At 37.1% G+C, this 144,179-nt stretch overlaps 8 protein-coding genes, 1 non-coding gene and 1 pseudogene across 16 annotated transcripts in view; 6 read left to right on the top strand and 4 right to left on the bottom strand.

Annotated features, from left to right (window-relative positions):
- The window catches only part of LOC136844740 (FAD-dependent oxidoreductase domain-containing protein 1-like), a 15,148-nt gene extending 7,863 nt beyond the window's left edge, over positions 1-7,285 (top strand). The window contains exons 3-9 of the mRNA XM_067113978.1: positions 49-278; positions 1,154-1,267; positions 2,513-2,675; positions 3,484-3,629; positions 4,301-4,541; positions 6,306-6,420; positions 6,816-7,285. Coding sequence (XP_066970079.1) covers positions 49-278; positions 1,154-1,267; positions 2,513-2,675; positions 3,484-3,629; positions 4,301-4,541; positions 6,306-6,420; positions 6,816-6,955 — 1,149 coding nt within the window. The 3' untranslated portion in view covers positions 6,956-7,285. The remainder of the gene's footprint in view (positions 1-48; positions 279-1,153; positions 1,268-2,512; positions 2,676-3,483; positions 3,630-4,300; positions 4,542-6,305; positions 6,421-6,815) is intronic.
- A 302-nt stretch (positions 7,286-7,587) lies between these two features.
- LOC136844751 (aminoacylase-1-like) lies at positions 7,588-25,467 on the bottom strand. Of its 3 annotated transcripts, none has more exons than XM_067113989.1 (11): positions 25,220-25,467; positions 24,710-24,922; positions 23,301-23,470; positions 22,024-22,195; positions 21,376-21,522; positions 20,105-20,292; positions 18,022-18,174; positions 17,390-17,469; positions 13,506-13,566; positions 9,072-9,262; positions 7,588-8,024 (listed from the first exon to the last, which is right to left on the bottom strand). In XM_067113989.1, the coding sequence occupies exons 2-10, from the start codon at positions 24,786-24,788 to the stop codon at positions 9,113-9,115; spliced, it is 1,200 nt and encodes a 399-aa protein (XP_066970090.1). In that variant the 5' UTR covers positions 24,789-24,922; positions 25,220-25,467; the 3' UTR covers positions 7,588-8,024; positions 9,072-9,112. The 3 variants fall into 3 exon arrangements, with proteins under 3 accessions (XP_066970090.1, XP_066970106.1, XP_066970098.1); XM_067114005.1 differs by lacking the exon at positions 13,506-13,566 and adding an exon at positions 16,136-16,196 and having other exon boundaries at positions 25,220-25,245; XM_067113997.1 differs by having other exon boundaries at positions 7,588-8,042; positions 25,220-25,245.
- Positions 25,468-30,065: 4,598 nt separating this feature from the next.
- On the top strand, positions 30,066-36,776 carry LOC136844729 (FAD-dependent oxidoreductase domain-containing protein 1-like). The gene is given in 9 exon segments (XM_067113969.1): positions 30,066-30,511; positions 31,159-31,238; positions 31,240-31,386; positions 32,329-32,442; positions 32,740-32,872; positions 33,236-33,381; positions 34,005-34,245; positions 35,771-35,885; positions 36,499-36,776. Coding segments are annotated over 9 exon segments (1,503 nt in total). The 5' UTR covers positions 30,066-30,124; the 3' UTR covers positions 36,639-36,776.
- A 5,341-nt stretch (positions 36,777-42,117) lies between these two features.
- On the bottom strand, positions 42,118-48,853 carry LOC136844719 (clotting factor G beta subunit-like). Its single transcript, XM_067113958.1, has 8 exons — positions 48,445-48,853; positions 46,337-46,453; positions 45,728-45,901; positions 44,292-44,458; positions 43,331-44,182; positions 42,904-43,163; positions 42,595-42,764; positions 42,118-42,427 (listed from the first exon to the last, which is right to left on the bottom strand). The coding sequence occupies exons 5-8, from the start codon at positions 44,152-44,154 to the stop codon at positions 42,263-42,265; spliced, it is 1,419 nt and encodes a 472-aa protein (XP_066970059.1). The 5' UTR covers positions 44,155-44,182; positions 44,292-44,458; positions 45,728-45,901; positions 46,337-46,453; positions 48,445-48,853; the 3' UTR covers positions 42,118-42,262.
- Positions 48,854-50,890: 2,037 nt separating this feature from the next.
- On the bottom strand, positions 50,891-64,280 carry LOC136844699 (vesicle transport protein SFT2A). 2 transcript variants are annotated; one of them, XM_067113948.1, is made up of 6 exons: positions 64,153-64,280; positions 59,289-59,390; positions 58,493-58,516; positions 56,082-56,251; positions 54,704-54,821; positions 50,891-54,109 (listed from the first exon to the last, which is right to left on the bottom strand). In XM_067113948.1, exons 2-6 carry the CDS (start codon positions 59,358-59,360, stop codon positions 53,978-53,980), a joined length of 516 nt encoding a protein of 171 aa, XP_066970049.1. In that variant the 5' UTR covers positions 59,361-59,390; positions 64,153-64,280; the 3' UTR covers positions 50,891-53,977. The 2 variants fall into 2 exon arrangements, with proteins under 2 accessions (XP_066970049.1, XP_066970054.1); XM_067113953.1 differs by lacking the exon at positions 58,493-58,516.
- Positions 64,281-64,761: 481 nt separating this feature from the next.
- On the top strand, positions 64,762-112,288 carry LOC136844619 (uncharacterized). 2 transcript variants are annotated; one of them, XM_067113905.1, is made up of 13 exons: positions 64,762-64,982; positions 67,561-67,755; positions 72,555-72,680; positions 81,928-82,056; positions 85,788-85,858; positions 88,468-88,536; positions 89,275-89,302; positions 90,451-90,508; positions 90,815-91,095; positions 92,765-92,816; positions 96,019-96,247; positions 104,176-104,292; positions 111,518-112,288. In XM_067113905.1, the coding sequence occupies exons 1-13, from the start codon at positions 64,901-64,903 to the stop codon at positions 111,671-111,673; spliced, it is 1,593 nt and encodes a 530-aa protein (XP_066970006.1). In that variant the 5' UTR covers positions 64,762-64,900; the 3' UTR covers positions 111,674-112,288. The 2 variants fall into 2 exon arrangements, with proteins under 2 accessions (XP_066970006.1, XP_066970009.1); XM_067113908.1 differs by having other exon boundaries at positions 64,765-64,982; positions 90,845-91,095.
- On the top strand, positions 106,452-106,556 carry LOC136850160 (U6 spliceosomal RNA). The gene has a single exon (XR_010856560.1). It is a non-coding gene; the product is annotated as a U6 spliceosomal RNA (small nuclear RNA).
- LOC136850137 (5S ribosomal RNA) lies at positions 108,033-108,149 on the top strand (annotated as a pseudogene).
- Positions 112,289-120,680: 8,392 nt separating the features above from the next.
- On the top strand, positions 120,681-130,609 carry ND-B14.5B (NADH dehydrogenase (ubiquinone) B14.5 B subunit). The gene is made up of 3 exons (XM_067113937.1): positions 120,681-120,890; positions 125,070-125,213; positions 130,438-130,609. Exons 1-3 carry the CDS (start codon positions 120,686-120,688, stop codon positions 130,485-130,487), a joined length of 399 nt encoding a protein of 132 aa, XP_066970038.1. The 5' UTR covers positions 120,681-120,685; the 3' UTR covers positions 130,488-130,609.
- A 1,796-nt stretch (positions 130,610-132,405) lies between these two features.
- Positions 132,406-143,077, bottom strand: LOC136844652 (uncharacterized). Of its 4 annotated transcripts, none has more exons than XM_067113925.1 (3): positions 142,996-143,077; positions 139,897-140,428; positions 132,406-133,548 (listed from the first exon to the last, which is right to left on the bottom strand). In XM_067113925.1, the coding sequence occupies exons 2-3, from the start codon at positions 140,288-140,290 to the stop codon at positions 132,872-132,874; spliced, it is 1,071 nt and encodes a 356-aa protein (XP_066970026.1). In that variant the 5' UTR covers positions 140,291-140,428; positions 142,996-143,077; the 3' UTR covers positions 132,406-132,871. The 4 variants fall into 4 exon arrangements, with proteins under 4 accessions (XP_066970026.1, XP_066970016.1, XP_066970030.1 ...); XM_067113915.1 differs by having other exon boundaries at positions 142,945-143,067; XM_067113929.1 differs by having other exon boundaries at positions 142,100-143,025.
- Between the last annotated feature and the right edge of the window lie 1,102 nt (positions 143,078-144,179).

Genomic DNA, 144,179 nt, shown 5'->3' with positions numbered 1-144,179 from the left:
ACAGATGAAAGATTGACTAATTGACAAAATTTCCTTTCTTGATTTCAGTATAAAAGAGCCTCAACTGTGCTTTCAGTAGGAGGAATTCGTCAACAGTTCAGCATTCCAGAGAATATTCATTTATCCTTGTATGGAATGGATTTTTTGAGAAATGCACCCAAGTTTTTGGCTGTCGAAGGAGCAGATCCTCCTGATATGCAGTTCAATCCTGGTGGATACTTGACCTTAGCTTCAGAAGAAGGTGTAGAAAACATGAAAGCCAACTTTGATATTCAAAGGTAAATGATGACTTTGTCCTTTTTGGGGTTTGTGTGAATGTACAGTCTTGAGTTTTTCTTATATATGTTTATGCTTGTATTGGGTTTTGAATTTGCTGATTTTGTAGAATTTAACAAAAAGCATATGTTGATCCTAGGTATTAGAATTATTGCATTGATTCTGATTTTTGTGGTGTGATACATACCTTGTCAAAACAGGGCTTCACAATAGCATACAAAGGTCAGTGAACTTTATGTAAGAAATTATTTACACCCCGAGTTGTCAGGAATGATTCCACTGATAAATATTCCTTAATCTAAAAAGCCTTGGAACTCTTCTATAAGGTCTTTAATAATGCTAGAGGGGCCTGGGAATCTGTGAGTCAAGCACTTATGTAGCGGGGGAACTTAGACTCAAGTTTGGACAATATCGGTGCCTTATCCAGGAATTTTTTAATTAGCGTAGAAATGTTGGCATTTTTGTTTAAGACTGAATATTTGTTTTAATGAACATCAGCCCCATAGTAAGACTTATCATGTTGCTTTTTTTTTTTTTCACTTCGCCCACCATTTATTTTCATACTTTGAGTTTAACTTGACAAGAAGGGTGGTCTGGAGGGTCTTTCTAGAACAATGTCAGATTTGTTGGCAGTACTGCAGTACTACAAAAAGTGAAAATGAGAGTATTATTTGATACATACCCGAGGACCAAAGGGTGCAATTATGATAGAGCACCTTCCTCTTCTGACTGACAAACAGAAGACTGGTGGTCTTGGGAACATAGGGACTGCAGTATTAGTCATATACTGTATATGTTTCATGAGGTTATGATGAAACAAACTGTGCAAATGACTGAAATTTGATTTTTGTAATGGGTATTTTTTCTTCTATTGCAGAGAGGTTGGTGCTAAAGTAGAATTTTTGAGTGCAGGAAGATTAAAAAAGAGATTTCCGTGGATTAATACGGAAGGAATTGCAGCTGGTGTGATTGGCCTTGAAAACGAAGGATGGTAAGAAAGCATTCTGTGATGTCTGTCGAGTGATAACTCTTGAAGATTTTTTCCAGTACCTGATTACCTTGGAGGCTACTGATACTCAAATTTCATTGTGAGACAGAACAACATTTCTCCACATCCCGTTCTGCTCCTGGGCAAGCATTGTAATCATTCTGAATATGTTTGGGAGTAGACGTGTGATTATATTTCTTTGTATTTTTCATATTCAATATTGTGCAGAATATAGACATACGTAAAGACAATCAGTTTTAAGAAGGACACTCATGGCTCAATTGCAGATATAAAAATTAAAAGGTAATCAGACATTGTAGTGAAAGAGGGGAGTCCACTTCCAAATGATTTTCAAAACTGTCTAGTTTAAGATTAATTTGAACGTATCAGAAATTCTGTACAGACATGGTGTTTTTTACCATCTGTAAACAGTATACACTTGAACTGTCAAGAATGTGTGTAGAGAAAGTAATATAAAATAATAAATATCTAAAACTGAATTGGATTAAATAGATATAGGTTGTAGGTAAATGTAAAGGTATTAAATAAATTATTTTTACAATTACTGCACTTCCAAGGGTAATACAGGTAATGGAACCAAGCTTTCATTAAATTGTTTGTTGATTTCCCTCAAAATCTCTTTAAAGTTATCACAGATAAACTGTGACATTCACATTCTGGTCCTTTCATGGATTCAGCTTGTCCTATTCATCTTTGTTTCCTCCAGGGAGTGAAATCACGACTAGTGACTAGAGCCTACATAGAAAATTTAAAAAATAGAAAAAAATAAACTTCAGACATTGCAAAGTGTATAGATAAATCATTAATCTGCCTCTGTTGGCGTAAGGCCAGCTTAATCAACTGTCTTATAAACATTTTAAAGGATATCTTTTATTTTTTATGTTGAATTATTTTTTAACTTGTGTTAGAGTGGGTTTGAGGTGTTAGCTATTTTTTATCTCTGGCCCAATAAGGCATGTTTTATGGTTTGTTTTGTATTCTTCTCTGCATTAGGAGGATGACTATAAAAATTAGGCGTAGATTCTTGCAAAAATTTGACCAAAAGATATTTTGCAATAAATAGGAATGTAACTTACTTAGCCATGGTGAGGTTGGTGATCTCCAAAAAGTCATTTCTTAAGTGATTTTGAAGGAGCTGTCCGTAAGTAAGATCCCATAGATCAGTGCTGTATTATGTATTTGAAGCACTTCCCTTTTCTATGTTGATATTGTGTGTATCCTTGACAGGTTTGACCCTTGGAGCTTTTTGTGCTGCTTAAGAAGAAAAGCTGTGTCTCTTGGCACAGAATTTGTGACTGGAAAGGTTACTGGACTTGACTGTGAAGTTCTTGATGATATTGTGACAGAAGGCATTGGAAACTTGTCTTTAAAAAACATCAGAAGAGCTGAGGTAAATATTACCATAGCATTGGGAAATCATGACATTTATTTCTTTACAGGTACACCTCACTATCTTGTTCCTGTAGATATTAGATGTCTGCACGGAAGGCAATGTTTTATTTTGAGAATATTTAGAGGATTTGTTAAGCATAACTTTTCATATTTTGATTTAAAGTCAAAATGTATAATAATATACAGTAATTACAATGCTGTGTTGTTAGATTTTCTTGGATTGCTTCCTCACTTATGCATTCTTTTTCACTTGGAAACCTTGCTCTACATAAATCACTTTTGGTTAGGTAGGAAATCAGGCGATTGTAGTTCACTACTGAAGTAATTTGTAAACAGTGAAGTTATATTTTTCTCTAGCTCTGTAAGTGTAGAACAGTAAAAATTTACTTGTCATATCAAAGTGTAAACTTCAGTATAAACCACATGCTGCATAGTTGTTTCTAACTCTCAACTTCTAGACAATTGCAACTGGAAATTCTGAAATATTGTCAGATTCATCCCTCCATCCCTGTTAGGCAAGTAAGAGGAGGGATCTTCATAACATTTTTGCTTTTATAAATGATTAGTCATTGTCATTCCTTGCAACAATCGCAGAAACAGCATGAAAGGTTTACCTTAAGGTGGGAAGAGAATTTGTTAGATCCTGTGGTGAAATTTAATGTATGTAAATATTTCATATTGACAGGGAAGTTCAAAAGTAAAATACTTTATTTTTAGAAACATTTAGGTGATTAATTGTTTGATATTTAGAAAGAAAAAGAATTTGCCAACAATAGAGTGCTGACACCTTATCGTATCCTTCGCAGGTCACTCTACCAGATGGCGAGAAGCGAGATATCAGCTGCGCAATAGTAATACTGGCTGCAGGTGCCTGGTCTGGAGAAATTGGTAATTTGGTTGGCATCGGGCAAGGCAGCGGAGTCATGGGAATACCCATACCTATTGAACCCCGGTAGGTGGTTGTTCACATGCATAAGTCTCTCCGTAATGGGTTATTGCCATCAGTGCGCCTTACATGGTGCGTTGTATGCATTAATAAAGGTCCCTTCAACCCCAAGCTGCAACCTCTTACACTCCTTTTTATTATATGTCCATTCATATTCTCTCTTCCATCTTATTTTGCACCCTCTCCTTACAATTGTTTCATAGTGCAACTGTGAGGTTTTCCTCCCTTTCAGCGTTGAATGACCTCATATGTCCCAGTTTGGCCCTTGGCCTAAATTTCATATTCCATTCCACATGCACAGGTCATTGTTAAAGTGAAATCCATGTCGTTATGTTATAATTTTATTTTTATCATTGATTTCTTACTTATTTCATCTTATTTACCCTTCCAGTGTGAAAATTGAGCTTCTAGTGTAACATTGTTAGAAAACAAAGCAATAGAAGAGAGGTTAGAGCGAGTATCAAATGAAACGAGTACAAAAATTAGAAATAATGACATTGGAAATGAATTTCACAAAACATTACTAAATTGAGATCTTGTCTTAACACTTTTATTGTATGCAGTATGACATCGTGGTTGTTTGGTTGCATTTTGAAAACTTATTGACAGTGCAGCAATGTGCACGTGCTTGTCACCTTACATTAATCAACTTCCCAAGCTCTTAATGTCCATTCCAGAAAGCGTTACGTTTATTGCATTCATGCTCCTGATGGTCCTGGGTTGGATTGTCCCTTGGTAATCAATCCTGACCACTCATACTTCCGGCGAGAAGGGTTAGGTGGCTTGTACCTTTGTGGGCAGTCACCTACAGAGGCTGAAGAACCACCCATAGATGATTTGGAAGTGGATGAGAATTATTTTCAGAATCGTGTCTGGCCAGCGATTGCTCAGCGAGTTCCAGCATTTGAAAATGCAAAGGTAGGTATTCATGTAGAATAACATATTTTCTTATCAGTGTATATACATTTCTAAATTAATACTGTATGGTATTCATACTGCAAAATTTTATGTGGGCATAACCAACAAAAATGTCAAAAATTTCTATTAACTCAGCCATACTGAATTTTATATTTTAGTCAGAATTACCTGTTGTGCAGTACAGCACTGAATAAGGCTAGGTAATAGGTTTTCTATAAATGATGTAAATATGCAACTTATTAGATGCTTCAGGGGTCTGACTTTCAGAATAACAGACCATAGTATAGCCTTTACTTATTAAAAATATACCACAGCCAACAGAAATCCCAGGAAATTTGTATTGTAACTGAATTGCTCTACACTTAGGGTAAAACCCTTATCAGCAAAAGGCATATGTTTAAAAGTGTAGCGTAGCAAAAAACTATCCTAATAGTGCAGTTGGTAAGCTAAGAAATGGAATATTTTAAGGGGTTGCTGTACCAGTAGGAGAGGTTGTTAAATTATTAAGTTACACAGTGTTGCTTGTTGAGCTTCAGAAGGTAGAATGCAGTGGAAACATGATTTTAAGTGACTATGATTAGTAATTGATTTGTTATCTAAAGGCTGGGAAGTCCATGTTAGACAATATCAGAGTATCGGAAAGTTTTCAGTAAATGAGCAATTTCTACACACAGCAGTGTTGAATTCCAGGTCTCTGATGGTCTTCATTACCACAAAGAGATTAGGGTGGACAAGAAAGTAGCGTTCAAGTTGGGTAACGTAACAACAACTTTTCACTTTCAACAGAATCAAGTACAGTACAAGGTTAGGCTCTCATGGCAATATAGCCCCAGGGTACCCTTTTTGGGAAGAGAAGAGCAATATCATATGATCCTCAGACTTTTTGTAAGAGGGATGTAGCCAGTTCCTTTAGGAGGAGGCATCAGATTTTTGTCAGAATGGTCTGTTGTATCTTGAAGTGATCAAACAACTCAGCCAGTTAGGACGTGTTTGTAATGTATCTTGACATTCCTAAGTCCTCAAGCATAGAAATTTAGTTACCCAAATGCCCAGTTTTGACAACTGGTAGGTGTTTTTTTCCCCACCCTGATTCATGAGACCCCATCTCACCAGAGTTCTTACTTTTTCAATATTTGTAACATGTTGGCCTCAATAAATTGGCTCTTGGATATATAATGCATCTGATAATGAATGCCCCCTCCCCCCCAAAAAATACGAACTTTGCCTCTTGGGAGATTATCCAGAGATACCTCAGAAAATAAGTTGTTCATTGTATGGATTTATAAAATAAGTTGTTCATTGTATGGATATATATCACATAAAATCATTATAAAAGAATTTAGAAGCCAAAGATGACTGGAAACCATAACATTTATATAAAATATTAAAGTTATTACAGTAGTAAGACTTGGTACAGTAATCCTAATGGTTCTAGAAGTCTGTGAATCTCTGGAAAGTATTTGACTAGTTGGCAGACTGACAGTTATGCAGTTAACTACTGGGAACAGAGCACCAACTTACTTGACTCCCCTGACCTTTTTTCTAAAAGTGGAATGACATCTGGGATTCACGTGCAGCACAAAAAGCATACAAAACAGTTGTAGGTTTTTAGAGAAATGTTTTCTTATTGATGCAGTGGGGTAGCAAATTCTCCACACTTATGAGGAGCTTGTTGTCATGCACTGCATATTTCAAGTATTTAGTCGATACGTTTTTATAAAGGTTAAAATCATTTTAACATGATGCAATTCTCTCTCAAACCAGCTGAGGAGTTCATGGGCAGGATACTATGACTACAACACCTTCGACCAGAATGGTATAATTGGACTTCATCCAATGTTTTCCAACCTGTTTCTTGCTGCCGGCTTTAGTGGACATGGTAAGTCTTGTATGGGTCTTATCCACAATTCATGAAAATTTAGCAAAAGGCCAAGTGTTTGGAGCCCTTTGGTTTGCTTCGAAAGACTTGGCAAGCCTCCATGGTCATGATCATTTTCGTCTAACGGAAGTAACCAATTTTTTCCAATGATAATTGTAAGCAAGGGGTTAAACAGATATTCTTCACTTATTCAAAATGTGGTTCCAAGTTCACAGAAAACTGTAGGTCGTGCAAGTGAGTGACTACTGTACCATTTGGATATAAAGTACTATTGTTATTTAAAGTAAAGTAGCAAAGTAGCTCAACAAAACCACTGAGTCACACAGTTTTTAGAGGGCTGTAATTTTAGTTAAAAATAAATATTTTTGTTGAAAACACAGTGCATATACTTCCAGGTATACAGCAAGCTGCAGGCATCGGGCGAGCAGTAATGGAGAGCATTCTTCATGGAGAGTACATGACGATAAATTTGGAACGTTTTGCATTTGAAAGAATTCTCATGAATGAACCTCTTCTTGAACGCTATATTGTGTGAAATTTGAGAAAATGTTTAAAATGAGATTTACACAGGTGGTTACAGATAGCATATTGTTACTGTTAATATTTATATTTAATTTTTTAAAAGAAACTAAATTGCTTTAGTTAAGCTAGTCTTGAATACATTCAGTATTTATAAAGAAATATTGTTGACTTTCCTTCCTTCTTCTTTGTTGACATAGCTATTTTATTCATTGTTTTGATTCCCAGAATTGCTTGAATTACTGGTACCTCCTTTTTTTATAAAGTATTTGTAATGTATGTACAGCTCCCCATAGTTGTTTGAAATTTAATGTACAGACCTTGCTGTAAATAAAATTTTCAGACAGCTTTTGTTTCACAGAATTGTTAGGTTTTACTTTTTGCAAGTCCCTTGGCTGCAGTTACAAATGTAAATTGGTGCTCAGAGGAAATGTATTTCTTACTATCACAGAGCAGCAAAAATAAGTTTTCTATAACTGAAAAACTTATATAACTCATACTAAAGATCTGGGATTCATGTGGCTTTCTATATTATTTCTTGCACAAAATTTTTGATTGATTTGATGAGATAAAGGGAATCGAGGACTACTCAGAGAAACGAGACAAAAGAAAAATGTTAGGGAATTATCAAGAGAGGAAGACAATCCCTTCTGATTGTAAACATTTATTTGCAATTTTTTATTGGACTCTTTTTAGATAAAAATGCTTTACAATGGACATGAGCATTTATTACATGAAAATGAAAAATAACATGTACTATATTACTTTAGTAATACCCCTCTAACAATATTTTTATTAAAAGTCAATCATTCAAAAAAATTTGTTTTTTAATTTAAGATTTAATTCTAACTGCAACCCCAGAATTGTTTACTGCAAATACTATACAGTACTGGTAAAATGATGAAGCAGAAAGATGCAAAAATTAACTGAACATAACCTTTCTAACCAAAGACATTACATCAATGTCGGTTTCAAATTTTTTTCTGAAAAAATTTGTAGCACTCACAAAACCAGTTGAAGCCTTTTCTGGCACAAGATGAAGATACAGAATTACACCAAATGTAGAATGCAATTGATGTCTGCTTCTGTGAAGGAAAATCTGACTAGAACATATACAACGATGAGTTAAGATTATGCGTTGCAATTTGCTTTTATGAAATTTCATGCTACTATTTTGGAATTTCAATACTGTACTCAAATTGTTTAAATAATGTAAAGAAGGTATAAACAAGTTTTTCAAGGTATGTTGCAGTATTTAATCCCTGAAACTCCTAATAAATATCAAAAGTTCATGATACCTTCTGAAAACTAAAATGCTGGTTGTCACACAACGTTATTTAACCCTATTCGTGGTGTTTTAGAAACTAAATGAGCAGAACATTTTAGAATTAACACTAAAGATTTTGCTACCAAACCGATCCACTCAAAATACTTGCAAAAATATACTGACGCTCATTCTTGGTAGCTAAACTTAAAAAAAATATCTTGTGACCATTATTTGCGACTCAATTTTAACTTCAATGAAAATTTGGATACAGACACCACCCTACTTGCAAACGAGTTATGTTCCAGACGGCTGTTTGTGTGCTGAATTGTTTGTAACTTGCTTACTGTACTCTTCATGCCTATTTAAGTACAGTATGATATAAAATCAATACAGTACTGTATTATTTTTCTCCCTAAACCACAATACACTTTACATACAGTACTGTATGTGTAGAATAAACACGCAAAACAAAATCTGAACTTATGGGTGACAAAGGGGAGTACTCTGAGCACAATTTTAGTTTGCAATCATGTCTACTTGTATCAATGTTTGTAAGTTGAATGTTCTTAAGTAGGGTGGTGTCTGTACTGTAACCCTAAATGACAGAAAATTTCTCTCAATTTGTCCCTAAACTTCAGTCTGACTCAGCCTGCAACACATTCCAATAAATTAAATCCCTAATTTTAAGGTTTTCTTCTGAATATTAAAAAAAATAAAAAATCATGACAATATTTTTCTTACAGCACAGAAGTGAAGATTACATACTTTCCCTTACATAAAATAGCTAGCAGAGTGTATAGCAACCAATTCTACAAGTTTGATGAATACCTAATGGAATACAGTATGTTGTAAAAATTATACATACCTGTAGTGCTGTCACTTCAAGAATTTACGATTTCCCCAACCTCAGATTTTCAGATTTGCAACGGCAGGAAGAATGGTCATGTAAATCTCTATTCCTCGCAGGAAAATGTTCTCATTCAGATATTCATTGTGATCATGGAGAAGAATTGGTGTTTTGTTCATGGGGGAAAATCCGAGGGCCGGGATGTTAAGCTAATAAGAAAAGAGAAATCATCAGTTACCAAGTCATAAAATATTTTACTCGGCAATAAACTGATAAAAGAAGGACAGTATTAAAAAAATATATACATACTGTACCTCAAAGTTTATTTTATTAAGGAGCAAGGTAATATTTATAATTATAAAATTCAACCAAACACAAGAACAAATATATGTTACGCAGCTGGGAGGTGGGGAGGACACTGAAGAAACTTTGCCATTACATCTTGACGTTTGGTAACTGAACTCTTTATACTTTGCATTCTCTGCCCTTTTCCTACTTTAATTTCTTTTATTTTATCATTTTCTTAAGAACATTTCATTGTTTAAATAGTATTGTATTCTAATTTAATTTTCAATTATACATATGCCATCATTAACATTTTTGTCAGAAATATTTACAATTCAGATGCCAAATTAGCCCTCTTCACTTTTTTTCTAGAAAATGTTGTACTGAATTCCCATTTGGTCTATTTAAATGGTACTGTATTCTAATTTAATTTTCACTTATACAACTGCCATTACCAATCTTGTCAGAAATTATTTACAATTCAGATGCAAAACAAGCCCTCTTTCTACCTTTTCCTAAGAAATTTTGTACCTGAATTCCCATCTGGTCTAGGTCTTCACCTAAACCACCTTTTAATTTTCTGTTATCTCTGTTGATCTTTATCTGATACTTCCTGAAAGGCTGCTTCTTCTTACTATTATTCAGAAAATTAACCATATTCTCGAGTGAGGTGCAAGAGCTAAAGCAATAGTATGCGCTCAATCCAACATTTGAGTAACAAGAAATACTCACAACTGCAGAATGTAAAAGGAACAAGGTATTTTCATTGCTCACAATTTATGAGTATACAGTGAAGAAAGGGCCATGCTATGGTAGAAAGCCAGACCTTGGAGGAAGTGTAACATTTTAGTCTACTTAGCAGTAAACCCTCCGCAATATGGGTGCTAACTGAACTGGTATACAGTATACCATTTATAAACAAACGCAAAAAAAATAAAATGAGCATTCATAAAAAATATTGAAGAGGTATAGCTTCAAAATTATGAGATTTCCTTCTAAGCTATCTTTTGCATGAGTCATCACATTAGGAAACCTATAATTCCAGCATTTTTTAGTTGCAAGTTAAAAGTTTTCACAGCCACAGTACTAAAAATCTTTTTTTCCTTTATAATAAAATACTTTTTTCAAGCAGTGCCATGGATGCTCATCAAGTTTAACTGCCACTGAGACTAGGAAGGCTAATTCTGTGATTTTGTAAAAAGAAACAGATTTCACATCTCAAGCCTAATAAACAAAAGTCACTGTACAAGAGTACAGTTAATATGCATTTTCAAAACTTGTTGTTCTTAAATGTTGTGTACGTGCAACCAATCACAGTCTGGCATTGCCTTAATTATGGTAAAGTATTTCCCTGCTAATGTCACCAATTCATTACATCAAACTTTCAACTATACTGTATTATTTTACAACCTTGCAAGGTTGGAATGGAACTTAAGGGCATACCATACCCTCTGACACAAAAATATTAATAAAAAATAAGTACACTGTATTTAATATTTCAACTTGATACTTTCAGGGTACAATTATAATATCATTGCCAACTTCATGTAAGCATAAGAATGCGATATGAACATCTGTCCGTCTGTCGTATGACGTCACACACTTATTGCAATCTTATTATTTACCCTAGACTTACTTAATTTTCTATGTAATTTCATTTTCTTAAAATCTCAAATAGATACAGATATACAAGTCGTAAAACGTACGTTGCGCGTGATGTCACGAAAACAGCATTTTCCTTAATGAAATTCCTTCTAGCACTATAATTTTTCACGTTATCAAAAAAAAAATTACACGAGAAAGACACATCCAATATGCGCACACATGACCAGTTTCAAGAAGCTTCTATTATTTTTAGAATTCTGGCAAATATCTGAATCCAAAAGAGTAGTGTTTTGAGTTATATGGCTTTCAAGTTTTCAGTACCATGTCGGAGCAAGGTTTGAGATTTTCAGTGCAGTATACCTAGAATTACAAGAAATTTTGTTGTTCACAGAATTAATATACATTAAAGAATGCTGTGTTATTATCACACACAGCTTTCTTTAACATATATTGATTCTACAGACTACAGATATTCTTGTAATTCTAATACTTACTACAGATTACTGCTGCCAACTCATCTTGATAATGTGTTCAGGTCCACCACTGTCAGCATCCCTCTTCTCTCTCTCTGTCTCTCTCCCCAATTTTTTTCTTTTTGTTCTGCGCTTTTAAATATCTTCATTATTTTTGTTTGTAATTGTGGAAATATAATATCTTACACTGTGTGAGTGTGTGTGTGTGTGTGTGTGTATAAAATGATACTGCACGTCACTATATGTGTGTATGTTATTGTGTAGGCCCATTACTCGTGATATTGGGTCTCACCAATACTCTACAGTAGGCTATATGGCACCTCAAAACACAGGCACACAATGTTTTTATGTCAATATTTGTTAGTAAGTTATTTAAACTATTACTGTACATATTTGAATACTGAATAGTGCACCTAATAGATGTAGCTTGCTGCCTAGGATATTCAGGTATTGAATATTGAGTGCATTTTTTATCACTCATGACACCAACAGTGCAGCAGCTTGAATTCGGGAAAAATTGGGAAACACAAGGTTGTTGACTAGGGCTCAAACTCCACTGAGTGAGGGGAGGGCAGGCCCAGCAGAGGGCAGATTTGCAGAGCACCCCAGACATGTCAACTTCCGTGAACATGATCGAGACAGGAACACAGTTTCAGTTATGCCCTGCTACAGTTATGGAATATTCAAAGTACTTTCCCAGGACATATTGACAGATACTGATAAATTTAAATAAGTGTATTTCGTTTGTCCTGCAAATACCCCAAATACCCACAAATATGAAGTAAAATGGCTCGCCCACAAACAGCTTGCCTACCCACAGATTTGTGGGTAAAAACCCACAAAGTGGCAACACTTGTGCACTGCTGTCACTGCTAAAGACTCGGTGGTTGGTGAATGTTGGAGTAGAGAGAGATGCCAGAAAACACTAGATAATCACACAAAATATTATCGAGAAAGGCAAAAATAGTGGTTGCTACTTCGATGGAAGGTATATACTGCATCACGTCCCTTTAAATGGGTTATGATGTTGCACTCTTTTAAAACCAGGGCGGGGGCTACATGCCGCGGACGGTTCAAATATACCTTCCAGACTAAAGTTAGATGGTTATAGAATGTAAATTAGCATAAACCTTAATTCTGATATTTTGAAGGTATATCAGCTATTCAAAGGGTAAGTTAGGGTGGTTTTCCACATCTAAAACATAATATTTACCACTCAAACAATTTTTAATTGTAATATTGATTACTTTTCAGGGCTGTTTTACACTTAAAAGTGATGAAAGAACCATTCTTATTGGGTAAAACAAAAAGCAAGTAGTACAGTACCTACCCCTCTGGAAATATTTGATAATTATTTTTTTTTAAGTCCATTAAAAAAGACTTGGAGTTGACAGTAACTCTTATTCTGGATGACTAAATTTGAAGTTATATATCTCTGACATTTAACAGTGGAATTTAGCCTTACTGTGTCCTTTTGTAAAAAGAATCAGAATCAGTGAGTAGGTTAGTTAGTTATAAATGATTTGTTTAACCAGACCTCTGAACTCTTTTAGGGTTCTTCTCAGTGAGTAGGAACAGTGTAAAATATACCTTTTGAAAAGCCTTTTAGTTTGGCTGGAGCTCAGTTTCCTATCTCACTGACACCATCTACTGATTCCAACAGATCTCTGTTGAAAGTACTTAAGAAAGTGGTGAATTGTATCAGAAACATTCTATTTTTCCAAGTTTGTTTATCCAAGTTAGTTTTATCCACGAAAATATGGCTTTATCTTGATTCAGCAAAATAAAATACCTTGCGAAGAATTATTTTTGTGCACCTACACCAGGCAAGCAGGAATAAGAAAAACCCCACTGCGCAACGGGGGTAAGGCTGAGTGCAATTCCATCAAATGTGATGATTCCCTGACTTTAAAATACAAAAAATAGAATTACCATGTATAAACTTACTTCTCTTAAAAAGAATGCATCAGTACCAGCAGGAAATATTTCTTTTATAAGCTGAATATTTCTGAAAGGGAATGCATATAAAAATGTCAGATTGATTGGCTAAATTTCTATATGAAAAGAGTTCATGAAATGTTAAACTTACTTCTCTTAAAAATCGACTATCAGTCCCGGCAGGAAATATCTCCTTGTCAAGTTGTACGCCCCTGAATAAGAAGGAAAGAATTCTGGATTAACCTACTGTGTAGTTTTTAGAATTTCAGGAAAATTAAAAACTATTTACTACAGCAAAATTCCAAATTTTTGCTTAAAAGGCCATTGATTCCTATACACTCCTATTCCGAATGAAAAAGCCACATCAACTGACACAAATCACCAACTCGACCTGTAACATAATTGTTAACCAATATCAATAAACATTCACTTCCCAGAATCTTGAAGATATCCTTCAGTCATTTAAACCACTTAGAAGCTGAATCCTATGAGAGCAACACAGCAGCATCTTTATTCTATGGAGCAACACAAAAAAAATTTGAGGCCTCATATAGTGAAGGCATCTAGATTCTGTTCTGTAAAGTTGGTGCGACTGGATGCCATTGTACAAAGCAAAGGCATCAAAGATCAATGGGGCTGAAATGGACATATTCAACCTGTTTATTGCAAAGTATGAAGATTTTACAAAGCAAAATGCACGGCTTACTGTGAAAGAGAATAGTATCATGCTGTATGGACTCCGCAAATGATGAAAAACATGAGCACTAAGTGCTAGCAAAACCTAAATATAATCATGCACACATAACACCTAAATTATGAAACAAAATCAAAACATTTACTGCTGTATCTTATCCCAAGTTCCGTAGATGTACTGTAACTGAAGTACAGAGATTAGAAATGGTACATGTTAAGGGAGATTCATAATTATTGCTTTGTAAAATCCCATTTAGGCTGATGCAATATGCATCTTCATGTAACAATCTTTAAAGTAAGGTTCAGAATAGTTCCCTCACACATCAAAAATAACATGTAAAATTTTTTCACCTTTTTGGGAGCTCAACTGAAACCTACTCTCCAAGGAGCAATGTAGTACCTTCATCACTTAATGCCCCAACTACAGTAATACCATAAGGATGCAGCTCTAATCCTGTCACAAAATCACATACTGTAGCTCAGCCGCCTAGCAGATATGGATGATTTTCTGTGATAACTTTTTCAGAGTTGGTGATCATTAGTCAATGCCTTTACTGCTCATTAAAAAATTTTCATTTTTGTTACAACCTGCAAAAAGAAACTACGACTGGCACTGATGATTCTCTAAGTAAAAAAATATCTTGGCTTCAAAGTGGAATGTCAGTCAGACAACCTAGTATAAGAATGAACAGCGCTGAGCAATTCTTAAGATCAGGAATTACAAACAATCTGATGGAAATGCAAAATGTTAATGAGAAAATCATAATGTTAACTGTAATAAACACTTTTAAGATCATTGTTATTACATAGTTAGAGTTATTATATAGTTTGTTATACTGTTTGCTGGTATGTTTAGCTCTTTGTGATTACTTGGTCTATTGCACTGTGGATGGAATTCAAGAGCTTCTAGTTAACAATCAAACATAAGTTCTCTAAAACTAACAAAACTGTACACCCTCAAATGCTTTGCAAACAAGCACCAAATGCAGCACAATACCAAATGTTCAACAAATCAAACCTCTTCAAACATTTGACTTTTAAATTAACCCAATGAAAACTCAATTTACAATTATCACTCCACAGAGAGAATCACCTTCAGGTCCTTCACACTTTTCCTTCAGCCTAACTTCACTGCTTTCCATTTTTTACTTTCCATCCACTTCCTTCAAAAACTTTCCAACTGTTACTCCTCATTCCAAAATAAATTTGGGACAGGTCAAACAACTTTGTAATAATAATAAATGTTATCACAAAAAATGTGAAATTTCTTTTCAAGAGTTTGTTTCGAAGCTGTAATCTCATGTCTTTAATGTTCTTGAGCCCTGTCATGTCTTCTAGAAGTGAGAGGTACCCCCTCTAGAAAGTTATGTTCCTTAATCTCTCAACCTTATTTTTCAGTACAAAGCTTGGATCTTCAACAGATGTGTAAGCATGAAATTGGAGGAAAGGGAACAGAATGGGTGGATGTACATCACAATATATAATTAGGTTGAAGCCCAACAAAATTCCTGTGCCAATAAGAATGTTCATTTCAGCTGGGGATCCTACATGCAAGGATAATGGATGGTATGTACAATTTTTTCCATGTACATGTCCAAATAGCAAACCATTACCATGTTACATACATAACTAGATATGTGATACAACTGATGAATATTAATTTACTTATATGTAATGCAGTACAAATCTAAATGTTAACTTGAAGCTCATAATTTTGTCATATAATAATGATTTTCATACTCTGTCGTCAACGTACAGTATCAATTCTAAAATAATTGGTCAATAATCTTTAAGGACTTCAAAAGAACAAGGTAATAGTGTACACATATAGGAATTTAACACACAAGCACCTCCCAGTTACTCCAAATGATCTGGCATATCATCCACAAGCTGCAATTAGAACAAATCAGCAGCAAAATGCTCGGACCAGAATGAGCATCTTTTGAGGGGAAAAAAAAAAGTCATGCAAATAAGAAAATTGATTAGTAGGCATTATGGACAGCCTCAGAAACTACACAATGAAATAAGAAAAAACTACGAAGCATCCAAACTGAAATCTGACTCCTAGCACATTCTAAATAGTCTCACCTCTCTCAAGTATTTTGAATCAGTAGAGGCTGGAAATATTTCCTTCACTAGTTCAACATCCCTGAAAATAATGAGTGAAACTTCTGGAGGATTCTAACATTTGAATATCATACTTTGTGAGGAATAAAAAAAATTCATATGCATGTCACCTTCACCATCATCTAGCCCAGAACTCATACAAGATATGACATTAAGGCAATTCATTATCTTTCTACCTGACCTTATTTCTTTGTAAGCTGAATACATTCTAGCTTTCAAAGCCCTATCAATAAAAAGCAGATAAACCCCAGAGAATCTATAACTTGAACTCTGTGAATACTATTTACGTGATACAAACATCAAGATGAGAGTGCTTACCCCAGATTTTAATGAGGTGGAATCTATAGGCAATCATAGAACTTGTAATTTGTTGGTCACTTTCCCAAATTTTCCAGCTTATGAATCAAACTAGGCTACATTAGTTTGCATTACTGAATACTGAGCAACACCACATAATTATCTATATCAACATCGTTTTAACAAACAATTTAGTGGGCAACTCTAAAAAACTTTAGAGCCATATTACACATGCTCAAAGCAATAATTAGGACAAGGTTGACTGAGGGCTTCTGCAAAAGACCACAACACCTGGTGAAAATTGTAACTACACAAATTGTTGGTAAGAAGTTAGGACAAACAATTCCAATTTCATGTCCACAAAGACACAATCACATCAGTAACAGAAAAATAGTAAAAGCAATTGTTCACATCTTCTCACCACAATGCCACAACTGTACTCCAAAAGTGCAAGAAATGTTATCAAAGAAGAGTTCCCAATTGTTCTTAGAACAAATATGTGTCCAATATACCTTTTCATAGAGTGTATGTTAATGGTACTTGTTCCCACAGCACATTAATATTAACTGTCTCTGGTATTACCAAAGCACTTATTCTTCATGCTTTTCTGACAGATACATTTTACCTTTCTCACGTCATTTTTACATTTTATATATCTTCCGATCTTTGCTGGTACAGGTATTTCAAAATTTCTAACTGTTGTGTTTTCATGTATTTGACCAAAGAAGCTATGATGATTTCCCTTTTTATTGTAATAATTGCTACCAGGAATGTGCTCAACAAGCAAATATGAAATCAACTTACAACATGAGTTCTGCACAATGTGAAGACTAATTTCGTTGTAAGTTCTGCACAATGTGAAGACTAATTTCAACTAATATTACTAACCGTAATTCATAAAAACATAGAAATACTTACTCCTGCTTACATGCGGCACTGAAGGCATCCCACCAAGGACTCTTCCCATCCTCTACACATGTTGTATTTTGACACATAGCCTGTAAATACACACTTACTCAGTAAGCAAAATCACCCGATTCTTCAATGATCAGCCCTTAAAGATCTTGAAAGATCACAGCAAAATCAAGAAATGAACAAAAATTCTATAAAATATATTTCAAACCACTACCAGAATATCTTATTTGTCCATTTAAAACAAAAACAACAACAAATACTGCAGAGTAATGTTTTATCCCAGTATTTTATGTTCAGGTCAGGAATATCCAACAAAACAATGTTACATTCTTCAACATTATTTTTGTAGTCACCAATAATCCATTATGGTCCAGCTGTTCTGTATAAGCCTTTTGTTTTTTGTAGCTACTATTGCTCCATTTACTATCTTACTTTGAACTGTTTACAATTTTATTATTGTCTCAAATATCAGGCGACTTTATTTGCCCCACATATCATTGCTTATCATTACTTACTGAAAAAATATCCAACTGTGTATTTTCATCTTTTCCCATAAACTATTCTTTCTTCTCAATGACTGCCACACCAAAATTTTTATAGAGTCATCAATGATTGAAAACAAAGGCAAAACTGACCTTCTGCCTGAATTCATATGTAACACCATCTCCGGCCTCCCTGCACCACTTCTTGACCATCTCTTCAAATTCTTTTAGATTAGCTGTAGGAGCAATGCGAACATCAAATCCCACAGAGAGTTCTGAAGGGACCACGTTGAACTGAACACCACCCTACAACAGAAGTTTTTACCTGAATGTACAGTGACATAAATTCAAATTGTAATCTTGAGGGCATCAACAATGTTATTACCACATCAAAGCACAATTATTTCAAGGTATTCAATAAATATTTGTAATGTAACTCGGGTTAAATAAATAAGATCATCTCTCATCAGAAAATGCCAAAACTGCGAGGACAAATGAAAGATATTTGAAAATCCACCAAATAGTTTTATCTAAAGTGAAAATGCATAAACAAACATAAAAAAACCCTAGTGTTCTTGAAACAATCACATTATAAATTTTTCTGTATCCATGATGTACAAAGTGTTGTCACTCGCATAAATCTTAAGTGCTATCCAACATGTGGCAGCAATCTTATTGAACAAGCAACAGAGGCCATTAACTTATTAAACAGTCCTCCACAATATAGAATGTCCATACTGTATATGGAACAAGAAATTTAAAAATGCATGTAAAAAATAAATAACTGTAAAAAGATCCTTTAAAATAAAATTAAAATCTTTCCTAGACTGTACAAGTAATAAGCATAACACCGCTGTAATGTAAAGAAAATTAGACAGCTGGTTGCTTGGAAGTGTAACAATATGGCACCTCAAGAAATGAGACATGCTAATTCTAGAGCAATAGTCACTAAAGACAATATTAAAAATTCTCTTTTGAAACTGACGTGATATCTTCTGAGGAAGGTCTAGACTAAAACTGCCACTTTGTAATCAATAACAAAATCCTAAGAAGTTCCATTTCATCTACACAGGCAAAACCATCTGAAACCTGTAGCATCAATATCAAATATCACTTGATACTTCACCTTACAAACAATACCTTGTTTTTTGGTGTGCTGTTTTGTGCTGTGAACAGGAATGCAAAAAATCCATAGCCAGAGTGCAATGAAAAGATCATGTTATGAATGAGAAGTGGTGAAGAAATGTAATGTCCAGAAACTGGAAAATAGGCCAAGATCTCAAAGGCTGAGATGGTTTGGACACGTAATGAGAAAATGAGGAAAAATGAGGGACAGTTAGATAAAAGGCAACTGATACAAAATTAGCACAACAAAGACCTGTACAAAGGCTATGAAAATAGCTGTAAAATCAGTGATAAAGACCTAGAGACTATGGGAATTTTGACAAAACACACAAAAGACAATGGGGAGAACTCATTTTATATCTAACCCCTACTACTGACAACTAAAAACAACACTATTCTGTTCAAAGGCAGATACCATGAGTCTAGGCTTGCTAAAAATGCAGTCAACAACTCTCTACTGTTAGTCACTTAATGATCAGTATTAATGTTGATTAAAAAAAGATAATCTCTGCTCACTCTTGTCTGCCAACAACCAATTACTCCACGAAGTAAAGTTAAAATGGTCTTGTGCAAGACTTACAATTATCCATTTAATATACTGTGCTGGAATTCCATACTCACAAACTAAAATGATTACCACAAATCATTACAATAAAAAAGCATGTCAGTATAATTGCCCTGATCACTATAAGTGAGCGAAAATCCAAAACTGACATTCACATACCAAACTAGAGAAAATGTGCAATGGAATTCAGTTACGAAGTCTCATGATATTATTATTATTATTATTATTATTATTATTATTATTATTATTATTATTATTCAGATGAACAAGCAGGCTGTTCTTAGCAATTCTACTCATCTTTTAGATGGATGGTGCAACTGCTAGAATAAGTTATCATCAATCTTAAATGTGCTTGTTATAGCTGGCAATTAAAAATACTGTGCAGGTAATTGCAAAACATCTTTTTATATAAATAGTTTTCCTACGTCAAAACCTGTTTTCTTGACAAGAAAGCTTTCAGATTAAAGGTTGTAAGAAATGCACAGTTAGAAAAAATATTTCTTGCACTCAAACAGATAACTAAAAATTCAGTCTTCACACTCTTACTTGTAGCATAGTAAGGTTCACAGTAGTGACGTCTCCAAGCCTAAGGCTCTTATTTGCACTGAGAAGCTTCTTTTGCTCTTCCCGATATGCCATAAATGAATTAATCACTTTCCGCAACTTCTCTCCCGAGTTGTTGGGCAAGAACTGTGAGCCGTGGCCAGGTTGACCCGGACATCGTACAAATATCCCTTGAAAGAAATTTGTAAACAAGTTTATCACCATGCAGTCTCTCAACATGTATCTGCCGGTTTAGAAATTTTAATTACCATGCTAACAAATAAACCTTATAACATAATGCATTAGAATATACCCCATATTAAAATTATGATTTCTCTTATTAAAATGAACAAAGGAAGCGAACTGTATCGCAAGCAAAGTTCTTTGCAACATCCCTTTCACCTGCCGTTGCACTCATTTCTGCCTTTTTCATTCCATTCATTTCCTTTAGTCTCTTCTTAATTAGCTGCCCAACTTCCTTTAACTCTATCTTACTTATCCTTTAAGAAAACACTTTTTGCACCAGCCCTATAAGAGGAGACTCAGTCGTCCGGATAAATCATTTCCATATAAAATAAAAAAACTTACAATTCTGCTTCTGTGAGAAAAAGCAGTTTTATTTACCTTTAGTTTGTAATCATCTTTCAAAGTAAATCTAAGAACTAAACTGCCAGGTAGGAATATGGACAAAATTATATACTGTATTAATGCTGGAAAGCTTTTAGCAACGTTGTTACCTGCACCATTTACATTAACGGAGTAGATCATGTTGAAATCCTTCAACAGCATTAACATAGTAAAAGCTACTTAAAATTAAGCTTTTTCAGGATATGAAGCACTATCAGTGTAAACTATTTTCAACACAGTACAAAAATTGTAAAACAATGTTGTACTTTTAAATCAAAATGTCTCACTGTCATTTCTATCATCCACATACATGAAATTAATTAATCAACTAGTGTTCAGTAATTTAAACTGATAATTACTAGTATTAAAAAGGAAATGTACATAAACATTTAATACTCTGTATAATGAACTATCTTTTTGGATCTGCCTTCTGTCAATAACATTTAAAAATACAAAAAATGCAAAATCTTAGAAACAATGCAGGGAAAAAATTTCAAACCATGGCTACAGCCACTACATAAAAGCAGTCAAGCAGATAACAAGCATGTCATTATGTACAATCTCTCTAGAGATAATGGCTTTAACTTTACATTAAAAATATTTCTAGTACACGTGAGGCATTCAAAGAGCAAAAACTAAATACCTACACCATGGTGTTCTTTCTCCATAGAAGATGGTAAATTTCTCCGTGGGATTTGCGTAGCCTTCGTCGAGGCCAAAGCCAACATTCAGTTTCTTGAAAACTGGAGTCTTGACAAATTCTCCCATGCCGTCAGCACCGCCTACTTCCTCCTCTTTAAAACAATGTATCATTTGAATCATTCATTACTAAATGTTGAAAGTTCCACAAGTATTTCAGTAAAATTCATGACTATATTAAAGTTAAGAATAAAAACATTTCAATGCCCGAATAAAGTCATCATATCAAGAAAATGATGTGAGCTGTCTGACTACTACACAAATTTAAAGCCACATACAAATGCTTGACATGCTGTAGAACACATAAATGACTGAAATAAAATCCTTAGATGTTTCTGTGACAGCCAAGACATATGCAAAATGTTTGCTATAACAAGCCATAACATACTGTGAAGCAATTATTTTTTTATTATATCATCTGCTTCAACCCTAAGCATTGCTCTGGGCATCACACATGCCACACAAAGAGCTTGCATATTCATGAAAAAGTTGTGGTTCCATAAAATCTTCAGATAATATAGTAAAGAAAATGCACATGAATTAGAACATACTTCGAATAAATCTTCTCACACTTAAAACCACAAAATCAAACATACCTGGAACAAAAGATAAGTGAATTGTTCGGAGGAATTTGGCTCCAGTTTTACGAAGGCGCTTCAGAGCTTCCAGGTACTGGATGCCCACACACTTCATGTCTTGTGTGCCACGTCCATATATGTCCCCATTCTCATCCTTATGGGCACTAAAAGGTTCATATTTCCAATGTTCCTGTAACAACAAAGATTTTTCAGCATTAAAAACAAAGGAATTAGCATCTCCAGAGTGAATAATGTATACCATACAAGGGAAATAAGAGAAATTACTTTACTGTTAAGTGTATATATATACTGTACACATATATATATATATACTGTATATAAACTCTTTCCAGAGGTGGCAAACCTGATGTTTCCACTGCATATGGCCGTTTATTTAAGTAATCTATAAGCCAAAGAGAATCAATTTAGACCAAAAATAATATGAATGCTCATGTTAGAGGCCCAAGATGAACAACATTCACATGAATAAACTTTTCAAAGACCATAATATGGAATCAATCCCAAAACTCTTAGTCTTGTACTCATGAGTTTCAAGTTCATAAGACAATTTACGATTCAAACTTTTACCTCTCTTCATCATGTTAAAGGATTTGCTGAAGTATTCCCATGCATAGCCCTCATGAACTTACAAAATCATGTTAGTAGTGTGTAGCTTTTAAATCTTCTGCCATCCATATAAATAATTATGGTTATTAACCTTTGTTTATAAGACAACATATATTGAGAAAGCTCTTTTCTTTTGCCAAATGGAAGATAGAGGAGTAAGTATTATACTTGCTACTGTCATTTTGGTAAAATTTGTTTTTAATTTCAGTAAAGACTATTGTTGTAATACTGGACTGTTTTTTGAAACCCCATTACTTTGCATACATTGGTTTTATGCAAATGCTGATATTTCCAGAGCTTCAAAATTGTTCTACATATTTAACTTTCATAGTGGACCGGAATGATATACAGTACATTATTATTTAATTTTACTTTACTCGCAAATATGAATAATAAGAGTAAAAATCATAAAGAGTTATTTTGGGTAAGAATCAGAGAGCATTATTTTGAGCATTTTCAAATCACAATTACCAAATACAAGACTGAATATGTGTACACTTAATTTTTATTTTTTGTCCTTTAAAAACACAATTCTGAGTGACAACTGACCCTCCATGAAATTGCAAAGAAGTAAATTCCCTATCAAGTAAGGACCTCTCTTCACAGAAACAGATATATCTATATACTGCATATATCTGAAAGATATATACAGTAAAGACCCCACTTACTGGAAAAACTGGCACAACATCAGTGTGAGAATTAAGAAGGATGGACGGGAGAGATGGATCTTTTCCTGGAATGGTCATCAACACAATGGGCTTGCCTGGAATGCATTCAATTACTTGGAATTCAGCTCCAAGTTCTTCAGCCTGACCTTGCAAGTACTTGGTACAAGATGCTGTTTTAAATCAAAAACAGAAAATATGGTTACCAGATGCTGCTCTTTAAGGCAAGTTATTATATTTATGATGACTAAAATGTCAATGGCTCTTATAAAATAGCTGTACAATAATTTTTATCTATAAATAAACCTTTTAATTTACTAATGGCATACTGCTTCATAAATGCAGTTAAATGACCACTGAGGACACCTGAGAGTAAAACATAACTCAAAACCATTAGTATGCATGAAAAACTTTAACAATCTTAAGCAAAGAAAGCACAACATATGCAATCCAAAGTGGATACAACACACATCCTTGGAGAAAAATTAATTTGGGTGACTGCAGAGTTTTCCTTAATGAATACTCTGAGAAATTTGAAAAACGAGATATTCAATAGTTTACGTGCAAATCTGACATAACAAATCTGCTGCAATACTTCGCAGGGATAAGGAATCCTGCCTGTCTTGTCGTAAATCGGTTCTGTTGGTATTTTTAACGTACTTTGACCAAAAAAACGAACACTCAGCAAGCTGAAGTTGCCCTACGGCCAGTGTAGCAGTTGCCTGATTCCAGTTTTGTTGTATTCACAAGACTGAAATATATTATTAACCTCTTCAATACTACAGTAATAATATAGATTCCAATCTATTTTTGTTGTATTCACAAGACATGATGATTTGAAAATATTATTAACTCCTTCATATACTACAGTAATAATATAGATAAATATGTAAAACACTCTAGTATTTTATGTTGAAAGCAATTAATCATATGAAATATTTTTCAATTACTGTGAACCCCTGAGTCAGCTACAACGTTTGCATCAAGGTCCATTGTAAATCTGGCAATAGAAAAAACTCTGAGAGGCCCCTCTTCCCTTGAGGTCCAGGGCGCATGCTTATTTTGCTTAATAGTTTATCCATATCTGCACGCATTACAGGCCTAGGCCTAAGCTACTTGCCTAAGCACAGCCTATGCCAGGTAAACCAAGGGATTCTCGCACCTTAAAAGAATGTTTTTCATACCTATCCTATGGCCATAATAGGGTTCAACTGCCCTATTACAGGTCCACCCTACGCTACAGTTACTGCAAATACCCTAAACTGAATGGACGGTTATGACGGCGTATAGTAATGACAACCAATAACCCTAACGTGTTTAAAATGCTACAAAAAATGATGTCGACCAAGCCTGCACTAAAAATAAAATACAGGCAATCCTGCGATTAAAATAAGCACTAAGTTTATTCTCACCATAATCAGGATTTGGCTGCACGGTCTTAATTCTGATGTAATTTCTAAAATTCGTTACGGACGGGTGCTCTTGAGCCATGATCGCAGCCTGTTATCAGGAAAGTCCTCAGCGACAGTGTGGCGGTACTTCGAGAGCTGTCAGTGCCGGCAAGGAACAACAAATAATCAGTCAACAAAGGACTATCAGATGTCGAGGCAAGCGTCACACTGCAACTACCAAAAATAATAGCACGGAATTACGTTCAATTGCTGTATTGGGGGAAGGGGGAGCGGTACTTTGGACTGTTCGGTAGGCTGTAAAAACTTCCAAAACTCAATTCATCATAATTTTTGCATGATTATATTGTTTTCAATCATAAATTTTTTATATTACTATATTATTAAAATATAATTAGATAAACTAACTAATATATGTTATTCAGCTTCGTATGAAAATAAAAGAAAGCAACACAAAATTCGTATCGACAAAAACCTGTAAATATTCCAAACAAACTTGGGAATGACATTTACCGGAGAGTGGAATTCCGCAGTTCCGATGCACGATTAAACTGACCTTCAGAAGTCAGTTGCACTGGTCTCCAGAATTCAGATAATTAACCAGTATTGGCATTGCTTCTTTTGCATTGCATACATTCCACGGAGCACGACAGGATCTTTAATTTACATCGCTTAAATGAGAGCCACGCGCCTTATTAAGCAACCTCTTCCCTGATAAGCTTGAAATTACCGCAGCTCTTCTCTCTCTCTCTCTCTCTCTCTCTCTCTCTCTCTCTTCTCTCTCTCTCTCTCCCCGACCGTGGCAAAGATTCAGAATGCAACAGGGAAAAAAAGTAAGACTAAAATTAAGGCTGCTTCGTGACTCAGTGTTGACTTTATTTTGTTTCCGTAGCGAATGATTAACATTCAGGCCACGTAGCAGCTGAACTACTTGAATTCTGGTCGATGCTGTAAAGACTAAAGACTAGCTAATTATAATGAAAGATACACTGAAAGATAAACAAGTGCGTAAAGAAGATAATGATGATGATGAAAGTTAGAATCAGGAGTCAGAAGAAGAAGAAGAAGAAGAAGAGAGAGAGAGAGAGAGAGAGAGGAGAGAGAGAGAGAGAGAGAGAGAGAGAGAGAGAGAGAGAGAGAGAGATGGCGCACAAGACCCATTTTTTAGAAATGAGGAATATGCAAGTAGAGAAGCCAAACCCAGTGTCATGGGCAGAAGTACTAAGAACCCCATAATAGACAACATGAGAGGTTAAATACCTAGGGAGAGGACAGTAGAGAGAAAAGAGGATAAGACAAAAACAAATGTAAGAAGACAAGAAGAAGTATAAAGAAAAAGACTATACACGAACTGTAGAATATACTATTAAATATTAGGGCATAAAGTCAAAAATTAGAATCCTTAAAAGAAATAATCGAAAAGGTGGACCCAGTAATAGTGTGCTTAATAGAAACTCACCTACATGAAAATGAGTATGTGGAAATAACTGGCTACAAAGTATTTTCATAACAATAGAAAGGAAGATGGAGGAGGAGTCATAACAGGCATTTAAAATGAGCTGGCAAGTGTCACAGTCCAAAACCAAAGGAGAAACATATCTCACGAATCCATCTGGGTCAGCATTAACAATGGCACAAACAAGATAAGACTAGGCGTAATATATGCCCCTCAGGAAAGTAAGTACAAAATTGACCATTGAAAAGTATGTACCTCAATAGAAGAAGAAATAAATAAAGCAGAAGAAAAACAGTGAAAAGTCATGATCCTTGGGACTTTAACTGCAAAACAGGGAAAATCATCTCTAACAATAAGGAGGAAGTAACAAAAGGAGGAAAAGAATTGCTGAAACTTATTAGACAAAAATAAACTTATGGTGATAAATAATCAGAAATTGCAAAGGAACATGGACAAGAATACAAAAACACAAAAAGTCTATTATAGATTATGTAATGATAAAAGAAGAAGATGAAGAAGGAACAGTGATAATGAAATAGACGAAACCAAAGAAATGACTCTCACAGAATATCATCTGAACTGAGTACACCTGACCACTGTGCTGTGAGAGTGGTCATGAACTGAGAATAGTGTGTGAGAGAAGCAGAAATGAAAAAAAATACAGAGTAGAGATATAAGAAAGCTGAAAGGTTACAGAGACAGACAAGCCTTGTAGACATAGCAAGAGAAAAAGGTGACGTAAAAGAAGTACACCAACTGGCAAACAGAACTAGACAAAATATAAGGCAATTAAAAGATGCAAAGAGAAAAGGAAAGAAAAAACAAAAGTATTAAGAGACCTAATGAGGGGCCAGAAGGAGATCAAAAGAGAGGACAAAAAGTCTAGAAGTACAGAAGAGAAGAGGCTATGGCAAGTACAGGAGAGATTAATAAGTGAATATATTATTAGAGAAAAAAGGAAGGAAGATGGAATATTACAAAGATTTGTTCATATTAGACAGACCTGAAGATAAAGTAGGGAAACTGGCAGAAGAAATTAATATTCAGTACCAGAAATGGATGTCCCTATCGGGACGAGAAAAACGGAAAAAATCCAAAGGTCAAGTATTCAAGAAGTAGAAAGAGCAGTAAGCAAGCTGAAGAATAAATATACCTCCCGGACAGTCAAGTTGAATAAATAACATAATGATAAAAGTATGGGGGACAGAAATGACCGAAAGCCTGGCACTCTTTAATTGGGCAAAATAGAAGAGGGGTTAAACACTCCTGACGAATGGGAGAAAATGGAAATACTATCACTTCACAAAAAAGGAAGCAAATTAGAATTAGAAAAACAAGAGAGGAATATTTATCACGAGTAACATAAGTAAGGTATTTGAAAAAGTGAGGATGGAATTAACAAACGAAATAATAAATCAAAAGATAAGTTGATTCCAATGTGGGTGGGCATAGAAGGAAGATCCACAGTTGATCACCTCCAACCCTGAACGCAGTGATTGACACAACACAGTGCTTGGGGCCCTGACGTACATATGGTTTGAGATGCGTATAAATGTTTTTGACAAACTAGATCTGAAGGACTGCATTAAAGAGATTGGGAAATGATAGGATGGAAAGATGCCATTGTTGATATGAAGATGAATGAGAACGGCAAAGAAGTCATAAGATGCTTCTGCGGAGAAACAGGCGCTATCGAAATACAGAAAATGTAAGACAGGGTACAATTTACGGCCCAGAGCTATGCAGCATAGCAACAGACAAAGTGAATGAAATAAGCGGTAAAGAACATAACAATCATAAGGAATATAGAAATAGAGTCCCTAATATTTGTTGATGATATAATGTCCCTCACCAGCAGGAAAGAAGGTATAGAAATGGCACTGGCAACTGCTGTAGCCTGGAGCAACTGAAAAAGTTCACATTTAACACTAAGCAAGCAAGTCAGCAGTGCTGATAATAGATAGAAGGACAAAGGCCAGACAGTCCATATAAGAACAGAATTAAAAACGCCCAATTAGTAGTGTAAGCGAATATAAATACCTAGGAGAGGGTACACTAAATGGTTCACAAGAAACAAGTATTAAATCGAGAAAAACAAAAAGTAGAGTACCTACTAAGAGAAATAAGAAAATATGGAGATGTAAAGAAAGTAGGAAATATGGCATTAGAAGTAAGGAAAAGATCTCTGAAACAGTGGTGGTCCCAACATTATTTGCCAACATAGAGAGACCTGGAGCAACTTAACAGAAAACGAGTCAAACGCTCTAGAGCAAATGCAATACAGGATCCTCCTGAGGAATGTGGCGAACAGCCAAAGGGCACGCCCTACTGGGGAAATTTAGCGGAGTCCGGCATATGGCCAGCTGCCCATAGAATTGAATACAAGAAAATAATGCTATTCCACAATATTATAAATTCAGACAAGAAAAGGCTAACAAAGAAATAGTAGAAGACCAGTTAAGAGCTCTCATGGGCTGTGCTGACAAAAGGCATAGAAAGATAGGTAAAAGTACAATATAGATATAAATGGAATGGAAAATATGCCAAAAAGAACTGAAACAGGAAATCAAGAGAAGAATAACGCAAGATAAGAAAAGAAGAAGAGAAAAGAAAGAAAATGGAGATGAGATTCAGATCACTTTGAAGAAAATAGATCTAGTGGGAACTAGAAACAAAGGATGCATGCTTAATAATGAAAACCAGGCTGAATATGTTGGACCTGAAAGCTAACTACGGGGAAGATATAAGGATGAGCTCTGTGATAACTGCAGAATAGAGGAGGACAGCACAGAACATTTGTTCAGGTGTAAAACCTACAAAAATAGAAAACTTAACATTAGAGACTCTGAAAGCCCTGGAACAGAAAAAACTAGTGGAATATATAGGAATAGCCATAAAATAAAGGACGTCACCAACCCAGAAAACAACGGCACCAGTTAAAAAGTAATAGTAACGTAAAAAGGAGGAGTAATAAAAGTAAATAAATTGAAATATTGAACATCTGGGAGGTTAAGGGGTAGTGTAAATTAAATGAAAAACTGTTAAATAATATATATAATGTAAAGTAAAAATAAAACTGATAAATTTATTGATATATATATATATATATATATATATATATATATATATATATATATATATATATATATATATATATATATGTAAAGTAAAATAAAAGTGTGTAAAATTGTATTCAAGGGAATAAGGCTTGCACCTCATGAGAATCGTGTAGTGTGCCCAACTGTGTTTGTGGAGTGAGCGCTAGGAACAGGAACCAGGAACTTGGCAGTATTTTTCCAGGTCTCCTTCCTATCATTAGGATATACACAGTTGACCATTTAAATAACTAAAAAAGTTAAGTTAGTATATTACTGAATAAAGAGAACTTAACTGAAAAATCCTGAAATTACTTTACAAAAAATTAAATGACAATTTTAAAATAACCACCTATGCTGTCATTTCTCTCTGATGTCGTCTTGTGAGGAAATAATAGATATATTTGCATTTCCGTTTCCTTTCAAAATTAGTAGCCCTTTCTTTCTTCCTAATTTTAATCAGATGTTGATTTATAATATTGCTCTTGGAGAGTAGGATTACATTCAATAAAAGATTTTATTAAAGTTTCACACTACCCAAAAAAAACTGTCTGCAGATAATAAAACCAAATAAAACCGAAAGTTCTCTTCTCAACCTAAGGAATGGTTCATTCCAGTCTCTCTCTCTCTCTCTCTCTCTCTCTCTCTCGTGTACTTCTGTAAGCCTGTCCATGAGAGCAAATTCAAATCTCTATAGATCTAATGATGTGAAAACTGACAGGTATAAAAGATTTCACCTGACGAAAGTATGCGACTGGAGACAAGGATGTACGATAACGTGGGATTTTCTGCACCTGTTTCCAATGAATCTGGGCAATGGGGTTATGGACGTATGGCCTGTCCAGTTGCAGTGAGTGAAACAAGAGGATGATGCGAACGGCGCCTTCAATGGCAGCATTCTATTCGCGTCTTACTTCAAGCAGACAGAAGCTCTTCAACGGCTCTCTCGCTTTCGCAAATGCGAAAATCTCGGGGGAAAACGTACGAAACATTACCGCCGGGTGTTTCCACTGTTTTGGAAAGCAACAACTTGAAAATGGTCTCCGAATGGACAGAAAATATCGTTTCTCTCAGAGAATATCCAAGAGTTTGCTCCATAGATCGTCAGTTCAGCTTAAGAAATGCGACAACATCCCTAGGAAATGCGACGTCCTCATTGTAGGCGGAGGTGCTATGGGGTCTTCCATCGCTTACCACCTGAAGAAGGAGGCGGGAGACAAAGTCAATGTTGTGGTCGTTGAGGCTGATAATACGGTGGGTTGGTTTGGTGTACATAACTTGTGCTCATATCGTGAACAGTAATGTAGTATGGTTATATTGTATATATACACATATATAATTTATAACGGAAAAAAAGATTTTTCATAAGTCTAGAGGTCAGATGATTGACCCCCCTGTGAGCTCTGTGAAATGTCAATCTAATGAATTTTAACATTCGATTGTGGAATAACGAATTATTTCTTAATGAAAAATATGCGAACAATTATTTGTTGTGAATAATATATATATATATATATATATATATATATATATATATATATATATATATATATATATATATATATATATATATATATATATATATATATAATTGTGTGTGGTCTTGGACAAGGGTGCTGTCACTGACTGTCATGACTGTTTTTTTATGAGCTGACGCCACACACTCACACACACACACACACAATGCTGACAGCACTGACACATTCGCTATATTGCAAGTCGTCCAATCAACTAACTGATGAGATAATTGCCTCTCCTAGAGTCCTAAGTCAATGGAATCTTTTCAATCTTTTACTTTGATAGCCATAATACCCTCAAATAAGAATCCACAGGGATTCATTTTCCAAAATTTAACTTTGAAAAAAATCTACAGTAGACCCAAGCAAGATTCTTTCTTACAGTACAAAAGAGCCTCGACGGTGCTGTCTATGGGATGCATCCGACAACAGTTCACCGTGCCCGAAAACATCTACCTTTCTTTATGGGAGACAGTTCTTGAAGGAAGCCCACCACTTACTCCGAGTCCCAGAATTCGATCCTCCTGACGTGCAATTCCGCCCTTCTGGTTACCTGATGCTGGTGACGGAGGCTGGTTACGACCAGCTGATGGAGAATTATAAGATTCAGGTGTATGTTGAGATTTTTCATTTTAGCTGAACAATGGGTTCTGAAACGTGTCTGGTATTTAATCAGTGACATAGAAGTGTTTAATTATTTATTTATTTATATATTCATTTTTGTAATCAGTTAATCTGCTTCATGAAATGAAACCAGGTGAAGGATTAGAATCGACCAGGAAGTCAGCTCTCATTTCCTGAGAGAGGGATGTGTTTGAAAGACAGAAACTCAAATCAAGATACGCTGTGACTGTTGATCTGAATGTAGACTTAATGCCCAATAGTATGAAAAGGTTACAAAATTAGTACCTTGGCAAACTAGACCATTTTGTGACCAACAGTTCAAAGGCATGTGACTAACGCGTAGAGCAAGGAAACTTGGCGAGTTCTTATTTCCCTAATTTCCTATAAAATTTAGGCTTTAGAAATATAGGCCTATGTAAATATTTTGTATACCCGTGAATAACGATGTAACTTGCCCCCTCAACAAAAACGATGAGAACACATCCCCAAACTATTATAGTCCAAGACGCAGTGAAAGTAGGTAGCCTGGATTTGGACCCGTGAGTGTATCGAGGTAGACGCAATATAAAAGAAATGGATGCTTTTCGGACAATCTATTGGCCCCACTAGTCAGTCAAGCTGCGCCCTCTCTTGTGTGTCTGAGCTGATATTTCTTGAAGAACGATGACCTTCAGTTTTTTTTTTTTCTTTGTATACAGAGTCCTTGGTTCGATTTAGTCACCAGAAGAAATAAGACTAGGTTACCTGACAGTACTTTCCCAGACACAAACACGAAGTCACGTTGAGGTCAAATCCTTGACTAGCTCAAATGTCGATTATCTCTCTTCTTTTTTTTTTTTCAGAATCACAGATAATTTTAGATATAAGACTTAATAATGTGTCATTTGTGAAGGATGCTATGTCTACACTAAACGTTTGGTGTGGTTTTAGCGATGCCGGAGCCAAGCTGAAAATGATGACGCAATCGCAGCTGAAAAGGGAGTATCCGTATATGGTGACTGACGACATTGCCTTGGCTGTTGTGGGCATCGAAAACGAAGGATGGTGAGTGTAAATTTTGAAGAGGAAACTGTCTATATTATAGTATATGCAGAATTCATTCAGTAATACGCCATATTCTTTTATACTCTAAAGTCAGTGGTCTGGTTAAACAAAGATATACTTTTTTTTAGACGTAAATGGAATCTAGATTTAGTGCAGACCATAAAATATAGGTCCACTTTGCAGATCACTTTTGTTGACCTACTCATGCGCATAACTGACTCATTTTCCTTGATATTCATCAAAGTTAGATACCATTATAATGAGTTTAATTCTTTCAAACTCGCCTAAAACAATTAGGTTTGATCCTTGGACTTTATTAATGGGGTTTCGACGTAAAGCAACGTCCCTTGGCGCAGTCTACGTCCACGGGAAAGTCATGGCCATTAATGACAGGTTCAACGAGCCTGCGCAGAATCTTAACGTAGTTCAGGTGAGTTTTACCATTTTCTACTCCTCGCATTTTCTTCTATACTGATGTGATTTTATTGAGGGCCGTCGCCCATGTTAAAAGTTTGTCTTTCCATGTTCCTGTTGGAAGACTTTCGCCAACAGTTATTTCCTCTTACTGAAGGCTTCTTTTGCCAATACTATCTTCAATCTGCCTTTGCAATTTGCGTAGACATTTTTACTACAATAACAAGATATGGTTTTGAAACCTTTTCTTCGTACAGCGAATTCTCTGCCTGATAAATTTCAATCTCTATTAGAGCTAAGTTGCGTGCCCTAGACCTTAGTCCTACTATTGAAATGTTCGTGAGTTTTTTACTATTTAGACCATCGAATGATTACTCAGGTTGCTACGCCAGAGGGAGAGACACACGACATAGAGTTCTCCACCATCGTTATGGCGGCCGGAACCTGGTCTGGGGAAGTGAGCAAATTGGCGGGGGTCGGAACAGGTGATGGAGTCCTGGCGACGCCATTGCCAGTGGAGCCGAGGTGGGGCAGATTTTTGGGTTTGGTTTGGTCTAAAAACTCTATTCCTTTTGTGACCGAAAAAGATATATATATATATATATATATATATATATATATATATATATATATACATATATTTATATATATATATATACTGTATATATTTATATATTTTTTAATATTATGATGAATGAGAAAAGAAATGTTCTCCTACTGGTAAGATGAAAAACCCCAAGGTTTCTTTAATGATAAAGTGGAAAATGTTAGGTTTTCCCAGTGAGAAAGATAAATAGACCCATAGTTTCTCTGATGACAAGGGGAATGAATAGGTATTCACGGTGATATGAGGAAAAGATTGGTTTTCCCGACGAAAAAGGAAAACGCCAGTTCCCACGATAAACAAGGAACAACAACTTGACGAAAAGCAAGAATTATATAATACGCAGATTATCGTAAACTGTTTAAACTAATTTAATCTGTTGAACTACTCATATACAAAAGGTCTGTCCAGTATATAATGTAAATAAACGTTATTTTTGTTGAGTTACTGTCTGAATAAAATTGTCCTGAGTTATTTTCTGAGAAAATATTGGCGGGAATCTGTCTAGACCAATTCCCTAAGGAGACTCTTACCTCGCTTTCAGGAAACGATACGTATACTGCGCCCACGTTCCCGAGGGTCCCGTTGAGAACTGCCCCATCCTCTGTGACTACACGGGAGCTCACTTCCGCCCCGACGTCCTCCCGAAGGTATACCTCTGCATCAGGAATCCCAGCGCTGAGCAGGAACCGCCCACTGAGGACCTGGAGGTGGACCATGATTACTTCGACAGTATAATCTGGCCGCAGCTCGCTAACAGAATCCCGGCTTTTGAAAATCTCAAAGTAAGCAGCAGGAGGTAGAACTTAGCAGGTAGCAAGGGAAATTGAAGTAAGTGGGAGTCAAAACTCAGCAGGTGGTTAGGGCAATCACAAAGTAGGAGCCAGAACTCAGCAGGTAGTGAGGGCAATCACAAAGTAGGACACAAAACTCAGCAGGTAGTTACGGCACTCACAGAGCAGGAGCCAAAACTCAGCAGGTAGTGAGGGCAATCACAAAGTAGGACACAAAACTCAGCAGGCAGTTACGGCACTCACAGAGCAGGAGCCAAAACTCAGCAGGTGGTTAGGGCAATCACAAAGTAGGAGCCAGAACTCAGCAGGTAGTTAGGGCAATCACAAAGTAGGAGCCAAAACTCAGCAGGTAGTGAGGGCAATCACAAAGGGCAAAATCAGCAGGCAAAGTAGGAGGGCAGGAGCCAAAACTCAGCAGGTGGTTAGGGCAAACATGGCAAACTCAACAGGTAGGAGCCAAAACTCAGCAGGTGGTTAGGGCAATCACAAAGTAGGAGCCAAAACTCAACAGGTAGTTAGGGCAATCATAAATAGGAGCCAAAACTCAGCAGGTGGTTAGGGCAATCGTAAAGTAGGAGCCAAACTCAGCAGGTAGTTAGGGCAATCACAAAGTAGGAGCCAAAACTCACCAGTTAGTTAGGGCAATCATAAATTAGGAGCCAAAACCTCAGCAGGTGGTCAGGGCAATCACAAAGTAGGAGCCAAACTCAGCAGGTAGTTAGGGCAATCATAAGGTACAAGCCAAGATTCAGAAGGTAGTTAGGACAACCATAAAGTACGAGCCAAAACTCAGCCGGTAATTGGGGGAATCTTAATGTCGGTAAGGGCTAGACCTCAACAGGTATTTAGGAAAATCTAAATCAAGCAGGAAGAGGCAGAGCTCAGCAGGTAATCAGGGAACTCTTCAATTAAGCAGGAGCCAAAACTCAGGAGGTAATTAGAGAATTCTAAAAGGAAATAGGGGTCAAAACTCAGCAGGCAATTAGGGACTCAGCAGATAGTTAGGGAAATCCCAAAGCAACCAGGCAGATGTAGAACTCAGCAGGCATTTAGGGAAATCTTGAAGTAAGAAGAAAGAGATAGGACTGAGCCGGTAATTAGGGAAGTCTTATAGTAAGTAGGAGACAAACTCGGGAAGAAAATCTACAAACCAACCGGGAATCTTAAAGTGTGTAAAGAAGTTTACAAAAAGGGAAAAAAGCACTTCTACAAGTACAACTAAATCTACAGGCAGGCAGAAAAAACGAAATGGAAAGCCGTAGATAAATAAATGAGGCTAGTTGTCAGAAACAAACTAGGAAAATCTAGAAGCAGAAAAATGTAATGTGAGCAGTCAAGTATAAAAGTCAGCGGGAACAAAATTCAAGGAGTAAATTAAGAAATAGAGAAATAACATAAGAAATAGGAAGATTTGGATTTACATTGAAAAACGTAGAAGTGATCACGAAAGCATGCATGTCTTGTCAGCAGGGAAATTGAACCTTAACGTCACCCCAAAAACACGTCTTTGTTTTAGGTCCGTGGATCCTGGGCTGGCTTCTACGATTACAACACTTTAGACCAAAACGCCGTCATCGGGAAACATCCGTTTTTCAGCAATTTGATTTTCGCCACTGGCTTCAGCGGCCACGGTAAGTGCTGGGCCGTGGGATCGGAAACTTGATATTTCATAGGAATAAGTTACGATCTTTGTCACCTAGGCCTAAATGATGGCTTATGTTCTCTGCCACATAGGGCTCAATGATGGGTTGCTTTCTCTGTCACTTAGACTTAGATGATAGGTTACGATCTCTGTCATCTATGCCTAAGTGATGAGGTTACAGTCTCTGTCACCTAGACCTGAAGAATGGGTGACGTTCTCTGTCACCTAGGCCTAAATAATGAGGTTACATTCTCTGTCACCTAGACCTGAAGAATGGGTGACGTTCTCTGTCACCTAGGCCTAAATAATGTGTTACGTTGTCTGTCATCTATGCCTAAATCATGTGTTACGTTCTTTGTCACCCAGGCCTAAATAATGTGTTACGTTCTCTGTCACGTAGGCCAAAAAATGTGTTACATTCTCTGTCACCTAGGTTTAAATAATGTGTTACATTCTCTGTCACCTAGACCTAAATGATGAGTTACGTTCTCTGTTACAAGGCCTAAATGATGGGTTACGTGCTTTGTTACTTAGGCCTAAATCATGGGTTACGTTCTCTGTCACCTAGGCCTAAATAATGGGTTCTTCTTCCTTTTTTCCAGGAATCCAGCACTCACCAGGTACCGGAAGAGCCATTATGGAATACCTCCTGTATGGGGGTTATCGCTCCATAAACCTCGAGAGGTTCGGGTTCGAGAGGATTTTAAACAACGAACCGATCGTCGAGAAAAACGTGCTTTGACTTTAAGGACGACCTCGCTCGGTGGGGTTTAGTTAATTTCTATCTTCCTCTTCTTGTTACTTATTCTTTTCGTCGTTTGATTTCATTTTTGCTACCTATAAACGGGAACCGGCACTCTGTAAAGGGAATAAGTTTAGGACGAACTTCTTGGGTAATTCAACATTGTTTGTTACCTCTATTTATCATTTTTGTTTCTCCTTTGTCGTTTCTCCCGTTATCAAACGGACAAAGAAAAATCAAACTTCAAGTGATGACCTCCAAGCGACCTTCACAAAGTTCACTGTCTGAATTAAGTGATGTTGTCAACATACAGACCACACAATACGTTATATTTTGCCCCGAGTGGTTTGCGCCTGCAGCTGCACGCGGTGTCTGGTAAAAATGTTGGCTGGCTTGATGCAAAAAAAAAAAATTATATATAATAAATAAATAAATAAACAAAAAATTAAAAAATTAAGACTAGTTAAAAAAAAAAAAGTTGAGGGCACAATGGCGCAAGCTCTGGCAGCTTTTAACACTTTACACTCAGAGTTAGAACCAACCGGCTAGCAAAGCAAAACCCACCCACACTTTAGTAAAAGTGCACTTGCTTGTGGAAATGCTCCCTCTCTTGCCCCTGAAATGTATTTATATCTGGTTATGCTGTCAGTTTAATGCCTGGAGTTTTTTTTTTTTTTTTTTTAGGAAGATCTAATTGACGGACATGTTTGAACTGAAAACGCTATTCTGAGACCTCACTCATCGATTGAAGAACATCAGTTTATTTTCAAGTGTTCATGAATATTGTTTGGTGAAGGAAGACGCTGCTCTTATTATTGTCGTTATTATTGTTATTGCGTTTTCACGGCAAATGTCAAATATAAAGTAATATTCATTTCCTTGATGGTTAACTCCAGAAACTAACAAAGAAATAATAAAACTCGCTTTCTCAGATGAGCAATACTTAAGCTTCCATAGATGACGTAAGAATTTCATTGATATATATTCTTTACTAGTTCATCGAAGATACTCTTGTCCAAAATCAGATGATTTATAGATTAAAATGCTCCTTAAATTTAGAAGAGAAAGATCATCGAATACCCTGTTATATATTTAATTGTTGTCTGATAAAGGGTTTGTGTGTGAAGATAAGTTATATATACTTTTGGCTAGCAGATATACTCTACAGTATGTTACGATTGAATGTCTTACGAAAACGGAACATTTTCTTCGCATAAAGCTTCAATAACATTTTCTCTTTCTCTTTGGTAAAAAAAAAAAGAAATTGACTCTCTCTCTCTCTCTCATATAGTCTACACGAAACTAGACGTGAGAATACATGAGAAATAAAAAATTATGAGAAAAATGTTTATCACTGTTATCTAATCTTCAAATATCTTTTACCTGCGAGTCTCCGTTACCTTTGTTGTTGTAACGCCAGTGTAAAAAAAAAAAAATCCCTTTGTAATGTTCTTAAATAAAACGCAAAATAAGATTGTATTATAACCTGCTTATATTCGATAGTACTATAAGGGGTTAAACCGAACCAAACTGTTTGTAAATCATCTTGAAGCAGCTTACCATCAAGGTCAAGCGGTACATTCTCATCAGACCCTTTTTGATAACTGATGTGTGTGTGTGTGTGCGCGCGCGCGCGAGTGTGTGTGTGTCTGAGGGAGAGAGGGAGAGCTGATTGAATCCACCCTTAGCTGGTTGTTGTTGTGCACCATCTCATCTTTCGGTGTTGCCATGGAGACGTCTGGTATTCAGTACAGTGCATTTAGTTCTAACTCTCTCTCTTCTTCTTCTTCTTCTTCTTCTTCTTCTTCTTCTTCTTCTTTCTTCTTCTTCTTCTTCAAACTGAAATTTTGTGTGGTAGATTGCTTAATAAATTGTTCAGCCTCTTTGTCTTCTTATACCATATGAATATCTCTACAGTATTATTAGTACCATCTTTTCTCAAGTTGTTTCCACGCAAGTTTAATTTTTCGTCATCCTTGAGAAGGCAAAGAACTCCTGAAAAATCTCAGCCAGTAGTAACTTGTCTATTAGAAGAATGTGATAATATGCTTTGTTATCCACATAAAACGTTCATGAAGGTCTAGAAGCGGCCGCGTTCATTTGCGCTGCATGGTGCGTTCAGTGAGTGACGTGGATTCGCCTTGGTACCACAGGAATCCGGGTGTATATCGCTGGATGGCTTCCCGCCAAAACATATCCACAACTGACATGAAATATTAATTTTCCGGATAGTTTTACGAGAACATCAATCATTGTATGGACTGTCTACATCAAGAAGTATAAAAGCTCACGAGAAATAGTCTTGTCTGTTATCCATTTTGCGATAAATCTTCGTGAGAAGGCAAACTGAATAGCAGAGAGAACCATGGAGAGGGCCGACTTCCGATGCGCTGCATTGTAATAAGCTGAGCGCCGGCGGCCATTTTGATTGTGTGTCACTGCAGCCGAGTCTACACCAAGTTATCTCTCTATGGATCACTTACACTACACAGGCCACACCAAGAAAACCTCTGGATCAAAAGGAACAGAGTGTTCAGCCATTAACTGTACAAAGTATACAAAAACAAACAGAGAAGTGGCCTTCTACTCTTTTCCAAAGGACAACACGAGGTGACTGAGCACATTAGTGTGTCAGCCCATCTGCTTGTAAGCAGCTTGGTTACTGCTATGTACTATTCATTATTGTTCTCAAAGTGTACAGTTTATGAAGCAATTGTATGTTACAATGAGACTAAAATATCAATTGAAAATCAAGAATAAAGCATCCAAAGAAAAGAAATTACGTAAAAACAGAAAACTGTTGAAAATTTCCCATAAATGAATTCATATTAATCCAATGAGCACTTTGTTAACAGGTCTTCACACTGACAGATAAGTATAGCCCTGTCTAACTCGATTAAGTTTGGTGTGTGTTAATGCTTTCGGTGGTGGACTGGTGGTGATTTTAATGCTAAACAATGTGTGCTATGTGTAGGCTATGTGTTGATGCCTTTGGTGGTGGTACGTGATTAGTAATTAAATACTACCTATTTCCAATAGGTTGTGCACAGGCGTAGCATTTTGTGCATATTTTGCTAAGGCATGGTATTTGCGAAGGCTTGACATTTTACTAGCATGTTCTTCTCCTAGGGCCTATTGTATCTGCCATCATTTAATGACATTGAAGTATAATAATTACTTTTCCAGATGCAGTCCTTTTACAGGTAATTTTACATAGCCCAATGTTTGAAAATATGTATTATTTTATTTCACAGAACTTTGAATAAAATTGTTTAAACATTTTTCCAAGGGTTATTTTTATCTTATTTTACAGAACTTTGAATAAAACTGTTTAAACATTTATGGGTTATTTTTGTTTATAAATATACCACATACATGTCCGTAAGAATACCTGAGAAGAATAAAATTTTTATCCCACAAAGGAATGACCTAAATAGGTATTATTTGGAGCAAAGTCTCTTCTGCTGATCTAGTCACATTTGGCAGTGATGTATCTGAGTGGTCCTATTACTGGTACATACTTATATAGGCCTATTTGTACCCTTATTTTCTGGTATACGTCCATAAAATGAACAATCATGACAGCTGTCAAGTAAATAAACATTGGCAGTTTCTTGTGTTCCAGCATAAAGACAAACTGCTGGCCCTGCAGTGGGTTGCAGTGCGACCAGAGCATGTTCGTTTGCAAAACGTTGCTGTCACTGCAGCTCCAGTTACACACAATCAAAATGGCGGCCAAATTACGCTGCACATAGGAAGTCGGCCCTCTCTTTGGTGGGATGTTTGCCTGTTCACGCACCTCACGTCTGCCCGATCCAGCAAGAGGGAGCTTCATTTTACGAGAAAACAATGTATGTACGTTTTTCCACATTTCTTGGCAACTGTTCACAAAATATTGGTAACAAACTCAAGTGCCTAGGAGCCAACTCTCCCTTCCATGGCCAATATGGGGAACCCGCCTCCAAAGCTGCCTTCCCTGGAGAGTCAAGTTCCCCTCCACCTTCCCAACCAGACGAAAGTTGCTTTACCAGATATTCCACTTCGAGTATCTAGTGACAAAACATTTTTAGTCACGAGGCAGAATAACAGACGGCATAGTTATTTATCAAATTATAATTAATAAAAAAAAAATACTTAAATTACCAACAACAATAAATTATCGAGATATGTATGACAAAACGAGAATCAACAAACGAAAAATTATAACCTGAGTCTCCTTTCAAATGATACCGTCAATAAAAACATATATGAACAACAGAGACCTTAAAATAAATAGTATTAGATTCTACAACAAACAGAAAAACAAGCATTTACGGCGTTAGTGAAAAGCAAGGTTAGTTGCAATCCCTTCAACACTGCAAGGAAAGCCCCGAAGTCCAGAAACCAGGTAACTTGAAAGTCGCGAATGAGGAACTCACAGCTATGTGGCGCGTGAAACGGGGCTGCCATTTGCACACAGAGCCAACAGGTGCTTGAGGTCCTCATCCATGCTTAAATTAGGTTCATTTCCAATACTTTTATGTCCTGAGATATTAGTCCAATCTCTCTCTCTCTCTCTCTCTCTCTCTCTCTCTCTCTCTCTCTCTCTCTCTCTCTCTCCGTGTAGTGGTAGTTGCCACAACATAAACATGTTTGACAGTTGCAGTAATTACAGCAGACTCTAAGCCGAAGAGCAACCATGAGACTTCTCTTCTGCCGTAAAATCAAACTCTGAGTAATACACAATAGCTGAGTGAATTGATGAAACTTTTATAAACTAAAATTATAACCTTCCTTGGAAAGCCCGAACATGTGAAAAAATAATTAAAAGTATTGCCAAATAGTGTCAATTTGGTCCCTGCTTCTAATGAAGCGCTCAGTTTTTATGGATCTTCTCCACTGAGCCCACAGCTTTTGTTGCAGAATATGAATCAGTCTGTGGCTGTTCCTAGCGTTTTCTTAGGGTCCTCTTAGGCTTTACAAAAGGTTATTATTATTATTATTATTATTATTATTATTATTATTATTATTATTATTATTATTATTATTATTATTATTATTATTTGATATCTTACATATCAGCTCAAGTGTTTTAGGGATTAAGCAACTTACGGTAGAGTGACATCAACCCTAGACCAGTGCAGTAGACGAAAGGCTGATAAATTGATAAAAAAAAATCTATTGCCCAGCCTCTCATAAGCAGAATAGATATTACTGAAACTTGAACAATTACTGGAAGCTACGACAGAGTGAATATAATAAAAGTTTATAGACAAAATTTAAATACATACCGGAAATAAATTAGCTTAAAATAGGGAACTATCTAGTTTAACATTTGCGTGAATCACCCATAAATATGAATACAGATAAATAAACGTGAACTATGAAAACAGGGAAAAAACGTGGAATCAGGGAAAAACATGAAAACAGGAAAACAAATAAAAAGGGACACACTGAATTAGGCCTATACCACTACTTGTGGGTAGACAAAATGCCCATCTTAAACTGATATAATATAATGAATAATAGATCACAAGGCTTCAGACGCCATACAAATCCAGTGCCAGGTCCATCCCAGATCATTTGCCCAATTTAAAATGCCTAGACGTTTACTAATACCCGCTTCAACAACTCCAGTTTCAAAGTCATTCGTAGATGACGCTGTTAATCCAGTCGACGTATTTAGCAACATTGACGTATATTCCCGGAAGCAGAGGATTATCCCCACAGGGTAGACCTGTGGATACAACCCCGATGAGGATCTCCCTGCCTTCCTCATCGTGATACGTCAGGGGCCCTCCGGAGTCTCCCTGTAGAGGAGGCGAAAACAAGAGTCATTATTCTTGAGCAGTTATCGCAAGAGCCAGTGAATGTACTCCTTCGAGTAATCACTGAAAAAACTATGTCACACTGCAAACAATATTGTGTTATAGGCATTGTGTGGGTCACAGACTTAACCCCATTTTGTTTCTCCCACCTCACAAGCATCCTTTCCCAGCTGCCCCGCACAAATGAGGTTGTCAGTGAGTCCTTGGGGATACCGCAGCTCGAGATGTTCTCCCAGTTCCGCTCTTTTGTAGTCCTGTGCACATATGGCATTTGGAATGGCAGGTACCTGTGCTTGTTGAAGGTTTTCAGCAGTATAGGCTGTGGGGAAGATACATAGGTATTATTTCTCCAGGATATAATGTACCATTTACTGCGTACCAGTGATAGATTTAGTAAATAAACAAAAATCAAATACGCATAGTACTAACACGACTGAAAACTCCACTGAGGCACTTACATGAATTAACTTTTCCCCAGCCAGAGACAGTTAATGTCTTGAAGTCTACTCTTGTACCTGGAGGGGGAAGGCAATAGGGCCAGGTGTCGGGACCAAATTGCACCCTAGTTCTAGTTTTCAAAATGGCCAGGTCATGGTATCGAACGGAGTCTTCGATGTACTCAGGATGCAAGATCACGTTCTCGATCTCATAACTGACTGACAGAACGCGATCACCGCCAGCGCTGAGGGATACCTCTCTGAAAGTGACTTCTCGCGGCCTGCATGAAATAAATTATTGTTGTCAGGTACTGAAAATAGTACAACACGAAAGACATTACTTTAATTCACTGTTATTTTCTGTACTGGTGAAATATGTTGACAATCAGGAGAAATGAGCATTTCTTGCTATACATGCAAAACTTTTCAGTGCAGACCATGAACTTACCTTTTATACTCATTAGTGACGCAATGAGCAGCAGTCAGCAAGTGCTGGTCGGATATGAGTGAAGCTCCACAAAAGAAGTCGTCTAAAGAGACTTCACTGGTTATCATTGAGGGAGCAGGGTTGTCGCGGATCACATCTGGCGGCAGTGGGAAGGCTGGAGTAGCCAGCTGGCTGGGAGTTGAAGGCTGAACAACTGGGGCTGGTCTGAAGGTTGGAGCAACTGGCCTCTGAGACACAATGACAGGTCTGCTTGTTGGAGCAACTGGCCTCTGAGACACAATGACAGGTCTGCTTGTTGGAGCAGCTGGTCTGAATGCAGGAGCAGCTGGTCTGAAGGTTGGAGCGGCTGGTCTGAATGCAGGAGCGGCTGGTTGCTGATATACAATGGCAGGTCTTCTTGTTGGAGCTGCTGGCCTGTAGTTTGGTCTAACAGGCTGGTAAGTTGGTGGGTAGGGTGGCTGGTAAGGAGGCTGGAAGAAAGGTTGCTGGAAGTCCTGTCTGGGAATCTGGAAGGGTCGCGGAGGTGCCGGAGAACCAAAACTACCAAAAGAGGGACCGCCCCCAAATGATGGTCTGCCACCAAAACCGCCAAAAAAGGGCGTGTCTCCAGAACTACCAAAACTAGGAAAAGATGGCCCGTCTCCAAAGCCACCAAAAGAGGGCGTTCCCCGCGACCCACCGAATAAGGAGCCCCCTCCAAAAATTCCAGAAGAAGCCTCCTCCACTGGAACCTCCAAAGAGGCCTCCTCCACTCGAACCTCCAAAGAGGCCTCCCCCGGAGGACCCTGTGGAAAAGAGTCCTCCTCCAAATAAGGATCCTCCATCAGCAGATGAACCACTGCTGATACTCGCCTGCGAAGGAAAAGAACGGTGAGCTAAATGAAGAATTATTCTTATTCTTTCTATGGTTACTGTAAGTATTACTTACTAAAACTGCAGAAGAAGGACTGCAATAACTTACCACTCCCCCAGCGTTGAAGAAATCCCTAATGCCTGGCGCCCCTCCTGCAACGGTCGGTTCAGCCCTTCTGAAGCGGCGGCCGCTAGTTATTGAAGCCACAGATCCTACAGGAAACGAGGCAGCTCCCCTCGTAACTGATCCCACGGTGTGATTGTAGGACCCACATTCTGAAAGGAAGAAAATGAGCTCAAGAGAATGATTTTGGCATAAGAGTTGTGATGGGAGAAACTATTCTTGAAAAAAAGGACTTATTTTTCAGTGAATTCGTTGGTTAAGTAATTAAATATTTACTGTTATTAGTTCCTGGTGTATTAGGACAATATTGGCATTGGGAGTTAAAAGAATAGAGAGTAGTCCATCATACAGTTGCCTTCAATATCTTATAGAAAGTCTTATAGAAAGTCTAGATTCTTTAGTAATAAATTAGAAGATAGTATTTATTCCTCGTAAAGAAAATATCTCCTCGACAACACTATTTTGCAATACTAAGTCTAACCAAAAGTTTCATGATGGCTTGTAAGAACCATTTGATATTCTTCTCCTTAACATTGTCTATTAAGCCGTACAGCCTTCCATCGAAGACAGTGAAAAAGAACGGTGCCTAATAGATGTCACTGGAGCGTTCTTTACAAGATATCATGAAAAATATGTCAAATTTTGTCCTCTCTTCTTTAATTTTTTATTTATTTATTTACTTTTATTTTGCTTATAATCGTCATTGAAATAGCGTAAGTCATTGTTTTCACTTGGCCTTACTTTATCCTTTTTCCCACATAATTATATTCCATTCTTGATTTTGTATTGGGTGGGGGAAGTATTATTACATACTAATTTCAGATATCTTCTGGAGAATACCAGTAGAAATGATAAAACAATACCTGAGATATTATGCTGATAATATAACTATATATATATATATATATATATATATATATATACTATATATATATATATATAATATATATATATATATATATATATATATATATATATATATATATATATATATATATATATATATTATTATATTTGACTTTTCATAGGCCTAGTAGAATATTCTACAAAATGCACCACTTTACTCAGTTGCCTTTTTTTTTTAGACTCGTTATACCCCTCAGTTGCCACAGCAGACTCCTGACGTCAGTAACAAGTTTTAGGCCGGTTAGTTTTTAAAATGAGGCTCCTAGACCTATGTCCATTGCATGTGGGGAGACATGATGCGTTTATTAAGCCAATCACGTCTGAACTGAGTGCTGGCACGAATGTGAATTAAACTGGATGAACAATCTAGGAATATAAAAGGATCTTGCGAGGAATAACGAATGTCGAGGATATCGTAGAATATAATTAAACTCCTGGTCCTGTAATGAAGGCGAAAGAAGACTAGGCCTACATCTTGGATGAAAAAGAGCTATCACAAAAAACAAACGACTCACGAAGTATATTCTTCTTTCGCAACGAAGCTCCGCCCACAGAGGAGGGTACAGGACCTCTAGGGCATTTTCTGCAGGATCTCGGGCATGTTGCTTGCATGTAGGATGGGTTCCTGTTGCATTCCCCTCTTCTCGACCAGCCAACGCACTGCGCATTCAGATCAGCGCAGTTCTCCTCTGAAAAGATGTGTGATGTTCATATGTTTCAGTCTTTATCAGCATTGGCAATTTCCACAACAGATGGAAACATGCGGATTGTCATAAATTTGTATTTTTTTACATTTATTTTTACCTGAAGTATAAATATTTCATGTAAATATCACTTGAAGACAGTGTCTATTCAATTACCTAGTTGCAATTTATCCAAACATATTATTCATACTAAGTTAATTATATACTTATTCTTTACTCAGTTATCATTCACTTTTATCACAAAGGGAAAATACAACTCTTAAGCTCATCCGTGAAATGCTACAACCTAATTTATCTATCTTTTGCAATACAATCATCTCTTAAACTTCAATCTGAAATATTAGGCCGATTAATACCCTCTCACCTTCCGCCGAAGGTCTGAAGGTTATGAACCCCGTGAAATGGTCATAGAGAGCTTACCTGGCCCGGGACAATTCTTACAAGATTTTGGACAAGTCAGCAGCATATAGTCAGGGTTAGACTGACATTGCCCTCTCTCTGCCCAAGCAGCACAACTGTTGTGTTGGTCTCCGCATCCTACGAGGAAGAAGAAGAATTTGTTTATTTACATTCTCCCGTATTAACGAAAAGACGATGATGATAGCGCTATTGATTCTTTAACACTTTCTATAAAGTCTTTTTTTTTAAATAGTTGTTTTCCATAATTAGGTGTGGCACTCGAGAGGAATACGTTCACCCTTAAAATTTTTACATTTCCTCTCCTCTCTCCTTCAACGCATCCTTAAAGCGTACTTTACGAGACATTGACTTTTGAGACAAATTTGCCCTTCCTTCTCCCTCAAAAGGATTCCCCAAGGACATTGAATACTCTCTCTCTCTCTCTCTCTCTCTCTCCTCTCTCTCTCTCTCTCTCTCTCTCTCTCTCTCTCTCTCGCTGATAACTGGTTGCGTAAAGTAAATGTGTTTGTTGTTCACTGTACATTTGCAAGCGTGTTCGTATTTACGCAAACCCGTATATTATATATTGTTATGTATCTCTCTCTCTCTCTCTCTCTCTCTCTGCAAACTGGCTTTGTTAAGAGCTTCTGTGCCAATGTACGCGTTTATTGTTGTTGCTCGATAATGTGTTCGCCTTGAGTATATTCGTAATGAATTAGGCGTAGACACCGAATTTGGAAGGATATTACATTTTCTTCCTTGTCTGTCTGAGTGCATGTATTTTCGCTGGACATCTTAAGAACAAGCGAATATATACTAAAATAATAGACCGACTTCCTCGTTCGGGAGAAATCTGTTCACTGCACGGTTTTGCCTCAAAAAAGCTGCTCGTCTCCAGAGACTAGTCAAATTAACATTTTTGGCGATATTTATCAAATTTTGAGCACAAGTACTCAAACACGGACTCATAAAGATGATGATTCATAACCAAGAACATCTTTGAGCAACCTGGGAGGAGTATGCCCCCGTTTATGAGTATTTCCGTATGCTTATCTCGATAGCTAATCATCTCAAACATACGATAATGGCGCTGTTGTTTCTGAAATATCGTTCGTTTTAATCTGTGACGCTCCCAACTTAGTTAAGTTTTCAGCCGCCAAAGTTAGAGATAACTTTGAGATAAAAATTAAATATCTGAGAATGTCCCGATTCTAGACGCAGTACGACTTTTTTTTTACAACGTTCACATAATCGTCTCGGGTTTGCGTTATTATTTTTTTTTTTTGTCAAGGTACACTTTCGATTTATGCTATCACGCTTCATATATAAATTATAAGTATTATTTCACATAGCTCGTTGTCTGTGGCATCAGCTAATGCTGTAATACGGAAGTAAAATCTAAAAAAGAAAAAGAAGCTAATAAGATTGCATAATGAAAGACTCATAGACAACCTTGAACGTGACCAACGTGACACCAAGCTTAACCTGGATTTGCTGTCTATACACAAAAGCAGTTTAAGATTTTTTTCCCTAATTGCTATTTCCTGTGTTTTCGCAGGTTTTATAAACACTGTCTTGTTGACAGGAATGAGAAGGCTCAGGCCATAAATGGAAATGTACATCAAAAAGGAATAAGATCACATTTCCAGTCTTGAAAGGTATACTACCTCCTGTAGATAAATTTCGAGCACATAGTTTTCTGCAATTAGGCCTACTTCTAAATTATGGAGTAAAAAAGTGGGTGGGGGCTAAATTTTGTGTAATTACACCCACTGCTTATTTTACGCATGAAGAAATACAGATATAACATGCAACCATATTCTTTTCCCATGGTTGCAACCCGCTAAAGGTTGACTGACCGCCAAAGAAAAAGGGTCGGATCAAGAGACCAACAAAATATCACTTATAGCTACATTCATCTTCCAAGAACTCAATCATGGATGTACCTTGATGTCAGGCTAGCCTAACTGTACATTATACGTTATTAATTCCATCGAAAATGGTTCAGTTTAGTACTAATACAATCCGATGGAAATTTATAAGTAAAAATAAGCAACTTTTTCAGAGATGTTCGTAAAGTGTGCAGCGTGTATTAATAAATAAAATAAAACTAAAGGAACAGATAATACCTCCTATGGACTGCATGACGAAGGAGGCGACCCCACATGACGTCAACAGCAAAAGGACGAAGTGATGCGTTGCAGCCTTTGTCCTTTCCATGTCTTGATAATATGCTCTCGATTCTCACCAGGTATATACGTTTCCTAGTCAAATCTTTCCGAAGATAGCTTTGTGACCTTGATATTTGTCTGTTAATTTGTTAGTTTAATCCAAGACTATAATAATGAGTCAGTTTTTTTCCGCGTGTTACAGAAGTCTTCTTCGTCAGGCAGTGACAACAACATCCTTCGGGCAGCTACAGATCCTCTCCTAAAGAACTACAGAAACACACTCCCAGTCATGGTTGCTTATGGAATAGGAACGACCGGTCCCTGCTCCTTACTATGAGCGGAATAATACCCGGGAGAGGCCCAGTGTGACCTCCAAACTCATCTTCAAGGAAGGTGGTACCGGAATGCTTACGGAAGTTGCCAAAACATAAATATTTCGGTCTGCAGGAATGTTAGAAAAAGGGGTGAATACTATTGTCTCTGAAACATTTTTGTCTGCTTTCAAAGAGAATGTGAAAAAAGTAGGGAATGCAAGTATAACAAGACACGACTATTGAAGTCTGACATAAAATTAACCCGAAAATAGAAAGGATAGGCTACAAAGCAACCCAGTCTCCAGGAAAGACCGTTAATGTGCAGTTTTTTCCTACAACGTGAGATTGCACGCTCGGTGTTTGCGATTCAGTAGATAGATGAAACGTATTCCTATGGAACAAGCCCACAGGGGCCACTGACTTGAAGTTCAAGCTCCCAAAAGGGGATTCCCTGGGATTCCCAGATTCCCCGATCCCTCTAAACCTTTCCCTTGAGTCATACTGTAGTACTATCCTGGGCTCTGACAGTATTTTCGTATTTTCCTAGTAACTGGTTTTCGCACACGTTCCTGGGGCATTTGATCTAGAATGTACTATACTCTTAAAACTATTTCCTAGTGACTGGTTTTCGCAAACAAGCTTCGGGATACATGAATATACGACAAATTTATTATCACTAATCGATAATAAATCTGAGCCCGATAAATAACAAAGGATTGAAGGATATGATGAGTATCAATGGAAAGAAAGCAAAAACATTGTTGTACATTAAAGTGAAGTTGTAAGAAAAGAAAAGGCCAAAAAAGTTAAACACGAATTTTATTATTTCTTTTGCAAAATAATAAAATCACATAATTACGAGTATAACAGCATATATTTGAAAAGTTTAGTGGAAAATTGCGAGGACATTTTGAAATTTCTAGTAGCATTGAGGAGCAGAGCTTCCATTGACATCTGCAACACTGCCAGTGACATTCATGCAACACTACATTAGTCACCGAGTCATCAGAGTGCCTTAGAACTATGTGGTTGCCAGCAGAGAAAAATGGACCAAAGTCAAGGGCAGTTCCATGCCATGCCATCGGTGCACCTCACATGGTGCGCTGTAGGCATTGCTATTGACAGATCTTTTAGCTGTAGCAGCACTATGAGGTGCATCGATGGCATGGTATGGAAGTGCCCTTGACTTTGGTCCATTTTACTGTGTTACCATCCACATAGTTCTAGGGCACTCTAGTTCCTCGTTGGACGGGTCGGTATAGTTCTCGGCTAGCACTCTGCTGGGCCCGCGTTCGAGTCTCCGGCCGGCCAATGAAGAATTAGAGGAATTTATTTCTGGTGATAGATATTAATTTCTCGGTATAATGTGGTTCAGACTCCACAATAAGCTGTGGGTCCTGTTGCTAGGTAACCAATTGGTTCTTAGCCACGTAAAATGTCTAATCCTCGGGCCAGCCCTAGGAGAGCTGTTAATCTGCTGTGGTCTGGTTAAACTAAGGTACACTTAACTTTTCTCTAAGGCACTCTGACTATTATAGATTTGTTTGAATAATATGGCAGTGTTGCAGATGTCCATGGAAACTCTACTCCTCAGTTTAATAGAAAATTCAACATGTTCTTTCAATTATCCTCTGAGCTTTTGAACTGTATGCTGTTATACCTGTAATCATGTGATTTTATTATTTCACTACCATGTCAATTTGTGTTTAATATTTTTGGCTTATTTTTTTTAACTTTGCAAAATCTATTTTGTAGAAGCATGCTTGCATATTAATGCAATTTTTGGTGCCTTCCAATCACTATTATTAATATACAGTTTAACCAGAACACTACATTAAACTTCATAACTCTCATACAGCTGACCTTAAGGGTTTATTCTTAAAAGAATATATTTGATCTGATTCAGCATATTGTAACCCCGTAATACTTTAATAACTAGATAAACTGAAACTGTTTAAGTCTGATAACTATTTTGAAGGACTTAATTATTATAAAAATACTTATGCCACAGTAGGATTATTTGTGTATAATCAAACAAAGGTCTTTAAGTGCAACCAAAACACAAAAACTGGAAAATGAAACGCTCCAACAACAGTTTTTATAAGTACTGTTTATTTTATAAATATATAATGACATAGACTCTAATTACTCAATATCAAATGAAAAAATTATACAATAACAATCATAAGTAGGCTATTATGAAATACTGAAGCCCAGCAGTTTCTTATACAGAGACATGTAGGAATATTTGAATATTTACAGCAGACAGTTATGGGGCCTAACTTTTCCAAACTACTCATATGATGGAAGAATTAAATGCAAAATTACCAGGATACCTTGAATAAAAAGGACTGGAAAACAGTATTGTGTTATGACATTCTAGGGGAAGGTGAGTAGCTAAAAAAAAAAAAAAAAAAAAACTTCAAGTATGTAAGTAATTGAAACTGGAAGAACTTGAAAATAATAATTTCTTTTCTATACCATCCTTGCAAGATCTTAGTCCCAACTTCCTATGGGCTCTGTATACATAATCTCCCCCTTTGTCAAAGAAAGATTTTCCAATCAATTGAGCTCTACATCCCTTTGTCCAAATAGGTCAATGTTCTTCCTCTCTATGTGAGGAAAATGTGTAATCACCTAAGAGAGTTAAAGAGTTTATCACCCAAGAGACTCAATACAGAGTTCAGCTAAGAGACAAATCGAGCTATCATTTTCCGCAATTCAAACCATGCTGTATGCGAGTCTCATTACCCAGGAAGACAAAGGCCACATTGCCAGTTTGATAAACAAGAAAATTTTGCTAAAGAATAAATTGCAAAATACTTTTCTAAACTTACTTATAAAGTAATCTGCAACTGGAGAATTAGTGGGGTTTAAAGTTTCCGAACATTTTATCAGAGCAAATACTGAAGAAATTTACAGCCTGTGCTTTAATAATTAAACATGACCCTATCTTTTACCACAAACGAATATATAACAAATATATTAGTCAAGAATGAGAAACGTCAGTAATATTAATGCAGTTTTAATTAGGAAATTTAAAGACACCACCTGCATGATGCTTCAGATAGTGGTATACAGTACATATTAAGTATAGATTCTGTACAGGGCATAAATGAGAACAAATATCAGTAACTATAATAATCATGAGAATATAACAGAAATTATGAAAGCCTAATGTGCACATCAGCTCTCAAGAGTAATCCAGATTATTTATTGTCTATTGACATCATTATAGTAGTTTAAACAATCTATGGGGACAAAAATACCTTGACTTTCATGGAGCTGGCCCAAAAGAATTCATCTAAAGCAGGAACAATTTCAAGATGTTGCACAGACAAGAAAGAATGTGGCAAGGAAAATGACAGAAAACAAAACAAGTGAAAATCAGATAAATTACCAAAGGCTCCTTTACTACTGTGACCCAGTCAAGATGTATAGTAGACAGTGCCCCATAATAAGAGGTGTAGCAATGATAATAAATGAGACCTGATGCACATGGTGCATCTACCATTATAATAAAAAAAATATTTGCCTTCAAGATGGAAGCTTACCAGTTACTAAATTTATCAGAAATGCCATTAAAATCTTTGGTTCCAGGCATTTACTCAAGTTCTTACTGTTTAGTTTAGAGAAATAATTACAAGTTGGCTTATAATTAAGAGTAGTTTTCAGTTCACAAAGATTTTCAAAAAGAAGAGTCTTCCATATCTGATTTTCTGAAAATGATATAGTAATGGAATTTCTTAGGATATTAACTGATGTAAAATACTCAATGACAGTACAGAACTGAAAAGCATATCGGTACAGCTTCTTCTTTAATAACTTCATAACCTGCACCAGGAACTCCCCAACTCCTGAGAAACAACTTCAAGATGACGAAAACATTACAGCACACACTTCAACCAAACTTTGGTGCACACGAGAATTACAAAAGTTTGGTAAGGAATAGCAAGCACTAAACAATCTGCATTTACCTTCAAGATTTGAATGGAGGAAAAGCCACAAATTATTTGTACACACAGTACACAGACTGAAGGAATGTGCATGTTCTTCGGTGAGGCCAGTAAGAAAGCAAAGAACCACCCGGCAAATATTATGCAACAAGCTTCAACACAGTCAACGACTAAGCTCTTGCCTCCTGCTGCACCTACTTTTATAACACTGCATCTTCCATTCGTATAAAACTTATAAAAATATATTTATAGCTGCTACAGCTCCATTATATTGTTTGCTAACACTAATGCAAAAATAGTAGAAAACTTATCTTTCCACTCTCAAAAATTTGATTTTGTCTTTAAGCATCAGGTCTGTGAGGATTAGCCAGCCTGTAGTATGCTTAAGCATAACAGACTTTTATCCCATCAACTTACTTTTACTGATAATGAAATGTTTTGTATTAACAATAAGCTGACCAATATTGTATAGTTCAACTGAAGAGCTTATGACATTCTTATAATTATAACAAATACATCAAAATTAGGAATTATATAAAGCTTAACATCAATAAAATATGTAATAACAAAAACTGTAAAGCTATTATAACATGTAGTACTTTAGCTCTGTACAGTATATCAGTTTTCTCACACAAGAAATGAAGTAAATCAAAAGTAAGTTAACATCAAAACTCAAACTAAAACACTGGGGCATCTTATTCTACATAGTCCTTCAACTAAATTTCCATAAGGTATTAAGCAATAAACTTATTCATCCTCCAATGCACATTTCTTGAATAACTTTTTCACTTATGCATCTCAAAGGTAAGTTCACAATACACCTAAAATATGTTGGTACAGTGATCTTCTAAAAATGGATATTAATACTGCAGGAAGGCAACAATTGAAAATGCAAAAGGAAAACTTTTATAATAAATCTATACCGAAGCAGATCTGACAAAATTTTCTTTTCTAACTCGAATATGTATAGTATCTAATGTGATATGCTAAGATTAACAGCTTAAGTATGGAATATAAATCACTGGAATACATATCTTCAAGGCCATGAATTTAACAATTGGTTTAAAGATCAATAATCACTATAAGTAGTTGTGGTTGTCAGGTTAAGAAGGCCTTCAATTTACGACTTACAAAGAAAGGCACAAAATCCATCACTGATTTCTGAACAGCAGCATCCCTGATCGTGACTCTAATGGAAACATCTCTCGCACCAAGAGGAAATCAGGCATCGATGCAACTGGCAAAGCACTTCTTGGCAGCATCTCTTGCATAGGGTATGTACGACAAGGAGTACCAAGTCATTGCTAGAAACTGAATGATCACTAGGAGTAACGTCAGTGCTTTTTTCTTCACCTGAAAGGAATTAAAAGTGGAAAATCTAATTCATCTGACCTCTCAATAAAAATACTTACTACTAACCTAAATTGTCTTTATAAATACCTGTACATGCAGTTTACACCTTACAGAACTTGCATAGTTAGTTATAAATGATTTGTTTAACCAGGCCTCTGGCAGAACTTGCATAAATAGGAGTACTTGCATAAATAGGAGTACTTGTGCATGCTGACTGACTAATTGAAAGTTACCTGGCATTACACATATACATTACAAATACCAGGATCATTGTGTAATAAACCTTCATAATTATGAATGATCAAACACATACAGTTTGTGATGTATTTAAGGGTTTATCCTTTGCAATGAGTCTTTCACACTCTAGACAGGACTAAGGGCCCTTTATACCATCACTTTGGCTCCAGCTGCATTGCCCTTTGCATTTTACTTTTCCTCTCCTCCCTTTGCTTGCTTCCAACCTTACTACTGTAATCTATCTATCAAGCTTAAACCCTTTTGGGGAGCCCTTTGAAAGGCTGGAAATGTGACTAAATGCTATTGCTCAGCAACTTAATACAGTAATTATAAAAATAAAAATACTGAGGTACTTACAGCAAATGCTGCCACAAGAGTCAAGATCAAGGCAGTAAACATGATGATGGTGGCTACAATGCGTGTCTTGGAGAACATTTTCTTCAGTTGATTCATGGGCCCCATAAGGAAGCAAGTACTGTATTAAAAAAAAAAATCAACTGAGGAACAGTAATAAGCATAAGAAAATTTCAACAGATTGCCACAAAACAATGTACAATTGAATAATGCTTTCAAATATGTCATCAAATATTTTATTCAAAGACCCAACACAACCAGCAGTGTTGAAGTGAATGAGGTCTAAATATTCACTGAATATGTCTACAGATCTTACCATCCATTTTCTTTCCTCTTCTTCCTTCCTTTTGCGACTAACATTACTAATATTGCCTTAATGCAATAATACAGTACATTTGCTTTATGTGGTATATTAACTCTTAAGGGACAGATTGAGCTTCAGTGTGAAGTAAAACAGGTTTGGGGAGGTGGACGGACTGAGCTTCAGTGTGAAGCAGAATTACGCACCAATGTTATGGTAATAATGATTCGAAACAAAGGTGCCAATACTTCTATATGCTATAAATTCACTAATGGCAACTTTTATACAGACGTGAGAGTTAGGCCAGTATCAGTAATGCATGTGACTTCAAAGGGGAAAGTATTGCATCTCTCTCTCTCACATGAGTCTTTTTGTAAATTTGCTTGTAAATAGACGGAGGGGTTGCTGTTGTTTTTTGTTTTTGTCTTTTACGATAGTATGTCGGTTGTAAATGTAATTTTACAAAGAAAATTGCAAAGAAATATTAGAAAAAGCATGTAAAAGTAAAAAACAGTTACTGAATCTTCCTTCTCATAAATTTACATGAATATTTTACAATAAATATGCCAAAAATTTGTTACTGATTTTATTTCTTATCTGTTTTGATATTGTGTGAGCAGTAATAATAATTTTACAAAATACAATAAATTTATTTATGAGAAAAAACATATATAAGTTGGTAAAATTTACGATTATCTTGTAAATGAGGCCCCACAAGGGGTTGTAAATAGCCATTTTCAACTTCTCGTGGAAGGTAGGGAAAATTTTTTAGAATTTTTTTATTTATACAGTGTGAATGTACGTGTCATTCTCTTTCCATTGATGTGATTTTTTTTTTTTATTTTGCCAACCTCAAAGTTTCCCCGGTCTGGGGTGCTGCACGTTGATAAATTATGCCGTCCCTTAAAGGTTAAAACTTATCCCACACATAATTGTAACCCTACTACTGTACATACTTATCATCTCAATACGTCTACCTTAAACTGACTGCAAGTCCAGTATTAAAAGACATAACCCAAAACATGGCAATGCTGTCAGCAAGAATGGAGAACACAAACAGGGATTCTCACAGGTACTTACCTTGACAGAGCCATTATATTTCCCAGTGTGTAAAAGATGCCGAATAAAATGACACCTTTAGGAAGGAAGAACAGCGCAGACCCAAGGATGGAGAACAGGAACCCCAACCCAAAGCAAATAGCAAAGCCCTTCACTCTCGTACTCCAGCTTAGGGTGGAGCTGTCGACAACCTGCAATAGGATTAAATACATTTCAATTTGTAAAATAAAATTTCTTGCTTTATGTTTAACAGAAATATGAATGACCGCAGTTATAACTTACCCCTTTTTTTATAAAAAAAAAACTTACAAAGTGACGAATATTGGCCAACATTTTTAAAACTTAAAAAGATGTACCTATTTCATATGAACATCACAATTTTAAAATAACACAAAAACAAGGCAAGTAAAAAAAAAAAAAGAGTCCAAGGTGTATAAAAATCAAATAATGAACAACCACTTAAGTGTAATAAAAATAAATGAAATATGAAACAGGACATCAAGGCGGAACTTCAAGTTGGGTACATGGTCTTGACAGAAACACCTGTGCAATAAAACATTAAATCCTGTGCAATGAACATTAACTTTCTACAAGTTCTGCCATGTGTTGCATAACCAAGAAGGGAATGGTGTGGATGCTGAGGAGGAGGAGGAGGAGGAATACTGATTATAATTATAATGATCACAGTTGGAAAGATAGAGGTCTACATAAGTCAATCAGTCATAGCAATAAACAATATCATTACAATAAACAATGTCATTACAATAATCAATATCATTACAATAATAAGTATTATGTACAGAGCATACCTTTAGAAAAATGTGAAAGACACCAAAAAACTTTTGACATTTGATAAACTCATTTTTAAACATTTTGCAGCTATAAGAAACACTTCAAGTTTACAGGTATGTAAACTTAAAAGTCTTAACATTGGAATTCAACCTGCAATAAATACGTTCCTTTTATCACAAAACAAGTGCTTGCAAGCTTTTCAATTTCCACAGTTACTTAAAAGTACTTAACTTTACCTCAAAAGTAAAATATCTCAACTCTCTTAGGGAAGGCCTCCAGTCCTAGAGGACCTATGAAAATGTTAAGTAACTCATGCATAAAGGCAACTTGCTACTGTAAACAGCACAAAGCAAACGTCATAATTATATCATACTAAATGCATAACTAACAGTCCACATCTTCCCACAATTCCTTAGAAAATCAGTAAACCTCTGATCAAATGATTTAGCAAGCATTTATTTTCCTCTACTGTAGGTCATTTGCTTCCTTTGGGGTCGAGTCTCATTCTTTTTCCTTCCTTTTTTTCTAATTTCCTTCAGGTCTGAGCTTGACCCTAATATTCTCTTGCCCATCCCATTGGTTCAGGCATACAAAAATACAACTGCTGACTAGACTAGAAAGTGCCCACGCAACAGATTCCCCACGTGAGGTGAGGTGGGGGGGGGAAGACTGAGAAAACTGAAGTAGTGATAAACAATATAATAAAAGAATAAGTTAGTAGTAGATTTCTATGTTCACAGAACATGAAAGGTTAAAAGTCTTGCAAATGGTTTTTACAACCTAAAAAAATTGACAAACTGCAAAACTGGACCTGAAAAAAATCAAGCTTTGTGAATAATGTTACATTAGTGTCCAAAGGTAATTTGATCTGGTCATCAACCAAATTAAATTTAGTTTTATGTTTTGAAAAAGACCACTGGAGGTAAATCTATCGACTGGTTATCCTTTTACAATCTTTGTAAAAAATTTTAACAATACATGCAGTACTGCCAATGATTCTCCAAGTAATCCTTCTTCAATGTGGCATTCAACAAAAAGTTTTTTCTCAATCATTTTAATACCATTTCCCCAAGCCAAAAACTGCTCATAAAAAGATTACTCATAACTATATCAAAAGCATCATAATGCATGCATATCATTTCCAATACCATTACTCTGCAATCTACTCTAATTGAAAATGACACAAAAAGGTCAAGCACTAAACCTGATGTGCTAAAATTTCCTTTCATGACATACAGCCTTCATGAACAATATACTGTATCTTATACTGTATTTGAATCTAATGGAAATTAAGTATTGCACAGCATTTTTTATGCTGGGTCATTTTCCAACATACTGTTTTATAAAGACACAATAGATACAATAAATTTTGTAATGTTTTACAAGATCTATCATGAAACTTAGTGAGTAACAGCTATAGTCATTTTGTTTAAGAGCAAATCATAATAAAAACATATTTAACAGCATGCACATGTATAAATAGAGTAAGGTGACCCATGCAACCACAAAATGAATGAAGTAATAAAGAGCCTCTTGAAGCTTGTGATACACCCCTATATCCATTAAAGAAAACATATATAACTATACTAAAATTAAAAGCTTTTTAATAATGATTACAGAACAAAACCCAAGGGACTTACACGCAATAGGGGCGTGTCCTCATCCTAGAGCAGGAAGAAAGAGGTGAAATGTTTAGTACAAATAGTTCTCTCACGGCCTCAAAACTCGGTATGCAGCACACCACACACCATCTTAAAACTATTAAGACAAGAAACTACTATTAAGTATACACCACAGTCACCCACACTGTGTCAACAAAACCACACCAAACTAGCCAGACTACAGTAAGAATGCAATTCACTGATGTTGATGTAAAATCAAAGCGCACACAAAATTGAAAACTCAAAACCATTCACTGGAGAGCAAGTTTTCCATTTACCCATGTTGCAATTTCAGAATCTAAAATACTTGAAATGCCACTTGCAACCTACAGCAGCAATGAGTGTAATATTTCGCTGTAAAATAAACTTCAAAGAATGGTTGGAATAGGTTGCTTTCTAAACTAGGTTACTAATTTTCAATGGTGTAGAAACCTGTCATTGTACTATAAGGCATCAAAATTCCAACTGCTTATATGATAAAATAAACTTAAGAGAAAAGATATTCAAAACAAAATAAAAAATAACACTGAAGCAGTAATCTTTTGACAACACTAAAATACATACATAATGAATTTAAGCACATATTTTGCTATAGCTCTTTCGCAGTTACTACTTATGACAATCGATTCTCTACACGATTTAAAATAAGACTGAGCACAATGAGTAAGTAAATAGGTAAAGTCTCGTGTACAATGTAAATTGAGTTTCCCCTTCAAATCAACAATTTCCAAACAATACTTTGCACAACACAAATGCTACATAGCATACAACAGACCTGAGTGATGATATTTCCCCTTTCTTCTTCCTCCTGTTCCTCACCACTCAAGGCTTTTCGTAGTTTGTCCATCTTTTTCGCTTAGTAAAACTCGCCCAATATCTGAAAAAATATAAGCTGTCATCAATGATATGAAGCATATTATGGATGTAAAAAATCTATGTAATTTACTTATGTTTACTCAACTGAAGTCTTGTGAGGGTTAAGATTTTTTACTCTGTGGTCTGACTAAATTGAGGTCTTGTTAAAAACCACCTCTGTCCACCTATTTGAATTGAGTGAAGACAATCTAGTCCAGACAAAGGGACAAAAAATCGCTGATACAATTAAGTCAGTCTAGCTAAAGGTTTAGTCAGGGTTGTACCAAAAAATGTTGGAATCTGAATTGGTAAAACCAAAAACTACAAAACGTTACTGGCTAATTTGAATAATGAGAAGTGACTGAAGGTTCCAAAGGAAATTTTGGACTGCATTCTCTCATAAGGAACAGATATCTCCTCCCACGTCATACATGGATTACTGATCCTGCACTGAAAGCCCAATTCTAGCACAAAGTGGTTGCAGTTAGTCAGGCTGCAGCAATCTATCCGTATTTCCTTGCTCAGGTCATTGACCTCTTGTCAAGTGAGTCTGATTTTTTTTATGCTGAATCTCACTGACTACATCATGCCTAGTACTTCAATACCAAACCGAAAGGTACAGTATGAGTATTGGGATACAAGATGAAGGAAAATGCAAGTGAAATGGACGTGTCCACAAAACAATGATATTCCTCTTTCTCAAAACAGGTCATAAATAAACAATACAGGAAGTTCCCGGTTTACAACGGGTCCGGCTTACGACGTTCCGAGGTTACGTCGCTTTTCAAATACAGGTTGACCATCTTTAATCCGGCATCATTGGGACCTGGAGGGTTCCGGATTAGCCATTTATTAGGCTAGAATACATGAAACCTAGTAGCTAAGCACCTCATCTTAGAATTAAAATATCCCATAAATCAGTACAAGTTAGTTAATAAAGAAAAGACAATTATCAATACAGGTAGTGCTCGAGTTTGCGATAATTCGACTTACGATATTTGGCGTTATGATGGGGTTAGCAATTAATACCAGTAAAGTATTTAGGAAATATTTTTAGATTTCATGCAGGCAGCAGGTACAATCAGGCAGTAGAGAGAGACCAACTTACAATAGAAAAACTTCTTTTCCTCCATCTCTCTTTATTCCATCTGCTGGTTAAAACAGTAAAAGAGAATGATAAAATTATTGTTAGTAACGTTATACTCTTGCGTAAATGCGTACAGTATAGCCATAAACAACCGAACGGGAAACTGTTGTTTTGCTAATAATCGTATCGGATAACAACTGTTTTGCTTGTATTTCAACCATCGTGACAGTAATACACAATTACCGTAGTTATGTTACAAATGACGTTAAGTACTTTGTACAACAGGACTGATATATTTTTTTACACTACACCCTTATTCGCTTTGGAGAAAAGATCGGCAGGGAAATATACTGCTACAGTAACTTTTTTGCTGTGTTGGCTGAAGCTGAGAAACAATGTTCAAGCTACTAATGACTATAAATTATCGCATCGGCAACATGGATGAAACTCTGATAAATAAAACTGGAGAGAATATATTTTAATCAAAACTACTGAGCATGAAAGAATACAAATTACTACTGTTTTCACGCTGATAAAAGATAAATACGTAAAGCTCGTATTACGATGAAATCAAGAGAAAATACCGAACAGAATCTTGATTTTTTTTTTTACACAAAACAAACATGCCCCCAAAACGGCCAGCCGCGATTCCCGCGAACATCATATATTAACGAAAAAATAGCTAAATTAATTTCACAACGAGACATATTTTAGTTATATTTTGACTTAAAAACACTTCGTATAATGAAAATATCCGTGTTCCAAATAAATAAAGTATCCATATTCATTTACGCTAACTTGAAGCAAGAAAAGCGCTTTCAACTTAGTTAAATGCAGCGAAATAAACACTGTGATATCGATTCCTAAAACAAAACATTGATCGCAATTTATAATACAAAAGCAATATGAGAATATATGCAATTGGAAACAATGTAGTAAAGCATAACTTTTTAAAAGATCCATGAAAAAGATGCACATTCGTTATGTTGATGTTTATATAATACTGTTAATATGTGAATAGAGTTCAGTATAATGTAGGCTAGGCTACCAGTTTGTTGGTGCAGCACACTGCGCCACCAAATCAGAGCGGCTGGTGAGCGAGTTAGCGCAGCGACCCGGGAAATTTGAAAATTAGTGCGGAAACATTAGAAATTACTCTAGCCGAAATTTGTGCCGGGTTACTGATTGTTCAGGACTACTGATTGCCGGATTAGTGATGGCCAACCTGTATATTCATCAAAAATTATTTCCCGGTTTACGATGCATGTTCCAGGGTTACGCCACGTCGTACGCTGATCCGACGGAGGAAATATGGCTCCAAAACGGCAGAATAATCAAAATTTATAAAACTCAATAAAAATGCAGTTTACATTGTTTTCGATACACCCAAAGCATTAAAAGTAAGGTTTTCTTAGGATTTTTTATGATTTTCGACGATTTTTCAGTTTACGATGATTTTCAGTTTACGACGCGGCGTAAAAACGGAACCCCCTTCGTAAACAGGGAACTGCCTGTACTGAACTTAATACACCTACATTCTGGTGGGACACTGAACCCTACATCAGGTTGGGTTACAACAAATTACTGGCACTTGCATAATTTCTGGGATGGTTGGAGGAGGCTAAGTAAAGCAAGGCACCCTAGGTTAGATATGATTAGTCAGATTGGGCTAGGTCAGAGTGTGTCCTTGTAGTTACCATTGTCACTTCTTCAGTATTTGCATTTGTGTATAGTTTAACAGTTTATTTCATATAAAACTAGAAACATTGATACAGTTATTTATAATGACCATTTCATGCAAAAATCTAAAATTCTTTTGTTCACACATGTTACCATATTAATTTGGAGAATTCTTCAAGGGTATAAAATCAAATGTGCTATCTTATGGTAATCTTTTTGATAGTAAACATTAACCAAAGATAAATAATTTCTCTTAAGGTTTTGTGAATCAGTGAGTACAGTATCATAATTCCACTCATCTTCAGTTCACCGGGTGGTGTTGGTTTCATGGAATTTTTGCCTCAATTAGTCTTGGGCCAACCATGTTTGACTGTCTCATTAATGGTGACCACCAGTGATTTTTTACAATTTTTTCCATATGGTAACAATGTTATTGCCTACTGCAATTTTCTTTTTCAAATTTGGTGTCTCTGGAGTCAGTGTAGAGTCCTGAGTGACAAAAACCTGTGTACTCAGGAAAGAATAATGGGTAATCCCACAGTTTACGGGTCCAAATTCACTGCATTATGTAAAGTCATGATCACACAGATTTTTTATCAAATATTTAATGAATCATGGAAAATAATGAAAAAATGAGCAGTTTACCTGCTTACAGAAGCAGATATCGTAAAAAAAAACAAAGAGAATAAAGGGGGAACGTAAATAAACAAAAATATGTCTTGGGGGATACAGACCCATAGAATTTTGAGAAAATTGTAAATCTCTGCTCCTGTAAGCAGATAAACTGCTCATTTTTTCAGGTTTATAAAAAAAAGCAGCTGCTGAAGAGCAAGACCCTGTGCCAGGTTCCTATCTGGCTCCTGGTTCCTAAGTGCTCACTCCACATAGTTGCGGGCACACTACACTGCTCACGTGAGGTGCAGAACTTTATTCCCTTTGTTTTTTTACAATCTGCTTCTGTACGCAGGTAAACTGCTCATTTTTTAGCAAATGTACTTCTGTTTGATGATCTCTTGAAAGAAGAAACTGTAAATAGGAAAGGAAACTTAAACACACACACAAGGGAGCAATGAATTTGGACCCCTGAACTGTAGGATTACCGAGTAATGTACTTTATGGTCTACCAGTTTCAACAAATATAAGGTAACAGACTGTGATCAACCAATAGTTATGTGCAAGGGAACCCTAGCACCGTGCACTCAGCACCTACACTTACAGTAGGTGGGGCTTTTTAGCTAGTGTAAAGCAACCTTACATTCCTAATCATGCTCAATCAAAGCAATAACGCAGCCTAGTTCAGCCCACCACATACTAATCACTTTAAACTGGGTAAAAATGCACAATGAGGTTAATTAATAGTTACAGAAAATATTAGTTCCTCATTGGACGGGTGGGTACTGTTCTCAGCTAGCACTCTGCTAGGCCCGCGTTCAATTCCCTGACCGGGCAATGAAGAAATAAGAGGAATTTATTTCTGGTGATAGAAATTAATTTCTCGTTATAATGTGGTTTGGATTCCACAATAAGCTGTAGGTCCCGTTGCTAGGTAACCAATTGGTTCTTAGCCACGTAAAATAAATCTAATCCTTCGGGCCAGCCCTCTCTAGGAGAGCTGATAATCGGCTCAGTGGTCTGGTTAAACTAAGGTACACTTAATTTATAGAAAATACTGCATAATATATGAAACCTTGAACTTTGTGGCATGAATATTGTAACCTGGAAAAGCATATATATATATATTATATATAATATATATAATATATATATATATATATATATATATATATATATATATATATATATATGTATATATATATATATATGTATATATAATGAGCGTACGTTTAAGCAAGGAAAATTTCGCCTCCCTAGCCTGGGTAATACCCTAATGATAAGGGCTCCTAATGGCTACTAAAATACAGAACAGCACACAAGATTCGACTGCCAGACATAAACAGGAATACACATAACGAAGGAAAAGCCAAGAAAACACAAGAAAAAATCTGAAAACACTCACCCGACAGTAGAAATGAACTAATCCTGTTACTGGTTATATCGTATCGCACTGTGACAGTCGTTCACTCAGGTGATAGCCAGGCATAGCCCCCTACCCACTAGTCCCCCCCTATTAGATGTTTACTCAATATTCTACACATGGCAATTAGGTATAATTTCTAGTAAAGAGTCTCGCTAAACAAGTTATCTATGAACGTTTTTCATCTCAGTCGTGTTGTATTTGAATGATTTTGATTGTTAATACATTTATTATCTTATTTAAAAATAAATATACAGATTTTAAGCTATTTTAAGGAACGCTGATTATCAGATGAATATGGCATCAAAATGAGAATTCGCCTGAATACGTGGGATTGATGCGTGTAGAGGGTGGAATTAATATTCCTAGATGTTTGTGTTAAGAGACGTTTCTTTGGTCTTTTTCGAGATTATTTTAAAGTAAAGTTGACTTTAATGAATGCCGTAGCGTAAATTATATTAAAGAGTTAAAATTAAATATATTTAAGAAAATATGATTATCCTTTAAGCCTCAAAAGACACTATTTTTATTATTTTTTATTGAATATGAATAATTTGCGATCTTTTAGACTCAACGGTTCCATACGAGACTGATAAACAAAGGAGGACCTTTTAGAATGCGCTTGTGCGTCGGTGGGATTCTATCTCGTAGATCTCTGTGTAAACTGAAATCAGTCTCGGCAATTTTGTTGTAGCACTTTGGTGTTCTAACGTTATAGCTGCTGTCTTGAATGAACGAAGACTCGGAAGAAGGAACAGTGAACGAAGAAGCAACAATGAACCAAGAAGTAACAGGGAACGAAGGAGCAAGAGGTAAGTTAAATACACTAGAATACTTATGTTTTCGAGGCGAGTTGGCTGTAGGCCTCCTAACCTTGCTGTATGCCGAGGGAATCGATATATATAATTCCGTAGGCAGCTCTATTTTTAGTGGAGGCTAATGTAGACAGAGACATGTAAACGGCAGAATGATTAAAATGGTGGTAAATAGGTTATTTTTAAGGAATGAAAAGATGCTGCTATTTACTACGTGCGGTGATGACTTTCGACGATGTCGGAACCATAAAATCTCTTGAGATGTTTTCTGGGTGGCGACCTCAGCCCTAAGCCGCTAAGGTAGTTTGGAAAATGGTCGTGGTTGAAGTTTTTATCTAGTGTTAACTTAGAGGCTTATGTAAGTTTTTCATTATAACCGCTGGTGATACTAAGGAGGCTGTCTGCATGGAGATGTTGTTTAATTGAACAATATCCCATAGCCTAGAAAAGCACGCAATACCTAGGTCAAGGTCAGCACAGATCCTATCAGTCATGAAGAAAACAATGAAAAATTCACGGCGGGTATTTCTGCTTATGGCAGTTTCTTAATGGTTTTTGGAGTAAAACAATTAATGTTAATTTTTGGCAGTCAGCTGTAATTAACCTAGAAGTCCATCCAACAAAAGGGTTTCCTCTGCTTCTTCACAAGATAAGCACTGTTACGTCTTTTCGGATGGTTCAATATCCCGTGAAGCAAGTGCAATACCTTGGGAACTGGTTTTCTACCTGGAGCTTCAGACACTGGCAGTGCATTTGTTTACCCATTGTTTGTTGTGGCCCATGGAATGTCCCTATTCGTGTTTAGTACTGCAGGCGGAGTTTACCATTTGTTAACAGGTTATTGCACTTGCTGCTTTTTTGAACCGTTGGCTGGGCGTAACCGTGCTCATGTCTTGTGAAGTATACTGTATGGAAACCCCTTGGATGGATTTCAGGGGTTAATTTCAGGTTAGTCAGGCCGACCGCCAAGAAGTGGCGTTAGCTCTGGCTCATCAAAAATTGGTGGACCATTCTCACTAACCACTGTCGATACCTAACTTAGTTCTACCCAAATATTTATTGAATCATGGAAAACACACACAATTGAGCAGTATATCTGCTTACAGAAGAAGAGGTTATTACAAAACAAAAACATGTCTTATTGCACATTGCTGGATCCATAGTTTTTTGAGCAGAATGGTGACACTCACTGCCTTATCCATGTTTTGAATGATTCTTGCCTTCAGCATGTACAAATGGCTGCTTGAGCAAGACAGCAATGCCAGGTTCCTGGTTAAGCACTCACCCACAAACACAGGGTCCATGCTACACTAATCTCTAGTTATCAAGCTTTATTCCCTTGTTTTTACAATCTCTGCTTTTGTACCCAGGTAAACTGCTCATTTGTTAAAAAATACTGAGTGGCTACATTGAAATCGGAACCTGACCATTGCCAGTTTTCAGTTCAGGACCTACCACACAGTGGCAGCTTGACAAGAAAAATTGGTGGAGGGAACAACGCAAATGTTAACAGTTTAGAATTCTTTATCTAGAATTTGAATGCGGTCATTTTTGCGTTTCTGATTTCAGTTTTTAGTCGAAAGCCCTTACATGTTTTGAATGATTCCGAGTAATTTTGCAGGTTGGTATTTTTAGGGTTGAGGTGAAATTTTACCCCAACCCTAGTTATCAATTTTACCGTCCCTAACCAGGAGAACCTACTGGGGGCTGATTACATATATAAAAACACATACCGGGCCTTCTGACTTTCAGGACCATTCGGAAGTCAGTTCTGTTTCTTTAAGTGGCAAATTGAGCGGAGATGGATGAGGGCCATGTTAACAGGATTCTGTGCTAGGTCACCGGGTCTCGTGGTTTGGGTCAAAGGTCCAACTACTTACCTATACGGAGGTATTTTGGTTGTTGCCCCGGTAAACTGTTAACTACCCAAATATACTTCTGTTTGCAGATCTGTTGAAAGAAGAAATTGAAAATAGGAAAGAAAATTTAAAAACACAAGGGAGCAATGAATTTGGACCCCTAAACTGTAGGATTACTGAAAAGGGTGTATAGGCTATGATGCAATGTAGGTGAGATAACTTGAACAAATTACTGAAATGTGAGAAATATACTGAGGGGCTGGTACAAAACATATTGTCTCGCAGAGCTTTTCTGCATAAAACCGTAAAAAAAAGATGGTGAATTTTTCAAGTTAACTCACCTGCAGTGCATCATATACACCGTTTTCTTTATTGTTTAGTCAAATAAAATATGATTAAGATATAGTGTCTCTGTGCGGAGCTGCTCCTCTTTGCAACAGAAACATATGCTTGTTACTACTATTTCTTCTTTGGCTAGTATGACTACCAGTATGTAAGTAACTAGACCATGAGTAGTATTTAGTACTAATCACAGCTGTCAGAATTGGTATAGAAGAAAAGTTTTAAAGTTCATGAGATAAAACAGTTGTGTTCTGTAGTTGAAAATTTCTTTTGCAAAAACCCATGAAACATGTTATCATATGTAGGCTATTATATATATGATAAGACCTGTTTTTGGTGGCTAATTGTTTTGCTAATTTATCTTTATTTTGCAGGGTCCTTTAATGATGAAGATAGGGAGAGGCACAAAAAACAGCAGCGGTTGTGCAATAGCCTGGGTTCTCTATTGTCAGGCATAGACAGGAGTAAAGTCAATGCCAACACTGCTCCCAGTAAGAGTAATGGTAATTTATCTGCAGCTGGTTCAAATGTGACCAATGACAGAGGCCAACAGATGGCATCTACTTTGGGTAAGTACACGTTAATTCATGAATTCAATTTTTTGCAAAACTTTAAAACACCTGCCAGACAGAGATCAGTGACATCCCATAAATGACAGATATTCTTCTTCACATGAGGCCAGTGGCAATTACATCTTCCTTTTTTGTGGAATTCCATGAAAATTGAACTTTTTTGCCTTTTATGTGTGGTGTGGAAGTCACCAGATGTCTGGGAGCAGTTTATAGCTGGAGGTTTGGTAGTGAGTGAGTCAAGGTGATAAGGCATTGGGTGCAAGAATGGGAGGGACAAAGGTTGATTGTGTTTGGGGTAGCTGAAATGTGTAAGGGTAGAAGGCAGAGTACTTATAGCATCATGGAAACAGGCTAATCCTCTCAAGTATCTCCCCATCTATGCTGGATAAGGAGGGTCTTACTGCATATACTCTATAGGCCTATATATACTTCATCACTGCATCTTGAGTTTGTTGCTTCATTTATAAGTACTAGTATAAATTTTTGTATCCTTTGTGCCTTTCACCTCTTTTGAATATTGCAAGATAAAATTGAAATGCAATTGAAAATGGAATATTAATCATATCTTTAATTGCTTATATATGCTTGCTTCATTTCTGTTTAATAATTGCTGCAATATTGTTATTATTTAAGTTAATGTGGGTGGCTAGGGGTGGAGTATACAAACCAGGGCTTTTTATCACAGCTCCCACCTCAAACCCCCAGCTTTTCCACTGAGGCCAAAGGAAAAAGTCCTTGGAGACAGTATGTGAGGGAAGGGTATTCCCCCAATTACCCTGCTTCCCTATAGCCACCAGTTAACCACCTTGTTACCAGCACCAGTGACCATCACAAGCTCACACTGCAGGAGACTGCTCTAGAAAGGTTGTGCTTTGTAAACTAGGAAAAACAAAAAACAATTTAAATTTTATATTTTTGAGGTGAAACGTATCCTCCATCATTAGCTTTATCTGCAGCTAATTGGCACAGGTTCAACAAGTGTTAAAATTGAAACATTTGTTAACAAGCGAATGCTCCCAACAGATACTTCCCCACCCTTTAGGGGGTGGGGTTAAGACAGCGAGTGTTTTGAGTGTTCAGTCATCTCTTGTCGGTGAATAGCCTATGGCCTGATGTGTAGACAGGTGCTCTGAAATTTTTGCTTTTCGTGTTACCAGTTGGATTGTGTGGTTTTGGTCTGTAATTGGCAACATGTATGATTCTTCTGTATCTTCCTCTTCGAAATCTGTTAGATTTTGTAAGGTAGGTTATAAGACCAGGTTGAGTAATTGACATGCATATTAAGTAATTGATGTACAGGCAGTCCTCAGTTATCAGCGTGGTCCGGTCCAACGGTGTGACGATAAGCGAAAGTTGGTCAGGAAATTTCCTATCTAGATTCTCCTTGTGCCTGGACATTCAAGACATCCAAGAATTTCTGAAGACCTTACTCCAGTTCAGAGGTTGCACCATTGTCCCTTAGTCCCATATAGTTACAGTGGACCCCTGCCTATTTGTGGTTCCAGATTCGCTGCTTCACCTATTCATGGATGTCTCTGTGGAACATATATACACGTTATTTGCAGAAAATTTGCCTATTTGTGGTTTTTTTCATAGAGAGGGATTCACTAATTACTGTGTTTTCACATAATTTTCATGACTAAATACACTTTTTGTGATGAAACTGTTAAAATAATCTGGTATAAGCATTTTTTGAGGGATTTTTGGTGTTTGAACTATCAAAATAGGGTTATAAGCATTTTTAGAGTGGTGTCAAATATTCGCGGATTTTAGCTATTAGCAATGAGCAGAGTTAGTATGCATCCTCGAATACGGAAATTGGACTGTACTTCAGACCATGAATAAAGAGATACAGTAAACCCCCGTATTCATGGACTCATGTATTCGCCGATTTCTCTGTGGAATGTATCTACCCATTATTCGCAGAAAATTCGCCCATTCACGGTATTTTTCACTGAGAAATATTCACTAATTACTGTATTTTCATGTCATTTTCATGACTAAATGCACTTTTTGTGATAAAACTTGTTAAAGTACTCAGGTATAAGCATTTTAATGGTTTTTTTTTTGTGTTTAAACTATCAAAATAGGCAGTTCTAAGTGTTTTTAGAGGGGTTCTAAGTATTCGCGGATTTTAGCTATTTGTCCGGGGGGGGAAGGTAGCGGTACGCATCCCTGCGAATACGGGGGTGTTTACTGTATAGCCTTTTGCGTTATAGTCACAAGTAGTCAAGACTACCCAAAATGGTATAATCTGTAATGCTACCCAAAATATTGGTGATTTATAGAGTGAAGTGAAGCAGTCAAATGTGGAAGGGTTGTGGACAAATTGTTCCCCCAATCTGCAGCAATTTAAACCTTGACACTCTAGTACGTGGTCATCTTCTCCAGTCCATCATCTTCAAGAGTAGCCAGCTTTCCATCATCGGGTTATTAATGTTAACCCCAGAGTGCGCCTTCATGACATTGATGGAATTAGAGGACATGTCAGTCTTAAATCATCATTTTTAAAAATATCTCTCTCTCTCTCTCTCTCTCTCTCTCTCTCTCTCTCTCTCTCTCTCTCTCTCTCTCTCTCTCATTTATATATACTGTATATATATGTACCCTGTACTAGTACCAGGACGTTGGAGTCAGAACAGCGGAACAGGAAGTTATTATTGAATTACGGGAGTCAGAGTCCTTAAAAATGTTCTGACTTCTGATTAAATAAATGAGAGTATTAATTTTTGATGGCACTGTATATTCTGCTTTCTTGATAATAAACTCTCCAAATGTTATTTTCATTGGTCACAGTTTTGCTGAACATTGACCAAAGTGCTAAAGGGAAAGAGGCACTAAGATAGCAGTTGACTTGCACCACGGAATGAAGAAGTTATAAGCATTGGTAACTCAGAATCAGAGTCATTCTCTTCAAATGAAAATTTAGTCTTTGAACCACCGAAGTAAATCAATGCTTCTTAAAACTGAAGAGCAACCAGCAGATGTCCAAACAAAGAAATTTGGGAGGATATTTCAGTTGGAGTAAAACCAGCAGAAAAGTATGACCATGCATCAAAATCACAATAGAAGAAACCATCCCAGCTTATCCAGAGGTCATTTGGGATATAGCTAGAACTCTAACAGCAAGCCACCCACCCCAGTCAGTGTTGAGAGACTGTTTTTCTCCACTGAAAAGAAGGGCTTCTGTTTATATGAACTAAGTTTTAAGTAAACATTAAATTTGGATCTTTTACTTAACCCCTGTGCTCTAGGCATAATGATTTTTGTAATGAAAGTATTTTAGGGATGAACTTTTCTGCCCTTTCCAGTTTAATTGTAATTTCATTTAATGTAACAAGCAATTTTTCAATTTTATATTTAGACAGTACTTTCCATTAAAGAAAGAATGGTTATATGGTTATATTTACCTAAGTAAGGTTATTTCTTTAACTATTGATCATTTGTCAACTTATTAAGGTATTAAGTTCTTTTTTCAAGTTTTAACTTACGATCTCTATACGTATGTAATTAGATGTACTGTGGATTGAAATTTGAGCAACAAAGGGAAGCTTGTTTTTATTGTAATTCCTTGAAGTTGATGATTTAAAAGTGTCACCAATAATCATCAAGTTCCAGGAAGTACAACATGTATAAAGGTGCCTCAAATGCTTAAACGATGATGGTGAATGTAACAACAAGCTAAGCAGGAAGTCATTTCATTATGAGGTGTTATATAGACTGAATAATGGTATAACAGTATGCTTTAAGCAACAAGTATGCCAGCAGTGTAATTCCTTAATGTTGGTAATTTTACAGAATTTAACAACCTTTAGGAAGTACACTCAATCCAAAAAGCATTCACGTTCTTACCAATTCAAAAGACTGGATGGAAAATTCATTACACATCTCTTTTGACCAATTGAATAAAGGTTAGGAAGTTCTTGGATAAACATAACGGCCAAGAAAACACTGAACTATAAACATAAAGGTGCGTGTCACATAACTCCTTGAAGTTGGTAACTGAGGGGCAACCAACATTATCAACCTCCCAGGAAGCACATCTTCATAAAGAAAAACGAATGTTAACTCCCATGCTTTTGTTGCCTAGAGTAGCACAGGCCTTATGTACAGGTTGACGATTATGAATTGTAATTTCGTCTTAACCTGTCATATAGCGTAGCAAGAACACGGGAGTCTTGTATTGTAAACGTTGGATTGAAATATTAGCCACAAACAGAAGCTTGTTTGAAGTTGGTTTAAAAACATAACCAATAATCATCAACCTCCAGGAAGTACACAATGCATAAAGACACCCTTAAGACATAATTGATGATGAGTGTGATGATAACCTAAGGTGAAAATCATTTCATTCAGAGGTGTAATATCGAGTAAATGATGGTTCATTACATGTCAGATAATAGGTATACCAGCAGTGTAATTCCTTAATGTTGGTAATTTTATTGAAATTAACAACCTTTAGGAAGTATGCTCAATCCATGAAAGCGCTTGTTCTCATACCAACTAATTGGATGGAATATTTATTTGACATCTCATTTGACGAACTGAGTAAAGGTTAAGAAGCTCTTGGATAAATGTAATGGCCAAGAAAACATTGAACTATAAACAGAAGGGTGCTCATAGCGTAACTCCTTGAAGTTGATAATTTAAAAAGTTTAACCAACAATTATCAACCTCCAGGAGGTACATCGTTATAAAGAAATATTGTTGTACAGATTTGGAAAGTACTAGTACCTTCCTATATATTGCATGAAAAAGAGGGTCCCATTTCATGTGGTATAATTGGATTTTACCAGGCAGCAGACCATCGAGTTCAGGACCTAAGAAAGTAGAAGTGGATAGCTGGGATGCTCTAAAATTCAGTGAGCGCCAGGATAATGATGAAGTCAATGCAGGATGGCTCGAAAGTGAAAAGAAATTAGGTAAGCTCATTTTATTTTTCGTAGCTAATATCGTAGGAGGGTGTTTGATAACATTAAATTTCCCCTTGCCACTTGCATCATATTCTTGTTCTTTATCTGGTTTGCCAATATATTTTATAATGTGGAATCTTCTGATTTTATAAAAGGCATTGTCTCCTTGTTTTGATTTTAAGGGAACTTTAACTTGTGCTTTGATTGTGTTTTTCTGTTAACCACTCCAGAATTTTATGTGATTGTATAAGAAGGTCCTGCTAAACATTGTGTATGTTTCATGATCAGTTGTATTGGCAAAAATGAGTTATCAGTTTTAACTTCTTTTGGCAAATACAGTATATGAATACTTTGCAAGTCATTTCAACCCAACCTTAGGATCCTATACCATATATCTTTTGGTTCAGATACTAGTGAGTACCTTTTTATTCCCTTATAAAATGTCACAATTTGAAGAAAGTTGATTAGATTTACTGATTAAAAAAACTGATGGAAGTGAAGTTATATTTCAGTGATACTAACCACCATCTCTCCATCCCTACATAACAGGATTATCTAATTAGTGCCTGAAACAAAAAAGTTAAGTGAAAAAGAAGTTTGCAGGTAGGGGTCCTCTATCCCCCAGTTTTAGGAAGATCTATTGAGTATACAGTAGTTTGTTTTGTAATTTTTTTTTTTTTTTTATAAATTTCTTAATACAGGCGGTCTGGTTATCATGAGGTTCTATTTCTGGTGTAATATGAAAATCGTAATAACCAGATTTTAGCCTTTTTAAGCCTTTTGGTGCTTATCGGCGCCAAAAAGCTCAGATTTTCAGTTATCAACATCTTTATTAGGTATGTATCAGTACCAGGAATCGGAAATTGGCGATTTTCGATGCCGAAAATTGCCGATTTTCGTCGCTAGACAGGTGCCATAAAACCGATCGCCGATAACCAAGTCAGCCGGTAACCAGGGACTGCCTTTACCATCAGAAAAATTAATTCAATCCCTATGCTCCAGGTACATTAGTAGAAATATTTTAGGGAAGAACTTTTCCATCCTTTCCAGTTTAATTGTAATTTCATTCGAATTTCCTTTAATGTACCAAGTAATTTTCAGTTTTACATTTATACAGTACTTTTCATTAGAGAAAGAATGGTTATATATAAACAACTTACCAAGTAATTACATAGTTATAGTTTCCACTCGTACGTCAGCTAAAATTGTAAATTTCGCGGGTCGCGCTATTTGTTTTGGGAAGGTGACTCCCCCCCCCACTTTTGGGGAAAGAGAGGAACAACTCGGCAAACAACTTCAGTTTGTTTCTGCCGGCTGATGGCTGTACATCAGTTGTTAACAGCAGCTTAGTTTTGGAATTCGTTGCTTTTCCGATTGTTCATTTCACCCAATTGGTTAAGTATTCTTGTATGTGGGAGCCTTTCGGCACATTTAGATAGTGTTATGTTTCTTTTATGAGACCGTTGTTGACTGATAGTTCACGATTAACTTTTTACTGATTTTGACCTTTTTAGTTGACTTGTTTACTTCAAGATGTCTGACTCAAGGTCAGCTAGCATTAGGTACTGCAGCAAAGGCTGCAATACTCAACTGACTAAGTAAACCTACGATTCACATACTCTGTACACTAATTGTAGGGGCCAGGTGTGCCCAGTAGATTTAAGATGTTAGGAGTGTATAGACTGGGATGATAAAAAGTGGAAGTTTAAATCTCTGTGACTCCTGTTCCCAGTCCTCAAATTGTTCTACCCTCTCCTTTACCTGGCTCCCACGCTTCTAAACCCGACCCCATTGCCAGCCTCAAGTCGAAATTTGACAAGAGATTCTAGTTGATTGTGGAGATCTTGGGCCAATTATGGCCCTCAGTGAAAGTCCTAATGGACAAAGTTAGTGGGAATAGTGCTAGTGAAGTGTTGGCGGAGAGGTGGCTGCTTGTCCTTTGATTCTGTGGCGAAGTCAATGGCATCTCCCCAAAACTGGGAGGAGTCAAACTGGTAGCCTAAGGGAGTCGGTGGGATCTCTCCAGTGATGCCTCAAGTGAACCTGTTGCCCGATTCCCAATTTGCAGCGGAGAGCCACTGGAAAGATGTCTATGAATGTGCATCGTCTCTTGGTTAGAAGTTCTAGTTCCAGCGCCAATGAACGCTTCATCTGAGTCACACCATTGAAAAGATGTGAAGTGGATGTGTGACACTCACTTCAAGTGCCTTGTAAAAGGTTCAAAGAACCCGTTGGTATCCCTCGTCCACCCTGTAGTCACTGGGACAGCCCAGAGTGTTTTTCTTTGGAGCATCCTGTAGTAGAGAGCCAGATTTTGGCTCGCAAACGTTCTACTTCTCGTAAGCGCTCCTCATCATCTTTTGAATGCCAGTCTTTTTCTCCTCAGCGCCCGAGCGCCTAGCAGTTCCTGAGTTTTTCTTGGAGTCAGAGCATCCAATAGTGCATAGGGCCAGTGTGCTTTTAAGCCTTATAGTCACTGGGCACTCCGCATCCAGCACCTGTTACTGCAAGCCCCAGTGGCTTGGCACAAGAATCTCCAAGTGCTCATTAGCACCCATTGCCCTCCGAGCTCCTCAAGAGTGCCCGAGCACCTGTTAACGTCCAAGCACCCAGTAGTTACTGAGCGCTCATTGGCGCCTGAACGCCCAATTTTGACTGATTGTCCAGTTCCAGCTTTCGGGCGCCCAGCACCGTCTCTGTCTTCTGCGACTCCAGCAATCTAGCGCCCTGCGCCTTCACACACATAAGTGGCTCCCATCCTTCAAACTACAGTAAACCCCCCATATTCACGGTCTCATGATTTGTGGACTTCTCTGCGGAACGTATATACACATTTGCAGAAAATTCGCCCATTCGCAAATATTCACTAATTACTGTACTTTCATATAATTTTCATGACTAAATGCGCTTTGTGTAATAAAACTATTAAAATACTCAGGTATAGGCAGTTTTAGAGGGTTTTTGTTTTGTTTTAACTATCAAAATAGGCAGTTCTAAGTGTTTTTAAAGGGGTTTTATGTATTCGCGGATTTTAGTTATTCGCGGGGGGAGGCATCCCCTTGTGAATACGGGGGGTTTACTAGTCCTCGGGCGCCTGCAGCTGTTGATTCGCCCTCGGATCCTATTCAGTACAAGCTTGACAGTATTTTGGGCCTACTCAAGAAAGCTCAGTTGGCTCCTCAACCTCCAGCAGGTTTATCCTTATTCCCAGTATCTTTTGATGAGGAAGACGTAGCTGTCTGTGATGCTCCTCCTTCAGCTTTTGCCTCCTTACTGAGATATCTCCTTGCTTCTTTTCCGGGGGTTCTTTTCACCAGCGGCCCCTTCTTCCCCTGCTTCTAAGTTGGTGCTTTCGTCTTCAGCGAAGAATGCCTTGAATGAGGTTGAGGGATGGCTCGCAGAGCAGAGGAGAGCCTTCTTCAGTTTTCTTCCTTCCAGGTTGTCTCGAAGGAGGTACTTGTCTTATTCCACCAGAGAAGCTCCTTTGGGAGTTCCTGCCTCCTCCCAAGGGGACTTCTCTGGGCTAATGGATTCGTCACATAGATCAGTATTCTCTTCAGCCAAGATTACGTTCATCCACTTTTGAGTTGGCTCATCCTCTCAAGGACTTATTCAAAGTTTTTGAAGTTTTGAGCTTCCTGGACTGGTCTGTTGGTGCTCTTGCATGCAAGATTAAGGACTGTGCCGTTTTGCCTGAGGATTGTGCCGTGGATTGGCTAGGGGTCCTCTCTTGCACAGATAAAGGCATTAGGGATGGCTCCAAAGAGTTGGCCTCTCTGTATGCAATGGGAGTACTTAAAAAGAGAGAGCTTTGGTGCTCTTATACTTCTAAGGGGTTACTCCCTTGCAGAAATCGGCACTCCTGTTTTCTCCCATTGACCAACATCACCTGTTCCCACAAGCCACGGTGCTTGGAATCGCATCAGACTTCCAAAAGGAAAGCACTCAGGACCTTTTGGCTCAGTCCTCTAGACATCCTAAAGAGGCAACTGCCTTCGGTTCCAGGGTGGTCTCTCCTCTGCAGATGCTGCCCTTTCGTGGCAGCAGTCAAAGGGCTTAGTCCAGACCCCACTCTAGCGTCCGTTTCTTGTCACGTGCCATCGAGAAGTCCTCCTCTAGATCTTCCTCTCGAAAGTGAGGACTCTGTCCTCTGTACTCCAGTAGGAGCCAGACTTCTTTTCTTGTGAGAGAGATGGAGAGAAAAAGGAGCAGAACCTTGGATTGTAAATGTCCTGAAGGGGGGCTACACTATCCCTTTCAGGGAGAAACCTCCCTTAGTCAGCACGCCCATCGTCTTGACGGCCTACTCTGTAGGCTCAGAGAGGTTTATGGCCCTCTCAGAAGTTTTCGTCCCTCCTCAGAAAGGGGCCAATAGAGTTAGTTGAAGATGTGAATTCTGTAGGGTTCTACAACCAGTCAAAGATGTGAATTCTGTAGGGTTCTACAACCACTTGTTTGTAGTTCCCAAATCGTCAGTAGGCTGGAGGCCTGTCCTGGACGTCAATGCCCTGAATTTCTTCATCCTGAAGATGAAATTCAGGATGGGGATGAACCAGACCATCCTGTCATCCATTCACCAGGGAGATTGGATGACTTCCATCGATATGCAGGATGCGTACTTCACGTCCCTATCCATCCGGACTCCAGGAAGTACCTCAGGTTCGTGTTCAAGAACAGAGTATTCCAGTTTCATGCTCTGTGCTTCAGCTTTTGATGGCTCTCTAAGTCTTCACCAGAGTTCTTGCTCCTCTCACAAAGTGGCTCCATCTCATGGGAATCAACATCTCCCCTTACCTAGATGATTGGCTTCTTCGGGCTCAATCGAGAGAGAAGTGTACAGAGGACCTTTGGAGGACCCTTCTCTTAGCCAAAAACCTGGGCGCACTAATCAGTATGCAGAAGTCCCAGCTGACTCCATCTCAGGAGATTCTATGTTTGGGAATGATAATAGACTGGGAATTTTGGGGTTTTTCCATCCCCCAAGAGAGTGAGGTCCTGCCTGAGGACGTTGAATGGGTTTCCATCTCTTGAAAACTGCTCAGCCAACAAGTGGGTTAGTCTTCTGGGGACATTGTCCTCCATGAAGCAGTTCATCTCTCTAGGCAGACTCCATGTGAGAACTCTACAGTTCTTCCTGAGGATCAGCTGGGACAGGAAGAAATTCCCAGACACGTTCGTTTTTCCTGTGACTCCCAAAAGAAAAGAGAGACTTGCTATGGTGGAATTCCGAAAGAAAGTTGTTGGAGGGAAAGTCTCCCCTCCTTTTGAACCCCAACCTAGACTTCTACTCAGAGGCGTTGGATCTAGGTTGGGGAGCAAGGAAGTGTCAGGGACATGGTCCTTGGAGCAGAAAAATTGCCATATCAATGTTAAAGAATTAAAAGTGATGCACTTAGGACTTCAGTTCTTCGCATTGGAGATGTTCAGCAAAACAGTGGCAGTCTACTCAGACAACACTACTGCATTATCTTACATCAAAAAGCAAGGGGGACTCACTCCTTCTCCCCATACGAAGCAGCGATAGACCTTCTCCTCTGGGCAGACCAGAATCACACCAGAATCCTAACACGTTTCATTCAGGGGAAACCTAAATGCCCTGGTGGACAGTTGAGATCGTCAAGCAGGTTCTCCCCACAAGTGGACCCTAGATCCTCCCTGGTCTGCTTAAAGTCTGTGAAACTTAGGAGAAACCAATTCTGGATCTTTTGCAACCTCAAGACCATCATCTCCTGTTGTTCTGTTTAGTGCAGATCCCCTAGCATGGACAACAGATGCCATGCTGCAGGACTGGTCGAACAAAGACCTCTATGCCTTCCCTCCGTTCAGCCTGGTGAGACAGGTCATAAACAAATTCAGTCTCATCAGAACGTGTCAATGATTTTAATAGCTCCGTTCTGGCCATAGAAGGAGTGGTTCCCAGACCACCTCGACCTTTAGTTGATTTTCCAAGACTACTACCGCAAATGCCAAATCTACTCAGACAATCTTACTTCAGGTGGTTCCATCAGGGTTACATACTGTCACGAAGCTTCTTAGAACAAAGAGCTTTTCAAGATCAACTGCAGAGTCTGTTGCCAAGTGTAGATGCCAATCCTCTTGACAGAGTCTACCAAGCCAAGTGGGCAATCTTTCGTTCTTGTTGCAGAAGACACAATATCTCATCTTCTCAGATGCCTATAGCAGAAATAGCCAATTTTCTGCTATATTTAAGAACCTCTAGAAGTTTGTCTACTTCTACTATTAGAGGTTATAGGGCCATGTTAAGCTCTGTCTTCCTACACAGGGGAGCAGATCTTTCCTTGAACCAAGATTTGTCAGACCTCATAAAGTCCTTTGACACCGTCAAACAGGTGGAGGTAGGAGTGGTCTCCTGAAACTTGGAATGTAGTTCTCAAATGGCTGTCTGGTCCTTGTTTTGAGCCCCTTCATTCAATTTCGTTAAGGGACCTCACTAGAATAACACTTTTTCTGGTAGCCTTAGCGACAGCGAAACGAGTTAGTGAGATACATGCATTGGATAAGAGAGTGGGTTTCCCCCAAGGAAATGTAGTCTGTTCGTTTACCCTGTGGTTTTTAGTCAAAATCGAGATCCCGTCTAAGCCCTGGCCTTGTTCCTTTATGATTAAGAATCTGACAGAAATATTTGGCTCAGAAGAAGACAGAGCTCTGTGTCCTGTGAAGGCACATAAGTATTATTCACACAAAACAGAGGTAATACGTGGACTTTCAAATAACCTATGGTGTTTAGTCAAGAACACATCTTGTCCACTGTCTAAGAATGTCCTGACATTTTTCCTCAGAAACATTATCTCAGAAGCACATTCCCTGATAGGGGATGATGTTTTACCCTCTTTTAGGTCAAACTCACAGAAATAGAGCTGTCACCGCCCGTTGGCTTTTTCAGATATAACCTCTCTCTATTACTTTGCAGTCGACATTTTGGAAGTGCAAGTCGGTTTTCTTTTCTCATTACTTGCATGAAATAGAAGCTGTGTATAATAATTGCAGTACCTTGGTCTGTTTTCAGTGGCTGGCATGGTGTTGGGGGAAGAAGCGTAGGAAGCATTCCTTGCGCCCTTTTTTCTCTTCGCCTTGACATAGGGTGTTGAGTTTTTAGGGGAGCCTGGGGTACTATGTACCTGGAGTACCCACCAGTTTTAGTGGTTGGGTGGTGGTTTTATTTACGTGGTGTAGGTGACAGTGTTGTTTTTTATGGTTGTCTTTTGTGGTACAGTGCCCGGAGCTGGGGCAATTTTTTGTGCTTTGCTAGCCACCGCAATCATCCTTCGCTGCAAAGTTGCTACTGAAGTAGTAGGCGCTCCACGGCTATACCGCCCACCACTTTCTTTCTGATGGGGTGCGTGCCCAACCAGGGGGTGTATTCTGCAAGCTCTCTTATCAGGTAAGGAAACAACAAGCAGCACCTCTCTTATCAGGTAAGGAAACAACAGGCGTTGTATCAATGCTAGCAGCTTTTCTGTTCTCAAATGCATTACCATTCTTAATGTTTTGGGGTAGATGTGTCCATGCATCCCATCTCCTATCAGTGTGGGAATCAGCTGTGTAGTTACTTAGTAAGGTACTTATATAAAAATGACATTTTTATGATAAAATTAAGTTTTATATATACAAGTGCTTACATGATCAGAGCCCTCCCTCCTCCCTTTGCATGGACACAAGGGCATAAACAAATTGAAGCTCTTTGCTGAGTTGTTCCTCTCTTTCCCCAAAAGTGGGCGGGGCAAGTCACCTACCCAAAACAAATAGCACGACCCGCGAATTTTTCAAAATTTTAGCTGCTGTGTGAGTGGAAACTATAGCTATGTAATACTTGATAAGTATATATAAAACTTTATTTTATCATAAAAATGTCATTTATGTGTACCTGAGTTAGTTTATTTTTTTTTACAATTGGTCATTTGTCAACTTATTAAAGTATTAAATTCTTTTTTCAAGTTTTAACTTAAGATCTTTTTTGTTAGATGTACTATGGATTGAAAGCTGAGCAACAAAGGGAAGCTTGTTTGTATTGTAATTCCTTGAAGTTGATGATTTAAAAGTGTAACCAGTAATCATCAAGTTCCAGGAAGTACAACATGTATAAAGGTGCCTCAAATGCTTAAATGATGATGGTGAATGTAACAAGAAGCTAAGCAGGAAGTCATTTCATTATGAGGTGTTGTATAGACTGAATAATGGTATAACAGTATGCTTTAAGTAACAAGTATGCCAGCAGTGTAATTCCTTAATGTTGGTAAATTTACGAAATTTAACAACCTTTAGGAAGTACACTCAATCCATAAAAGCATTCATGTTCTTACCAGTTTAAAAGACTGGATGGAAAATTCATTGGACATCCCATTTTACCAGTTGAGAGTATCGGTTAAGAAGTTCTTTGATAAACATAATGGCTAAGAAAACACTGAACTATAAACAAAGATGCGTGTCGCATAACTCCTTGAAGTTGATAATTGATGGGTAACCAACAATTATCAACCTCCAGGAAGTACAACTTCATAACGAAATACGAATGTTAGCACCCATGCTTTTGTTGCCTAGCACAGGCCTTATGCACAGGATGATGATGATTACAATTGTAATTTCATCTTAACCTGTCATATAGCATAGCAAGAACACGGGAGTCTTGTATTGTAAACAGGTGGATTGAAATCTGAACTACAAACAGAAGCTTGTTTGGAGTTGATGATTTAAAAAGCATAACCAATAGTCATCAACATCCGGGAAGTACACAATGCATAAAGACACCCTTAAGACGTAATTGACGATAATGAATGTGACAACAACATAAGCTGAAAGTCATTTCATTCAGAGTAAATGATGGTTCAGCATTACACGTCAGATAATAAGTATACGAGTAGTGTAATTCCTTAATGTTGGTAATTTTAAGGAAATTAACAACCTTTAGGAAGTATGCTCAATCCTTGAAAGCGCTTGTTGTCATACCAACTGATTGGTTGGAAAATTCATTTGATATCCCATTTGACGAGCTGAGTAAAGCTTAAGAAGCTCTTCGATAAATGTAATGGCCAAGAAAACATTGAACTATAGAAGAATGCTCGTAGTGTAACTCCTTGAAGCTGATAATTTATAAAGTTTAACCAACAATTATCAACCTCCAGGAGGTACACCATTGTAAAGAAATATTATTGTACAGATTTGGAAACTGTTAGTACCTTCCTATGTACTGCATGAAAGAGAGAGTCCCATTTCAAGTGGCATAATTGAATTTTACCAGGCAGCAGACCATCGGGTTCAGGAGCTAAGAAAGTAGAAGTGGATAGCTGGGATGCTCTAAAATATAGTGAGCGCCGGGTTGAGGATGAAGTCGATGCAGACTGGCTTGAAAGTGAACATAAGAAATTAGGTAAGCTCATTTTATTTTTCTTAACAATATTAAATTTCCCTGTACCATTTATTTCGTATTTTGTGTACTTTATTTGGTATGCCAAATATTTTAAGTGGAATCTGATTTCAACATGTGCTTTGATCATGTTTTTATGTTAACGACTCCTGAATTTTATGTGATTGTATAAGAAGGTCCTGCTAAACATTTTGTATGTTTCATGATTAGTCATATTGGCAGAAATGGCTTATCAGTTTCAACTCCTTTTGGCAAATATATGAATACATTGCAAGTCATTTCAACCCACCTACCTCAGGATCCTATACCAACATATCTTTTGGTCCAAATACCAGTGAGCACCTTTTAATTCCCCTGTAAAATGTCACAATCTGAAGAAAGTTGATTAGGTTTACTTTTATGACAAAAAAAAAAAACTGGTTGAAATTACAGATTTGTTTCAAGTGATACCAACCCACCCATCTCTTGTCCCCATAACAAGTTATCTTTCAGGTCAAGTGAAGCTGAACATTTAATTAATTAACACAAACAAAAAAGAAAAAAGAAAGTTGCAGGGTAGGGGTCCTTTATGCACCTTTTGAGAAGAATCCCATTGGTATAGTTTGTTTGTAATTTTCCTGTATTTTTCCTCCATAAATTTCATAATACTATAAAAAATTCATTCATTTTGCAGTTCCACTTTTGCGAGTTGTTCGACATTTGGGTCCATACCCCTTGGTTTTGATATATCAGCATTCACTTTGGCAAACAAACTAGCTGACCCATTTTACAGTGAATTTCTTTTGTATTTCCATTCTTTTTCTTTTTCTTCTTCCAAATTCTTCTGCACTTCCAACGTTATATCGTTATTTAGTTCTCCCCAGACATATTTCACTAACCCTACCATATATTCTACTTCAGCATCAAAGTTAAGCATGTTAGCAAGTTTCACAAGTTTTTATTTTATTTGTCTTTGTCAAACCTTTCGTTATTATACACGAAATGTTTTTGGCATTTTTTTTCATATGCTTGCATAAGCTTTTCTGTCACAGCCTTCCAAGCTGATTCAGTGTTTTATGTACAGTATAAAAGGTATGATTTCCAAAAATCTATAAAAGTTACTTCATCAATTTCTGTTATTGCTGCAGTTTCGGAGAAAGCGCTGGTTGTAAGTCTGTGCAATTGTTAAACAGGTAGGTTGTTAAATAAGGAGTGTCTATATAAAAAACTGTTTTTACCTAAGTCCAGATTTCCACTGTTACCATACTTACTGCCTTCATTAAATGTTTGTACACTTCTAGGCTATAGCAATAAACAGATTTTAAAATCTATAAACTATGTAAACATTTTTGTATATTTGTACTGTATATTGAAAATAGAAGTACTTGAGGTCTTTTTCATGTCTTATTTTCTTTGTACCTTGTAATTGTTGAATTATCTATACGGACCGAATCATGTTCTTTAGTGGTCTGTTTGTATAGTATAACCTCATTAATCATATGATGCTTATTTCAGTGCAAAAAATCCCTGTCACGCTGACTTGTTAGGTAAGGATGGAAAAAGGCCTCTACCATCATCTGCTATAGTATTCCATGTGGCTCTCCGAGTTTAAGATTTGTGATGGCATTTACCATTGGCCAGTGAAATAAATGTGATGATATTCATTACTGGCCAGCGACAGAGAAGGTACTCTGGAGTCTCTAGTGGTGGCAGCAGAAGGACAATCATTGGGAAGAAGTATCTGGAGGTTCATATGTTCAAGGGCTTGTTGACCCAGGGTTGGGGTGCCCATATCCTAGACCATCATGCAAGTGGTGTAGGGATGCAGGCAGAACATTGCCTCCTCATTGTCATGTTTGAGTCAAAGACCTTTTGTTTCTCAGCATTTTTAACAGCCTTGGAAGTCAGAGAGTTGGGTGGAGCAAATGCCGTTGCCTACCTCACTAATCAGGCCAACACTAATTAGTAATGCAGTGTACTTGGGAGATCTTTGTTTTGGTCAGAGTAGCACAAAGGTACCATCATCCAAAAGATAGAAATGTAGTCACAAATGCCATGAGTAGGTTTTAGATTATCTTGTCTGAACAATTGTTCAACATGGCTGTTGTAAGAGGATTTGACAGTTGTGTCTGGCTGCTTGGGAAATGGGCATGATATTGCAAGTATGGGATGGATTGGATTTCTGTGTGTTTCCATCTCTTCAGCTTTTTATGGCAAATCCTTGTCAAGTTGCTGGAGTGGTTCCTGGACCATCTGTATCTTAGTTTGGACAGTCTCCAAGCACTTACGTTATGCATGGGACTTGTTGAGCAACCCACTCATGGGTTCCATGAGTGTTGGTTATCTTGCATGGATGTGGAAAGAGAGGCTCTTTTGAGATTGGAACAGTCTCAAGTGCTACACCATCCAAGACGTCAACCCAGTGCCAAGGTGCAGTCTTTTTATGCTTGCAATTTCACATTCCCACTTCATCCTCTCTTTTGCCACGTCTGAACATTGAGGTTATGTCTGACATGCTAGAGATCTGTGCCGCTCTTCCTCCAGGCTTTCTTTCAGTACTGGCCATCACTAGACACTGATTTTCCATGATTGCAATTGCCTTTGGCTCTGCCAGGTTAGTACAAAGGCTTAATCTGATGTATCAGATTGATTTGTCCCACTTGAAAATAAAGACTTTTGAATTATATGTCCTTTCCTCCTTGGGGAGCTTGCTTCCTGTCATCAAGGAAGAATATGAAGGTACTATTCCCTTTTTACAAGATCCTGTTTACAGGTCGCAACTCACCACCACTTTAATGTGTTCTACTTTGGGCTGGTGATTGACCCTCCTTCATGAGTGTGTCCTCGACTTACGACGGGGGATCCATTCCAGTGCTGTGCCGTAATTGATTTCCGCCGTAAGTCGGTTTTTCGCCTTTAATGGCGCTTATGGCGCTGTAACTTGATGTTGCATCAAGTTAGAGCGCTGTAAGCGCTGTTAACTTCATGCCTGTTCTTGCCGTTAGCTGTTAACAGTGCTTACGGCGCCATAACTTTATGCAACATCAAGTTACAGTGCTGTAAAATGCTGTTAATGGCACTGAAAAAGTGCCATAAGATTGAATCGCCGTAAGTCATTGGTGCCGTAAGTTGAGGACACACTACTAAGTACCATCACACCCTAGTTCTTGAGTACAAACCATGCCTTGTACTTCTTGACCCTCTTCATGGCGTGCTGTCCAGACTGCATACAAGATTTACCCTGTTACCCAGTCCTCTTGGTTAATGAAGATTGGTTTCTGATTGAATTGGTCTTTATTCTTCATGGCCCATTTTCCGATAAGTTTCGTAGTATGGCTCTACCTTTGTCCTTCCTGTCCAGTTGAGAATCAGGCAATGTATGATTAATGGGGTGGTTGTGAACAAACATGTTTTTATAACACAAAACATGATTTTTTTTTATTCTTGTACAGGGAAATGAAGAAGGATGTATAGCACTATCTGAAGGTCTGGAAATGTGTAGTAGAGGCCTTTTCAATCATGATGTAACAGGTTGATGTGACAGGATTTCTTGTTTGGGAATAGGGCAACATAAGGTTGATGGCTTTATACTGCAAAACATGTGTTGCATCTCAAAAAACTTTACAGTTCATAAGGACAATAAAAATTTTTTAATAGACAGATGTCAGGTTTGTTTGAAAATTAATCTCTTCGACTACAGTATAATTTATGAGTTATTTTCTTTCTCCTCCATATTCTACGTGTGTGCCATGCAGATAATCTATTTGGAGAAGGTATCATCACTGTGATGTATACTGATCAAAATACTATAGGCTACAATTGCAGGGTAAGTACATTTTGGTAATTACAGGTTCTGGACCCTTTTTTATTTGGGAAGATTAATAATAATAGAGTTTGCCCTCCCCCTCTTTTTTGTAATCAAGGAAAGATTTCATAAGTTAAAATTTATAAGTACAGTACTGCATGCCATCAGTTTTACTGAGTAAGATGAAACTTGGCATATTTAGAAGTTTTTTCTTGCTTTTCTGAGTATGATGTTCAAGTACCAGCGTTGATTAAATTGTGTCCTTCCATTGGTTTCATAATTTTTTTTTTTGGGGGGGCGTCGGTTATTTACCTGCTAGTTCACTTGAATATAAAATACAGGGAATAAAGTGTCATTTCTACGTTCTGTATTGTGTAATAATTGTATTCAAAATCATTGTTAACATATTGCTTTCAGATTAAATGGTAACTAGAGTACAGTAGGAAAGCAAAAGCAGGAGAGGTTTAGAACTGAGATATTAGATTATGCAGTAGATTTTAGGTTGCTGAAGATGGGGCAATTGAGTTGACCAATATAATTAGGAGTACAAGATGTGTTTTACCTTCGGTGAAGATATTCATGAAGTAGTTAGCTATAAACAGACAGAAATATTCATTGAAGAAGAATGGCCATAAGCATGAATTTTTGCCCACCTTTCATGCTCTGCTTTGATGTCTGATGATGTATTAAAAGCATTGACAGAATTTCCTCAGCCAGCTGAGAGGTGCAATGGATACTGTAAGAGAATGCGTGATTTTTTCTCTTCACATCTTGTTATCACATCTTGGTTTACACAATTGAAGGAAATTCAGTCAGACTTGATAGAAAGATAGACTGTCCTGCATAAACATATGCAACGTGATAATTCCACCAAGTTCTTTGACGAGATCATGTTAGTGGCCATGTGACCTTAACCTTGACCTTCATACACAGCTGCTGTTGTGCCATTTATCTTCCATTTCATCAATAGTGTTGTTTTAAGAGAGGAGCTGGATGGGTCCCAGTATGGGACACGTATTACTTTAGAAACATCAGGGTACTTGTTCTCGTTTTAGTATTTACTTCATACTGTACAGATGTTTCATCATGTTGGTGGTTATACTATTGTATTTTTTCACTCAGTGTAACTTCATTCTTCAGGTACTTCTGATGTAAATGCTTTTATACCATTCTCTCCTTAATGACTACTGAAATAAATATTGAAACAGATTATGAATGTCTTACTTGTTCCAAATTGAGAAAATGACACACACCTATATGAAATGTATAAAATGTTTTATACATTTCATATACAGAATATTCACAGTGTGCAGCCCAATGTTCCCATTTTGATGAATTGGTCTTACACTCTAGACTATGGTCTCCTCTTCAGAAGATGAAATTTCAATTGCAAATCATCAGGACACTCACCAGAGCAGAGGGAGCCAGCATTGATAAGCTTGAAGAAATATCATCATGATATATGAAATTTCATAGTAACTTTTCCCTTTTATTTGGGTTTTTTACTGTACTCATCTATATATTGGAGTGTAATACCAAGATAGATCTATTGTAGCCCTGATGATAGCCACAAGCTGATGGCTGCAAGAGGGGTCGAAGTCTACATGGGAGACGAAGATGAAGAAGAGTGCTACCAGCTTCCCTACTCTACCCTCCTCTGTTGTTACTCACCTTGCATTACAAGACTGATTGAACTCGGAACCGAAGACAAAGTAACACCCATCAGAGGAATTTCTCCGTGAAGGACTGCTATAGGAAGGATGCAGCAGAGGACTACCTCACCCGTGGGCCAGACTCCTGTGGGAACTTCCATAATGACCAGGCCTTACAGACTTGAAAAGTCAACTCTATTAGTAATAAGCCTTAGAACGACACAGCTGCTGATGAACGCTCTTCAGAAGCTGCTATGCTCCAGGCCAATTCGTCTACTATGCATGTCAAGTTCTGGAAACAAATCGTAGAGATTTTGTCAGAATCTTCATCATTTTCAGTTAACCCAGTCATAAAATTTTTATAAAACTGTAATATAATAAATTAAGGTGCACTGCATTATTAATAAAGATATCCTTTGAAGATATCTTTATTAATAATGAACTATTAATATATAATAATAGTAATGTACAGTTTCACTGGCAATCACATGTGCATCTGCATATCATGTTCTATATATGATATGATACCCCCTATACCCCATAGGGGGTAGTGCTGTCAGTGCATCTCAAGTGGTGCACTGTAGGTATTACTAAAGGGTGTTTGCAGCATTCCCTCAGTCCCTAGCTGCACCCACTTTTTAGCCTTTAACTTTCTTCAGTCTTGATGTCCACCCTCTGTAACTTACTTCTTAGTATAACTATGGGGTGCTCTCCCCTTTCCACCTTCAGATCCTTCATGTCCTTTATTCTGGGTCTCCTTTCTCTTATTGTCCAATCACTCAAACTCCCTCATCTCATTGTGTGCTGGATGGCTGAAAGTGCCCCAGTGCTTAGTGTGATAGCCTAAGTTTCATCAAATCCATGACAAGAGATATATTATATAGTTACTATGACTGTTCAGGTCATTCTCCTAGAATTAGAATTTTGTAATGAAAAATTTTCTCATAGAAATATATTTTGTTTTCATTTTTTTTCCAGTTGTGCTTTGCAACTATGAATGCCATGAAATGCTTGGAGATGCACTGCAATGGCATGAAGCATTTAAAGGTTAGTTAAGACATTTATGTTAACGTTATCCATGTAATTTAGGACTTTGTGGGTTAATTTTTTAAGGGAAACTATTCTTTAAATGTACATGCAGTATTCAGTAAAGGATAGTCTTTTGTGTCAAGACAGAAGGATTTGTAATGTAACATTGCTTTTATTGAATGAACATAATTTTTCTATATCTATGCATAAAATTTAGGGGTTATTATAGATATGTATATTATTTAGTGTATTGAAAAAGAGGACTGTATGTGCTATATGATATATTAGCAGCTACAGTATTTATATATATTGAACCAGATGTCATTATGGATCTTGAAAGGGTCACAGAATTCTTAGATTACACTAGTCCTTTTTGGAAGTAGAGGTGTAGTATAGTTTTTTGCAATTTTTTATAATCATTTAGTAAACCTACCTTTCATTAAATTCATTGTAGTGAGTGTTCATACTTTAATTTTTTACGTAAGATATCTGAAGATTTGACCTAGAAACTTTTCCCAGTATTTATTTATGAATTAGGCCAATTCCTTTGGGAAGTGACTTGTAGATGCCCTGCCAACGTGTTAAACTTCAGGAATGTTATGAATTTACTTTTTATCTGAGAGCTTTTTGTCTATTTTCTGACTGCTTATGCATATGTATGGGATTTGGGGATTACAAAGATTGGTAATGGAAACCATTTATGTTTTTTTGACTGTTGCTACATTTTAGTATTATATATTTTTTACTCTGTTTCAGAAAAAAGGCATTTATGAAAAAAGTAAAGGTAAGTTTTTATTTTTTTATTTGTCTACTTTCATTCCCATGCTCAGAAAGAATTAATCAGCTTTGTATGAGTGTAGAACGGAATTATGTTAGCATAAACTCCTGAAAAATTTTGGGGGTTTTTATGTATTTCTGTAGAAACATTTGCCTTTTTATGAACACTTGATGCTTTAAAAGAAACTTCATATTTCATTACAACTCTGTTTCAAGCTAATATTTGTAATTGAGAGATCTTTCTCATATTACTGTATTTGGTAGATATAATTACTTCCTGGGAGTATGTTGTAGGGTCTTAACTTTTTATGAAGTTTTATTCTTTGATTCTAATCCCCCAGTAATTTTTGGTATTTAAAGTTTGTCTCTATACACACTTAAGATATTTTTCCTTTTTTTTTTTGCTGCCAAGTTTACTAATGTTACCAAGCAGGCATGTGAAGGGAGAATGTTCATGTTTCATAACTTCTGAAGAAGTTGTAATATTTTCTTACTTTGAAATTTTGATATTTTTACATGTCTTTGTTGTATAACTTGAGAGAGTAACATTTGTGTGTAGTGTTAAAAATTAAATTGGTGAAGGGTAAACATTAATTAGGGACAGATTACAATTGCATCACCAGTTGCTAACAGTTATCAGGAGAAATTTTGCCATTGGTAGTTGAGCCATAACATTTGATAATTTTATCACTCACATAACAGTTAATCTATGGCCACAGGGAGTTTAGATTGCAGTCCTGAATATTGGGTGTGCTTTTTGCAGGTTTCACTAATACTATTTTTAAGAAATATACATATTAAACTTAAGAAATATTAGTTGTTGCTAAAGAAAAAGTGGTTGTATTAACAAAAAGTTGTTTGAACGCATACCTGGTTTATCTGAGTAAAATTCTGTTATTAACTGAACAGAATTTTTCTGTATGGAAAAAAAATTATCTGTTTAGGAAATGTTTTAACTAATTTTATTGCCACCTGGTATGCATTTGATTATTTTCAATTTTTCCAAGTTACCATTATATTAGTGTTTGAACGGTTTATGTTAATATCTATAGTTCCTTTTACTCAAGAGATTTTGAGCCTCTAGAAGTGCCATAAATTGGAGACAAATGTGTAAAGCAACTTTAATTTATTTTTAACTTTGCTTCTGACTTAAAGCTGCTGGAGCACTTCTTTTGGAACCCAGAAAGAATCCTGAGTTTCCCCAGTATCCAGAGTAAGTACCTTGAGTGCCATTCAAGATTATTTTTTGATGAAATAGGTTCTGGAGTATATAGAGCTCATACTCTGTCAGACTTAGTACCTGTATGTTTTAAGAATGAAAACTTCCTCACTAATTTGACAGTCTCTTGTGGAGTCATGCTCTCTAAGTTTCATTTTACAGATGAATCTGGTATGTAATATATGAGGGGATTTGCTGAACAGATTTGTATGTATTTAATATTACATTGTATAACTTGACGACAATAATTCCCTGGCAACTTGAAATTATAACTCATACTTTAGTTCTTTCATTCTTCAGAAGAGGATATAATCAAAGTTATTCTTCAAGGAATGAGCCTGGCCCTTATCCAGGGCAGGAAAGGAATCCTTTCCCAAGAGAGGAACGAGATTCTTTTGCAAGAGATTTTAGAGATCCTTATGCAAGAGATTACCCGTTTAGAGATTCATACGCAAGAGATTTTAGAAATGATAGAAATCCGTATGGACGAAATGATGAAGATCCATATGGAAGAAATGATAGAGACCCATTTGCAAGAGTTCCTTATCCAAGAGACAGTTTTGAAATGGCAGACAGGCGAGGTATGTATGTATCTTATATAATGTGGAATAGAAATAGTGTTTCCATTTAAAAGTTATAACTTTATCCCATTACTAGATCCCTGTAAGAAAGGTCTGGGTCTTTAGGAAAGATCTTGTGTTCATAGTTTTCATTAGGTCGTACAGTCAATCCCTGCCTGCTCGTTGTTCTGGATTCACGGCTTCACCTATTCGCAGATTTTTCTGTGGAATGTACATCCACATTATTCGCGGAAAATTTGCCTATTCGCGGAATTTTTCATAGAGAAATATTTACTAGTTATTGTATTTTCATATTTTGCAAGTAAATACATTTTAATTTTTGTGACTAAATACATTTTTCATGATAAAACTATTAAAATAAGCAGGTATAAGCATTTTTAGAGGGGGGTTTTGGTGTTTGAACTATCAAAATAGGCAGTTCTAAGCCTTTTAGAGGGGTGTCAAGTATTTGCAGATTTTAGCTATTTGCAGGGGGTTGTGGTCCCTATCCCCTGGAATCCCCAGGGGTCGACTGTACATTTCTTTGCCTTGGTTCATAATGTTTATTTTGTTTTCTTATAATGGCCTTTTGGAGATCTAAGACTGTGAGAAGTTCATAAATTTTTATTTTATTATAATGACCTGTTGTAGATCCAAGACTTCCAAGGGTTCATAAAGTTTTACTTTATTACAATGACCACTTGGAGATCCAAGACTTCCAAGGGTTCATAAAGTTTTACTTTATTACAATGACCTTTTTGGAGATCTGAGACGTCCAGAGGCTTATAAAATTAAGTTTTACCATAATGACTTTTTGGAGATATAAGACTTCCAGAGGTGACATCCTTTCTTGTTAAATTTTGAGTTTTGAAATGTGACAGAGTAGGAGCAAAGTGTGAAAGATCTTCTCATGCATCTTTTATTATCACATGACGTAGCGTTTTGTTGTTTGAATGAAATTTCATGCCTTTTGACCTCCATCTGAAACACTTCCTCCTGCATTTTTGGCACTAAATATATTATCTGTAGTGCTGTACCATGCATGTAACTGACATCACTGGAGTTTAGTTTTATATACTCCTTTATGAGGTTATTTTTTCATGTACTTTGTAGTAATCTTTTGTTTAGAAACAGTTTTTTACTATGTGGGTTTAGTTTTTAGATGGTTTGTAGTAACCTTTTACATAGAAATGCACGTGAGAGGCATAGAGAAATCAGTATTATAGATAGTAATTATTGTTAATATTTTTGTGGTAATGTTATATTCACATCAGACTTTATTTGTTTACACATTTAAAATGGATTGTTTTGATGTTGCTTGTAGCCAGAAGGATCTTTTTTGCATTTTCTTTCATGTTTCTTGTTAGAAGTTATTGCAAGCAGTATTTTAAGCTTACATTAAACCATTTTTTGTGAGTTCTGAGTCATATAATTGTTAGCTTGCAGTAAATGTTAAATTGATTTGTTAAATTTCCTACTTTTTTGTGATTTTTGTCATTGCTGTGCAAAAAACTATACTGTACAGTAATATACTGAATAAAAAATTTCTAGTTTTTGTAGATGGTGAAATCCTCATCTCTGGTGAATTTATGTTTTGCTCTTGTTAGGAAAATGAAAGATATTTAGTCATGTCTTTTTAAGACAGTTTTGTTTTGAATACACAGGCTTCTCATTTTGTCATGCATTACAGGACCACGCAGCAGATCACCCAGTTATGCAGATCGTTATCGTGAGAGTGACAGGTCAGTACAGTAAGTCTGTTGCTATTACTTATTTAAATTCATTGTTATGCAGGATTTTTGTAAGCAGGTAGAAATAAAAAATCAGAGTCTCAAATGCACAACCTGCTCCTAGATTTTCCTAATAAGTTTACTGGCAGGGAAAAGTACAGTATAGTAAGATGTTAACCACAGTTGATGAGAGTGAGAAGGCCGAAGATGGGTGCTTCTCAACAGAACATGATTAAATCTAGCTGAGAGTGAGTGCTACTTGAAGTTGTTTATAAGTGAAGGCAGTGTCCTCATGGCTCCTTGCATTACTTTGTTTCTTCCTTTGTGGTAGTTGTTTATTTCAAGCATCCTCTGCCACTGCTTTTCATTGACCTTTTGGACACACCTCCACATCCCAATCCACTAGGACTTGAAGAAATTTCTCTGCTTTGGCTGCAACAGAAAGGTTTTCGATTAGGATGTGGGTCCTTCCCTTGCCTTTTGAAAGAACTTCTTGTTTCAATAAGTAATGATGGCAGTGGTCTGGCAGAGTTGGACTGTCTTCACCTCATTCGGTTGCCTAGAAGTCCTTCAGTACATTCTCCTTGGGACCCTTGCTGGCTGCTGAGCAAGTAGTGTGATTACCAGGTCCCAGACCAGGTACCCCTTGTCTCATGTGAGTACAGTACTGAGGCTGAGTATTTGTATATAGGGTTGAATGAGGAATGTGTGTTTATTCTGTTTCTTTTACCTGCCCTCCTCTCTGATTGATTCAAGCTGAGGCACAAGCTGGCTCTGAATGATTTTGAGGGTAAGTGGATTACAAGCGTCTGTTCTGCTAATGTAGAATGTTTTACATTCTGTCTCCCTTGCTTTAACAAGGGTGAAGAGGAGATGTGGTTGAGTTTTCCTCTAGCCTACTAGTATATAATAGATCAGGAAAACTGCTGGCCACTGGGACTTTTCTTAAGAGAAATTCCAAACTTTATTCTTTGGTGTTTTTCTTTTATTCATGAAGAGACTTTTTTTTTTTTTTCTCCTCGTAACCCCCCAGTCTCATGGTATTATGAAACGGACAGGGGTGGTGGGAACTTCCCCTCTGACATGTTGCTTGCAGCAGTTCATGGCATTCCTCGGGTTGGTACTAATCCTTACTTACATAAAGGCACTACAGTTGACCCCCGCCTATTCGTGGATTTTTGTGTGAAACCTATCTCCAAATTATTCGCGGAAAATTCGCCTATTCATGGATGTTTTCGTTGAGCAACGTTCACTTATTACTATATTTTCATGTTATTTTCGTGACTACATTTTTTATGATAAATAAATGATTTACTAATTTTCAGAAGTTAATATTAATGTAAACAGCAAAATATCAATAAAATGTATTTTTTTAATGCATATTTAAATATTTCTATCTATATAAGCGGGAGAGGGAGACTTAACATAAACTGGTTTTCTCCCCTCTGTCCCTCCCCCCGTGTAGGAGGGACCTCCTTATAGTGAACCCTTCTGGTGGCTACAGCTCCCTTAACTGGTTTTCTCACCTCATACAGCTACGTTACCCAGAAATGATATTGAAATATTAAAATATTAAAGTGATATTGAAATTATAGTAAGGGACACACCTACCGCCAAATTTCAAAGAATTACCGAACTTTAGTTATTGACAATTTTCTAAAAAAAAATTTTTAGATTGGTTTATTGACAGTTTTGTTCATCGCTTGTGTGACACTGTTAACCGCAAATTGTAAAAAAGACTTGTAAAAAACATTGTACGAATAATTCAGGATAGTATCAAGTAAGTTATACACTGTTTTGGATTGTTTTATTTGTAAATAAACATCTAGAAATGTTATTGCCAGAAGAAAAATGTTTAGATTGGTTCATGGACAATTTTGTTTGCTTTAATGGCACTGTAAATGACAAATTGTAAAAAAGTCGGTGAATGATCCTGGGTAGGATCAAGTTTGAGTTATACACTGTTTTGGACTGTTTTATGTATAAATAAACATATCTTGAAAAGTTAGTGTTAAAAAACATTTTGACTGGGTCATGGACAATTTTGTTCTTCACTTGTATGGCACTGTGAACAACAAATTGTAAAAAAAAAGCATGTAAAATAAGTGTGAAAAAAATTCATTCAAAAATAATTGTCACCCACCAAAATATCCCATTCTCTCTATGGGACGTGTCAGAGAAAACAGGTTATGATGATATTGGGATAACTTGCTCGATATGTCCAGATTCTCTCAGGATTTTTTAAAATCCACAAATTTTTTGTTGTTTTCTCAAAACTTACTTTTTTCAAAACTAAATGCTTATTTCTCCAAGAAGACAACTTTTAATTTTGCATATTAATTTTGGAAAGTGACATCATGTCTTTTTTAAACTGCAGAACAAATGAACTTAAGGTCGAATTTCTAAATTTCCCCACGAGAATTTTCATGATTAGTTGTAGAATAAGTGGTAAAAATTTGAAGCAAATCTCTTCAATCATAAGGTAGAAACAGTCGTTTACTTTATAATGGGACCTTATGGCATTGGTGCTCCCCTTAAAATGATTTTACTGTGAAGTGTTTTAGGATGATAGTTTAGATATATTTAGTATTTGAACTATTAAAATAGGCAATTACAAGGATTTTTAAAGGGTGTCTTTGGTGTTTGAACTATTAAAATAGGCAGTTATAAGGATTTTTAGAGGGTGTCTTTGGTGTTTGAACTATTAAAATAGGCAGTTATACTGTAAGCATTTTTAGAGGGGGTGTCAAGCATTCTTGGATTTTAGCTATCCGCGGGTGATTGTGGTCCCTATTCCCCGTGAATACTGGCAGGAGACAGTACCTCCCATTTAAAGAGTTAGACGCTTTATATGAAAGGCATATTTTTTTGTATCCCTATAAGAACAAATAAGTTGTTTAAAGAAATGTTCATTTTTCCTGGGTATACAAACCAAAGCCTTTCTTACAAGTTTTACTCATCTCACCCACCCTGCTGTGTTTTTTTTTTTCTCATTGTCTCCTGATGAAGATCACAGCCAGTCCAGTGCATGCACTGTAAGTTACTACATATATGAAAGACTTTGGTTTGTATACTTAAGAAAAATGCAAATTACTTTTAAAAAATTTATTTTAGCAACAAATTTCCTTGTACTTTGTGGTGTTTTGTTGGCCTTTTACTGATAACTGATTAGTATTATCATTGTCTTTCTGGATTAACACCCATCCTTTTACAGGTTGTCTGCTGATTGCTCATACGGCGCAATGGACAGTAGGAATTTCCAACTGGATGCTCCACTCAGAATTCCTTCCCCACCACCTGGAAGGTTATCTCCTCCACCAAAAAGGCCAGCACTGGAACTACCTCGAGAAAAAGCTGGTGGTAGTTTGGGTGGTGGACCAGCTGCTATTAATGTTGACGCTAGTTTGGCTGGTGGACCTGCAGCTGCCTTGCTTATGAAGTTGGTAAGCTGCAACACTCATTTATGCAAATTCCGTATTACCACTAAGACCTTATGTTTATAGTACATGAGACACAACATGCATGAAAGCAATAGAAGCAGCTCCTGTAACATCAGAAGAGGATTTTTGTACTGTTTATTTTATTGAAATAAAATTGTTATTTTAAATAGGTGACTATTAGATGGTTAGAAGAAATAAAACCTTACAAGTGTATTGTATAAAAATGGGATATGTTAATACTGTAGTAGGAACTTTGGTCCTCATGGTAGTATTAGGATCACGTAAGAAATGTATCATACATGAATGAACAAATTCCTATGTGCATTCATAGTTATTGTGGAGGGTACTACTGTATTTTATTGTTTAGATTGGTTTAACCCTAACAGTCTTGGCTAATATATGCTAATGCATACACCCATGACCAGGCTAAACTTAAGGATTGCCAATTTAAGAAAATAAACTCATCAATGGAAAGAGGAAGATATGCATATGCATGGTCATGGTGCAAGAAAAAAAAATTCTAAAAAAATTTCTGTACCTTCCACGGGAAGTTGAAAGTGAATATTTCCCCTAAGACAGTCATAAAAATGTGCTAATTTTACCAAGTTATAAGTTTTTTTTCTAATTTTTTTTTTTTTTTTTTTTTTGTCAAATCATAATTACAGCCTAGGCAATATCATAACATAAGAACTAAAATCAGGACAAATTCTGAGCATATTTATTGTAAAATATTTACAACGCATCCTTGGATGGGAAGTTGGGACAACATTCCCCTTTACCACCCCAAGCAAGACTGAATCTCTCCCAGCTCACTCTGACTCACGTACGGTGATCTGAAGAGTTTCCAATGGTGATAAATGGCACTTGGAACATTTTTCCTGCAAAATTCATTCAAACTGTATGGTGCCAAATCTTGAACGTATACAGTATGTATGTTACCCGGACTTTACCACAAAGCTATATGTAAACATATGTGTATGTTACCTGTCCACAAGGGGTTAATGCAGTCATACCTTGTGCATTCACGTTTCTGGATTCACTAATTCACGGATTTGTGAAATTTTCACTGGAACCTAACTAATTTGCATCCACGATTTTTTTTTACAGATCTGCAAAATTTGCGAAGTCCTCAAAAACCCTGATGAAGTGTTTGTTTAATTTTTGAAGTAATATATGTTTTCATGCTTTTAAGGGTAAAATCGGTAAGAAAAATTTTGTTAAGTTAAAATTCTACTGTTTTTTGGGGGAATGTTAAAGACACAAGAAATCAGTTAAGAAATGAAAAAACTTTACTTTCGTATGGAAATGTTCCTTTCTATGTAAAGTACTGTACTGTACCTTTATAAGTTGTGATACCCATTCACAAAGTTTATTCCCTTAGGAATGCTAATGGTTACATAATTATTAGAAAATTCTGTAGTTAATTTACTATGTATTTACTATAGTAAATAAATGCACATAAATTCAATACAAAAATCATAAATTTTCTGCTAATGTTCATAGCAAATGCATATTGTATTGGGTATAGGCGATGACGTAGGCTCCATGATGACACGCTTTCTTTGTTGCTGGTTGGCTTGTAGCACGGATGCTGTTTTTTTTATTAAATATTTTTAATGTGCATACATATATTTTTGTTTTCTCTCTCTCTTGCTCTATTTTTTGTAGTTAGCGCGCACATATTTTTACAACTTATTATTTCTCTGTATCTCTATGTAATTTTAAATTGATTGAAAACCTGTACCCTCTATGTACATGTTTTCTTTATTTTATTGAATTGTACCTTCATTATATGACTTCTGTGACATGAAGTTTATTTAGTTTACCTTCCTGATAATGACAAAGAAAACGTCAGTCATTAAGTTTACAGTCCCACATTTGTTACTTGGTTTTACCTTAGAAAATGCCAGCCAGTGAATTAGTATAGGGCTAGTGTGGTAAATACCCATTAGGTGATACTGTACTCTATTTTTCTGTCAACCATTTACTGTACAGTAAACCCCCCGTATTCGCAGGGGATGCGTAGAGCCTCGATGGCCAAGTCGGTAGAGCAGCAGCTTCGGACTTCTTAGAGGTCTGTGGCATGGGTTCAAATCCGCAGCCGACCAGTTAGAGAGGCGGACACTTTGCTATCTGTGTAGGCACCCCGGGATTATGTATGTAATCAACGGATAGGTTTGCTTAAGTGTAAATGGGTGCTACAGACTAATACACACACAAACAAAGCCACTCCAACATCTTCAAAAAACATAACAGACACCTCACGTCTCGACTGTTGACCTAACTGCGCAACGTCTCCTCGCTGCTGGGAGAAAGGGCGCTGGTGACTGTTACAATACATGTACATACGCTACCGGGGTCTAAGCGATGACAGGCAGGGCAGCTGATTGAGACTACAAAGTCTACCCCAAAGCCAAATCAAAGTCCTTCAAAAAGAATGCTTGTGCTAACCCCATACAAAAGAAAAAAAAACACGTTAAAAGAAGAAGAATTAATAAGGATGCACGCACTGTGTTTAATAGCGAAAATCTGCAAATACAGGTATTCCCCTACTTACGATGGGGTTAGGTTCCAAAAAACCCATCGTTTGTTGAAAAAATCGTAACTTGAATATGGCCTAGCCTACACTAGGGTAATCAGTACCATCTATACATATATGGTAGCCTAGTGTACACTTCACAGTATACTTTATACATATATGGTATAGTAATTATTAGTGTCGGCTAATTCTGCAGGTTCAATGCAGACTGACATGATAAGTCAGTATAAAGAGAAATTGAATAACAAACAAGGCCTGGCCTGCACTTTCGTATATCATATATGGTAGCCTAGCCTACATTATACTGTAGTCTATTTTCACATAACACCGCCGTATTATACAAACATCAAAATAACGAATGTGCATCTTTTCCATGGATCTTTTAAAAAGTTATGCTTTACTACACTGTATCCAATCGTAAATATTCTTATATTGCTTTTGCATTATAAATTCCGATCATAACGATCAAATGTTTTGGTTTCGGAATCGATCACACGGTCTTTATTTCGATGCATTTAACTCGGTTCAGAGGGCATTTCTTGCTTCTAGTTAGCGTAAATGAATCTCTAGATACTATTTATAAGGGACATATGTATTTTTCATTATACGAAGTGTTTTTATGTCGAAATATAACTTAAATATGTCTCGTTGTGAAATTATTTTAGCCATTTTTTCATTAGTAGACGACTTGGCGGCTGGCCGCTTGTTGTGTGTAAAAAAATCAAGATTTGTTTCGCTATTTTCTCTTGATTTCATCATCATACTACAAGCTTTTCGTATGTATCTTTATCTCGTGAAAACAGCAGTAATATGTGTTCTTTCATGTCCAGTAGTTTTGATTAAAATACTTTTCCAATTTTATTTCTTGGTTGAGTTTCATCCATGTTGCCAATGTACGATAATTTATAGTCATTAGCAGCTTGAACATTCTTTTCTCAGCGCCAGCTACAACTGCAGCTTAAATTTACTGCAGCAGTATATTTCCTTGCCGATCTTTTCTCCAAAGCGGATAGGGTAGTGTAAAACATATCAGTACTTAACGCCATTTTTAACATAACTACGATAATTGTTTAACCGCACGATGGTTGAAATACAAGCAAAACAGTTGTTATCCGATTCGTTATTAGCAAAACAACAGAGTCTCGTTCGGTTGTTTATGGCTGCGATTTTTCGCAAGAGTATAAGGTTATTAACAATGCTTTTATTATTCTCTTACTTTTTAACTAGAAGATGGAATAAAGATGGAGAAAAAGAAGTTGGTCTATTGTAAGTTGGTCTCTCTTGCTGCCTGATTCTACGGGCAATTGTAGGTACGGCTGTTGCCTGTCCACTGAAATTTAAAAATATTTTCTAAATATTGTCGCATCGTATTAATTGCTAACTCCATCGTAAACTCGAATTATCATAAGAAGAATTATCGCTGCTCGTGCACTGCCTGTATTTACAAACGCACAAATTGCAAACGAACACTGACCTATTTTAACTTCCGACAACGAGCAAGTGAGGTCAGCTCATTGAATTAATGTACCTATTCCAGCCTCTCGGCCAACGTATCGCATACAATCGTATGCTGCCTGATTATGCGTTGTTGCCTCGCGCCAGTCGCCTCGCTTAAATTTAAAAATACGATTATTTTCAAAATATTGTCGTATCGATATTAATTGCTAATCCCATCGTAAAGTCGAATTATCGTAACTCGAGCACTACCTGTACTTAAAACCCTTCTAAAAATGCTTAGAACTGCCTGTTTTGATAGTTTAAACACAAAAAAAAAACTCTCTAGAAATGCTTATACCTGAGTATGTTAATAGTTTTATCACAAAAAGTGCATATAGTCATGAAAATGATATGAAAGCAGTAATTAGTGAATATTGTATTTCTCAGTGAAGAATATCGCGAATGGGCGAATTTTCCGCGAATAATGGGTAGATACGTTCCACAGAGAAATCCGCGAATATTGAGACAACAAATACAGGGCGGTTTTCTGTATTTCTTTTTTTAAGGATAATATTAAGCTAACTTTAAATGAAATTAACCCTTAAACGCCTACTGGACGTATCATACGTCGACTAAAATTGTCTGTTGGGTGCCAAGTGGACGTACCATACGTCGACTACAAAAAATTTCAACCTTCGGGTCAACTTTGACTCGACCGAAATGGTGGAAAACGCAATTGTAAGCTAAAACTCTTACATTCTAGTAATATTCAATCATGTACCTTCATTTTGCAACAAATTGGAAGTCTCTAGCACAATATTTCGATTTATGGTGAATTTTAAAAAAACTTTTTTCTTACGCCGCTTAACTCGCCGAAAAATTTCAGAAATTCTTTCGCTCATTTTGTCGTAATTTTGCACTGTTCTATATTAGCCGTTATAAAGTTTTATATATGAAAATGTGCGCAATTTCATGTACAATACAACAGAAAATAACTCATGGTTGTAGCTTTATCAGTTTTGAAATATTTTCATATAAATCACGATAACTGCCAAAATTTCAACCTTCGTCAACTTTGACTCGACCAAATTGTCAAAAAACGCAATTGTAAACTAAAAACACTTACATTCTAGTAATATTCAATCATTTACCTTCATTTTGCAACCAATTGAAGTCTCTAGCACAATATTTCGATTTATGGTGAATTTTGAAAAATCTTTTCCCTTACGTCCGCCTCCAGAAATTCTTTAAATCACGTTGTCGTAATGTTTGCACTGTTTTATATTAGTCGTTACATAAAGTTTTATATATGGAAATGTGCGCAATTTCATGTAGAATACAATGAAAATAACTCATGGTTGTAGCTTTTATCAGTTTTGAAATATTTTCATATAAAATCACAATAACTGCAAAATTTCAAGCTTCCGGTCAACTTTAACTCGACCGAAATGGTAAAAACGCAATTATAAGCTAAAACTCTTACATTCTAGTAATATTCAATCATGTACCTTCATTTTGCAACAAACTGGAAGTCTCTAGCACAATATTTCGATTTATGGTGAATTTCTGAAAAAAACTTTTTCTTACGCCTTGTGGCGGTAACTCAGCCGAACATCTCAGAAATTCTTTCGTCATGTTGTCGTAATGTTTGCATCGTTTTACATTAGTCGTTGCATAAACTTTTATATATGAAAATGTGCGCAATTTCATGTAGAATACAACAGAAGATAGCTCATGGGTGTAGCTTTATCAGTTTTGAAATATTTTCACATAAATCACGATAACTGCCAAAATTTCAACCTTCAGTCAACTTTAACTCGACCGAAATGGTAAAAACGCAATTGTAAGCTAAAACTCTTACATTCTAGCAATATTCAATGTTTACCTTCATTTTGCGTAAATTGAAGTCTCTAGCACAATATTTCGATTTATGGGTGAATTTTGAAAAAACATTTTCCTTACATCTGCGCTGTAACTCGGCTAACATCTCAGAAATTCTTTCGCCTCGTTAGTCGTAATATTTGCACCGTTTTATATTAGTCGTTACATAAAGTTTTATATATGAAAAAATGTGCGCAATTTCATGTACAATACAACAGAAAATAACTCATGGTTGTATCTTTTATCAGTTTTGAAATATTTTCATATAAAATCACGATAAATAGAAAAAATTCGACTTTCGGTCCTTTAACTCGACCGAAATGGTCGAAAACTGCAATTGTAAGCTAAAACACTTACAGTCTAGTAATATTCAATCAATTAGCTTCATTTTTTCAACAAACGGGAAGTCTCTAGCTCAATATTTTTGATTTATGGTGAATTTTTGAAAAAAAACATTTTTTTACGTCCCACAGCGTTTAATTCATGCATCATTTTGTGATAATATTTCTCTGTGTTGCTTTGATCGTTTTACAATTTGTTATATACCAAAATCATCGCATTTAGTGTACAATACAAGTAAAAAAAATTAACTCATTAGCTTTAACCGTTGTGCTTAGCGCGATTTTGTATACAATTATATAAGAGTTTTTTTTGGCTGTTATATATTCCAATATTTATATATGATAATGATATTTTTTCATTTCTGATGGTTGCATACTAAACTCAGGCAATGACAAAAAAAGGAGCCAAAATGAACTCTAATCTTAAAAACTAAGCGTGCTGTGATTTTTTGAAAAAACTTTTTTCCGCTTCGGCACTAACTCACCGAACGCCGCCGGCATACGGGAGACGTTTTTGTAAATAGAGGCTCGGCGTTTAAGGGTTAAAATGCTTTGGGAGCATGATTTGGGTTGTTTAGGGTTTAAACTAGAAAAAAGCATTTATTAGCATTTTTAGTGACTCGCCAAACATTTGCAATTCCTCCTGATCCAGGACAGGTTCTGGAACCTAACCCCGCGAATGTTTGAGGTATTTCTCTTCAGTATGTACAGTCAACCCCCCGGATTTGTGGGGGATGTGTAGCACAGCCGCCACACGAATAGTTAAAATCTGCGAATAGTTAACACCCCCCCTCTAAAAATGCTTATAACTGCTTATCTTGAAAGTTCAAATACTACTATTATTACCGTATTAATCTTTGAAATTATATTATTAATATCATTTCAAAGTCATCTTAAATATTATTACAATTAAAAACATATACATACGTACTTCTAACCCTTCCAGCCAAGAGAGAGAGAGAGATCTATCCATTTCTTACATTCTACCCTTTGGTGAAAGAGAGAGAGAACTGAGAAAGGAAGGAAGGGAGAAATTGATTTTACCCTTGGATCAGAAATGTCAAGTAATTTGACATATTTGACAGGTTCAACCCCCTCCTACTCCAAACCTTAAAGGAGGAGATGAGGGAAAGAATTTGTATTGAAATAATATCTTACTAATTCACTATATTTTCTTTACATTAATATTTATATTTGAAAAGTAATATTAATATTAATATTTGAAAGTGACTAATATTATTTGAAAATTAGTAAATCATTTATTTATCATACAAAACAAGTAAACATGGTATGCATAAAAATTCTCTCATCTCGGTGAAAGAGAGAGAGAGAGAATTATTATTTTTATTTTTTAATGTTATTATTTAATCTTATTAAACAATATTAATATTTGAAAATTAGTACTGTAAGTCATTTATTTATCATAAAATGTATATGTAGGTACAGTACAGTACAGTATTAAGTCACGAAAACAATATGAAAATACAGAATATTGCTCTAAGAAAAAATCTGCGAATGGATAAGTTTTCCAGCGAATAATTTATAGATGGGTTCCACAGAAAATCCTTTAAATCACCGAATCAGTGAATCGTGAGCCCACGAATCGTGAGTGGGGGGCCGCCGGGTCTCGACTGTATATTTTATCATTTTACAGTTTTTGGCTTTTCAGTTTTTTTTTTTTTTTATACTGAACCAGTTTACTTTTTCTCGGTTGAAGATTTTTTGTTTTTCAGTCTCAGTGTGCAATCAAGAATGAAAAAGATGCAGAGTTGGCTTCCAACATCATTAATTTACTACTGAAATCACTCAAAGATTATCATCAGATGTTGGGAGAAAAGAGCGTTGCAGATGTAAGTAAATTTCATCATAATGACATTTAAATAATTAATAAATATTTCTAACAAATTTACCAATTAAGGAATTCTCATTTTTTCTATCCAAACATTCACTAATCCCTGTTTTATTGGACCCTTACCTGTACAGGATACTACCTACAATGTTCTTGGTTGGTGAATAAAATTTTTGGTTTTTTGATAACAGTATATTTAAAGATCACTTTCATAGCCATGTGATTACAATATACATAACACAGGTATTTTGAAAGGGAATAATATTGTAAGTATAACATTTGGCAATTCATTTAGACCTGTTTTAAAATTAACTGCATATCCAGGTCACATGAAGATCCATGAGTATTTTGTGTGTGGATGTATATATGACATTAACCCTTTGAGATTCTGATGACATCACATGACGTCCAGATTTCATCCCAGAGATTCCAGTGATGTCCATGATGTCATCTAGAGAGAATAAAGTAAAAAATTGACCATAATTATTTTGACCCTGAATAGCTCTGGGGTATTATAACTACAACAGAAAGGGTGATTTCATACTTCTAAAAAAACTGCTCAATTATCTGTTGTTTTATTATTGGTGCAGATGTGTCAACAGCTGATTGGATTGTAAAGTATGTATTTTGTTCATGAGACTTACCTGCCAGATATATATATAGCTGTATTCTCCGAAGGTCCGACAGAATTTCAAATTTCGCGGCACACGATGGCCGGTCAGTGGTTGTACCCATTCCCGCCAGCTGGGAGCGCGGTATCAGGAACCATTCCCATTTCTATTCAGATTTTCTCTGTCGCCGGACTGTCAACACCTGTTGTCAGTTCCTCCGCCTTTGGATTTCGGAAATTTGTTGTCACTTAAGTATTTTGGTTGTTTTTTGGTATTCGACCGGATCTGTGACTTGGCATACGCTCTTTGTGGACGTTTTGATTTTGCTTTTGACTTTTCTTATAATTAAGATGTCTTACCTCTAGCTATCGAGTATGTAGCTTGGGTGAATGTAAGGTGAGGCTATCGAAGACTTTGATAGTTCTCACTCTTTATGTATGATATGTAAGGGTGTTCAATGCTCTATGATAATCGGGTAATGATTGTGTGGGATTGTCTGAGGGTGAGTGGAGAAATATGAAGCCTATATGCTTAAATTGGAGCGTGATAGGCTGAGGAAATCTTCCTCCTAGAGTGCATCCTTAGTTGGACAGTCGGGGTTTCCTACTAAGTAACCCTGTAGTAATTTATTACTAACCCTGTAGTTTGTTGCTGCAGAAGGTAATTCCCTGGCTCGTGTGGAGTCTGTCGTGCTCTTGAAACTAAAGTGAATGCAATTCAAACGCATAGTGTTAGTGCTAGTGCCCTAGTGTTGTGGAGGGGCGTCAGATCGGCCCTATAATGCCTCTAGGCCTGGACCTCTGTCGAACTCCCAGGACCAGGGAGGGGGCATGTCGACGAAAGCCGATGAGGGTTACTGAGGGCTTCCCACCCGATCTGGCGTCCTTCGGCAGGTCCTGATGGCGCTACCCAGGCTGCCAGGGATCGTGCTCAGGCACTCCGACACGATCCTGAAGGATTGCTTCTAGATCCTCCGACCCCTCCCCCCACGTGGGTTGGAGCTCGGTTGGACTCGGGGAAGTATCGTCTCTCGCCCTTTTCCTTCTCTCAGGTTCATCCCTTCTCCCGAGAGAGTGGCTTCTCCAACGCGTAAGATTTTGTTGGGTTTGCAACAACAGCTGGATGCTCATGAACCTTTCAAGATCGTGAATCTGCCTGTTAAGAGGTACAGACTTTCACCCTTCGTCTCCTGCTCGGGAACGATTGAGGCGTCTGTCGTCTAGAGAGAGAGTGTTTAGTGGCTTCATATTCGTCTTCCCGAGTTGAGGTGTTGGCCTTTTCTCTTGTCTGGCCAGAGCGCGTCTTGCTCTTTCGTCGCGCTTCTCACGCTTCACGCGCGCCTCACCTTGACGCCGGGCGGGCGCGCCTGGCCACTGACGGCGCAGCGCCACGCTGTAACTCTCTTCTAGTACTTGCCACGAAGCCTCTCGCGCCACGCCATGACGCTCGGCGCCGCTTCGTATAGCTTCAAGTCTTGTGTTGACGCCCAGTTGTTCATCATGTCGACAACTACCCGCTTCAACATCTGATGTCCTTCTTAATTTAGCCAGTACTTGCTTTCGCAGTACATATACTAAATTGGAGCGATACAGAGAAGATTAGCATGGCTCCTGCGCAAGGATGACACGCTAATCGTGAAGCGTTCCATTTTTTTATGTTTACTATACGTTACTCTAGTTGACGTCTTCTTCGTTCGCGGGAGTTCCCGCTACGTATCGGAATCGAACTACTTTCACCACTCACTCAAGACCCGCCAGCTGCGGAAGAACATCCTCTTTCGTCACAGCCTTTGTATGAAGAGAAACTTCTTTCGTCTTCTTCTTCCTGTGATTATCAGACTCTGGCTTTTTCTTAAGGATCTGTTTCCTGAGACTTTCAACCTTCGGCTCCTCTCTCTCCACCTTCGCAGCTGTCTTTGTCTTAAGGGGCGTTGAGAAAAAAATCGGAAATAAAATTTTCTGGGATATTTTATATATGGCATCATACCATATCCTGACTATCTTCTCAGAAAGTTTTATTTAAAAAGTTCACACAGTTAGAAGTTATAAACAAAACAGTAACCTATCTAGTCAAATTACAATTTTCTTATAATGTAATGATATTGTCAGTATATCGGTGGTAATTTCCTTTTAGCTATGAAATAATATCTAATGCGATCTATGGCAACCCTGTGGACGGATAGTATGCATCAACGAAAGACAGGATTGCCGCGGGGCAGTCAGTGGCAGTCAGTCAGTAGCAGCTCAGAGCTTGCTAAGTAATACGTCGCTGGCCAACCTCAGCCCGTGTTTTGACACTTTCGCTTCATTTAACGAAGGGTTATATTACTTTGCAGGTCTATTTTTTGGCTTTTTCATTATGTCATAAAACATCAAACTGTGTAACAGACAAGCAAATAAATACACAGAGAAGCAAAAAAAAAAAAAAATATCGTTTTTCTCAAAACTAAAGTTATCGACATTCAAACTGCATCTCCTTCATAACGCTTGCTCCGATCTCAGATACAAAAGTAAACGAAAGCTAAATGTTTTGCCCATAACAAGGGCTTCATGGGAAGTAACCACGAGACCCGCACCACGAGAGAGTTTTTTCCCGAAGGAATGTCACTTCAAGAGGTAGTGACTCCCTTCATCTCCAGATTCCCTTTGCAACCAGGCTTCATTTTGCACAAGCCTGGAAAGAGTGAGGGGCAGACGTTTGGTTGGTCCTACTGTTAGAGAGAGGTTACTTGATTCCCTTCCTGTCTCCTCTTTTGTTTTTTTGTTTCCCAACTGCCTTCCTGTCAAACAGAAATTGTTTGACCTGCTCGAACAGATGTTCGAGCCGAGAGCAGTGGAACAAATCTTGACTCGGTGTTCCCGGGATTTTACTACAGATTGTTTCTAGTCCCGAACTTTCAGTAGGCTGGAGACCGTCTTGGCGTCAACAGGTCGAACAACTTGTCCGAAGGAAAAGTTCAAGATGGAGACCTCGCCAGTCAATACTAGGAGCCCTTCATCCCGGGATTGATGGTATCTTTGGATCTCCAAGATACTTATCTTCACGCCCCAATTCATCCACGTTCGTGAAGTATCTCAGGTTGTCTTGGGGCTAGACGTACCAGTTCAGGGCTCTCTACTTTGGACTCTGCTCCAACGGCCATACCACGTTGAAAACACCGCTTCGTCCGATCAGCGAAGTTAACAACGTTGGGTCTGGCTGGGTACTTGATGGGTTGACCGCCTGGGAACACCAGATGCTGTTGGCGCACATTTTGCTCGAGGGTGTTTGCACGTCTCATGAAAACGCGTTGCGTGCAGCTGCATCTGTCGCACGTCAGGATCTCACTCTGCTTGACGACTGGTTGCTTGGGCATCGTCGGCGGAAGGTATCTGGAGGGGACCTTCAGTTGACTTTGCAACTCGTGAAGTCCCCTGGGACTTCTGGGTCTGTGGAGAAGTCGCAGCTGATCCTCACTGTCCATTGTGTCTGGGAATTCAGATGTATTCAGCGGCTTTTATAGCGTCTCCGTCGCAAGAACAAAACTTCGTATGTCTGAAAAAGTTTCGCCTTCTTGGAAAAGGGGAAACATGCTAGGTGAAGGAAGGAATGAGTCTGCTGGGGACCATTTCTCGCTGGAGAAGTTTGTTTTCTGGGAGTCTGCATCTCAGGCCTCTTCAGTTCTTTTTGTTGAGAACTGACAAAGCAGAAGACTTGAAAGAGGAATTGAATTCTTCCTTATATAAAGAAGATCTGTGGTGGTGGCTCGATCCAACGAATTGCAGAAAGGGGATCTCCTCAAGCTTCTGAACCCCAACCTAGTGTTGTTTTTCCGACGGGTCGTCAACAGGTTGGGGGGCAACACTAGAGGGAGAGGAAGTGTTAGAACCCGGAGAGAGGAACAGGTGTCCTGGCACATCGACTTCAAAGATTTGGCGGCTATCTTTTAGCTCTCGCCACCTCTTCTCGAGGTCCAAGTTTGCAATCGTGTAGTTCTAGCAGACTCGGACAATACTACTTGTTCCTGTTCAGCCTTGCAAGAGAGATTATTCTTTGAGCCTGTGCTCGCAACATTTCGATTCTCACAAGTTTTGTTGCAGAGGTCGAAAATGTTCGAAACAGACCTGCTCTGTTGGCGCCATCAACTCCTGCCAAGGAATGGACCCTTCATCAGGAGGTTTGCCAAGATTTTGGAAATTTTGGGTCGCCATCTTGTGGATATTTTTCACGACCTCAAGAACAGCTAGAGGCTCCTCTATAAGGCTCATCTGTACTGACCCTGGGGCAGTTGCGATAGTTGCTCTTCCCTGGGATTGGCCATGGGAATAGATGTTTACGCCTTTTCCCGTTCTAAATTCTGGGAGAAGTCATCACGCAAAGTTCGCGGCCTCAAGGGACGGGGATGACTCATCCATCGCTTTGGCCTTGAACCACTGGTTCGGAGTTTCTCTTCTGGTAGACGTTAGGACCCTTCCTGAAACAGACCTGCTCATACAAACCCACTTCACGAGATATCTTTGAATCTCCCCGCTCTGAACCTGACTGCTTTCAGACTATCGAAACTTGGTCAGAGCGAAGGGGTTTTTTCTGGCCAGGTGGCACACGGGCCATCGCTTAGAGCCAGAAGTTCTTCATCTAAAGGATATATCTAGCGAAGTGAGCAACCTTCAAAGGTTGGTGTAGAAAGAAGGGCTTTTCCTCTTCCTCTATCACTGTGAGCCAGGTTGCGGATTTTCTCCTTTACTTAAGAGAAAACTCGATATAGCAGTTCCGACTATCAAGTGTTATCGAGCATGCTTTGATTGTATTCAGACACAGAGGATTAGCTTTGTCTGACAATAAGGACCTCCACGATCTTACGAGCTCTTTCCAAGACGTCCAAGGTTCCTCAGCTGATTTCCCCTGCTTGGAACTTGGCGTAATGCTCAAGTTTTGATGTTTAGTCCTTTTGAGCCTCCACTCTGCATCTCTTAAGGATGTTACTCGAAAACGGCATTCCTGTATGCGAAGAGAGTGGAGAGAAGTTCGAGGCCGTCATGTGGGCTTCAAGGAACACAATGCTGTCTATTCTTTTAAGCCCTAAGTTCTTGGCTAAGAATGATAGGTCTTCTAACCCTTGGCCTAGACACTTTGAAATTAAAGGTTTAGCAGACCTTATTGGACAGGAACCTGAGGGAGTTCTATGTCCAGTTAGAGCTCTCAAGTACTACCTTAAAAGAACACAGGACACTCGTGGTCCATTGGATGTTTTATGGTGTTCTGTGAGGCAACCAGTTAAACCTATGTCAAAGAATGCACTGGCATTCTTCATTAGGGACGTCATTAAGGACGCACACTCTAGTTGTGACGACTCCAACTTCAAGTTGTTGAGAGTTAACTCACGAGGTGAGGGCAGTTGCTACCTCCATGGCGTTCAAGAAAAATATGGTACTCAGTGACATTTTTAGTGCCACATTTTGGCGAAGTCAATTCGGTGTTTGCCTCACACTCTTGGCAAGATGTTTAGGTAGCATACGAAAATTGCTTTTGCTGGGACCATACATTGCTGCTTCAGCAACCTTGGGGACAAGGGGTAACTCTGATCCTATCCCCTTTTAATTGTGTTTTGTGGTTGTTGGGTCGACACTGGAGGCAGTCTTCCCAACCTTTGCAAACTAACGCTTTAGGTGTTGGTTAGGTGGTTAGTAATGCTCTTTTGTCCTCTTTGTATGGGCTATGATCTAGTCACATTGTGGTCACGCCCCGTTGACAGATCATCTAGAAGTCGCCAGCTATATAGGTCACTACCTCGCTGGGGTCTCTAGTAAAGCAGAAGCAGACTAGAGTGACAGTAACCACTCAGTCAGCTACGCTATCAGATAAAGGAACCAAAATAATTTTTACCAATAATTGGTTTTTCCTAATTCTTGGCTGTCTCTACCCCCTCCAAAGGTGGTATTCAGCTATATATATATCTGGCAGGTAAGTCTCATGAACAAAATGATATTTTAATGATAAAATAAAGTTTGTTCATACTTACCTGGCAGATATATATTTATATTGCCCTCCCTCCTCCCCTCAGGAGACAGTGGCGTTAGAAAATCTGAATAGAAAATGGGAATGGTTCCTGATACCGCCTCCCAGCGGCGGAATGGGTACTAACCACCTGACCGGCCACTGCGTGTGCCTTGAAATTTGAAATTCTGTCGGACCTTCGGAGAATACAGCTATATATATATCTGCCAGGTAAGTATGAACAAACTTTATTTTATCATTAAAATATCATGTTTTAAAGGTGCAGTACATATACTGTACAGAATAAATACATGAAAAGTATATAAGAAGTTTCTTGCTCTTTCTCTTTCTTCTAGCCCCCTGAACTACTTTAAGATAATGAGTAAGAGTGAGGTTCAACATTTAGAAGATGAAAACTATATACACAAGAAAGTTTGCTCAACCAGATGTTTTAAGAAATTTTTCTTCAGACATTTTAGAAATTTTTCGTCAACAGATGTTTATTAAATGGATTTAAAGGTTTAACCAAACTTTATCTTAAATTCCTACTAATGGGAATAACCAGTACGTGATAGTGAATTTGAGTATTACGCTTAGGTAATAATATACTTAAATTATATATGTAAAACTTTTTTTTTGCAGCTGATGGAACAAGCTGAAATAAAACTTGGCACTGCCAAAGCTATCAGAACTATAAAAAAGACCACACCGACGCCTCAAGTCGATGCTGTTGCCATTGCCCTGGAGACCCTTCGTCGTGCAAATTCAGACGTGCCAGCTTTTGCATCTTTAATATGAATCTGTAGGTTGCGAGTAAAGTTTTGTAACTTTGTGCAGTATAGAAACAGGTCGAAATTGAACAAATACAGTACTACCGTGAAGAATAAATTTGTTCTTTTCTTAAAGTTATAAATTGAGACAAAGAGTTTGTGTTTCCTCAGTACTGCAAATGGTATGGCACACTGAAGAATACAGGAATTCAAAATAATTACAGTACTCCTGTTCTGTTAACTGTAATGTATTGCAGTTTTATCAGCTTCTTGAATACTTTTAGTAAAGAATCCATGTTTTTGGACCTTACTTAGATTGTATGCAGTGTAAGTAATACACATTTTCCTATTGTTTTAGGTGGTTCTTAATGATGTTATTCATTAGGTTATTCATTTAGGCAATGCAGTAAATGAATGGCAAGCCTATTATATTGCTAACTGAAATCAGATTCTGTTTAATGTTAAATAATTGACTATATCATATTGAAATAAGGAAAGAGAATACGTTGGTGAGAGCAGTGCTTTTGTAGGAAAAATGAAATTAGCTGAATTATATATCAGGATTTTTTTATATTTAGTTGAAGTATATACTTGTGTTCAAGTATTATGTAGATCTTGAAATACATGATAAAACTGATGAAAATTTGTGTGTAATTTTGTTGTGCTTTACCCATTTTGTGCTTAGAAGCCTTGAAGTGTCTCAAATGAAGGCTGCTACTACAACTGTACTGCTACAGCACAATACATTTATAGAATTTAAGGGAAACTTAAGTACAGAGGGAAATCCATTAAGTTTGTAAGACATTCTTGTAAAAGTATTTTGTGCAGTGCAGTAGATGACTGGTATTGCTGGGATCAGGGGCACAACCGTCCGCGAATAGCTAAAATTCATGAATACCTGAGACCCCTCTCTAAAAGTGCTTATAACTGTCTATTTAAATAGTTCAAACACCAAAGATCCCCTCTAAAAATGCTTATAACTGCATATTTTATTTGTTCAAACACCAAGTATACCTTAAACTAACATCCTAAAATGCTTTAATATCATTTCAAAGTCATCTTCCAACATTACCCTTAAAAATATATGGCTTACAGCTACACGTGAACACTCCTACAACTGTTACTCTTACCAAGGTGAGAACTAATAAAGTTGAACCCATATTCAGGCATGCACATTTCCTTTAGTTTTCTTTTAACATAGACATAAATAGGGGTGATAGTACATTCTCAAGTACAGGGAATAGTTAAGTACTATACCTAAATATTTAAATATGTATTGAAAAATATACGAAATAATGAGAAGTTTAAGATTACGTAAATCGTACAGGTACTCGCCAGTGATGAGTGTTGATTGATGGTGGTAATAAATTAGCTGTGCAGTCCGATGAATAATGATGAAGATATGACTGCACAACACAGCGAAGGAGTTAAATCTCTGGGGCCAGGGGGTGCTGTTTCCCTTCTTCAGGCGCTTCGTCCACCAATTGCACTTCTTCAGGGGCTTAGGGAGGCTTTGGAGCGTCCTTCATGGCCTCGAGAAACACGGTGATAGGCAGCTGCTGTTGTTGCTGCTGCATGGTGACGAGGAGGTTATTATAGTGCCCCAAAATCCCATCAAGGGCATTCAAAAACTTATGGAGTGTTCCATGTAAGGACTCCATGCCCCAGTCATCTCGTGCAACTACAGACATTCCAAAGACAGGCCCTCTTCCTCCTCTTCGTCCCTGTCCCCTGAACCTGCTGTGTCTTCTTCCTTGCTGGCAGACTTCATCAGCTCTTCCAAATCCTGGTCAGTCAGAGGGTCAGAGTTGGCATCAATAAGGGTGCCAACTTCATCCTTGGTGATGTCATCGAAGCCTTCTCCACCAATTCGACTGCCTTACCAATGTTGACCCCGTAGGGGGGTTAGGGCCATCAGTACACCTCGTGCGGGGCACTGTAGGCATTACTTAAGGTTCTTTGCAGTGTGCCTTCGGTCCCTAGCTGCAACCCCTTTCATTCCTTTTACTGTACCTCCTTTCATATTCCCTTTCTTCCATCTAACTTTCCATCCTCTCCTAACAATTGTTCATAGCGCAACTGCGAGGTTTTCCTCCTGTTACACCTTTCAAACCTTTTACTATCAATTTCCCTTTCAGCATTGAATGACCTCATTGGTCCCAGTGCTTGGGCTTTGGCCTAAATTCTATATTCTATTCAATTCAATCCTTATCAATGTTGAATGTCGTCAGGAGAGAAGCCCTTATAATCGTGAACACACACTGGTCACAAATTCTTCCAGCACACATTAAGGGTCTCCTTCTTCTTGTTCTTCAATGATTGGCCGATGATGGTCAGACGTGGCATTCGTGAATTTATGCCAATACTCCGTCAGTGTAAATTCACCATCATTGTTTATTGCCTTCACATGGTTCTCGAGGGAGTTCCGGGTGTAGAGTGCCTTGAAGGCACGGACCACGCCCTGGTCCATGGGATGGAGGAGAGTGGTGTTGGCAGGGAGGAATTTGTGCCGGACTCCCTGGTAATTAAGATCCAGAGGGTGGCTACCAGCATTATCCATAATCAGCAAGTCATTGACGTACTTCTTAATTTGAATGATGAAGCTCTGAATGAACCAGTTAGATGTAAGGATTTTGGTGATCCATGCCTTGGGGGTTGTGCATCCAAAACACGCAGCAAGTTCTTGCTATTCTTGAGGGCCCTGGGGTTTGCAGCCTTGTAAATGAGGCCTGGTTTCAGCATGAAGCTGGCAGCGTTACCACACATGATGAGGATAACCCTATCCTTCTGAGCCCTGAACCCGGGGCTCTGGCTTCGTCCTTCATTAGGTATGTCTGTGAAGGTATTTTTTTCCAGAACAAGCCAGTCTTGTTCATATTGAATACCTGTCCTGGACAGCAGCCCTTGTCTCTGATGATTTTCTTGAAGGTCTTGGGATATTTTGCGGCCACTTCTGTGTCTGCCGATGCCATTTCTCCATGCAGAGAAACAGAGTTTAGGTGGAACCACTTCTGGAAACGGTGGAGGGCCCGAAAACCTTCAGGAGCTGATGATGGTCCCACTTCTTCCTCTTCTTCTTTGCCGGGGTCGCCGAAGCCTAAGAAGTCTGCTCCTGTATGTTGCCACCTTCTGTAACAGTCAAAAACTGCTGGCAGATTTTTCCTGCTGTCGAGAGGGATGTTCTTCTTACGGCAGTCTGTTGTCCACAAGGTCAAGGCCAACTCCATCCTGACGATGCTCTTATCACCCAGAGTGGAAACTGTCTTGGCATTACCACAGAAGCTAGCATCCACAGTCTTCCTTATACTGTATCGACCTCTTTCTTCTTGATGTACCGGACGGTACTCTCATTCACACTACAGTATACAATATCGAAGCCTTGCCATTTTCTTTTAACGTAGATAGGGACATTGGTACACCGTTTGGTGAATGTTTTTTAAGAAAAAAATATTGATATTTTGCTGTTTACATTAATATTAATACAGCATTTGAAAATTAGCACTGTAAATCATTTTATCATAAAAAATGTATTTATTCATGAAAATAAAATTAAAATAATTAGTGAATATTTTAGATATGCTCTATTTATTTATTTTTTCTTTTTTAATAAGTGTATCTCTTCTTTCTGTATTTCCCTTTACTTCCTCTTACTTCTTCCTAATTATTACCATATTCTTTAGAAGCTTGAATTTCAAGTCGGTGACCCCTATGGGCGAACTTGTTCCGTATGAATAGGTTTCATTTACTGAGAGTAGCGTAGCCGGGGCGGTTGGGGCCACAGGTGGCATGTGCCCCCTTATGGTCTGAGTTACTAAATGACAGATCTAGGGGGGAAAAAAAGCTAAAAAAATAGAGAGAGAGAGACAGAGCAAGATCATAGGAAAAAGGGCAAAGGTTTAACAGGATAAACCATTTGTGATTGAAAATCTAAATATTGAATCTGTTGTTTCTTCAGCCAACATTTGTACTCAAGATTTTCCAAACCCAACTGCCCTTCACAGTGAATTAGTAAAGTGGGAAATGAGGCAGAAAGCAGCTTGGCCCATGAAAGTCCATCCACTGCCATTGCTGCTTTTAAGGCATGTACACAACTGCCCAATGTTAAGCAGCAGAATTGTCATCTGATTTAAGTGTTGTGTCTTCATTGTTTTATTTTGAGTATTTTGCATACTGAAAGTCTAGATTTGCCATTGTCCAGCAACTTTTTACAGCATTATTTGCATGGTGAGTAGAAGGGCACAATACGGAAGAAAAAAATAAATACTGTAGAATTTTTTTTTATTCCGTGTTCTGCTAAAAAAAATGTGGGGGTATTCAGTGTCTGTATATTGAGATATATGAAAGTAATGTATAATGAGAAATTATCTTTGATCTTGAGGGAAAATATAAAAAATTATTATTATTATTATTATTATTATTATTATTATTATTATTATTATTCCACCAGATGGAGCATTTAATACTGGTTCCCGGATATGTCAAAAATATACATTTCATGTGCGTCAAAATGCCTCTAAAATTGATAGGGGCTCACTGCACTCGCCTGGTTCATCTTCCACAAAAGTGGGCCCCCCCCCTTATTAAAATCGTGGCTATGCCCCTGTTTACTGGATAATAATAATAATAATAATACAGTAATAATAATGTAATAATAGCAATATGAAAAATCTGTGAATAGGTAAATTTTCTGGGAATAATTTGAAGTTATGTTCCACAGAAAAATCCGCAATTAGGTGATTCTGTGAATACATAACTACAAATAGGTGGGGGTTGACTGTAGTCCTTTTCATGATTTGTTTCTTTCACTAGTGTATTATTAAAGGTCATCTTTCTTATAAATTAGGAATTTTTTTGTTTGTAAACATGTTAACAGCAGGTACATCGAAAAAGGTCAAGAAAAGACAGAATAAAAAAAAGGACATTCCATTTAATTTTTTTCAGGTAATGTAAATATGGATACATGAGCTGTCAGTAATGTTACATTCCAGGATGAAAATGAATATGACTATAAATTCCTTTCTCTTACTTTTGATATATTTATATGATTTCTTTTCCAGTTACAATTTTACAAATTGTAAACTTGAGTCATGGATATTTCAATAATGTTGATGTTTTCAGTTTGTATATCTTTTAATTGGATTACTTTTGTATCAGAAATAAAAGTGAAGATGGTGTTCAGCAAATGTTTTTGAATAAAAAGATTTAGGTCACTGAATCTGTTCTGCAGTGAACAAAAGAGCTCATTCAGTCACATGACCCAGTCCTTGTGTATAGCAGGTGCAGTTCATTGCTCTTTGTAAAATGTGTGTGACATGATTTTAATCAATAATGGATGATATGATTAATATTATCAGTGTACTTCATTCAGTTATCAAATTTTTAAATTACAGCATTCATAAGATTAAATTACAAAAGACAGCAAACATTCATGGTCTCAGTAAACTGCACCAAGAGGTTAGGTTTGTACTATACAATATTTCTGTTGATCTTGAGAACACATTTAACATTCTTAAGAGTGGCAGGTCTGTTGTTGAGGCGAAATGTTATCTGTCTGTCAGTGGTCAGCAATGAACTGGGTTATGTTTATCCATTTGCAGTGAACCATTTTGTTGATCCTAGTAATGAAAGAAGCGGTGAGAAGAAATATTGTCCCTAGATAAGCTAGTATGGCAGCAAAACTGGAGGAAGAGTTAGAGAGTATTGATAAACTTGAGTAAATCCAAGGTGATAGTTAAATGGAAGGGAAATGAAAGCGTGATGTGAAAAATGACCATGTCAATCTTGTGGTTATTGTTTGTAATAGATGGGGTCACAGGGTATTCTCAGGATTGTAGCCAAGATGAAATAATGGAATTTTGGTGCTCATCGTTTACTGTATGAAAGAGACATTAGTATAATTATTATCATTATTATAAAGTGGACTACTTCGTGTCAGTTTGATTCTCACTGGAAAGGAATGGAGCTAAAGGCAAAGGGGTATTGCAAAGAACCCTTAGTGAGGTCTTCACTGTGAGGTACAAGACACTGTAAATGCTACCCCTTCAGGTAGATCTGGGAGGAGGTAGAAAATTTCTATTAGTTACCCTGGTAACATGTTGGATTATGAGGTCAGAGTCAAGAGGGTATTCAGAAGAGCAGCAACAGCCTATAAGAAGTGGAAGGAAATTGCTGGAATTCTCTTAGTTAAAGGTACCATTGATTATGTTTAACATTTTCAATGACGTGCAAATCCTGTGCTTTAGCATGTAACAGCAACTTAGGTATGCTGAAAAGGTTTGACTACAAAATGCAAATGTTTGTGGCTGGATTGTGCTGGGGGTATTGTAAACAAATGAAGTAGCAGAGGGTGTGGTATATATTGAAATGGCCCCCATAGGGGGTTAGTGTTGTCAGTGAACCTCAGGGTGTACTGTAGGCATTACTTAAGGTTCTTTGCAGCATCCCTTCAGCCCCTAGCTGAAACCCCTTTCATTCTTTTTACTGTACTTCCATTCATATAATCTTCCTCCCATCTTGCTATCCACCCTCTCCTAACAATTATATCAAAGTGCAACAGCAAGGTTTTCCTCCTGTTACACCATACAAACCTACCTACTCTCAATTTCCTTTCCACCACTGAATGACCTCAAAGGTTCCAGTGCCTTTGGCCTAAACTCTATATTCCATTCCTATACTGAAATGGCAGGTCATAGAATAGTGGGAAGCACCAGTAAAACACGGACAAGATGGGAATTCTGGGAGAAAGTGCAATATATGGAAGGGAATGGAAAGATCATGTCATACACCTCAACTCTGCCAAAGGAAAATGTGATGTTGTACTGTAATGTGAATGGTTGAAACTAGTATAATTGTTGTTGTTGTTCATATCATGAACCTGCCCATATGAATAAGGTTCATCATATGAAAAATTATAATAATGATGAAAGCCATAATCTTCATGTTCAGTGCATGTTACAGGATGGATGCTACAGTGATGTTAAAAGCTGTAATACTAGAGAAATGATGACATAATGGTATTAGTGGAAACAAATATGAACTTTCGTTCAGTCATCTTCATCATAGAAGTCCTAGAGTAGGTGCTACTACTTTTGTCTCCCATTAGCTAAGAATGAATATAAAAGAACCATTGTCATGGTTTTTAAGAAGTGCTATATTGCTTAACTGTTGCTGAGTAAAGCATAAACTCTAAAAATTGATAATATTATACAGTAGCAGGTGGTGAATTGAAATTTTAGTGTTGAGTTTAGTCTCCATAATTTTATTTTCCTATTGGAAGAGAGCAGCCAGCTTCCAAGGGGAAAGTACACTGGGTGGACTGAAAAGAAAGGTACTATGATGCCAGTATACAAATACAAACCCTCTTGTTTTACGCAAGCCTTACTTGTCAACATGTTACATAATAAACTATCCAAAAACAAGAAGTGTTGATTGGGTGCTATGGTGAAATCCAGGTAATAGAACTGTGAATAGCCCATTGAGGGACAGGTTAGGCTTGTCACAGGAAGTGGTGTTTTTGGTGGAGATGACTCCTCTCTGACTAACAGTTATGAAACAATAGATGTTTTGTGGGCCTTTGGCTGCAAGAGTGTGAACTAAGGACATCCTCTGTGGCTTTCCAATCAGAATAAGTTTGGAGATAGTAGTATCTCGACAAGCCAGCTCTCTTCTCCCATGAACCATGGGAGACACTTTATTAATATCAGAAATGAGTTTCTGGCCCTGCCTACCTGTTGAAATTTCAAGACATTTGTAGAGTGAGGTCATTTTCACCACCCATGCTAAAAGGCCTACTACCTTTAATTTTTCCTTATATTTAGTTGCACACTTCAAACTGTGGTGAAATAAGGCAATTGTCTGATGGTGCAAGTGAGTCATATACTATCAGTGAAATTTACAGAGGGAATGCTCTAATGAAGGTGAAGGCAATTTCATGGAAACATCATGTACAGCATATTCTAGAAAATGGTGAAAAAAATGAATTAAAATGCTTGAATCACCTATAAAATCACAAAAACATGCATTCATCATGAAATCAGTTAATTGATTTCTTCACAGTATCAAATATTGAAAAATTCTTAGGTAGCAATGAGCAAAATCTTGATGCAAAATTCGAGTAATAAGCAGAGAGCTTATGTAAAACGAATTGTTACAAAATTTAATCAGCATGACTTACTACAAAAAATGTAAAATTTGCCCTTTTGTTTTGTAAAACTTTGTCCACAGCAAAGTGTTTTACTATTTTAGATCAAAACCAAGAAATTTCCAAGGTAGCTAACCTGAATTGGGTAGCTATGAAAAAATTGTAAAGTTGCAACATGCATACTAGTACTTGCAAACCCTTACATTTACCCAAATCAATTTATATATCAAAATAAAACGTTTAGTTTTACATCTGAGGACAATTTTAGGAGTATTGATTCTAACAAAAATAAAAATACATTAAATGTATCACTGAAGTATTTAAATCTTTTACTTTCTCTTCTCTGATGCTTAATTGCTTTTTCCATTGCATTTGCCCTTTAAAAATTGTGCATTTGCCCTTTGAAAAAAGAAAAGGCATCTCTTGGATTGGGACTTTTAGACAATATCCCTCTAGCAGTTTGATATTCCATAAGGCTTTAATGATGATAAGGAAACTAGACATTAATGAAAATATCTTACAAATTAGTCATAGCTTAGGGAGCATCCTAACTTCTGTTATTTTCAAGCATATGGTACATGTTTTCAGTACTGTACAATTAAAAAAAATTTTGAGTGAAATGAATTAAACACAGGAAATTTTCCCGTGACAACCAGTTGGTCTTAGTTTGCATCTCAAACGTACATTGGTTGCTCCTTCTATCTATTCATGTAGCTCTGTGATTCCGAAATCTGGTTTCACCCCGAAAATACGGATAATAATTTTTCCGAACGATGAAGCCATGCACCTTGGGCATCTATTTTGTTTAAAAATTGTAAATTAATGACAAAGATAATATTATGTTACATCATAATGTCAGAATTCCTTCACCAAGAGCGTTTCCTCCTTCCTCTATCCTGAATGATCGGTCACCGAGAGACCGCAGACGACAACATGGAGGTTGACGAAAGGACCGAAATTGACCCTGCCGAGTATTTCAACCCAGATCGGCCAGCGCGTGACCCGGGTCCTATCAGGAAGCACTGGTATCCTGTCGTTGTCGGTTTAGGAGGAGTCCTGTTTGCCTGCTTTGCCAATTCCCTCTCGAGGAGACCGGCGTTCAGTGGTGAGTAGCCCAGGCCTAATGTAGCCGTACGTTACCTGTACGACTCCGTAGGCCTGTTTTATTTTTTCTTCCAAGTTTTTTGTATATAGATTTCCGAGATTAAGCCTACCGCAGTATTTAGTTTATGGTGACGCAAGGTTAATAAATCTTAAAATAGGGCTCGTCTCTGTAGGGTTGACTGTAGATCGTGGGGTAGGCTACAGGCTAGGCTGTCCAAGAAATGGCCGAAAATATAAAAAAAAAATCTTAAGGCCTATCAAAAGTGGGCAAATCCCGGTAGAACTATATAGTAGCTCCGCGGCGGCGACTGCCTTCAAACTTAACTTTTTCTACAGTTTTTTTGGTTGCTAATTATGAATTTACCTTCAATTTTTGGCGCTCGAGTGTAATTAACCTGTAATTAACTCCAGAAGTCCATCCAACAAGGGGTTTCCATATGCGATCTCCACAAGACAGAGCACGGCTACGTCTGTTTTGAACAGTTCATATCCTGTCTGGCAAGTGCAATAACTTGTTAACATATGGGTACCCAACCCCCCTGGGCCAGTACTAAACACAGCGAAGGGACATTCCATTTGGCCGACAACAAACAGATGAACCGCCAGTATCAGGACCCCTAAAAGTGTAGAAAAAGCCAGTTGAAAAGGTAAAAACAGGTGTGGGGCTAATATATAGAACTACCCAAATCCCCACCCTGGGCCATGTCGGGGTGCAATGCTTAGATTATGTTAAGTTAAGGGAAGGTTAGTTTAAGATGTACAATTTTGTTTTTTTTTCCTTTTTGAGAAAAAATACATATACCCCAATACCCCCTTTCCCCCTCCCCATCTGCAGTTGCCCCTCTGTTATTTTGTGATTTTGACCAATTTGACACTTTCTTTTTCCAGGCCTATTGGTAGACCACAGGAAATTTTTTTTTATTTGTTGCCTTGGTGAGGACTAGACTGATATAACAAGGTCTTTACTAAAGTAACCTAACCTAGGCACTAGATTTTCATTTTCAGAAATTGCTGTTGTTGCAGCAGGCCAAAAGTATTTGCTTGGGAAGGATTGTCAGTTCAACAGAGTCTTGTGCGAAAGTATCAGAAATCAGTAATTCTGTAGAACAGGTCAGCACGAAGCCAATTCAAGATTGGATAATATTTTGCTGGTTGTGAATAATGTCTAGAATTGAGATAATTTCTTTAGGTGTAATAATGACAGAGTACTTACCTCATAGCCTAGGTCCCTAGGAGGTATATTTTTTTTTTTCTAAGTTGACATTAATTAGCCTTGTGGGATTGTTTGTAGTTCCCTCATTTTTTCTTGCACATGATGACAAATCAAAGTTTATTTTATTGCTCTCAGAACTTAGTCAAAGCTTCATGTGCATCTCTTCAGAAGAATTACAGAAAAACCTCATTTTACATTTAAAAAGATAAATACTCAATGACAACATATACATTTTCATAGCGTTGAACAGAGCAACCTAACTACAACTTTTTGCACATAAAGAGATAGTAACTGAATGAGTTTTAAATTTGGATCGAAACTTTCAGAAGCTTCATGGAAACACATCACACATCCTTATTTATACAAAATATGTAAGAACAATCAGATGTATGAAGGCTAATAAATTTCAAAGGTGTTCTGAATAAACATGATTTCAGTATGGGACATGCATAGTTGTGTCACGACTGTTGACACAGTATGAACAGGAAGGAATACAGCACCAAAAATATTAATAGATATAGTGTGAACAAAGCATATTTTAAAATACAGTCTCGTGTGTATTTTGGTTTATAATAATTTGCAGTGATTTTGGCCAGCCGTGAAAAACAAGAAACTTATCAGTTATGGAGGAACAATCGATCAGACTTTTTGTGGTGTAATTTCCTTGAGCTTAGAAGTTAAGCTCAGTTTGTCTATGAGAGAGCTTATGATAGTTTGAAGATCTTACTCTCCGGTGGTGGTGATCACATGTGGTGGTCTATCCTTAAGTCATTGCTCTTCAGAATTGATTTTAGCATGCCTCCTCTTTTAGGATAGAAGTGTTCTATAGGCTATTGCCCCAAACAGGAGGCAGAGCGTTTTGGCTCTAGTCTTTGTGAGCAAACAGTTTGTTGAGTCCTTGGCGTTGCCTCAGTCATGCTTTCCAGAGCCTAAGTGTTGTTCAATGGCCTTCAGGTCTAGAGAAGTCAAAACTTTGCTTCTGGAGCAAAGTTACAACAGCATAGATCACAAAGGGATCTTTTGCATCTCTTTTAAAATGACTATTGATTTCATTGCTCCTGAGTTTACTGCTGTTTTCAGGTTAGGTAGATGTGCAAGTTTTCCTTCTATATTTGGAAGAAAGGAAATATTGTTGCACAAATGTCCTCATGTCCCTTAGAAATTAGGCTTATTCCATTTAACCCAATTGTATCTAAGGTTTTTGAGAAGCTGGTCTCAAAAAATCTTGTAGGTTTGTTGAAGATAACTTACTACCAGTATTACAGTTAGGGTTTTGTTAAGGCCTTCGGTACTTGTGATTAACTCTTTTCAGTATCTGCCATCTTGCAGAGTACTCTTGATGAGGATGCAGAGGAAGGCATGGTTGGTTTAGATTTTAGAATAGCCTTAGACCATATGAAACATGAAGCACTTGTTTAAAAGCCAAGATTATTGTCGGATCTGTTACAGTATTAATATTTTGAATGAATTTTTAATAGAAAGCACGCATAGGTCTGTGTTGGTGGCCAGTATAGTAGCTTTGGTAATGTCATTTCAGGTGTTCCTCAGGGTATAGTGTTCTTGGACCTTTGCAGTGTATTAGCTATACTGTACTAGTGTCATGTGGCAAGGTCTAGAGAGCACACCGATTGCATATGCCAATGGTTCTACTCTTCTAGCTGTTGTTCAGAGCAGTCTCTGTTTGTTAGGTTTGTAGTTGCAAAATCCTTGAGTAGAAATCTGGCAAGTATTCACGAGTGGAGTAGGCTTTGGGGCATGAAACTTAACCCTTCTAAAACTTAAAGTATGATAGTCAAGCCAGAACATTTGTCTTTGCATCCTGATTTACTTTTAAATGGTATGGTTTTAAATGTCAGTGACTTTTATGATGTTAGGTGTAACTTTTGACATGAAATAGACTTTTGAGAAGTATGTATTTAACATTACATCCTCTGCACTCTTTACCTTACCTAGCTTTATTTGCTCGCAAACTGTTGTTCTCTAGTTTCAGGATTAATACTTCTCAGGTTGCTAGGAGTTTTATCCTGGCTACAACTGAAATGAGGAATATTTTGCTTAGTGCAGTTGTGTAATCTTCTGATCTCAGAGTGTTTAAGTGAGGAGCAAATTCATTCTGCTTTCTGCTGATGTCTGCTGAATTCAGGTGTAATGGTTCTATTTTCTGTTCCCTCATGTTTATTTATGTACCATCTTTTCCTAAAACTTTTCTCTGCAGGCTGATTTCTTTTGAAGAGTTAAAGAAAGAATAAAATGGCTGAAATAGTGTTGCAACGTCTTATGAAAACTCGGTGTTAAGGGACATAATGACTTGGCCTACTGTAACTGCATAACCTTAGTCAAAGATTGCATCCTAGTCTCTACCTGACTAGTGTCCTCTCTCTCCTCCTGAACCCAATTATGGTGTGCATATTCTGGGTAGTCAGAATTTTATACCCTCTAAAAAGTTTTCATTTGCAATGTATTTCCTGACACCTCCCAGCCCCACAGGAAGAATGAGTCCAGGTCTGTCGGTGGGTGTGATGCAGTGGGGTACTTAGTTGTTGTCTCTTGACATCTTACCTAAATAACTTACTGTGTAATGGCTGATAGTAAATTCATGGATGCAAAATGTCAATTGTTTAGAAATTGACATCTGTTGAAATTCTATTTTGTATTAAATTTTGATTTATTATTTTACAACACATTTTTCCTTTAAAATTCTTCTAGAACATCACCCTCTCTAACAGTTTTATTTGCGTATGTAACTGAAGTAGTTGTTTTTCACACTCTCTTAGCTTGAATATACCTGTACATTACATGTAACATACAGTAACTTTTCTTTTATAAATGTAGTTGGTACATGACATGTATTACTGTATGTAATTTTTCCTTGTGTATTTGATGCAAAGTACATTTAACCTTTTAACCCTGTGTACTTTGTTTAATGCTGTTCTCTTAATTTGTTCTAATGACAAGTAATCCTTTCAGGTATACAGAAGCATATCCTTGGAGGTACTCTAGGTGTGGTTATTGGAATAACAGCTGACAATTATGGAAAGAGGAAGGCAGCACATCGTGATCTGATGCTTTACAATTATATAGTTAATCATCCTGAAGATTTCCCCCCAATTGGTAAGAAATAGTTGTTGACTTTGTTGTGAAAATGTGAAGTAAAGAAAATTGAACAAAAATTTATATTAAAATTTCTGTTCATAAGCTTACCTCTGTAGCTAGTGTAATACCACCTGGGAAGCACTGGACAGCTTACTTCTGTCTCATACCATACTGCGAGTTAATAATTTTCTGGGTACAGTATAGTTAACATAGTAAACACAGCACAGTTCTGAATATTTGACAACACTGTATTGGTTTTGCTGTTGACTTGAAAGCTAGATGGATTTTCCATAATTTTTTGCGGTACAGTAGAACCCCAGTCCTCGACGTTCCAGGAGAAGCGTCGAGATCCGAATCAGCTTTTCCCATAAGTAACAACTGAAAATGGATTAATCCATTCTTGACTGCCAGTCGTTACCATACCCTTACCTTTTTATACAAATCATACACAAATTATAATTAAGTAAGTTCAGATTTAAATAAGTTGCCTAATTAGAGACACTTTTTTCATTTTTAAATGTATACTGTATCAGAAACACTGGCCTACGTCCAATGCGGCCATATTGCCGATGGTTGACTGGGTGCCATGACCTAGGCTAGGCACCAGTATGTACTGCAATGGGTAGGCACAAAAACTGTTGCTAATGTAATAAAACATTTTAAAAGAAGCCTAATTATTGCAGTAAATTAATAAGATATTAAAAAGCCAAATTATGTCTGTTATTACAAAATGCCTAAGTTATGTTGGCTTGTGGCATGAGTGGATGTAAACAAACCAAAATGCCACCCTGGTGGTTTATCGCGGTAATACATAAACGTTGTTTACGTTCATTATTAATTTATGGAAATTTCATACAGTCTACTGGAATAGTGTAAACAAAATCAAGGTAAAATATCTTTCAATATAGCAGGCTTTAAATGACACGTGGGAACAACGCCAACAAGTGGCGGCTGACCGAAACACTTTTGTTTAGAAACATCACATGAGTCATTGGATTGGACTCTGGTTTGTTGTTCGAGCTCCAATGCAAAATTTACTACAAAATTTTGCATCGAAATCCGATTATGTCAAGTTCTGGTACAGTCAACGACTGGCATTCTACTGTACTTAAAATATAAACATCTGTAAGTTTACCAGAAAGCTATGTAATATTTACAATGCTGCTGATGTCTGTTGAGATGGTGATATTAAAAGCATGCTCTTTTAATGTTGGAATATTGTAATGTGTGGATGTTAGCAACATCATAGAATCTGTACTTTATATACAGATTTCTTAAGTGGTGGTTTTGGTTCCCCTTTTCAGACAGTGATATTTTGATATTGAATATTGTTGGAAGATTACTTTACCTCCATTCCTGCTTCCTTCTGTTGAGGTGTCTAACCTCTCTTAACTATTAGTATAGGCTGTAATTCATATCTGTTTTACTAGATTTTACAAAAGGATATTCTGTTATGTAAAAAGCCTGCTTGGCTAGTAGTGGCATTTTGGCTCTTTTCATAGCATGTTATCCAAATTTTACTTAATATAATAAATTTCATTTTTAACCTTCGGTTTATCGTTCTTTGCTATCCAGTTTCAACTCATTTGCTCCAGATTTTGCCCTAAATTTAAAATCTTTAGGATATTTATGAGCATAGAGGTTTAGTGCTTTGCATTTTCATATTGTAATAGGCTAGTTTTGTAACTCGAACTTGGATAGGCAGGTTATTCCTGAGGTGCGACTTGAGTCGGATCTTGTAAAAATTTATAAAAATAAAAAAGTGATGACAGCCTTTTAACAAATTTATAAAAATAAAAAAGTGATGACAGCCTTTTAAAAATTTATAAAAATAAAAAAAGTGATGACAGCCTTACCTTTAATCCTGTGTTGGCTTGCATAATGGAAGGATGGTGACACCTACTTATTTACATGCGGGAACTCAGAAACTAGTACCCATCTTAACGTCGCCTTAAGTTGGAGACAAATTTTTTATGAATATTTTTGAAAAGCATCATAAGATTGGATTGACTTATGTTGAGACCGCCTTAACTTAGGCTGCCTATTTATGGTATTAAGGTGTCAAGAGATGGAAATACTGATCTGTGGGAGAGTGTCTTAAGAATTGGGAGGCGTGACACTGGAGTTGGTCCTATCCTTTCCTTCCTTTTAAACAATTTTTCACTCTCTCCATAGGATTCTTAGCTGATCTTTAGTACTCTTGAACATTTACATCTAATTGAGATAGGGATGTACTGTAAACTAAAGTGTGTTTCATTTACTTTGTAAACTAAATTGTGTTTCAGTTAGTTCTGCTTTCACAGTCAGTTGCTTGTCATGGCATTTCTGTAGTTGTCTTATAAAAACTACCTCTGTTAATGGTATCTGGACATGAAAGACATACTACCAATTCAAGTTTTTAAAACTTTTCTCAACCTTTCCTCCAGCATCTTCAATATTTTCGTTGGGAGGTGAGAAGCTGAGATTGCTTCCCCAAGATAACTACACTCTCATAAGCTAAATAACCTCCTGAAAATGCTGTTCCAACTTGGCCTGAAAGGGTTCTGGAGGGGAAGGTTCCTCAGTACCCAGAGGATCCCTCCAGGTGCGAGCTACCTCCTCTCTCAGAGAAGAGGAGGCCGTACCAGACTTCCAATCCTGATCCTGTCCAGCACCAGATGAGCCATTCATCAGAGAAGGCAGATGGGATCCTTCTAGTTTGCAGTCTGAATGCGGACCTGATCTTGACGCCCCTCGGCTCCAGTACTCGGTCACAACGGAGTACGAAAACAAAGAAGAGCAGGAGGTTGCACCACCATTCTCGTGTGCCGCATGCCTACAAAACAAATCATGCCTGCATGAACCCATCCTGTTGCTCACCTGAGCTGCCTAGGGGCTTACCCTGAGTTGGAATCCACACTTGGGGAGTGAGGGGATATGTACAACTGTCTTGATGTGAAACTGAATGCAAATGGTTGGAGGGTGAGGGGCCAGTCCTCATGTCCAAGTGGGCATGTGCAATGGCATCAGCCCTGTCAAAGGCACAGTAACCACCAAACAGTGAACTGACACCTTTGCTCTCCTGCCTTGAGGAAGAGTAAGCAGGAAATTCCACCTTGATTACTTTTGCATGGCCTTCGACTTCCCCTTTTATTTCATCCTCAGCGGAGGAAGAGAGTTCAGGGACAAGGAGGAGGAGTAAGATGATGATAAGCCAAAAAACAACAGACATAGACCAGAGGAAGAATTATGAGAACTTTTTATAAGACTTCTTGGTTGCCTTCAATTCTGAAGGGATGTTCTAGCTGGAGGAGGATAAATCAGTGCCTATTGGCTCCACTACAGGCATCACCACAGCCACTGGAGGATCAGTTGTAGCAGATGAGGTTGTCACAGAAACAGCAGCAGACACATCGGTGGTTGGTGCATCATTCCTCCTTCATGCTAGTGAATCCAGGAAGGCGGCTTGCAATGGACTACCTGGAATGTTAAGTCAGATTTTACAGAAGTATTCAAAGATAGACATATCCCTGTTGCCTTTCTTGTCCACCAACAAGGGATGAATGGGTTTGTAGGTCATAGGAAATCTAACCCTCTTAGGGTGGGTATTCACGGTCAGGTTTACCTTTCAGTTCATTGAAATTGACATTAAAGCTTTCGTGTGGATGACAGTTTGTGGGAGAAGTCGGTCAACTCATCAGAACGGATGAACTTATGGGATTACCTAAAGTTCATCTGACCGACTGACAGGTGATCACACTTGTGGATGGGTAAGCAACGATTTTGACAGTTCGCCGCTGGATTTCGTCTGGGAAGGATCTCAGCCGCTCCGACCAGAATATGAGTAAACTTTGTATAGGCCTAATTCTTTTCATTGTGAGACCCTGCGGCTCTGTTTGTAGACAGTTGTGAGTCCAAATCACATGATAAAAAATTAAAAAATATATTTCCATGTGATACAGACAATTTGGTATAGGGCTAGGCCAGTGTCCTGCCTTTTGATGAAAGGTGTTATTAGTGCAAGAAGGCTCCACAGTCCATTTCATAAATTACTGGACCAACCCCGAGGTCTAATTTAACCTTATTCATTAATATCATATGAGAATAGACGTCTCTTTAATAGGCAATATTTAGATCATACTCTGTTAGGCCTTTTTGCTTCTTAACTATTTTTAAGTGAATTGCTGCAGCAGCTAGTCTTTGTAGCCCCACCTCCTTATCGGTCAGTGGAATTTCCATCACTGCCATATGGTGCTGCCACAATGAAGGTTAGGTGAGCACTGAGGGCGATGACCTCGAGTTGATGGTCCGACTGACAGTTCTACCCTTTACGTGTGGATGCTCATCTGTTGAACGGTCGTGGATGAACCGACAGGTAAACCTGAGCGTGAATACCCGGCCTTTGAACAGTAAGATCCAGGTGTAGGTGGGAGAGGAATGGCAGCCAGTGGCAAAGAAGGTACTGGAAGATTCAGCATTGTCACTGGAGAAATGTTTCCCCCTGAGGAACCTGTCAAAATCTTCTCAGCCTTCTTCCTCCTCTTACCATACTGCTCCCACTAAGATAAGGCCCAAGAAGCACATGGATCATGGGGAAGAGGATGAGTACATTCCCTGCCCCTGCAATAAGAGCACAGTACATGTTGGTCTACCAGTATGAGAGAGAAAGCTACCAGTGCTGCTCACAACACCCACACTGGCACTGGTCATACTTCTTTTCCAAGGAGAAAAACAGAAACAGAAGACACAGGTAAAAACAATACCAAAATATAAAAAGGGAATAAAAAGGAACAATACTCATCACCAAATCCAAAGAGCAGACAGGGAAGTAGCAGCAGGAGCTTTCACTCATGATGGTGGCTGAAGAAAAAGGGGGGCGAGTGAGGAGTTATCCCCTCTTTCCTTGATCTCCACCAGTTAGCTACCTTTGTATCAAGATTCAAAGGCCACTCTTTGCACTAAAGGGTATACAGTACTTCGTATGTGGAAGTAATGGCTGTATCCCCTTAGAAACAAATGTCATTATTGTCTGTCAAGAACAGTGATGGTTTACTGTTCATGCAACAAACCCCATATTTTATTTGAGTGCCATTTTCCAACATCACTTGCTTTGAAATGCCTGTTTCAGTTTGCAAGTCCAAAGAAAAGTCACATGCAAGTATCTCTGAGAAAGCATAACACTCCCCAAGAATAATAATGGAGATAATTATTTTTCATACCAGGTTCCATTTTATTCTTTAAAATACTTTTATTCCCTTTTCAGAGAGGAAGAAGTTCGCTGATGTTTTTGAAAAATGGGTCCCAGTGCGATAGCGTGATGGTGGTTAAGCTTGGAATCTTTATCCATAAGTGTAAGTGGAATTGATGGATAAATTAGTAATTATCATTTAAGTGTTTAAATGTTTTTAATGTAAATAAAATATTTTGGAAACTGATTTACTGTATTTATAATTTTCCTTGTTGTCAGTCAATTGTTTTCTACTGCATGTGAAACTGTTTAACCAGACCTCTTCGAGCTGTTTCTAACACAACTGATGTCAATACTTGTTAATCAAACCAATAGTATTCAATACTTGTTAATCAAACCAATAGTATTGTGGCATATTCTGTGAAGATGTGCGCTGGTTAGCAAAACAAACATGATATAGTAATATAGTAGCAACACTTAACTAAGCTAAATCAAATAATGTTAACCTATCAATCAATGTAAAAATAATAGCAATGCCTTACAGTACAGTTAAGTACAAAATTACTTTGGATAACTATAATCCAAAGACACTTTCTTTTTCCTAAGAGTGGCGAACCCTAGCTTGTCAGCCATATTGACGACTAGTGAAGACCACTCAACATCGCTCAACAGGAGTTTGTGGGATAGTGAAGTAAGATGCTTTCATTTTGCTAAATTTACAATCTCTTTTCAATACTTTTAGCTCCACACAGCACAGTGTTTTCTAGGAAAATGAAAACCTTCCTGCTAAAAAGGAAGTGTCATGAAGCTTCGTCCTCATTCACAACATTAAATAGACCATGAAATTTTAAATCCCTATCCTGCATATTAGCAGTGAACAAAATTCAATTGTATATAAGGCATTTTTGCAGGAGTACCTGACCAGATATATTTTTTGAAATGACCTAGTCCCCAAACAAAACTATTGCATACAGTTATATAACAAGTAAAGGCCAGAAAAATTTTAGAAACATTACATTTACACAAAAATAGCAAGTCTGGCAAACAATTCCAGCATTCCATCTCACTATTTACATCATGTAATAAACATACAAATCATCTGGTCAATCTTGCCCACCTATGAAACCGATGTTGACTAATGTAACCTTTTTGAATACAATTTATTTACAAATAAAAAATAATCAAACCTGTCTGAAAATAGGCTATTATGTACCAACACAAGGAAATAAATGTCCCCTCTCAATAGAATGGATTTTATAAGTACCATACCATCAATATTTAAAAACACCCTATGCTCAAGTTGCAAGGTCATTCTACACAAAATAGAACATGGACCATGATGTAACCATGACATGACTGATGGACTTGTATGTGAAACTTTATGTTTAAAACATTGTTTTACAAAAACCTGATCCTCTGGGTGAACCCTTTGAAAGTTTTAAGATTGCTGGTTTACATAATTTACAGCTTGAGTCGCCACTTTACCATTGAACTAAGTCAAGTATGGACACTGGGCAAGCCATTGTAAGTGATAAACAGCATATCAGGTTAAATTGTGGTGTTGCAATTCATAACTACCCTCTACTTCCCAAGTAATGTCTTTAGTACCTAAATTTGCATTTTAATAGTTCTAAAGAAGCTGCGTGAATAGTCTTGTAACTCAGATCCTAATTGCAACTTGCATATTTCATGCTTTTGACATCACTCACTAAGGACCTTCCTTTTGCAAACTACAGGTTTCCAAGTGTAATCTGGGTCTTCCTTCTAAGCCTGCTTTATGGTTCTTGGCCAGTTTATGCTATCCTTGACTAACCTGCTGACTCTGAAATAGACCAACATCAGTGTTCCTGAAAGTTAATCCACAATTTAGAATCGGACTAATCTTGCATCCTTGCATTACTTACATAACCTTTCCTGATGGTGTCCTCATGAGAGTGCTACTGTTCACTTTACTCACATTCTTCCTTGACAGATATTTAGCTTCAACATCGAGCCAATTTTTCTATAAGTCACTTAAGCTGGAAATTGAAATAAAAAGCAAACTAAAAATATCACATTGAATTATCCAAATACAATATGCTTCTACTACAAGTAAAACTACTACTTAATTCAACAAGAACAGTAGTATAATACCAGTAGGGCAGCAAGCTACTAGTTTTTTTTCTCATTCAACATTGACCTCAAAAGCATTTAAAGCCTTGGATGAAACTATACTCTGAGTGATATCTTGGCACATATTTCACTGAGAACTGTATCTTCATTGTAACATTCAATTCCATGATTCTAGTCAATATATGTTTCTATGGGATTAATAATTTCTATGAGTATTAATGACCTTCAAGGTAGATATAAATTCAATGTCACAATTCACAATCTACAAAAAAATTAAATATAGAACTGTACTAACTATTGAAAAATACGTTGGTTTCGTTTTGGAAATTAATACTGTAACCATTACATACTTGCAATTTCAACTAAATTCAATGTTTATGACTAGCTTCTATAGTTTTCAGTTAAGCTGGTCACCAATAGTGGGACCTGTACTTCCGTGAGTATTCACATCCATTAAATTTTGCATAAAATTATTGGCCTCCTCGGCTGCATTCTGTTTCATCAACATGTCATTATGGGCACTGACTAACTTCTTTAAAAGTGCTTCTGCCTTCTGAATTTGTCTTCTCTTACGTACTCTCTCTCGATTTTTCTGCCTTTCAATGATTTTCTCCTCTTCTGTCATGTTTAGCCTTTTTAATCGCATCCTTTCTCTATTCTTTTCTCTAATCAAAACAGCTTTTTCCTCTTCACTGTCCAAGCAATCACTTCTCTTTTTACACCTCGACCCTCTGGCGTCCATTCTCCTCATTTGGGCATTTTCCCTATTTTTTAAACGAACCAACAGACAGTCATCCTCTGACATCATCATTCTCCTCCTCTTTGTTCTTTCTCTGTCTTTCTCTCTAAGTGACTGCAGTTGCTCAGGAGTCAAACTGTTTCTGTATTTTTTTGCCCGCTCTTTAGCCATTAACCTTCTCCTGGCAAGCCTTTCACTTTCACATTCATCGTTGTCTAGTAGATAACCTCTTTCCATCATCCTTTTTCGATGTTCAGGCAAAGCAGACCCTATTTCCTCTAGGTTCACTTCCTCCATCAAGTAATGTGTATTATACCAACTGGCAGTTGCTATACCTGAAAGAAAAGGTTCTGATTAATGAAGTAGAAGGCTTTAATAGTGTATACAGTAATACTGTAAATCTAAATAAAATCAAATACCTGTATGAGAGATATAATCGGGACAAAAATCAAATTATCACAAACATGGTCTAGAAAAGATGGAAATATCAGTACTGGCAAGTTCTCATTTCATTCTGATACAAAGAACAAATCAACTGGGATTGGGGAAAAGTGCTACAGTATACAGTGGATAACATACCAAAGCATGGTATGGCTTTATTAAAACTGCTGAAAAATTACAGTTATATACTATTAGCATACCCACAATATCAAAAATGACTAGCATTTAACAGGGTTAAGATGGCAAGTCCTGAACCCAAGGATGTTACATACCATCCAAAATCAGACCCAAGATGCCGTACTGTACTGTATTTTCATTCCGCAAACTTATACATGACTGGATGTAGGCACATTTACATGAGAAGTTGATTGCCTGCAGACTACCTTTGTTACACACAACATAATATGTGGATATATAGCGCATATTAGGCAATACGATGATGTTCAATAATAATAATATGAACAAGGCTGTTGGTGCCAAACTGTAGGCTTGAATGGAAAAACTTGAGGTTACAGTCAACAGCTCTATACTTAACAAAAACAAGGATGTGTAAGGATAAAATATTTACATGCAAAAATTGTTTCAACAGAGAAGACAGGTTTTGACAAAAAAAAAAAAAAAGCCTAATTTTGGTAGCCCCTGTGAGTCCTCAAAAGGAGTTACTCTCGTGGCCACCACAGGGCTCCATAAGACAGACCAACAAACCTCAAAGAATTCTCTTATACTGTAGTTGGTCTCAGCCAGAACAGTGCTTGTTGGCACAACTATAGAAGATAAAATACCCAAGACAAGAAAGCTCAATATTATTTGTTAAGCACCAAACAAATAATTAACATTACATATACGTATACCCATTTACCAATCTGGTCTGCTAATTGCAGAAGCAATGGCCATAAAATCTAAAGCTTTTCAGGATAAATAAATGGAAGGTAAAATAACTGAATGGCTAAACAGACTAAGAGAACCACTACAATAAACTTTAAAATCAACTACCGTAATGTACAATATAGAGACGAGTTCATATCAGGTTCTGAACAATGGGATAAATTGGCATCTCAATAAAATGATAATGAAACTGCAAGATAATTAGCATATCCATGAGGTTCAGGTGCTCATTATGATAATGATAGTTTACTATTGAAATAAAAGTCTCCAAAAAGCTATCGCAGTAGTACTGTATTACTATTAGTAGTACTGCACAGTATTAGAAATATTACTAACATTATAAACCAGACCAATAAGTCAAAATATTTGACGCATTAGGTAAAAAGTTTCCATTGTATATTTCAAGTCCACTTATGGTCACAATACCTACAAAAGGAGAAACAATATATCGGAGCAAAATCCCCCTTCATTCACGGGTTCACTTTCTGTATTTGAGATTACTTTCCTGTACTTACGCTGTAGTCTGCTTGAAGAGATCTTTATACATGATAACAGTCAATCCAATGGAGAGAGCATTAATATTCATTTTTATCTATTGTCTGCAAAACAGGAAAAACTTCATTGTACACTGAAATATGGTACGATAACAGTGTTTTATTTTCATAACAACTAGGGTCATTTCCCTGGGATTCCAGCAGTCTTTCTTGCATTTACAAACTGTATATTGCCCATGGTGCAAAGTCCTGGGACCATACATGAGTATTTGCATCCTGTTTATTACAATCTACTGTGTGCTTTCCCTGGTGTCACTTAAGCATTACTAGAGGTTGTTTGCAGCATTCCTTCAGCTCCCAACTGCACTGTTTCTGTCTTTTACTTTTCATCCATAGCCTTTTGCTCCATAGCAGCGCAAAGTCTCCAAGTTTTACCTTTGTATTTCAATTTTTAACCTTTAAGAATGCATTGCTGCGCCTGCCCAATCAAGAGTGCAGACAAATGACTCAACAGTGTGATTAAACTACATTAAATTAATAATACAGTAATAGTTGCCTGAATCTGAATAAATAATAGCCTACTTTCAAGAATAAAGGCATGTTACCTGAAATGACAGAAAAAGAGTAAAATTGTGCCCATTAAATCATGAATTATAATAATTTCAATGGCCCAACAAGAAAAGAACAAAGGAGGTATACGTTCAGTTATTAATAGTTCAAAAGTGGTACAAGACCTGTGTTCTCATCAAAAATTAAGATAAAACATATTTAAATCAAGTGGTACAAGCTGAAGCGAGTCCTGTTTAAAATCCATTTGATTATGTACAGAGACATTTACTGTACTGAGATTTACATCAAGCTTGGAACTGCAGCTTCACTAAGTGCCTCATGTTATGAAAACGACTGTCTGTCTACATGCTACTGCATTAGGTAAACTTGCCTTGGATTTAAACACAATACTGCTATGTTCCAACAGCAATTACCGATTAAAGTAGCAATTGAGATCTAAATATAAAGATAATTCTGAAAATTAGGGTACAGGCTGCATATAACACATCAATCTAGGACAAATAACAATTTACTACCTTAACCAAAATTTCTTAGGGCCCCTTAAAAATGGCAAGAAAGATTTCACGTACAGCTGAAGCATGTTCATCCAGCAGATTTTCAGAAACAGTCCCTTTCCAAACAAGTTTTGATTATTTGGTAACAAATTTTTAAACTCTGGAAGAGAACTCAGATTTCCCCTGTATGTTCAGTTCTTTTATGCTTCCAAAAAAATATCAAGTCATATAGGATAAGTGATGTCTAAGTGGGAGGCATAGTTCCCCTGATGAGGCTGGATAGCTACCATAGTCTCCTACACTGAGAGAGAAACAAAGTAGAGATGCACTTGATCTTGCATCAGTTTTAAAAAGCTCAGATGTTAGTTTTCATCACTGACTGGAGGCTACCGTGATACTAAAAGCTAATATACATATCAGCTCTCATCGTCTCTGAATGGCAGAGACTGTGGTGCCAATCTGTTTTTTCCAGAAATGAGCTGTTTTTCTTAGACTCCATATTTCAGTACGATACAGAAGTACAGGCCTTATGCCTGCAACATTTACTATTGGGATATGTATACTTAACAGCAGTCTAATGCTTTCTTCAAAACTTCAAATAGGTTACTGCTCATCTTTTATTTACTGCCCTGTAACACTTGCTTCACAGTCCAGTGTCTCCAAAGGTAAATAAAGTTTTTTACCTCTTCAAAGTGCTGGCCTTCTACTGTAACACAGTTCTCCACTTTACTTCTCTTCCCCATTTAGTCAATTAACCTTCCTGTTCCATTACATTCTTTTAACATCTATACTGTTAGGGTAAAAAATGACCCATCATATAAAACTGATAGTTCTTCACCGTACTTTGTAAGCCCAGGGTCTACTGCAGGAAAGTGACTGTAATTTAGACCCCACATATGACCCTCCCAACCACCCTACCTTATTAGAATTTACTATTTAGCTGAAAATATTGCATGTAAATATGGACTCTCCATGCTGTCTGCATGTTGGTTTTTGTAAGTATGACTATTTTGCAATTCTTCCTTGCAATTGTGAATGATTAGAATCCATCGTGGGTCTTATTTCAGTAACTTGCCATGCATTTGGCATCCCTGGCAAAGCAACTCTTGATGATAATAATGGTTGCAACAAGGTCAGTCCAAGTTCATGAAGAAAAGTTCATTTGAAGTTAGCATTTGAATTCCAGTTAGGCTGCAATAACATCCAAAGTACAAAGGCATTATAGGCTGATATATCAAATATGTTATCAGATAATGCCATAGGCCATCTCCTTGTCTGATGCTTAAACCTATAAGTTACAACAGACTTGTATAGATTGTCAACTCCCCTTTTAGTTTAAGTGCAATATCCAATTAAATTGGGTTTCTTTTTTTCTTTTCCAATGTAAGTTACAGAATCATGCATATTAGTCAATAGTATACCACAGTTTTGCCTTTTCTATGGCAATAAGAAATCGTGATATCTTCATGGGCACACAAGTGTAGAATATCTGGTTCTTCCTTTAGGATTGCAGATTTTTCCTCAGAGACCCAACAACAGTCTGATTGTGTGCTTTCAGTTCTTTGGCTAATCGTAAGCTACACAAGAAGTTATCACAGGCTATATTTCTTCCTTTGAGGCCTTCTGTAAGTTGCAGTATGACACAGTACCCTTGTTCAATGTTCAAGCATGTTAGTAAATAGAATACCAGAGTTTTGCCCTTACTAGGGCAATATGAAATCATGGTATCTTCATGGGCACACAACGGTAGAATATCTGGTTCTTCCTTTAGGACTGCAGATCTTTCCTCATAGATCCAACAACAGTCTGATTGTGTGCATTCCATTCTTTGGCTAATCGTAAGCTACACAAGAAGTTATCACAGGTTATATTTCTTCCTTTTAGGCCTTCTGTAAATTGCAGTATGAAACGGTACCCTTGTTCAATGTTCAACTGACTCACCTCAGTGACCAGTATATACAGTACAATACTTCTGCATTCCAAAGATGACTCTTTTCTGCATCAAAGACTGGCCAAACCTTTATCCCATATCTGTCAGGCTGTTAGGGAATGTATTGGCTGAATGGGCATTTTTCTCTGAAAGGAAACAGTTGTTCATCTACTGTAACGGCGCATGATACATCAGAGGGAGTCTCCCTATCCAGATACCATTCCAAACATCCCTAATGGGAGCAAGTTTGTCCTCGCATCTCCTTGGTGTTCTAGCTTCCTTGTCATCAAGTCTATCAAATCTGGAGAATTTCAAAAATATTTCCAGGGACATTGACATAAACACCTGCCAGAAGTCGTAATCCACAGGATGCCTTTAGCTGATCTACAGTGATATTTCTTTTTGTAGCACTTGATAAGCTTCTTTGTTAGTCATATCCAAAATATTGAATAATTCAGGGTAATGAATAATTCAAATGCAGAAGCTACATCTGAAATTCTTGATGCTGCATAGTGTGTGATACCAGGATTTTGATCAATAACATTCTCCGTGCTTCTTTTGCCTTGGAGAGCATTTGCTCTTCACTTTCATACAGTTTTCAGTGTCACTGCCATGGAGTTGATCTTCCACTGAAAGATGATCACTGTCACCATCCTCACACTCTGAAGGTACATAATCACTTTCTTCTTCTTATTCCTTTTCCTGATCATAAAAGGTGATTACTGAAACAGACATTGGAATTCTGTAATATGAAAAACATACCTTGTGTCACTATGTCAAAAAATGTATCTAGGCTAGCCAAATACCAGTAATCAAGTTTCCTTATTATCATAAGAATTTTTTTGATAGCCTTTTTATTCTGTGAAACTTTATAAATCAAAGGTAACAATACAACAGGAACAGGAGGTCTTACTTATCTGTAGCTGATAGTAATTCCACAAAATGTTTTGGCACCTTATCTGCAACCATTTCACAGGTAAACAAATAAAGAATATTTTCTATGGATCTATTTACTAAAGAAAGTGTGATATCTGAAAACTGATCAGTGGCTAAAGCAATAGTAACAAAATGACAAGTGTTCAACATTGTCAGGTATTTAGACCAAAGATGAAGTATGGGTCAATTATTATGACATACATATTAGATATTACTTTTTTGTGGTGGTTACACTACATACTATGTAAAATCTTGTATTTGGCTTATATAATAGCCTTATGAATTTTGAAAAAGTCAGGGGGTATGAAGTTTCAATTGCTTAAGATAAGAGATATAGGCCAAGTCAAAATTCATTGGGCCAAAAGAAAATACCCCTAACAAAACAGAAGGGTTAAGTTGTAATTCACATAAACAAATTTACTCTTCAAAATATTTACAAAACAAATATATTTACAATGAGAACAAAATACATACGTTTGCTTGATCGAAAAAAAAAGGAGTACTCAGAGGAAAGGCACAGCTTCAAAAGACATAAAAATATCATATAATGGCCAGAGTATTAAAAAACAGTAACAGAAATATTAATGAAATGCAGTACAGTATTGTATAGTATGCTCCTAGTGTGTGCAAAAAATGCTTTCCAACTGCTGAGACACTTAGTTCAAACATCTTTCACGTTTTCAAACTTTTTTTTAGTTATTTGGTGATATATTTGGTGTAACTATTCAAAGGGCAATCTCATTATGACTTGCTTTATTTATGAGTTCACTAAACTATGAAAAAAATGTATGGAAAAAAGTATGAAAAACCCCATACATACAAATATACTGGATTATAATTGAAGACAAATTACTATAAACTACATTTTTTAAAAATCTAGATACTGACGCAGCCCTAACAACAGCAAACAAACTGAATAAAATCAGCTCTTACCTTCCTCTTGCATGAATGAAGAGCTAAGGGCGTCCTCATAGCCGTAACCACCCTGTTTCCCAGCATCGTAACTGAGGTCCTCCTCCTCTAACTCCACTTTTACAGGGATGCTATTAATGGCTAAATATAATCCTTCATCATCCTCCTCGGCTTCAAAGGAATCATGATCACTTTTCATATTACTTTGCAACAATGAGTCACTTCTATTACTTCTAAAGTCACACAGGGATCCTTCGTCTGTATTCAGGCTTGTATTGGAACATAAGCTTTCGTTATGAGGATTTAGGATCCCTGGTCTCACACCTGAGCTCGAAGCTGATACAGCATCTTGAAATTCACTATTAATTGATGATGGCCTTACTAAAGGGATACCAAGCGTATCTGTGTCCTCCATATCTCACAAGGAAAGGCACTCCGACAAATTTAATGCATGCCTTTGACTACAGTGTGTAAAAGGAACACGTGCCCTCAAAAACAAACTTCCCATACACTTCATGTGATTCTTTTAACTCTCAGATTACAGCATGTGACTCTGTTGACAAAATGACACAATGTTAGAGTTATGACAAACATGAATCACAAACCAGTATAATGCTGGTGCACACTTAAGAAAAAAGAATCTCCAATAGCAAATACTGTGGAGTCTCTTAAAACAAAATCTTAGCAGTACAGTAGCCTACAATTATATCTATAAAGTTCTCTTCACAATTATGGAACTCAGCTGTTATATAACTCAAACCTAGTAACAATGGCTGATGGCAACTGATTTAAAAAAAAAATGTTTTCAAAAGTGTTTGTAATTATATTAATTATGTTTCAACATTTTAATACATTTAACTGTCCAACAAATTCTCCAATTACTGTATTAGAAATATGCAAAACCCTGTGTGTTGTTTAAATTTCCAATGTTCACTGGTCACATTTTTATTCCAAGAGACTCAAATTGGAATGAAATAAAATGTCTGATCACTCAGTCAATGACTATCCAATATATAACATCTACGCAAATACCCCATATGAGTTTTAACAGCTGTATGATAAAGGATATATAGGTCCATCCTACACAAACAGCAATCTAATGATGACTGTGCCTTGATTTTTATGTTATTTATTTCTGTTTAGTTTGTATTTGCCACAAAGTAAAAAAGTAGTGAACAAGTTTCATTCTAAAATGATGCTGTTCTTGACTTGAGCTTTGTGACATCAAGGAGCATGTTCAACATCTGTAATGTTAACATCCTCTCTAACCTAATGCTTCTGAATTTTTATATTCTTGTGCTTACTATTTTTAATACCATCCAATGGAAGATCAGGTGTGACTATAAAATGCAACAAAAACATAGTACTGTATATGAACTCATCTAACTTTGTTATGGAAAAGGGGTAGGAACTGGAATATCGACTTTAGGCCAAAGACCAAGTGCTGGGACCTAAGGAGCCATTCAGTGCTGAAAGGAAAATTGACAGTAAGAGAGTTTGAAAGGTGTAACAGGAGGAAAACCTTGCAGTTGCACTATGAAACTTTGTTAGGAGAGGGTGGAAAGTCAGTTGGAAGGAAGAGAATGTGAATGGAGGTACAGTTAAAGGAATGAGGTTACAGCTTGGGGTCAAAGGGATCTGCAAACAACCTCAAGTAATGCCTACAGCGCACCACTAGGGGTATACTAACGGCGCTTATCCCCTACGGGAGGAAAAGGGGTAGGCTATGGCTTGTCCTCTAGTGACAAGTGGGGTCTTTTAGTTTATTCTATACTACTTCTAGTAGTTCCTACAGTCGATTAGGGGGGTCTATAAGAAACAGCTCACCCGTGGCCACAGTACATGAGGTCAAGTAAGGTTTATAACTGCTAGCAACTTGTAAGACTAAATTGGTATCAGAATTACTTCGGAATAGGCCATCTCCCGCATAATTTGGTATTATTTTACTTTAGACCATCATTACATTTTGGACTTGAAAATAGTTTCATGTGCAAATGAGTGCTTTTAGAAACAGTGGACACCACCTTTATATCCCAAAAAATTTGAAGGGCCACAGTGGGAAAGGGGGGTTTTTGGGTAGAGAAAACACATAAATGAAATAGCTTACAAAAAACTTAATCCCCGTGATAGGTCTCATTCATATAAAGCTAAGTTTAAGGAATGAATATAAACTTGAGTAACGTTTTCAAGGCAAATACCAAGCCCTAAGGTAACGATCACGTACCCTACGTTAGGTGAGTTTGGTTTGCTCATTAGTGTACAAATAGGCCCAGAGGGTCAGTAATATTCAAAGTTGGTGTTAAAACACGGAAATGACGTTTCCTCATAATTCGGGGCTGCTGCACCAACTCCGTTTCCTCATAATTCGGGACTGCTGCACCAACTCTGCCAAGTACTCTGGGCCTTTGTTATGGAAATGGCTGACCATGATTTAAAACAAGCTTATGTCAAGATATTTCGTTACTACCAGATCCCAAGCTAGTCCTGTAGGTTATCGGGCTTCGTGCAGTAGGCCTATAATACTTTTGGTTCGAGCTTTGGCTCAATAATAACTGAAATTTCAAAAATACAGGAATGCCAACGGACACGAGCCCGATGGCTAAGATTATTTAACCTAACCAAATCTTAACCATGCCCTTTAAGATACCATAGACCTTTTAATACGGAGTTTTTTGCAGGTTTCAAACAGTAATTTAACCTAGGCCTATTGTCTGCTGTTCATAAGTCTGTAAGTAAGGTTCAATGATCGGCCGCAGTGTCCAAATACCTTATCTTCATATTTATTCGCCCTGATAATCGATAAATTAATAACTAATCGACGAATCCTTAAAGCTTATTGTCTTAAATAAGGAAATTATCGAGTAAAAGACAATATTTAAGGTGAATTCGGACTCCAAAGCCTCGGAGTCTAGACCGACGCTTGGTGTAATGACTGACGTCACGTTCAGTCCGTGACAATCGCTATCACTTTATAGAGACAGTTCACCGCAATTACACTTGAGCGATCACTCTTACAATACACTTATCACTAGTGTCACCGTTATTGGCACTGTTATAAAGAGGACCCACGTAAGAACAAGCCAGAAAGCGTGATTAACAGCATTCACTTTGGCTGCACACCTAGACTTAATATACAGTATACAAGCAAGCACAGCGCGCTCAGCTGTTACTCGCTGCTGCAATCTAATGGGCGCGTCAATTCGAATTCTCCTGCCAAATTTTTTTTATAGATTTCTTGTTATACGAGATATTATAGACTTTAATAGCAAGGGCTAACCTAATAAACCGAGTAAGGCCCTACAGGAGAGCCTCCAAAAATGAAATCATTTATGATGACCGGAAACTTGGATTATTCTTTATTCTCTGTATAATAATTAACAATCTCTCAAGTTTCTGTAAATATCAATAACAGTCTCTTTTCTCTCTGTAAATATAATTAATAATCGCTTTAGTCTCTGCAGACAACATTAAATAGTATTTAATCAAAAGATTCTCGGAACTAAGATTTATATATTCTAATGTCAAGAGCTTTCGTTATCTTGGCATTGATACGAAGCCCATCTTATTTTTATTTTGTTTAGTTCAAGCAGTTTAGTTGTGCCTTATTTCTGGGGCAATAGCTTACTCGTACGTGCACTGCCACCCACTGCTCATTTGAATATGGTGACAAAACACCACTGGCACACGCTCTTCTACAGTCCTAGATTTCATAAAGTCTAAATGTTTGTATTACTCTTCCACAGCACAACAACTTTTCTTAATATCAGCTTCAGTTTTTTCGGTTTGTAGTTAAGACAACTGTGGTACGACAATAGTAGATGTAGATATATAAAAATAAAACGAATGTCCGCTATACAACTCGTTTTAATAGGCACAGATGAAGCTCAGTCAGCATTCAGTATTTGATGTCATGTGAAGACATTCATAAATGAATACTATATTCCTAAATTGATAATTGTCTTTCTATCTGCACTTGCATATTACTTATTTTCACTTTTCATATCAAGCTTTCTTACGTGTTTGTTTCACTCTGTTGATAACCATTCTGTTTTTATCGTCATCTACCGTTTTTTTTATCTGTACTTTTAATTTTCTAAATATGATGTCCTTTTAATCACACACATAATCTCCAACGACTATCCATTTTAAGTCTTCTTTCCTAAGCTCATTCAGCAACATAACAAAGGCTCAACGTAGGTCTAGTCATTTGTCATTTTTATAAATATATTTAGTAAGTCCGTTATCACATGCCACAACATTGTTCCAATAGATTTATGGTAATGTGGAACGCCACAATTATGAAT

This window comes from Macrobrachium rosenbergii, chromosome 2 (assembly GCF_040412425.1).
Source record: "Macrobrachium rosenbergii isolate ZJJX-2024 chromosome 2, ASM4041242v1, whole genome shotgun sequence".
Classification (NCBI taxonomy): domain Eukaryota; kingdom Metazoa; phylum Arthropoda; class Malacostraca; order Decapoda; family Palaemonidae; genus Macrobrachium; species Macrobrachium rosenbergii.
Note: the sequence above shows the minus strand (reverse complement) of the source record. Positions and strands in the feature narration are given on the sequence as shown.

What these genes read in the sequence shown, in the direction of transcription:
- LOC136844751 (XM_067113989.1), bottom strand. Translation starts at nt 24,788, where the DNA reads ATGGCTCAAGAGCACCCGTCCGTAACGAATTTTAGAAATTACATCAGA. An exon ending in GCAGCCAAATCCTGATTATG is followed by an intron (nt 23,471 to 24,709) that starts GTGAGAATAAAC and finishes GATTTAAAACAG; the next exon opens with CATCTTGTACCAAGTACTTG. An exon ending in TGGAGAAAGAACACCATGGT is followed by an intron (nt 20,293 to 21,375) that starts GTAGGTATTTAG and finishes ATTTCTTTCAAG; the next exon opens with GGATATTTGTACGATGTCCG.
- LOC136844719 (XM_067113958.1), bottom strand. Translation starts at nt 44,154, where the DNA reads ATGGAGGATCCTTATTTGGAGGAGGACTCTTTTCCACAGGGTCCTCCG. An exon ending in GTCACTAATGAGTATAAAAG is followed by an intron (nt 43,164 to 43,330) that starts GTAAGTTCATGG and finishes TATTTCATGCAG; the next exon opens with GCCGCGAGAAGTCACTTTCA. An exon ending in CTGGGGAAAAGTTAATTCAT is followed by an intron (nt 42,765 to 42,903) that starts GTAAGTGCCTCA and finishes TCTTCCCCACAG; the next exon opens with CCTATACTGCTGAAAACCTT.
- LOC136844699 (XM_067113948.1), bottom strand. Translation starts at nt 59,360, where the DNA reads ATGGACAAACTACGAAAAGCCTTGAGTGGTGAGGAACAGGAGGAAGAA. An exon ending in GGGGAAATATCATCACTCAG is followed by an intron (nt 58,517 to 59,288) that starts GTCTGTTGTATG and finishes TTCCTGCTCTAG; the next exon opens with GATGAGGACACGCCCCTATT. An exon ending in AATATAATGGCTCTGTCAAG is followed by an intron (nt 54,822 to 56,081) that starts GTAAGTACCTGT and finishes TTTTTAATACAG; the next exon opens with TACTTGCTTCCTTATGGGGC.
- LOC136844619 (XM_067113905.1), top strand. Translation starts at nt 64,901, where the DNA reads ATGAACGAAGACTCGGAAGAAGGAACAGTGAACGAAGAAGCAACAATG. An exon ending in GAGTTTCCCCAGTATCCAGA is followed by an intron (nt 90,509 to 90,814) that starts GTAAGTACCTTG and finishes TTCATTCTTCAG; the next exon opens with AAGAGGATATAATCAAAGTT. An exon ending in CGTTATCGTGAGAGTGACAG is followed by an intron (nt 92,817 to 96,018) that starts GTCAGTACAGTA and finishes ATCCTTTTACAG; the next exon opens with GTTGTCTGCTGATTGCTCAT.
- ND-B14.5B (XM_067113937.1), top strand. Translation starts at nt 120,686, where the DNA reads ATGATCGGTCACCGAGAGACCGCAGACGACAACATGGAGGTTGACGAA. An exon ending in GAGGAGACCGGCGTTCAGTG is followed by an intron (nt 120,891 to 125,069) that starts GTGAGTAGCCCA and finishes TAATCCTTTCAG; the next exon opens with GTATACAGAAGCATATCCTT. An exon ending in TGAAGATTTCCCCCCAATTG is followed by an intron (nt 125,214 to 130,437) that starts GTAAGAAATAGT and finishes TTCCCTTTTCAG; the next exon opens with AGAGGAAGAAGTTCGCTGAT.
- LOC136844652 (XM_067113925.1), bottom strand. Translation starts at nt 140,290, where the DNA reads ATGGAGGACACAGATACGCTTGGTATCCCTTTAGTAAGGCCATCATCA. An exon ending in TTCATTCATGCAAGAGGAAG is followed by an intron (nt 133,549 to 139,896) that starts GTAAGAGCTGAT and finishes CTTTTCTTTCAG; the next exon opens with GTATAGCAACTGCCAGTTGG.